This window comes from Apteryx rowi, unplaced genomic scaffold, assembly GCF_003343035.1.
Source record: "Apteryx rowi isolate R43461 unplaced genomic scaffold, aptRow1 scaffold_55, whole genome shotgun sequence".
Classification (NCBI taxonomy): domain Eukaryota; kingdom Metazoa; phylum Chordata; class Aves; order Apterygiformes; family Apterygidae; genus Apteryx; species Apteryx rowi.
The window spans coordinates 605,792-733,495 of NW_020450816.1; the positions used below are offsets into that span (position 1 = coordinate 605,792).

General features: G+C 36.9%; 3 protein-coding genes and 1 long non-coding RNA gene across 4 annotated transcripts; 2 read left to right on the plus strand and 2 right to left on the minus strand.

Annotated features, from left to right (window-relative positions):
• The first annotated feature begins 13,435 nt into the window (after window positions 1-13,435).
• On the plus strand, window positions 13,436-44,577 carry USP53 (ubiquitin specific peptidase 53). The gene is made up of 15 exons (XM_026081454.1): window positions 13,436-14,092; window positions 16,542-16,634; window positions 20,716-20,850; window positions 22,368-22,481; window positions 22,567-22,649; window positions 22,977-23,082; window positions 23,916-24,062; window positions 24,523-24,672; window positions 25,145-25,316; window positions 26,166-26,315; window positions 27,513-27,656; window positions 27,912-28,644; window positions 32,053-32,126; window positions 39,895-40,000; window positions 40,824-44,577. Exons 1-15 carry the CDS (start codon window positions 13,949-13,951, stop codon window positions 41,806-41,808), a joined length of 3,336 nt encoding a protein of 1,111 aa, XP_025937239.1. The 5' UTR covers window positions 13,436-13,948; the 3' UTR covers window positions 41,809-44,577.
• A 2,842-nt stretch (window positions 44,578-47,419) lies between these two features.
• On the plus strand, window positions 47,420-60,506 carry LOC112973489. The gene is made up of 2 exons (XR_003255996.1): window positions 47,420-47,930; window positions 59,135-60,506. It is a non-coding gene; the product is annotated as an uncharacterized LOC112973489 (long non-coding RNA).
• FABP2 (fatty acid binding protein 2) lies at window positions 51,523-55,144 on the minus strand. Its single transcript, XM_026081437.1, is given in 5 exon segments — window positions 51,523-52,317; window positions 52,897-53,069; window positions 53,783-53,887; window positions 54,294-54,375; window positions 54,377-55,144. Coding segments are annotated over 5 exon segments (549 nt in total). The 5' UTR covers window positions 54,449-55,144; the 3' UTR covers window positions 51,523-52,200.
• Window positions 60,507-67,567: 7,061 nt separating the features above from the next.
• Window positions 67,568-113,520, minus strand: PDE5A (phosphodiesterase 5A). Its single transcript, XM_026081438.1, has 20 exons — window positions 112,938-113,520; window positions 111,344-111,433; window positions 100,684-100,755; window positions 99,565-99,654; window positions 98,177-98,314; window positions 96,800-96,867; window positions 93,447-93,555; window positions 91,615-91,699; window positions 87,282-87,457; window positions 85,746-85,805; window positions 83,138-83,284; window positions 80,629-80,754; window positions 78,435-78,529; window positions 74,947-75,034; window positions 73,713-73,813; window positions 73,537-73,614; window positions 72,626-72,689; window positions 71,633-71,707; window positions 71,037-71,120; window positions 67,568-67,705 (listed from the first exon to the last, which is right to left on the minus strand). The coding sequence occupies exons 1-20, from the start codon at window positions 113,514-113,516 to the stop codon at window positions 67,568-67,570; spliced, it is 2,463 nt and encodes an 820-aa protein (XP_025937223.1). The 5' UTR covers window positions 113,517-113,520.
• Between the last annotated feature and the right edge of the window lie 14,184 nt (window positions 113,521-127,704).

A 127,704-nucleotide genomic window follows, 5' to 3' on the forward strand; every position in this document is an offset into this window, starting at 1 on the left:
TGAGTAACGAATCAGTATTTAATTAAAGACCAGTCAGCTGCAGAACAGTACGGACAACACTGGAACAGAAAAGTTCTAATGCAAAAATACATCATTTTGCTTGCAGCTGTGAAACAGACTTCCAGCTCACTCATCAATAAAGCACGATGTTTTCAGCTTTACGAAAGATTATTTAATGCAATTACTTTTCAACCTTTGGGCATCTCCTAACTTTGTCGAGTAAAGCTTTTTCTTTTAGTATATAACTTTCCACAAATATATTTTGCCCTGGATTTGACACATGCAAAAACCCAATCCTTTGGATATGCTGAAGGATACGGTTCTCCTCCCGCTCCTTTCTAGTTGTGTTTTATCTGCCCCCTTCTCCAATCCCCCACAACAACTCTGTTACATCTTTCTTCCTTCTGAAAACATTAATATTGGCCTCTTAGCCTGGAGCCAAATTAAGTGGTTAGATTAATGAGTAGGAATGTAACTGTCTATTTTACTTTTCTCTGGACCCCCTTCCTGCAAGTTTAACACCTTTTCAATGTCAGCTCTCTAGGTTAGCGATCTTCTGTGTTATTAAGACCACCAAACTTCACATACACATCAGTTCTAAAAGCATGTAAACTGTCTTCTGCATCCCTGCATCACGCACAGCACAGACCCTTTACTGACAGTAACTACAACAGGAAGTCATATACCCTTGTAGCATTGTTTTGAGTTTGCACCACTTAAACTAATTTTAAAATTCTTCTTTTAGCTCATTTAAGACTTCCTGTGCCACACCTGTGTCATTCTCCGTACAAACTGTGCGGAAGACTCTACAAGACTCTTCAGCAGAGAATCTTAAAATATACCATAACTAAAGCCCACAGACTACATTTCCTCTGAGAAAAAAAGAACAGAAGAAACTGGTACAAGTCCTAAGGGACTTCTAAAAGACTAGCAGTGATAACAAATCTGTACTGAAGAAAGGGCAGAGGCAAACAAGAAGGCAGAGTACATGGAGAAGGTAAGCAAAAATATCAAAATGAGGTCATAATCAGAATGAGGCCAGAATCCTGCTTCAGGATTCACAGATGCCTTTACCTGCCTGGCATTTTAAAGAAGTAATGTAGGGATCAGGAACTAAACTAACCAAAAGGTAAGCGGAATGTTTTTAATAAATATACAACAAAAAGATGCACCAACACCTTTTAATGGTAATGTTAACACCTTGATTTTTTAAAATATCTTTATTTAAAAAAGAGGAAAAGTAGAAGAGAAATTAAAAGAACTATCAACAAACACCTGAGAAGGAACGACACAAACAATATAAGAATTGTGCCAAAGTACTGTATAAACCTTAGGACAGTAAAAGAATCAGACATTCAATTCCCTTCAGAAGTCACAAAATTTGGTAAAATATTTGACAAGTTAGCAGAAAAACAAGTATGGCATTGGTTAAAAAATAAAAAATGAATATATGTGACAATTACTGTCCATAATATCTGAAAGTCTCAAGAAAACAAAAAAATTTTACAATACTTAACTAAAGATTTCTGTAACAAATCAACTTGTTAATATGATTATCTGAACCACTCTAAGTGTGGCCAGATCTATATACAAAGCTTGAAAAATGTAACTGAAATTTTCTCCAGAATATTTCAGGGTTTCTTAAGAAGTTGGCTACTTGTTGAAAAATGTTGAAGTGTGAAATAGAGAAAATTGCCTTTGCTAGTGGACTTCTTATACTAGCAATATAATGGAAAAAATATTACCAAAAAGAATCTGATCAAAATGCACTGAGTTTTTTTGATGAAAATGGGTAAAAGAAGCAATGAACTTACTTGCTGTAGTGTCGTTTGCCACACAGTACTTTCTAGAATGAAATGTTAGTGTCATCTTGATGATCTAAAAGAGATAAGGGAAGTGAGGGTTACAAGGAAAGGACTTTTTTACTCTTGTAGAAGATGCTGTTGGAAAATGGAGCAGCTTTCAGATGCACAAAGTACTTCACTACAAAAATGACTATTAGAAGAAAGGTAACCTAAACAGTTGTGTTCAGACATATATGCTAAGGACTGATGTTCGGTGTGGTATTATTTAAAATATCATTACTAACATAGAAGTATAATGTGTTAATGAAATCTACAGGCTGATCCAGGAAGACGATGATAAAGAAAGAGAAATATTAAAGGTACTTGAGAAACTAGAAATATGAGAATACATCAACATAAAATTCCTTTTGGAAATAATATAAGGAAACACCCCTCCGTCCGCAAAATAATACACCAGATAAAAATCATACAGAACAAAACTACAGGGCAATTACCCTAGGACAGCTCTTCAGCTTACATAAAACAGGATCTTGCTGAGCGATACAGCACTCAAATGCAATGTGATTTTGGAATACACGTACATTTGTTTGGGGTTTAGCGCAAAAGCTGCCCTCATTCCAACAGCACCTGCATGCCTTTGTTATTTCACAGGCATCTTAAGTAGAGCCAATGTGCGCTTACAGATATCCTGAAATGAGCGCTGGAAAACAATTGCTGGAAAAACAACTGCTGCCCCGCTCATTTTAACAAGTTATTAACTCAAAAACCCAGTGGTTTGGAATAGCCCCAAAAGAGCTCTCCTGGGCTACAACCGGACAACTTTGTGATGTGCTTCCGAACAGCTACCTGGGGTGCAGGCACTTAGGATATCCACTTCGGATAACCGTGCCCTCAACCCTAGGCCATGAGCTGAAAACCAGTGTTAAGAGAGGGGGCGCACAGCAGCCCCTTACCTTGCCACGGCTCTGACAGGGCTCACGACGGAGGGGCACTAACGCTCCCGGGCCCGCCGGGCGTCGGCCGTTGACCACGCCCCAAGAGCCGGCCTCGCGCCCGCGTGCCGCCGGCCGCGGCGCATGCGCGCGCCCTCGCATAGTCTCGGGCGAGGCGTGGAAGCGGCGGCGCGGAGGGAAGACGGGAGAAAGGTGGCGCGCGCGCCGCCGCCGGCGCCGCCCCCTAGAGCGTCTGCGCGGGCGGTGCGGCGAGGCGCGACCCGCACGTGGGTCGCGGGGAGGCACGCAGACCGCGAAGGACCGCACCGACGAGGCGCGGATGGAGGAGGTCACCCACAGCCGCGCGCGCCTCTTGCGCATGCGCACGCGGTGGCGCCGTGATTGGCCCGGCCCTTCCCATGGCTCTGCCATTCCCTTCCCCCCCCCCCGAGCGCCCCCGCCCGCTCTCCCGCCTCCCTCCGCTTTCCGGCTCCAAAGCGCCGCGGGCGCTCGGCCAGATCCAGGCTCCTGAAGGGGAGAAGCGCGCTCCCGGCACCACCTCTCCTCGCCCACGCCGCCGTCCCTGTGCGCAGGCGCGCCGCTGGGAGGGAGAGGGCGAGAGGAGGAGCGCGCGCGCGGCAGCGGCCCCGGTGCCCCAACGCGCGCTGCCTGGCCGGCGCAAGCACGCGCACGCGCGCGCCCCGGAGCGCGAGATGCGGGGAGGGGAGGAGAGGAGAGGAGGAGAGGCAAAAGTTGCTGCGAGGGCGGGGCTGCGCCCGGAGTCGCCGCCGAGAGGGGCGAGAGAGGAGCTGCGTGCGGGACGGGAGGTGAGCAAGGCTGGGGGTGTCCGCGGCGCCGCGCGGGGGTCGTCTGCCCGGCGGGACGGGACGGGACGGGGCGGGAGGCAGCGGCCCCTGCGGCGCTGCTGCGGGAAGGGCTGAGGGCTGCAGCCGCGGTGCCGGGGCGGGGAGCGGGGTCCGCCTCTCGCCCCCGCGGGGCGGCACACAGGGTGGGGGTGTGTGGAGGGGGGGGATCCCCAGCGGGCGGCGGGCGAGGGCCGGGCGCCGCGGGGCAGTAGCCGCTGGCGGGGCCGGGACCGCGGCGGGGCCGGTCACCTGCTGCTGCCCCGCCGGGGCCGCCGGGCGGGGGCTGCTGTCCCGCGCGCCGCAGCGGCCGGCGGCGGGGGTGGGGGGGGTTGGAGTGCCGCCGCGCGCGCCTGACCGTTGGGGTGTAACCGCCCGCGTCCGCGCGGCGCTGCCCCCGCCGCCGCCCCCCGCCAGGGGGAAGATCCTCCCGCGGGCGGCGCGGGGGCACCGGGGGGAGCCGCCAGCGCTGCCGCCATCCCCGGGGGCCGTGGCGGAGGGGCCGGGCTGCCCGCGGCTGCCGCGTGGGGACGGTGCGAGCGCGGACGCGGGGCTCCCAGGAGGCAGAACGTGAAGTTAATGTTTAACGTGGTAGTCACATGCCCATTAGCGAGTTTTTATGGAGTGTTTTCCAAGGCTGTTTAGAACAGGAAATGCCAGTACAGGTAGTAGCGTAGACCTGTCTGAAATTTAATCACTTTACAGTATTTGATGGCGGGGTTATTTGCTGCATTCGTGCAAATCAGGTTTCAGAGGCTTGTAAGTAGATGTATGCAAACTGTATGCTCAGCATATGATCTAAGCTTAAATTTATCCCTTACTCTGACTTTATAGTGCAGATATCTTAAAACTGTATTTTCAGAAGAAATATGTCTTGTTCTCTCTACAAGCGTTTCTCCCTTCCCCAAATAAGATGTTTTTTACGTATCTTTACTTAATGCTATATTTTGCATGCGCAAAAGTTCCCCTTTTGCTTAACATTGATGTTACTAGGATTATTTTTAAGAGCAAAAGAACTAATCATGTGAATAGTATTTTACCTAATTGATGATGTAGTATCCCCTTCCTCCTCCTCTGAACACATATGGAAATTGCCTTGACTCATTATTTTACTGTGCTGTTCTTTTTGAATAAAGGGATGATTTTAGGTATTAAAATTCTGAGAGCTCATATTATAATCTGAATATAATTTAGCCTAATTAACTAATAAGCAATGCTTTCTTCCCCTAACAAGTTGTTGCAACATAAGCTGTACTTGTTGTGTTTTACTATCAAATTACTTGTGCAAACAGTTATTATCCTGGACCAGTGGGATGCTGACAGTAAAAACATCTAAAATACGTACCTAATTTTCATGCCAAAAATTGATAGTGTAGAAACTTTTTCAGTCATCCAGTGTGCATGATGTACTACTGACAGATCTGTTTGGGTATGAGACCCATGAAACTTCAGGGTATTAGCATTATCACATCTTTCGGTCATGTGGCTTTCCAAGATCTCTGTAGCAACACTCTTTGTCATTTCTCCTCAGTTAATGGCTCTTAACCCAGTAAAAAAAAATGCAGTCACTTAAGGGACATAGGGATGGGAAATAAGTCTATTCAGAGAGTTTAAAAAAAAATCATCATCTTGGTTTAAGTGGAAACAAGTTGGAGTTTGTCAGGATGAGGATAAATTATGATGTACTGAGGATGTAACATGATGAGGGTCTGGATCAGAGTTTCTAGATGTGTGGACTAAGAAGGCTTTTAGATAGATTTGCGCAGATTTGTAGATTTCCTGTATGTGAAGAAATACATGATGTGTAAAGATTTAGACAGTTCCTTTTCCAGCAGGCCTGTAAAATATGGGTGGGGTGAGAGATGATGCTCATACTACCATTCCTTTTCACTCAGATATCTAGTTTTTCCATGGTGACTTAAATCGAAACAGTTGTTGTAAAGGAACAAAACTCTGCATTTTTGCTAATGATTGAGCATCTACAGAGAAATCTGAAAGGCGAGGGTACAGTTTGGGCAGGCAGTTCATCTGGAGTAAAAAGGCAAGTATGTAAATTATCATTGTAAATTTAATATATATCTTTTTGAGATGACAGAAAGTACAGGGTAATCTTTGCACAAAACAGTTCCTAAAGGAATAGAAAGATGGAGAATCAAAAATCTTTTTGTCTGTGGTTTTGTTTAATAATATGCCTTACAGTATTTGTGAGCTGGCAGTGAGGAAGGTCAGGAGTAGTACTCTTGAGAGTTCATCACATTTAGATTGTTTTGAGATCTTCTTGACAGGTCTTGTACTAAATGTATAGTGATATTTGAATTCGATAGAAAGAAATGCTCATATGACAAAATTCAAAGGTTACTTGCTGCTTTAGGGCATTGGGATCCCAAACTTTTTTGCAGCTGAGCTTATTGCTGACTTAACCTCTGCTGAAGAGGGAAGATAGAAGCAGCAGCAAAGGGATTAGTCAAAGCCTTTCTCTGCGTGATGACTCACCATAAATGTTGGCCCATGTCACTGGTTGGAAATTTGTGTTCTTTAAGATCTTTGCTCAGAGTTCCCATTGTGGCTCTTTCAAAAGTTGACTCCCAGTTTTAACAGTCCAGGGGATTAGATGCTGAACTGTGAATTTGTTGTTTTGTTTTTGAAGCAAACAGGAAAATTTGAATTTTTGAATAGCTTAAAGATAAAATTGTATGCTTCTACAGAAGCCATCTGGAATAGCATCTGCACTTCTGGTTCTCCCATCTTGAAAGGATATTGGAAAGCTACAAAGTAGTATGATGTGCAGGAGCCGTGGTTTGGCTTATGAGGGACAGTTTAAATGGATTAGGGCTGGAGAAAAGACAACAGAGATCTTTAAAACAGCAAAAGATTGGTTTTAAAATCTCCAGAGATGTGAAGAATTCTTAGAAGAAATGGCCATCGAATACTGCTTTTGTCTGTTGGGGACATCTTAAGTCAGTGATGCAAGGCAGTAAGAATGTGTCAGAGCAGTGTCACTGGCTGTATACTTCAGATGGCCCATGAGAGCAGGGTGAATGGTTGCTGTTGGAGATGTGATTTTTGGTCTTATATTGCTGTTCTTGTTGCATGTTATATGTGTTGTAAGTACATGCTTAAGCATGCATAACTTGCATTCTTATAAACAAATTTCTTCACGAGCTTTTGAAGTGAATAGTATCCTTTTCAAAGACAAAGTAAGACTGACATTTTAGTGACTGTACTGAAAGCATTAGCTGTATCTTCCAGCAAATGAGAACTGTTGACATGTACAGTTCCACACAACAATAAAGGTGGAAGGGAACAGGATTTGTGCAGTGACCAAAAAATTATGGCCAGTCCTTTTTAAATGGATGTAGGAGCTTACTGATTTCAAATTTCAGTATTTTCCCACACTTTTAAGAAGCAGCATCACTGATTTTTCAAATGCAGGGAAAAACAGATTGGGTCCTCCAACATTGCCAGGATACAAACAAAGATTTTTGTTCTGTTGACAAAATCTGGCAATTTTAAATGACAGCTAAAGTGCTGCAGGAAACGCTCAAATTCTCACGGTTGTAGTTGTTGGATTTTTGATGAGTTTTTCTGGTGAGAAGGAAGAAGTGACTACAGTCCTAATAATGTTGGCTCATTGCAGAAAGCTCTAGTGGTTGTCCACCATAAGCTTATTGCCTTTCAATGCATTTAGTCACTCTTCCTTCCTATTCTTTGTTGTCTTGTATTTGAATTCCTAAGTTAAGCCATAAAACTATACATCAGTTTAGAAATTGATTTACCTGTCAGACCATTGAGTAGGCTGCCAAGCTCAGCAACAGAGGTTTGAGTTGCCATCAGAAGCTGAAAGCTGTGTTGCTTAAAAGTAAGCTTAGTGTTGGGCACCAGAAAAGTTTGCCATTACTCATCTATGCAACACAGTGAGCTTAGTTGGAAAGTGAGGCTGAGAAGAAGCAAATAATGATCCTTCAGCCAAATTTCAGATACGCACAGTCGTCAACTTTTGAACCCATTGGCAGGTTTCCACCCAATTTGACAGAAGGAATAAAAATCTTAAAGATGATTATGTACTTACAATTTGCATGAAAGTAGGCTGCTGGATAGAAGAGAGACCTTGTAAGAAGGCAGAAGGAGCAAAGTTGATACATACCTCGGCTAGGAAGAGAACTCAGCCATGAGAGAGAAATCTATAGGGAGCCGGGCATTGCTAGTTCCAGTATTCACAGAACCACTTGTTTTTCTCATCAGCTTAGCTAAATTTGTACAAAAGATGCCTAAACCAAAATATGCATGTGGAAAGTGGTTGAGCTGACATAGCAAGTGCACCAATTTCTAAGTTAATTTAGAAATACTGTTTCTTATACAGAAATGATTGTCCAAGCTGCAGTTACCTCCACGCTAGGGTGTACCCACTAAACAGGTGATAACATGAATTTATGTAGATTAAAGCAGTTGTTGTTCTGGATGCTATAAAGGCAAATGCCAGAAATCTGTGACTGGAGTATATTTTGTCCTGTATGGCTGCACCTCTAAGGGCAGCCTGGTGCTTGATGAGATCAGTGATGACTGAAGAACAGTTACTGAAGCTAAGCAAGATAGAACTTGGGCTGATAAATATAAGTTGGTTTGAAAGTTCATAGTTCTTGTTCAGTGTCTTTGGTTGAGAGCAGTCATCAAAAATTGATCCTTTTGGTCTGAAAGGCATTAATACTTCTTAAATTCCCAGATGCTAAAAGTCTTATGTAACATGTGTCAGTAATGCTCTGTGAAATACCTGGATGGCTGAAAGATTGTACCTCTTGAAGACTCTGTATCATTCACATGAGCTATGATCCTCAGTCACCTGCACCTTCGTCAAGCCAAGATTTACAAAGAACTAGTAAACCCCAGGGGCTAATAAATGCTACACTGCTCTTAGCAACACTGGCTTACTGTAGACATTTAAGAGTTGTCTTCAGCTCCTCCTAATTATAGTTCTGTAGAATATTGAATTTAGATTAAGGGAGCCAGTGGTTTGGGTGCCAGCTGTTTAAAACTTAAAGCTGGTCTACAGCATCCCTTCTCTGGTCCATGGAACAATGGAGTAGGCTTGTCTGCAGAGGAATAATGCTCTTGGGACATAGTCCAAACGCAGTGAAATTCCCTGGGACTAAAAAGCATACATCCTTGCCAACTTCTGTTCCAAGTCTACAATAGTTTTCTTTGATCTTGCCTATTTTTTTTTTTTTACAGACTCAGACATGCTTGTAAGATTCAAATTTCAAAACAGAATACTATTAAAACTTTTTCACTCCCTTCAGAGAGATTGTGACAACAAATGCATGACAGATGTTGATCATGTTGCTCGTTGCAATTATTGGAAGAGTCTTCTACAATGCCCGTCTTAATAGTGAATAAGAAACTATCTAGCATGGTACTTGATATAGAGTATTAGTGGAGAAAGACAGGGTAATAGAACTTCAGCTACTACAGACTAGGACTGGTTGCATTGGCCAGAGGACTGTGTGAGTGTCAAGAAAATATTATTTCTCAGCTACTTTCTGTTCCTTCGGTTGAGGGTGCCAGCATTTTTGGGGATAGCAGTAGATAAAAAGCTGGTGCAAAACATTCGCATACTTTGTGATTGGTGGACACATTCAAAGTGACTACAGTGCCGATTAAGTGCAAAGTTCTGGTTGAGTGGTAGAATTATAGAGGTCCTTAAAATGTAATAGCTATCTGATATGCCCTTCTTGGGTTTTTAAAAATATTTGATTAGCATTTAAATTGCTGGGGGGGGAGGGGTTGTTTTTTTTAAGCTTGATATGTGCAATTTAAAGAATGCATGGGTTTACTTGTTTATTTTTGAAAGAGTAATTTGAGGAGGTTGTGGGAAGATAATTTTTTAAGTAGTCACTTCTGATTTTTTTCAGCCCATGGGTTGTATTTACATTTTTCAGGAAAAAGTGTACTGGTGTTGTGGGTCGTTAATAGTGACCATATGAATGCCATATCACAATGCTTTGGAAAATCAGTATCTGACCTGCATAAGAAAACTGCAATGAATATATTCTGCTATTTATTAGAATAAGTTCATGTGCACTTAAAATATTTTGTTTGTATTCACAGCTTTGTGAATGTGAATTAAGAAGAAAACATCTTAACGTGATATGATGTTAACATAGAGCTAACAGAGAACCATTTTCTAAGAAAGTCTTGTGGTGAATCATAATTTTTCTTAAACCCAACCCAATAGCTAAATGCTTAGTGCATGGGATTTTTGTTTGTAGGGCACCCATGAAATGCAAGATGAATTGACTTTCCATAAGTTCTTAGTAAATGAATACTGCTTTATCTTAGATTGTTCTGAAGGAACTCCTTTTCCAAACAATGTGTGTATTTCTTAACAGTTAAAATACAGACTAGGTAAATTCAGAGGTTTTCTTTTCCTCCATATCGATGCATAAATCTGTTGTTCAGAAACATGGGGAAATTGTGCTTGAAAGTACAATGAGAAGGAAACACAAAAACTGATAGAGACTTTTCTACCTTTATCACTAAATATAAGCAAGTCCCAAGGCTGAATTTCAGAGTTGAAAATTTTCTAAATATTTTGGGTTTTCTTTTTTGTCTGTTGGTCTTAGTGGTCTGTTTCATGGGTGTATTTGTAGGAGTGTATCCCTTTTGCTTAAAAATAAAAAAAAAATCCTTTCCCAAACTTAACGCGACTTTGTGTTTATTACTATATTTTGCTAAATATGAGAAAATAACTTACTAATGGAGCAAGCATTTAACTTGTTTTTTGGCTGAAAATTAATCTGTTATTCTTGCCTGTCTTTGGTTTCCTTTAGGCAAACAACTATAGTCCAGTCTCACAGACCGCTCCTCAATGCATTTGTAGTTGAGTATGTATGATCTGTTCCCAGATCAGATTTAGTGACCAGAGTTGTTTTGCCAGTAACTTCTGTTTTTTAACATTGTTATACAATTTACCTTACTTTCCATCTATTTCCTTCCCCTATTTTGGTTGCTGTAGGCTGAGTGATTTTTACACTGAAATGCAGACAGTAGAGGGTAGGCTAGCTGAATCTTCCAGGCTGGAGAAATACCACGGCTGGAGCAGTTTTTGGAGATGTGAGGTGTAGTAGTGTATTAAGTAGAGAACTTAGGTTTGGAGACCTTGATAGTAAGCCTCGTGTTTCTGGGTCAGAACTGAATTGAGCCCACTGCATCACTCTATTCAAAGGTAGCAACAGAGGCTATCAGTACTGTTTCCAACCCAATATCTTCTTTTTCGCTTTTTTTTTCCCCCCGCCCTCCACTTCACCGAACACAGTTTGATATTGTGGATTACCAAAATTGCTCATCCTAAATTCATTTCCCCCCCCACCCCGGGGCAGCAGCAGGAGGGTGGAGAAAACCATACAGAGGAACAGGAGAATTATGTGAAGTGGTATTAAGATCACAGTATTGCCAGGAAAATAGGTGTTCAGGAGGGTTGTCTGGTACATGAAGGAGCAAGCTCTTTTTGTGACAAAGACGTATTAGGATTTTTTTTTTTTTCAGTATAGATATAGAAGTATTAAACTTATATGCTTTCTCCTGATTTCTGATCTAACAGTCAAGAGTTGAATGTGTCTATCCTTCTGATAGTTTTTTTTAATTCATAATTATACGTAGTTATAAGATTTTGGAGGGGGGGAATAGGATTGCAAGTTATGGTTCCCTGTGATAGCAGGAGACTTTGATCCAAATGATGCTTCATATTACTAAACTTTTTTGATACTAGCTCTGTATGTGTGTCTGTGTGTATATATATATATTAGATATCAGATTTTTTTTTTCTGGGTTCCCCTTTATTCATCTTTACTGTAGTGTTTCACTATTTTCTATTTGTATGCTGTAATGAAACTTTGTTATGAAAACATTTCTTAAAAGATGTTTTCTTACCATTAGCTGCTTTGTGCATATGTGTTATCACCTCTGCATGCTGACTTCAGAGAATCATTTTCAGTGTTAATTTTTGTTTACTGTTACCTTCACCTCTGTACCTGTTTTCTTAGAGTTTGCTCCTCTGGGAAAGAACAGCTTTTATGCTGTGGAGCACTTTAATTTTTGTCTTTTATGTAGAAATAAAATTTAAAATTTATACTTGTTTTTAATTTGTTTAAGGGTCTAATGTCCTAAGTTAATATGCCTTTACAATTACCTACTGCATCTTGCTCCCTCCTCTCCCGCCCTGGGTTTATTGACGTGAACATAAAGAAAACAATTATGAAATTGTCAGATGATACTCTGTTATTGAGACTGTCAAGGTCAGTTTTCAGTCAGATTTCAGGTTCTTTGCTCAGTGCTGTCACAAATCGCACTTACTATTTCTAGTATTATTAAATCAAGTTACTTAGGGTGAGATGCAGTAACATCAGTAAACAGAGAAAAATCATCTGATTATGCACTGGGCGAAAGGGACTTTTGATTAGGTTTCAGTTATTGATTTTTGTTAATACAAGTAAGTATCAATGTTCCTTTTAATTAAAAGGAGATGATTTTAGGGGTGCAAGACTTCTTGCAGATAGTTTTGGAAGTCGTGTATTCTGATTCTGTGATGTCCCAGTACAATATTTGAGAGCTCTTGAATTGTTTGATGTGAATGTGTGGTTGATTGTTCAGAGCTGGGCAAAGTTACCTTCTAATTTATACAGCATTCCAGCTGCAGAGGATAATAATTGTTTTTTGAATGCTGGTGGCCAATCATAAAAGGCATGAACAGTGGAAGAAATTGCAGTGAAAAGACTGCAAATTTTGAAGTATATTGATACATCTTTAGTATCGCATACGCTCCTAAAGTCTAAGCCATTATCTTGGTTGTAACATGAGAGCCCACTTTTTTTTTTTCCCCTTCCCTCAGATATGCAACCTTGATTACTTTGGTTTATTTAAGTTTATTCTGTTTTGTGCTATCACTTCAAATGTTTACATGGATGATGCGATAATGCTGAAGTGATTGGATAATCCATTGTTCTGAGATCACAGTATGGGCTCTACGGGTGCCTGTGATGGTGTTATGGATGATGAGTCATTTAACCTTAAATATGTACCTTAAACAATTAGAGAATCGATTCTCATTGTTGGAATTTGAATATTTTGGAACCAGTTATTGGAACAGTCTGTGAATTAGTACAGCCATCAGAATGTTCTTGCTCTGTTACTAGCTGTGTTTTTTCCAAATGCTTTAATAATAAAACTAGATTATGAAGCATTTGTATAGCGTTTACTAGATAGTAATGCAGAATTTTGAGAACACAGTGCTAGCTGGGAATCCAGTCCTAGCATCTTAATCTTAAGACCTAGAAATATGTATCAGTTCATGCGATTTGTTGGGATATTGAAATCAAAGCCAGCTTAAGTTTTCAGGCGTTGAATAAAAATATTTATGTATTAGTACCCTTTTTTTTCTTTTAGATTTTGAGATTTGAAGTTAAAATGACACATCTGTATTATGTGGTCTTTTTCCAAGCTGTTGCTTATTTTTAGCATAATCCAACCTTTAAAGTAATTTGTGGGCTTCTATAGATGTATAATAATATATTGGGATATATTATTGGGATATAATTATAATTAATTATGGCAGATAGAATAATTGTTGTTTTTTCTGCCTTAAGAACAACATTTAAGTGGAAATAATTAACTTCTCTTCCTTGCTTATTGCATTTGCCTTTAAGTTTTTTTTTTTTTCAACTATGTTCTGTGATTTAGAAGGTCTTTAAAATTTTGGAAAAATGATGTATTTTTTCTGTGTTTTTTCCTATTATAGATTCACTGAAAAAGAATGAAATAAAACATGGAGTCTTCTAAACTGGAATATGTTTTGTGGGCCATAGTTAAAAGGAAAAAGAAGACAGAAGGAAATGAGAGAACAGGAGTATAATGCCTGTCAAGAATTTTCTATTTTTGTGATATGTCTAAACTCGTGACATAATATAACCCATGATTTACAGTAATACCTTACTGATATCTGTGGAAGGAGAAGACAGTTACTGTAGACCTTTCTTGAAAATAACTTTTATTCTAATAACTTTAGCTCTTAACATATTTTAAGTTTAACTGGACACCATATTTTTATGTGTTTTTTTTTTTGTTTTTTTCCTCTTTTTAGTCCCAGAGTTAAAAACTTTGTGTGGCTTTGCTTTAACTGACAAGCTGTTTCTGATAGATGGCCATCAGCTGCACACGGAATATTGACTTAAACCTCTGAAATGGTTACTGTGACAGAGTTGAATGGAATGCCATGACTTCAGAGCAATACTTTGCTTTGCACCCATCATATCCTTAAATATTTAAGTGTAAATAGTGCAACTCTAAAATCTAAAAAATAATGGCATGGGTGAAATTCTTAAGAAAACCTGGGGGTAACCTTGGAAAAGTTTATCAGCCTGGAAGTATATTGTCCCTGGCCCCCACAAAAGGCTTATTAAATGAACCAGGACAAAACAGCTGCTTTCTTAATAGTGCTGTTCAGGTAAGAAAATACTGTCTTTTAATTGGAGTTATTAAACAGTTCTAGTTTTGTAGCAGCTTACATGGTCATAGTAAAGAAAGTGCTCGCTTGGAAATGCTGTTTTTTACCATTTGTATTGCAGTATGTGTATTTTACAAAAAAATACATCATGCTTTTCAGTAGTTTGAATTTGGTTCTTAGTTCATTAAACTGTTTAATGATGCTATATGAGACAGTATAGCTTAGTTGAAAATGACTTTCCTGAACAAGAGATGGCTATTATAGAAACAAGAAGACTGTGTGGAAGTAGTTTTATTTGGCATTTGATTTTAAAGAATTGATTGTGAATGATAAATACTTATAGTTCTGCAAAAGGTGACAGTTTAAAAAAAGCATTTTGTTTTGCTTGCATGAATCAACACTAGCAAGAAAACGTTCATGTTTGAAAGCTTGCTCTTATGACTTTAAAACTTACTGCTTGAATTTTAAAGCTAATGTTTCTGTCAAATATAGTAAGCATTTTTATTACTTGGCAAAGCTTATAAGATGCTTCTTAAAGCGGGGCAGCCAGTACTACTATTATATTGAATAGCATATGATTTTTATTAAAATATTATTTTTTTTAGAATTAGCACACAAATCTGTGGGTTTTGGGTATATCAGAAGACGCAGATGTAGCTGAAAGCCTGTATTGCAGTCTTAGGAAAGTTTATGGGATGGGTAGAATATGAAATACACTTGATACCAAAGAAGTATGAGTTAGGATTCTTTTTACAGTTTAAATGCGTGTATATTACAGAGTTACTTCTTGAACATATATCTGCTTACACAATGTTCTTTTTTACATGAACTGTAAATGAAAATGTTGCCTCTTTAGATCTCTGAAGTATATTTTAATAGTATGATGGTGGTAGCACAAAAAAATTGAGCTTTTACAAGCCTTACTTATGACTGGGAATATGGGAATCTAATTAATTCTGTGACAGAGAAATGCTAACCTTTCCAGTTTTGCCTGTGGGTCAGAATATCAGCTGCAGTTTAATTTATAGTATAGGGTTTTTTTAATCTAAAAAGGTAAATTTTCAAATATTTTAAGATTTCTAGGATGTGCAAAAAAAGGGCGCAGAACAATATATCGTGTTGTAATGCTTTTTTTGCCCTGATTGAGAATTGTACAGAATTATTTGCCAAACTGGCAGAAGGCTTAATAGATAGATAGACTTTCTAAAAACCTGTAAGTCTTAGAAATGGTATACATTTAAATATAGATATATATACACACTTACGCACACCCCGTGTAACTATGGTGTGTATATATATTATGTTTAAAGCAAAAACAAACAGTGGATTCTGTAGAATGAATTTGCTGTTTTACATTGAATGGGAACAGCATGACCTATATTCTGTTTTAGTTTTACTGTTTTCCCTTAGGGTGCCCTAAAATTAAACTGTAAGTCATTTTTAGCTATAGTTTTAGACAATCCTACTCCTTCGCAACCTACTGCTGTTTATCAAACGGTGGCTGATAGGCTTCCTCCTTGTAAAAGGGCAGTCACAATTCCTCCTTGTGCTCCTTTCTTTTCTGTCCTTTTCTCCTCTGTTTAACCTTCAGAACTGAGGTTCTGACATTCATTTTCTAATATATCCTAATTCATTTTAGCATTTATATTTATAGATAGGATTTTTATTTTTCTGGATTTACAGCTGTTGTATTACTAGGCCTTTTGAAAACTGATTTGGGGGTTTGTTTTCTCTCTTTCTTTCTTTTTTTCTTTTTTAATGTGGTGACTATTTGAACTACTGCACTGGTTGTGTACCTAAGACAGTGGATACTGGAAGCAGTATACTGCAGCCAAACTGACATTACCTTTATATAAGGTAGTTAACACAAGGTAGAAACTCAAAATTGATAAAGCAGGAGTGGATTATTTTGATTTGTGAAAAACAAATATAATTCAACAATCATTGTAGTAAGAGAGCATGAGTATAGTGCAGGTTTAAGCTGCAATATTGTTCTCATTTTGCCTAGCAGTTCAATTTCCATGTCTTCATCTTTTTCATTTGAATGAAAGCACAGAGGAGGGAGGGAGGGGTAAAAATGAGGTAGAATCCATAGCCTTCTTTCTGTTTTAATTCCATAAAAAGAATATTACAACCTCTGCATGCAATTTAGCTTGCTGCTTGTTTCATTAAGAGTACTTCAACTTTTTCCACCCAAAACCCATTATTTTGAAGAAATTAAAAATGAGATCCACGTTTAATGAGTGGTGAATGCAAACCTTCCACTTTTGCCTCCACAATTTGCGAGACTAATAGAAAAGGACTGTCATTCTTGTAGTAATCATGGTGCTTATGTTGTACATGTTATGTGAAAATAAAAAAAATCAAAATTCTACTGTATGTTGTGGTGTTAAACTTTGAGAACCTTCAGAACACAGTCCTTATATTCTATGCAAATTTATTTTTATAGGTGTTATGGCAACTTGATATATTTCGGCGGAGTTTAAGAGGTTTAACTGGACACGTGTGTCAGGGAGATGCTTGCATATTTTGTGCTTTAAAGGTAAATAATGAATAATAATTTTCAGATAAGTCTTCATGTATTTTTCCTGTAAAGATCCTACAAAATGAAGAAAAAATAATTTTACTGAAAACTGATACTTTTTATATCCTGATCGTTCCTATGTCTGGGTGACTCTAAATGATTCTTCTAATAAAAAAAATATTTTCAGATTTGTAGATGTTTAACAGATACTTGGAAAAACTTTCTTCTGTTTGCAAGGTGCGCAAATTTTACAATCTGATTCTTTAAACCTAAAACTTTTGTATGTAATAAGACAGTGTAACCTATTTGAAAATTTCTAGCTAGCCTCTTAAAATTTTTTTTGCTTTTCTTTGCATGCATATATTTTTGCTCTTTCCTATAGTGTTTGCATACAGCTCTTCTATAACAACATTTCTGACTGATCAGGTCTCAATACATTTTTTTTTTTACTCAATACTTTTTTTTTTTTTTACTCAGTAGCTGATGGTAACTGTACTGAACTTAATTGTTCAGCTTGTTAGTAGTGAAAGGTACCACAGCTACTGGAAAATTAAAGAAAGCTGGTAACACTTCAGTGTTTGAAAATATGTCAAATCTACGTGTCTTAACTAGTGCATAAACCTTGCACTTCAAACAGTTCTGTAACTCCTCTGAGTTCTGTAAATGTTGAATTCTGTTAGCTTCTTACTGCTTTTACTGCACTGTTATTTGGCTGCCTGCAGTTACTGGGTAAGTAACTGTAAACAAGAGATATCTGTATAAGTAATAAAAATCCCAGTGAAAAACATGTGTGGGGTTATTTTTAAGTAATATGCACTTTTGCTTTCAGCGAAATTTGACAATAAAGCCACTCCTGGGATTCCAATACAGGACTGTAGATTATATAGTCAAATACTGTAGTAGATAGTCATAAACAGAACTGAGAATCACTCCTCTGGAGATGGAAAAGCAATTCACTGATGAAGTCTTTTTTGACTATGCTACATTGTAGGCAAGGATAAGCCAAATGCTTGTCAGGTGTTGCCACTTAGAGTTTATTTGTGCTATTTGCAGAGTTTCACAGACCAAAACATTTTACTGAGTGAGCATTTTGAGACAAGACCTGTTTTCAGTGATAATTATTTAATCTTTCAGGGGGTGTATAATCTATGTACTATGTGCAGTTCTTTCAGCCATTCTGAGAATTTGCCGTGGTTGCAATATAGCATAGCTGTTTTAGAGTGGGGAAGATGATGACTGCAAGTTGGGTGCTGCAAATAAGTTGTTGATAATTATGTTTACAGATATGGAAGGGTTTTCTACAAAGTGTGTTGGTAGTGTATGAGGAGAAGGGAGAGGGCAAAAGAAAGGATTAATATAAAAGGCAAATGGGAACTTACTATATTCTGGCAGTTCTGAGGATTTTTTTTTCCCCCCATAGTTTTTTTTATAAGATACCACTTTACTTCTTTTGTCTGGTTAAAATTGTTAATTTCAAAGAGCCAACATGACAAAGTAGGTTGTGGTACAACTACATGTATTCAAACCAACTTCCAGAGGCTCTTATTTCAACCTCTTCATAAGCTCTTGACTCTGCAGAACTCATTGGGGCTTTTTGTTTCACCAGTGTCTTGATGCACTTTGTGTTGTTCTGTGTGCTAAGCTGCACATTTGTTCTTGTTAGTACATAAAGTCCTGTATCTCAGGCATACCTCTGTTTTCAGGTGTAATCTTGTGTCTATCTTGGGATGGTAGTTCTTGTTCTTGGAATCTTGTTTGTGTGCATATTCACGTACGTATCTGATGTCAGAATGTAGAGTAACCTTTGTGGTCTGTTCCTTTTGATTTGACCCATGTTACATGTGAGGTTGTGGTCACAGAGTCTTGTTCAATGCTACATTGGAACTGCCTTTCAGAAAGATAGAGGTATTGAAGGGTGACAATTGCTGGACTGTATGTTTTGCACTACATCCTCTTAGTGACTTTCCTGTCTAATAGCTCATTGGTGAAATCACTGTAATCGCCTCAAGGTGTTCAGAAACATGAAGAAGGTATGCTGATGGTTTCTTGTAATTGAACCTGTTGAAAGGTGAAATAATGAACTGTTCCACTCCAGTGGTGCACTTATGCACACCAGTTACATTTTTTTTTTTCTTTCAAGCCAAACATACCACTTGCTGTACTCTAACACCCTGTCCTCCTTCCTGTGCTAATTGAGGATCTACTACAAAGTCAGATAGGTTTTGCATTGCTTCAAGTCACCTCCTAAAGCAACACACTAGCTTTAGCTGCTTCATAAAGCTGCTGTAATTTAGGACTTGTGATTTTCTTTATTCTTTCAAATATTTATTCTTGAGGGTTGTATTATTCCTGTGATGCATCTTCTTGTGCAGTATGTTTAAATGGCTCACCTGGTATTTTGAATTGCCCTGACTGTCAGGTTTTTCTGTTCTGATACTGCTTCTTATCAGTATTCTTGGGAATGCATTGCTGCCTGTTCCATAATTGGCTAGAAATGAACTGGCCACTGATTTAATAGTATAGTGGCAAACATTATAACTGCATGGCTGGCAGTCTGTGTATTGAACCAGAAACACTGCAGTTAACTTATTTGGAATTATCTGTCCTTAATCGTTATGTATACTACTGGTTTTGCTTTCTTGGATTATTAGAGATACTGGTTCAGTGATTCTGCTTGTTCTGTGTTCAGAACCTGCGATATTTTGATTTTTCCCGCAGTGTACCCCATTATCTCTTTTTTTGATTTTGTTCTGTGAGTTAAGTGTTCTTTTCTTCTCGGAATATCCCTAGAGCAGGACTTGGAGAAGTGCAGGTTGCTAAAATGAGTACATATCTGCATAACTCTGCTTATCTGCACTTTTTTTTTTTTTTAGCTGAACATGTAATGCTCTGTTGCATACMAAAAAAAAAAAAAAAAAGCTAGCAGCCAGAATGAGACTTGTTAAATATTTCAAAGCAGAGTTCACTTGTTTAGTAGATTATTATTAGATTACTATTAGATAATTACTATTAGATTAGACTTATTTTTTAATGTTTATACTGAGATACTGGCTGTAACTTTTATCAGTAGTTCCCATGAGAGGGAAGTTTAAACATTTGATAGTCACTTATACTGGTATGCATCGTGGTAAAACACTACTTTCTGTTAGCACTGAAACTTTGCATATCTGTTGTTTCTTTGTTTCCTCTGTCCAAAAGAATTTGTTACTTAGGACTATGTAAAGAATGAATACCCTCATTTATATTTTACATGATTCCTCTTGATTTGCTTTTTTGTCTGTATTTCTCTTTATTTTTCTCTAAAGTTTGTGACTTCAGAAAGTTCTTGACAATGGAATTCATCCTTTAACCTCTTCAAACTTTCTTTCATTCATTTAATAGCTTTTAACTTTGAGTTCTGTTAAAACTGACCTCTCCTACTTGCTAAATAATGAGGTCACTTGCCAACATACCTCTCTGCCAAAATGAAGTAGCCTGTCTGTCCTGAGAAAGGAAGAAAAAAAATCAAATGCAATTTATTTTAATGTTCTGGAGCTGCAGATATTGACCTGTTCTCTTGTCTTGCTGCAGGTTCAATAGATTCAACATTCTATATAACTTATAGGAAGCTTTTTTGCATATCTATCATTTCAATAAAGATACATTCAATTTGAAGTAGTAATATAAATGTTGTGTCATTTAATGAATGATAGATATAATACCTCTCAGATTAGTTTAACATGCCCTATGAAGTGCACACTATCTGTAAGGAGAAGATACTTATGCATGAGTGGCTATTCCAGTGGCTAGATTTTAAAAGCTACATAATTACAAACTGTGGCTTGTGCTGCTTCTGTGAGCTGAATTCAATCGCTTGCATTTTTATATACTTCTATGTTTTTTTTCTACTGGATTGAGGTTCAGTTTGGTAACCTTTTTATAATGGAACAAGTAACAATGACAACACAGAACTTGAGTAACTTTGGGAGAAATTAATCTATTTATACACATTTTATGTATTTGCTGTTTGGGCATGCTACATAAGAACTGATGTATTTGAATATAACAATAGTGTCTAGCCAAGTGGCTAATGAAGCTAGGTAACCATATTTCTTCCTAGGCAATTTTTTCACAATTTCAACACAGTCGAGAGAAAGCACTCCCATCAGATAATATGAGACATGCCCTGGCAGAAAGTTTTAAGGATGAACAGCGTTTTCAGCTTGGATTCATGGATGATGCAGCAGAGTGCTTTGTGAGTATTCTTTGTGATAGCCAAGTAAAGTCATGCTAGTTTTGTGCCAAGAATGGCAAGCTGGGCCATTGTTTTGGTAGCTCCAGCCTCACAGGTGGGATACAAGTGATGTAATACTGTTGGTCTTACTGGCGTTGGTTTATGGGGATATAGATATATGGAAAAGTGTTTGGCAGCATGGGATGGAGTAATCTTGTGTTTGCTCCATACTTTCCTCCCTAGATCTGTAGCTCAGGCAGAAGGATATGTGAAACATCTCTATAGGTCAGTGAGGATGAGTTATTAATTGCTCCCAAAAGTTTTTTGATGGAGAGAAGGGTTATCTTCTCTGGGAAAAGAGTAATCTATAAGTTTGCATATTTAGTGTACCCCTCCAAGTATTCTCTCATCACATACTGAAAGATGTTTTATTGCAACTAGTCACCTTCTCTTCACTCTCTTCTGAAGAAGCCTCTAGTAAGAATTCCATTTTCTTATCTGAGAATGAATGAGTACTGGATTTTGAGGATCTTGCCTCTTGCTACAATGGCTTTCTGCTTTTACTAGGAGTCTTACTGAAAAACACGAACTGTCAATATGGATATAAAAGAATATTCAAGATAAAATAGAGCTTGGGTAAAGAAGCTTTTCTAGGAAGCCCTGCATTCAACCCTTTAGATTTAGACAATGAAAATTTTTCACCTTAAAGAAATTCAATGTCATTCTCCAGAGACAGTTTTGAGAGCCAGAAAATATGGTTGTTACTTTGATTACTTTTAGCTTTGGACATCCTCTGCAAAAGACCAACAAATGAATACTTGCCTGATGCATTTTCAAATAGGTGGGTCGATACAGTCAAGGTCTCCTCAGAGGTGGCATCCTCAGTTCTCACAGACAGCTTAATGGACTGCAGTCACCAAAGAGAATCTCTGATTAGTGCTCCATCTTACCAGAATGTGTTTGGACCTCTGAAGGAATCAGCTTCCTAAATTACCTGAGTAGATGCACTTCTTCCAACTACCTCTGGCATTTTTGATAAAAGAGAACAATTGGCCATGCTGATTAAGGGAGCCAGACTGATGACAATCACAGTACTATTTAGAAAAGAGTTTTAGTTTTAAAAAGTGAGACTTGGGATGGGATCAGGCATGTGCTATTTCTGAGCTTTTTCCAGGCCTCTGTCAGCAGTACTCCGATCCAAAGAATTTTTCAGGAATTGCATGCAATGTGATTAATATCCTGTCTTGCTATAATAACTCTATTTCTTTTTTCCTTGAAAATTCATTTCCTTTGAAGGAGAACGCACTCCAGAAGAACAGTTGGATAACTTTTGTCTAGTGCTGTTTTGCTGATGTTTGGAAACCTTTAGGTGAAGAGAATTCACACTCACTTCACTGTGAATAGAGACAGAATTAAATATGTTTTTAGCTTATAGGTGGCCCTTTTGGAGCAAAGGTAAACAGTTGCTGGAGTATTAGACTGTAGTGTTGATTGTGGATTCTGACTTCATCAGTTCACTTCATATTATTTCTATTTAGGAAAATATCCTTGAGAGGATTCATTTTCACCTAGTGCCAAACAGTGAAACAGATATGTGCACTTCAAAATCCTGTATCGCTCATCAGAAGTTTGCTATGACGCTGTATGAACAGGTCAGACATTTATTTCATTGCTTTAACAGATAACTTATTTTTGCTGTCATGAGTAAATAAAAACTAATGAATTTTATTTTTGTAGTGTGTATGTCGCAGTTGTGGAGCATCATCAGACCCATTGCCTTTTACGGAGTTTGTGCGTTATATTTCTACCACAGCCCTGTGGTAAGAGCTTTTAATCTCCTTTCCATCTCATTTTTCTGTGTACACCCTCCCAGTAATAATCAAAACGTGCCAGGCAAATTCTGCAAATGTTAACATGAATCACTTAATTTTTGCTTGTTAAAACGTGCTTTGAGATTCTGTTCAAAAATAACATTTGGATTTCAAAAGCAAGTTATCGAGCTTGACAAAAAGAATATGCATTGCTGCTGTTTCATATTGTCTCTGAATTTTTTCCTTTTAGTCATAAGATATAGTTGAGAGTTAGCTGAAATCTGTTTACTCTGAAGAGTTATCTACAGAGAATTTATTCCCATTTCTTTTTTACAGTAATGAAGTAGACAGAATGATGGAAAGGCATGAACGTCTCAAGCCAGAAATGTTTGCAGAATTGCTGCAAGCAGCAAATACTTCTGATGACTACAGAAAGTGTCCTGTAAGTAAACAAAGACGTTGCATTACTCTGGTTAAGATACAAGGGAGGATCATCCAGGATATTAAATCAGGCTTAAATTATTCCCCTAAAAGAAGGAGAACCAGCGGCTACTTCAGTGCAGTCTAGCTTAGGGTAGGAAAGCCCTTAAATTTTTATTCTATGCTCCCGATAGGGATAAACTCTGTATTGTAGGTGCAAGGAGCCAGTTAGAAAATCAGGGTATTAGATCCTTGCTTTATTCTTCACTCTATGTCAAATGTATAGCTAGTTGTCTTTGATTAATCTGAATAGGTGCATTGTCTGAGTGAAACTGCTTTAGTTCTTATATACTGTAGGAGCAACAACTTGACAAAATAGTCTTCCATTGGAATAATATTGTGCATATATTGACAAAAATAGTCTCTTTCAGGTGGTGATTATGCTTCATCCCTTTCTTCCTTAAACAGTTCCATTTTGAATACTCATAGTTTAGGAAACATAGAAAAGTACACAAGAAAGTACAGAAATAAGCTTAAATGATGAAAATGGTGTGTGGGGGGGACAAAATAAAAATTGTAATAGTGACTTACAGTTTTTAGAGATTTCTATTTTAAGATGATTATTGGACATAGAAGTTTAGCTGTCATCTTCATCAGTGTTTTATGGTATTTATATAAAAAAGTGATGAGGAATGTTACCTTTGAATTGTTAGCAGCAAACAGAATTAAATTTCAGAACTGGAAGTTATGGAATTATTTTGTTCTATTTTTTTTTCTAGTAACTCAACTTTGAATTTCCAGGGTTTTTGCATTTTTTTTTTTTTTTTACCCTCTACTTCTTTTCTTTTCTTCTAGAGTAACTGTGGTCAAAAAATAAAAATTCGTCGTGTTCTTATGAATTGCCCTGAGATTGTCACAATTGGTTTAGTCTGGGATTCAGAACACTCTGACCTGACAGAAGAGGTTATGCGGAATCTGGCAACACAACTTTATCTTCCTGGGGTATCTGACCTAAAACTAAATGAATGAACTGCTTATTCTAGAATTTCATTATATGTTTCTAAAAAAAAAAAAAAATTAACTTCAAAGCTTGTCTGCTTCTGGTTTCCTTTACAATGTAATTCCTGATGTAGTTTTTGTGAGAGAAAAAAATAGTGTTGGTCTGAGACCTAATTACAGAGGTGAACGTAGGTGAGTTTCTGGTTGAAAATCTAGGAGTGTCTTGTTCAATTTCAAATTTGTGGAATTATTCTTGAGAATTATTGTTTTGCCCTATTAACCATGTGAATATAAATGTTGTAATAGACCTAATAAGTGCAAAAATCATTATTTAATTCATTAAAAATTATATAACGCAAGAGGATATTTAATACCAACTGCCTTGGTGAAATTCCAGTAGTAGTTCTAAATGTTAATGCTAAGTGTTTTACACATATTTGAAATTACGTAATCATTTTTACAGCTCTTCTATAGGGTTACAGATGAAAATGCCAAAAACAGTGAACTTTTTCTTGTGGGAATGATTTGCTACACAAGCCGACATTACTGTGCCTTTGCCTTTCACACCAAGAGTTGCAAGTGGGTGCTGTTTGATGATGCTAACGTAAAAGAGGTAAATTTTGTTTTTACTGCTACCAGATCTTTACTTTCCTAGAATGCATTCTTCTGACACTAAACTTGAATCAAATAAATATCATTATTTTCATAAGTCTTTATTTTCATTAATCAGTTTTTACAAATCAATTTTAGAACTGAATGCACCACTTTTCTATTCTCCAAATGCTGGACGTTTTTGATTGTTAGTATAGTTCTTGTTTACTTTTGAATTTGTATTCTTCTTTAGGAAAAAGAAGAAAAAAAAAAAAAGATTATTGATGGCTATATTCATAGTGTTGGTGTTCTGATTGCTAACCTGTAAATGTTGGTGCTGGCTTCTTGCCACAAGTTACATATACTCATGGGCTAGAGTGTTAAATTTTAATGTAGTTTTTGGAATTAGGCATTCAGTACCTGTAGCTTATTAAATTATTTTTTCCTTAATTAGATTCAATGATTTTGATGGAAATAGAATTTTTTTTTCTTAGATTGGAACAAAATGGAAAGATGTGGTCTCCAAGTGTATCCGATGTCACTTTCAGCCATTGTTGCTATTTTATGCTAACCCAGATGGCACAGCTGTATCTCCAGAAGATGCCCCAAAGCAGATTATTCACTGGTCTCAATACAAAGCAGCAGGAGGAAATGGGGAGGACTTAGGTAATGAAGTTTTTTTGTCTTTAAATTTTAACAACACAATCTCAATTATATTTATAAAATGTGAATTTTAAAGGAGGAGTAACACATTAGCTGCCTAGCTCTTAAATGTCTTTTTCAATAATTGTCTAAAATGTCTCAAAAGATTAATGTGTATATCTAATATTAGAATTTTCTGTTTTGCATCTGATAAGGAAATACAAATTGAGGCATATGGGTCATGGGGGAAAAAATTATCTTCTGTTGTAGATTGTTTGGTCATAGTTAAAGTTACATGTAAAATAGTTATTTCAGAAGAAAATCTTAGTATATTTGTATATGCAGATGTTATATCTGTACTTGTGTATTTAAAATACCCTTAAAAGTACTGTAAAACAGGTATTTTAGGTAAAACAATATAAATATATTCATATTATATCCATATTTTATATATAAAAATATTGGCGTATGTGTATGTGCATATATATCCATATACACACACAGACACTAAATGCCAATTCAGAACCTAAGGAAAGATCAGGAGAAGCTGCAGGAAACTTCTTTTCTCACAGATTCTTATACTGGAGGCCTCAGCATGTAAGAATTCAGTTCTTTGGTACTATAGTTTCTGCTGCTTTCTCTTTTTAACAATAACATACACATAAAATAAAAGGCAAATTAGATTTGACCTATTCCTTTGCACATAATGAGCTGCAATTGGATGTAGGCTGCTTCAGGGAAGAAGGAATTAAAGTTATCCCATTGCAGTCTACCATTATAAATATGGCAGTCTTTTCATATATTTGAACTTAGATGTTGGGAACCTTAAATTAGGAAGCCTTTCATTTCTGAAGGTAGATATTCCTTTGATAGGATTTGAAAAGCATTCTGCTCCTAAACCAGACCACACGAAAGAGAATGGAATTGGAGACACTGCTAATCAAAAGAGTAATAAAAAACTTCAGCCAAATAATACAGCATTCAGTAGAAGCCATATTCAAGCTAGTGGTGGTAGAGGTCCGGGTATGTACCTTTTTTACTTTTATTTATTTTTTTCCTCCAAATACATGGCTTATTATGAAGTAATTTCAGTCAATAGCTTTTCAGACCTGTCCTAACCTTCAGACTAGAATTATTTCTAAAGGAATAATTCCATCACTGATTTTAATGCATCTGTGAATAGCAACTAATGGTTAAGTAATGTCTGTTGTGCAGTATTAACTTTTCTGTTATACGTCTATACTTCTTTTTAACTGTCCCTTATTATTCCTGTACTAAAGTGGTTCTCAAGATTTTGGTCCATTTCACAAACATCACCATGCCTTCTAATTATATTGTCAATTAAAATATATGTTAAAAAGTTGATTTGGTCCTGTGATGCATGTGGTGTGGCTCTGTGGATCATTAGCTATTTGAGGAACACTGTTTACCACCAGTATTGTGATAGGCACTGTTATTTTTAGTCCTGTAATTTAACTGACTTTTATTTTATTTTTGGAAAGAATAGTAAATAAGTTATGCTTTATACCTATTTAAAAATCCATTCTATCTGTAAATTAAATTTCCAAGTGAAGCAAGCTGTAAAAAGTCCTATGAGGAGTGACTTCTGTGTTACTTGCCTGTGCCTCTGCTCCGAGCTCCTCATACTGTTTAAGATGAGAGATGGTGGTTCCTTTTGAGAGATCTATTTCTCTTCTTTTTTTAGTGCTGAATTCCTGAGAATGCTCAGCTTGATAGCTCTCTTTTTTTGATGAGATGAAGACCCAGAAATGGTACTGGGAAATGGAGTCACTCTTAAAAACAACAAATCACTTCACTACTTTCTTAAAAATAAAACTTCACGTTTAGACAAGATTAAACGTGGATTCATTTCTTTTTTCAGTATGATTCCCAAAACTTGATGTAAATAGTATATGGTTTGAGCATTCAAGCTTAATAACTAAGATGAGTTTGCAAGATGTGCATTTGTAAGACAGGTTTGACTTACTGCTACTTTGGTTGCTTTTAATAGGTATCTTTAATGGACCGCTTGCAGATGTCTATGCACTTATATCTATAATATACACCTTACCTTGGCTTAGGAATCTGTGGTATATAATTTTGTAGTCTTTTTAAGAAATATTAATATTAAAATCTAAATTTTATGGTACATAAATATAATTGTGTTTTGATCATGACTTTTTAATAATAAATTTTGACAAATGAAATACTTTTTTGCAGCTAAGTTAGGTTACAGTGATCAAAAGGACAGGCTAAAGGACATATCCAGAGAGTGTGCTCAGAAAGCTGCTGATATGAAAAACTTCTCATCTTTACGAAAAGATGGAGACAGAGGACTGAGAAAAGAATCTGGGAGACAAAGAGGTACGTTTTAAAAATATGAATGGAGAATCAATGGGTTGAATAGGTTTTTAGCCTCAACTTTAGCTGTGTTAATTTTTTTCTCTTTTTAAGAGAAAAGGTCATAACATTAAAGTTTCTTATTGTTCAATATTCTGAAATAAATACCGATTTTTGTTGAGTTTGAGATAGCATAAGAAAAATATGTAGGATAATGATATCAAAGTTAAATATTAACAAGAAGTTTAATGGAGCTTTTTTTTCCCCCCCCCTTGTAAGATTTGATTGGGGAAGATCGTTCCAATTTTAAGTCAGGGTCTCCTCCAGTTGAAAATGGACTTAGACAATATACTAATCAGCGCATATACAACAGCCAGGGAAGAGGACCTTATAAGCATGACAGTGCACCTCACCAAGCCAAGCTTTCTGTGCAAGTGCTAGGATCGAATAAAACAGAAGCTTTTCCTGCTGGGGAGAAGGTGATGATCAGGACCCGGCCTGATGGTGTCACTGGCTATGATACAGACAGCAGCCAAGACTCTAGGGACAAAGGAAGTAGCAGCAGCAGCAGAAGCAGAAGTAAAGGTTGGAAACCCATGCGGGAGACACTAAATGTAGACAGCATTTTCAGTGAGACTGAGAAGAAGCAGCATAGCCCAAAACATAAAGCAAATCCAAACTGTAAATCTAAGCATGAAAGAGAGCGGAGCTTTAACCATTGGCTGAAAGAGAACCAACTCCAGAAAGGTTTAATGACTATATATGAAGATGAAACAAAACAAGATACAGGAAGTCGAAGCTCTTTGGATTCAGAGGGAAAAGGGAATGCTGAAAAAGTCAAAGGATTTACAGAGAGAAAAATCCATGGTGATAACTGGCAAATGCAGAGGACAGAATCTGGATATGAAAGCAGTGATTATGTCAGCAATGGATCTGCAAATCTGGACTCACCTGTTATTGAGGGAATCTGCCCAGCAGATGTCAAGAACGTTAAAGAAAGCATTTCCTGCAGGTAATGCTAATGCTCTTAAGAACTTGCATAGATTGTCTTAATGGAGAAGTATGCTGTTCTAATCTTCATGTGGTGTTTCAATTGCAGTTGAGATGATGTGCTTTTGGAACTTTCTGTTCTTTAGGTCTTTTATGTAGAAAACTAGCAACATATCTAGAAATACAGGTGCAGACAGTTTTGTTTTAATTTTACCTGCACTCTGAGGCTGCAACACTATTTAGTTCTGTTGGAAGGCATTGAGCCACATTATTATGGCACTGAGCCAGAACTACTAAATCCTGCTGAGGAGTGGGATGTGTTAATTTGGAGTAATTGCTGCACTACTTTAGTTAAAAAATTTTTTAGGCTGTAGGTAACTTGGCATCTGTAATGGAATACTGCTGACTGTACAAATCATACGGGTGTATCCTGGAAAAGGCTAAAAAAGGTTCCTGGAATATATGAAGTTATATTGGTAAAGTGCAAATTTCGTTGATATAAAATCCTGCATAATTGCTCTAAATTTTATGTCTGTTAAAGTTGTATTGACAGGTCCCTGATGGAAAAATGGGTATGTTAGTAGATGAATCATATATATTGTTACTAGTCATCGTTCTGGAATTTAGATTTCTAGAATGTCTCGGGTATATATTGATCACTTGATAATACATTGAGTGAGATGTTTGAAATAAATCTTTGCTGAAAAGTGTAGTGTAAAATTTAAAAAAACTGAGCAAAAAATGCAAGTAGTAGACAAATTTTATTAAACTTCTTAAACTGCTATACTCTGTAATAACAAATATAAAGGTATCAGCCTTCCAGCTGCTGTTTTCTGCATTGTGTGTTAAATTGTATACAGAATTTAGTTCTTAATAGAATCTGTACTTCTTCCGAATCTTGTTCAAGATTTAAAAAGCACATTTATTAGACCAAGCTGAGTCACAAGTCATTGCTAGGTTTGAGCAAATTTTTGGACATATATTTTCACCTAAAGATTTTATTTTATTTTATTTTTTAACTGGGGAAGAGAGTAGCAAATACCAGGAGTGAAATGCTCTGAGTTCTCTAAGTGGACATGCAGTTTTTAAAATGTATTCATAAAATATATAGCAAGTTATCAAAGCAAAATATTCATTTAAAGCATTCATAATACAGATTCTGGGTGAAATGAGATGTCTCTGATTACTTTGGAGCTGTGAGCAAGCAAAATTAATAATTTGCTTAGTTCTTATTTTCCAAGGGAATTATTTTATTTGGTATCTAGAAGCATAAATAAGGACGTAAAAATGGCTATACTGTGGTAAGATCGAAGGTTCATCTAGCCTGCATTTGGCCAGTACCAGTAGCTGGTAGCAGCTGCTTATGGAAAGAGTAAAGCAGGCAACAGATAAGAATTGTATTTCCTGGGTGTATTCTCCCAACCTGTGCTATTCAGCTGCTCTATGGACTTTCTGAACTGAAGGTTGTGCCTTATGGTACATGCTTAAAATGTATGGAGGTATGTGTTTAAAATACGCTTTGTACTCCATGCCTTTATGTCTTGCTCTCCCCCCACCCCTGATCCTTTCCCCTCCAACCAACTGAACAAAACCTCACCATACAGAAACCCCATGGGCTGCTTTTGAATACTAATACAAGCATGTATAAATCCATTCTGAGCCTCGTTTATGCTTTCAGTGTCTACAGTCTCCTCTAACAGTGATTTCCAATTTAACTATGCCTCATGTAGGGAAGGCACTTTTTTTTTTTTTAAAATGTCTGATAAATAACTTAATGGGATGCCCAAGTGCTGCTTGTATGTTATTGTATGAGAGAGAACCTGGTAGGTTTAAGTAACTTAGTTCATTAAGAATCTACTTTCACTATGGCTTAAAAATTTTTCAAGTTAGGAAAAAAAGCCATTCTTTATCAAAATACAAGTGACTTCTTGGACCATTCAGTTTCGGAAGGATGTTACGTGATTGACTGTTGGAGTTGACTGACAATACCTGCTAGTTTCCTTCCAGCTGGTTAGACTTTAGTCTCATAAAAATAAAAGAATATAAATGAATTGCTTGCAAGTTCTTTTAGAAGGTGGAGAAATGACTTAGTTTTTTGTTTTCTGTTAGGTTGTTTCTCCCTTCTTCCTGGTTCTTTCAGTATTTTTCTTATTTTCCTGTCCTTTCAATAAGAGACGTTGTAAAATTGTCACTGTGTAACTCTGACCCTGCCTTATCCTTGGAGAAGGCAGGAACTGACAGGGTGTTTGTCAGCTGCTTATCTGGATTGGTAACGCACATTTCTTGCTTAACTAAAACAGAAAGATTTATTAAAATGAAAAGATTTACTAAACCTACTGGGTTTATTTTACTCGAGTCTACTACTGTAACCTTCCAGCATGAGTTTGAGAAAAAGCTTTTAAATGAAAATTCATGTAACAGGGTGTGAATGAAAGACACAGTGTCAGTCACAGCTTACAGGAATGATGTGTTGCAACAAGCGGTAATAATGAGTAGCTAAATGCCAAACTAGGAGAATGGATAGCAAGCTAAAATGTTAGCTAACAGGTTTCAGGTACTTAAGATATTGATACTGATGAGATTTTTGCATTTTTAGAAAACTTAGGCTTGTCATAGTCAGATACTGCTGTATGTTTAACCCCAAGATATTCAGGGTGTAAACTATTAGCACTGAAAAATGCGTTTGTTTTGGACATGGGTGGTACTGATGATAAATTGGAAACCATGTGTACTGCATGGATGATAGTATTTTGCTGCATTTAAGGGTGGGGGGGAGGGAATGGAAGGGAAAATTTTCAAATAAATGGAATTGGATGCCTAATGCTATCTGTGCCTTTAGAAAATCACTTTTTTATTTTAAAACTGTCATGTTTTCTTGGTTTTCTCTGTTAGTAAGCACTTTTTGAAATTCTTATGCTTTTGGTTTTTTTTTAAATGAGAAAAAGTACAGTTGGCAGTTCTTTCTCATAGGCAGTACGTTATTTTTTGTGTTAACTTTGGTCTTTATTAAGCAGAGTGATATGATACTAAAAGGTGAGTTTTCTTGATCTTATGTGCTGTGTATTAGGCATTTTGCTGTTACACTGGGTAGGGCTGCCAGTCTCCAGACTAAACTGAGAACATCAGCTTCACAAGCTCTGTTTTTCTCTTGCCCACATTAAAGAATTCAGCTGATCCTAAACTTTTGTGTTTCAGCACAGCCTGCCACATGTGGAAGCTGTGTTAAAAATATTCAAGGACTACCCCACTATCTTATCTCACATATAGTGCATGTTTTAGCAAAAAGTGTGATAGAATGATGAGAAGGAAGGCCAAATTTTCACATAGAAAGGCAAAGTTGGTCTTTTTAAAGCTTGTCGTATTGTATGCATGTTTGTGATCATGTATCGATAATTTAAGCCTTCAAATTGCATGTGTGCTTATTTTACAGCGACCAGAGCTTGTCAACTAAGAAAGCTGAAAATGTGTTACATTCTGTATCCCAGCAGAGCAGAAACTTTTATGGTAAGAACTTTAATCTATATAAAGAACAAGAAATTTTCTTAAAAAAAAAAAAATTTTTTTTAGGTGTATCAAAATTTTAATACTAATGTATTAATATCACACAAGAGATGGACATATTTCTGACTGGCCTTTTATTTTATAATCTTGGTCCATAAATTTATGTCATGATGATATTTCATAAAATCTTAACGTTGCTGCTATTTTTTACAAGCAACAGCCAAATATTTTTGAAGTTAAACAATCTCTATTTAGGTGAATCAGAGCAGAATCTGCATAGAATTGGTGGCTCTTCTGGGCACAGTATTAGTTTTGATGCACATTTTGCGGTAGAGATGTCTTTCTTGCAGACTGCATAGCCTGTGCGTTCTGTCTTTTTAGAATGGTAAAGAAAATCTTTTGGTTTTTTTTTCTCTCTTCACAGTAAATTCCAAATTTTGTTCTTGTTCACATCTTTTTAACCTTTGTGATGAGTTCGACTGATGAATAAAGACAGAAATAAAGATGGTATTGATGTCCCCGCTTGGTGTATTTTGATGGAAATGTGAAGGAGCAGCAGTTCAATAACCACATCATTCTTTTCAGGGGTACTTAAAGCATTCTGTTCCACAAAGCTCCATCACTTATTTGGGGTTTTCTTTCTTTCTTTTAGGGAGAATGTACACTGTAAATGGATTCCTAGCTATCTACTGTGATAGATAGGTTCCCAAACAGAGGTTTTTTTAGTGCTCCACCGTCATGGAAATAAAATTGTGTTACGACAGTAGCAGCAACAGTAGCTCCTACTTCTGCTCTTTGTCATGAATATGCACGGTGGAGGCTTAGCTGTTTTTAGCACCTCCTTTCACACTGCAGCGGCAGTGCTTGGCCCTGGGTTGAGCTACGTAAAAGTGGTCTCCCAAACATCTGTACTACTACATCTAGCACGAAAGTGACAGGTTGGCAATTTTTGTAACACTTTGATATATTGTATTTCAGTATGTAAAATGTAAGTATAGTTTTTAGAGATCTTAGCTGCTTTTCATTTGTCTTTATGAATTAAGCTTTAGGTAATCAGGGTACAATGTTTCTTCCTGCCCCAGAGCAAACTCTGTTGGTGTGCTTTGTTACGCAGTATTTGCTTTTACAACTAATAGAACGGTTTGTCCTTTCTTGTGCATTTTATATACCACCAGCTCCTTGTTAAGTGGCCCAATACTTGCCTACTACTGACTGACTGAGGTTCTCTGTATAAGAACTGGAAACGGTATTGTTCATCATATTAGTGATTTTGGCTGACCCTATCCTGACATAAAGCATTCAGTGTAATTCATTTTCATTGCCCTCTCAGGGCCTTTTCTTTTTAATCCAACACAAATGATTAAATGTAAATCTCCATTTTTGTTGCAAGTGTTCTGCTTTTAGAACACGTTTCTCACTTTCTAATGATGATTTTTAGCAAGAGTGTGTTTTCAGAAACACACCCCTTGCATTCATTCCACTGTGCTTCCCCACAAAAACATTTCTGTGAGGTTTTTTTGGTACATACTAAGAAAGATTTTTAATAATGTCTGGGTAGAGTGTGGTACCATTTCTTTTCTTTTAAGAGATGAAACAGTATCAGGAAGAAACACTTGCAATAAGGAAATTTGCTTCCTTTTCCATATTAATATGTCTGCTAGATTGTTATAAATTTGACAAATGCCTCAGCATATAAATATTACAGGTCAGCAAAAGGCCAGCCAAAATTGCTATCCACTGTTGTTGAAACAATAGAATGGTGCTTGTACAAAGAGTCTCAATAAATATTGGACCACTTCCCCAGGAAGTGCTTGATTTTTATAGATATCATACATCTTTTCAAATAGTGTACAGTATAGCTTTTTCCTAAGACTTTAATTCTGTGGTGTTTTTTTTCCATATTTCTGTTATCTTTTCTGTCCTTATTCCATTTTTTTTGGTTGTAGAAAGAGAACTAATTTGTTGTTTGTTTATTTTTATAACAAACCCCCCCCACCCCAAACCTTTTGAAGTCTGGTGTTTTTTGGAATGCAAAGATCTGTTTTTCCTTGATATTTAATCTGCTATAGTTCTGTACTGTATGGTATTTAGCATATCAATGAAAAAAAAAACATTTAGATAGCAAAAAGAAAAAAAAACCCTAGTGAATACATATTAAGGACTGCCAGAATAAAAAAAAATAGGTAATTTCAAACAATATTTGACCTTAGTAATGAGTATTCTGTGGAGTTTACCGTGTGATGGACTCAATTATAATTAAAAGTTTCACCATGCATCATACATACTTCTTCAAAAATGTGTTGATTCCAAGTGATCCTTAGATTTATCATAAAACATTACCATAATGATTGTCATAAAAGGATGATAAAATCCCATCTATTCAGTAATACCAATTCAGTACTAAGTTCTGAGTAGTTTCATAGCAAAAACATATGTATCATAAATCAAATGTGAAGTTCTCAAGTTTTTGCATATTTTGGAAAGTCATACTTTTAGTGCAAATGACTAATGGGCTTAGTGTATACTGTTACAACTGAAAAGATAGTGAAGAATTTGATCAGCTCACATGTATGTAGGGTTAAAGACTTATTTAGACTCAGTTATTTGGCTGTCTAGAAAGTGTATCAAGGCACCTTTAGGAAGGATGGAAGTAGTCATTTAGGGCTAGCAGCTTGATTACCTTATGCCATATCTCTGCGTAGTATGAACAAGACATGAACTGTTAGGTAAATACCATATAGGTTCCTAGAAAATGGTACTTTAAGAAAGAAATATCCAGACCTCTCCTGAGAGAGAGGAATGGAATATAAGAAATCATTGTTAGCTCCTGACAGGGACTTGAAAAAAAATTTTTTTTTTCTGGCTTTTTCTCTCTCCTTTTCATATGGAAACAATGTTGAACTTCTAGTAGTGCCCATGATTTTTATTACTGTGCTTTAACAGTTCCTGATTTTAATAGAAGCTGAATAAGCTACTGCTCAGTAGCTGAGGAATTGTGTCCTTAACTCACGAAAGTAAGCTTATTGTTGTATTATAAGGATAGTAACATTGGATCATGCAGTGGTTATGCAGATCAAATGACTGCTTCCCTGAGTGGTAATAAACAATAGATTACTGTAGTTCTAGAACAGGTGGCCTGTATGGCCATTTTCTAACTTGTGTGATCAATTTTGGCATGAAAATGTAGATATTAGGCAAGCAAATATGGTATCCTTAATTTATATTAACAAGTAGCTGTTTATGAAGTTTGAGCTTGATGAACCTTGGAGATTAAAATCTTTGTTTATAAAGAGCACATGGCATGAACAGTGCAAGGGCAAGATTTTCCTCCTGTTTAAAAAAAAAGGCAATATAACAAACCTGTCTGTTCAGTGATCTCTAAAAAGGATGTACTCAGAGCCTTAATTTAAAAAATTTTCCCCTGTGGATGGAAAGAAACAAATGTCTTGCATTTGCAAAGCAGTGTTCATAACATTGGAAACCCAGAGGTTTTCCCATTAGTAATTATTCAGCTCAATAGCATGAGACAATTCCAGTTGAATTCTGGAATCTTTCTAAAGCTCTGGTGAATATGTAAAAAAATAAATAAATAAATCCAAATTGCCTTTACTTCTTGGTCTCTTCAAAAACAAACAAACAAAACCCCCCAAACCCATAAACAAACCATAATTCTGAAAAAGAGAGAACTCCATTTTTTCAGGGAGACCTTACATTTACAATCTAATAATTTAAAATAATAGGCAAGAATGCTTATTTCTCTAACAAAATCCAGTTGTTAACCTTTATGGTGCAGCAAATGTATATGACTGTCTTGTTCAAAGAACAGAGTAATTCTTCAAATTTGATTTACTTGACGTATGAAATAGGAACAAAAAATGCCTTTCTGAAGTGTCTTTAGATGATAGATTTACTGTTATTCTAGACAAGCATAGCTAAAGAATAAAGCAAGCAGGCTGATGAGCCTGATCTGCTAAAAGTCACTTCTCAAAAAATCGCATGAAGGATAGGAGGTGAGAAATGGTTTGGTGATGCTTAATCCTGACAAACCAGAGGACAACACAAATCTACCCATGACCCTGCAACCCCTTAAAATAATTCTGGCAGTGTTTACAAGACATGTAGGGATCTGCTTTAATGAAATGATTTAAATTGTGTCAAGAAAACTTCATGTTAATGGGGAGAGCATAGCCTCCCTACACACACCTCTGCTAGTGTTAGCAATGCACAGAAACACAAGTGCAGAAATTTGAATAAATTGTGGAAACAAAACTTATGGCCTTGCCATATGTTAGCTTTCCCCTTGAGAGAGTGTGGAGGAAAACTGCTCTGGATTTGAAGAAGAAAGGAAGCAAAATATTCTCTGCATGCTGTTAAGCTTTGTGAAATGAATTTCTTTGCTCCCTATCTCTTCTGCCCTGTGAATAGGGAGAAGAGTGCGATATAAATTTGGCTGAAACAGGGAGAAAAGAAATATTAGATCTTAGTCCTCAAAGGAAAAGAGGACAATATGTGATGGATAAAAGATTATAACTAATATGGTGGTTTTATAATTTCAGCTTTAGTCAGCTAACCTACAGCTGTTTGAAAAATACTTTATTTGCACCCATTAACAAATAGTCTCAAATCCTTTGCTTTATAGTCCTATAGCTATAGGAAGAAATAGTTGCTAGTTCCTTAGGCACCGATGGTGTTGCCTGGAAAATGTAATAGAGGAATGTAGAAATCAATATTAAGCCAATAGAAATGTAATTGAGAGGGGAGAAGTTTTGTTTTAAAACAAACAAAAAAGCCCCCTAAACTTTCAAGGTTTCCAACTACAGTCAAGTTAGCCCACACAGATCGAAATTTAAAGCACTCTCGCTTTTGTAATTCACTTTGTGAATGTGAGAAGCTTGAAACAAATCGTGCAAAAGTTAAGGTTCAGGTTTTAAAACAAAGACCTGATAAACTTTATAAGAAAGGTGCTGCAGAGATCAGGATGAAAGGAGGCTAATAGTTGATATTCTTTGGTAGCAGTTGCTTTACTTAAACTAACACACACATGCAAGCACACAGAGAAACAGTGGAACTTTGGCTTTTGATTTTGTCCAGATGCTTAAAGCAAAAGAAAATCCATGAATTAATATACAAGAACTGCTTTACCTCTGAATATTGCTCCAGAAGGCGAGGGTTTTTTGTTTTTGTGTTTTCCCTGAATATTCCAGTTTGGACAAGTTGTAATGTGTTTACCTTCTAGGCTAGGACTGCTTTTTTTACCACATTCCCAAAGCCTTGCTCCAAATAGGTTCTTCTGCCCCTTCAATTAAATACAGAAAAATATCTGTGTTCAGGGAGAGAAATTTATTACAGTACCTGTTACATAAGTATTACTTCTTGTTTTCTTACTGGCATTAAAAAAGCGTCAGGCAATCAAAACTGCAGGAAGCATGCAGCTAAAACACAGTAAAAAGGAAATAATCTTTTTTATGTACAGAGGTTGGGCTTTGTAGGATTTTGCAAGTATTTTGTATTCCTAAATGCAATCATTAGAGGAGAGCTTGTCTGTCTTACCTGTTGGCTATAAAACAGCTATTCATCTTTTGAAAATCTCCATTGGCTATTCAGATGTGAAAATATATGTTTATAAACCTTAAAAGGAGGCTGGTTTGTATTTGAGAAACCAAAGTTACCTGTAACTTATTGGTAAGCTTTTTATGATCAGTTGATAAGGATGTCAAGTCTCCAGCTGAACTCGGTGCTAGTCCCCCATATTCACATCTGCAAAGAACCTAGAGCCAAAATTCCCAGCAGAGTCTGTCTCTGGTTTTAACCATGCATGGATCTCATGTCAGCAGAAGAGAAAATAACACATCTATTTTTAAGTTAGCTGGAATTCTGAAGGCACAAACCACCTGGTATCACTGAGCAGCTTTGGTTGAATGCCTGCCAACCTCCCGCGGAAGTAATGGCTCACTAACCTTTGCTGCCTCCTCCTGTCCGATTTATGATACTGCCCCCTGGAAGGTTTGATCCATTCGATTCAGGCTCAGTTCCTGAGGGGTTTGGCTTGGAACGCTTATCACATCGGTCATTTTGTGGAATTAAAGAGCAGTTGTATGGGCAATTTTTTGGTGTGTGTGTGGTGTGTGGGTTTTTTTTTTTTTTTTTGGTAGAAATGCTCTTGTATAAGAAAAATCGATGTATTCAAACTTTGCAAGTTAAAACCTTAACTTCAGACACTGTTAATGGAGAAAATAATGTAACTAATTCCATTCCTTCCAGGTTAGCTACGTGACCCTTGTCAGTGTCATGTGGACTCTTTCAGTAACCATGTTTTCTTATTCATTGTAGAGTTGTGGTATCGTTTACCATGCTGGAATAACAAGACTTTTTGGTTGAAGGAAAGCCTCGTCGAAGGCTTTCTCTCTTGAACTGTAGGCCCTTCTAGCCTTTATAATCTCTTTTCTGTGTCAAAGATGTAGTTGCTTTAGTCCTTTATCAACTAAAGGTTAGAGCAGATATCGTCACTCAAAGTTTTAGTTAATTTTTTTTTGATGTTTTTTCGACATGTATGTTCACATAGCACTTTTTTCCACAACTTTATTCAAACTTGGGAATTAAAACAAAAAAGTGTATTTTACATTGGTAAGATTACATCATTTAGAATAGATCCAAACCATTTGTAGCTTTTGTTGATGAAAGTTTGAGGGCAGTGTATGTAATCCCACTGGAAATTGGCAAAATTAATACCATCTGCTGAACCAGAAATCATTCCACTAGGATTCAGGCGAATATATGCCTCTGTTTGTGACACTAATTTTTGTTGTTCTCAAATAAGCAAAGTAGCTATATAAAGCTAGTCCATGCATTTACAAAATCAGTTTTCTTTTGAAAGGCTTCGAAGCGGGTCACTGATTATAATGGTCCAATCATTGCATCAGGAAGAATTCTAATATCTATCTCTAAACAAACAGACTTCTCGCTTTCTTTTCGCAAACTTTCTTCTCGCTTGCCATGAGAGTTTTATTCTTCATGGTGTCCACATAGATTGCATTATGCTTACTTTATATTTACTGTTAATAATAAGCTGCATAGTTCAGAAATTCTGTATCTTCAGAGAAAGATTCTTTGGTTTTGTCCTTGAATAGAAAGGGCTTGCAGAGCGTGAGTGTAATACGGCAGCCCCAGGCGCTCTTGCATCATGTGTCTAGGGCACAGGCCCGCTGAGAGTGCTCTCTGCTGGCTCAACATCTCTAAGAACAGCACAGTTACTGTAAGAGATATAACAGTTCTTTGGTGTTTTATTTTCAACCTGTTTCAAGGATTGCATAATGCATTTCTTAAAACTAAAGAAGTCCTTACAGTATTCATGCTGTTTCATTAGTATTAAATCATGTAAAATTGGAAGAATTAATATATTTATTTATTTTGTAGTCTAGGATATTTATTTTGTGATTTTGGATATTTAAATAAATGTGCTTTTGTAAAAACCTGCTTTTGAAAAGTGTGCTTTTAATTTGATGCAATGTTAAAAAGATCTTAAATGCATTTACAGGACTTCAAAATTGTTTTCAGGTTACACTTGTGAAATATTGAACATTTCCTCCCAATTATTTTGAATGGTTATAAGATCTAATTTAATGTGGAGGATTTTCTTCAAAATGCTTATTTTAACTATGTCAGATATTGACAAGAATTAAGTGTCCTATGTTGTGGTGCTTTGTTTGTTTGTGTAACTTGGGAGAAATCTCAGAGAAGGAGTTCCTCTTACTTTGGTTTTTTTTTTTTCCAGCCCCAGACTTGAGGAAAGACCAGATAAATTCAGAAGTTAACTATAGACCTCATGTTAATTTCCCAACAGAATTACATTTGCAGATGCCCAGTCCTCCAGTAAAGAGGTAACTAATAATGGTGTTAATTTACTATGTTATATTTTTAAGAATATATTAAATTCTAATATGTGATAGTAATCATTATTAAGTACATCAAAGTAAAAGAATTAAATATTTTGATAGATGATGCCTTTTATGTTTTACATAACTAGTATGGCTAAAAGTTTTCCTTTTGGAAAATGGTTGGAGTTTTGATGCTTAGTCAGTGGAACTAAATAACTTTCTGTAGTTTTAAACCATCTCATCTGAGCAAAGGACCCTAATATTTTTCTGTTTTGCATTTATATGATGTAACAGGTAGTGGTTAGCCAAATTAGTCATTGAAAAGTTTGGCTGGAAAGAGTGAAAACAATAACTTCTGCTTAGAAGCTGCTGTTGTATACCTATGTTTTCTAATTCGAACTGTAAGTGCCCAGTACTTCCTAAAAATCAAGAACTTAAAAGCAAGTTGAACATCCAAAGGTAACATCTAATACTTTTTAAAATGGATATATCAGACTGAGTCCCAGGGATGGGACAAGAATGGAGTTTGTATTTGATGTAGTCCTGAATTTCGAGGGCATTTATCTTTCCTTACAGAAATTGAATCTCTTGAATTGTTCTTTTTTGGGCACCCTAAATTTCAAATGAAAGAAAACTTGAAGTGATTTGATACAACCTCTAGCCAAATGGCTATATGTTAAAGCAGTTCTCTAGTCAACTACAGAATATTTAGACAGTGTTACTACAGCTGTCATTATAAAAGATACTTGAGTTATATGTGCTTTTTAATTTTTTTTAATAGTTTTACAGCTGCTTACCTCAATAACTATGTGTTTTTGTATTTTAGAGCTGAAAGGCCTGAGACTAATAGGAAACTTTTCCCATCATCAACTGTACAGCCAGTTCTTAAAGACCATATTAAGACAGAAAGTAGGAACAAGGCAAATGAACAAAATTCTTCGGAGTGGCTTAATCCAGACAAGTTTGAGAAGATGAATGTGTCGGTATATTGTGCTGATAGTGTACCTCACCCTTATACAGAAAACATCTGTGGAAGGAGGCTGATCAGCAATGACTTTCACTCCTCTTCTCAGCTGCAGCCTCATCCCGCAAGAACTTTTGGGCCGAAGCTCAGCTTGTCGCCTTTGGTGCCCCAGAACCTGTTGGAACTGCCTGCGGTGCTGCCCCCTCCTGGTGAGCACCCTGGGCACCCGCTCCGAAGGGTAGATGTGCATTGGGTGCCCGAAGCAGTTTACCAGAATCTTCCTCCCCCTTTACCTCCAAAGAAATATCCTCTGAATATTTCACCAGGATCAGAAAATAACTCAACAGCAGATGTAAAATTGACAGAAGTCTTGCAAAATAATCTTGGAAAGCAAACAGGTACACCTTTAAAATTTGCCGCAGAAACAAATGTATTTACAAACGAACAAAGGTTTAAAGAGCCATTTCAAGGGAATGAGCTGTTTGTTCATAAAACAGATTCTCCACCTAGTTTATCAGTTAATGACTTTTGGACTGTGTCTGAAAACTTTCTAAAGAAAGGATCTTGTCATGCGGGACCAAGTGCTAGCTATGCAGATGCAAATGACAGTGTATCTCTAACGACTTACTTTTCAGTAGACAGTTGTATGACTGACACATATAGGATGAAATATCATCAGCGACCCAAGCTGTATTTTACAGACAGTGGAGGCTTTCACAAAGAAAAGCATCCACCATCAACTGGAGCAGAACTGAGTGCTACCTACCATGCTACTCTTGGGCCCGGTCATCCCACATCTGAGCAAAGATACAAGGCAAATGTAGAAGGCATACACTGCAGTAGATAGATTAAAAACAATCTGGATCTGACTGTTGCATTTCATATAGTCTATATATGGACAGGAACCTTGAATCTGCATAAGCAAGGTACAGGCACCTTGGTACCTACTTAGGAGTTATGACTGTTTCAATGAATATGCAAGTAGAAGAGAACAGAGGAGAAGAGGTGCTAAGCTTCTGGTTCTTTGATTTGTTACTCTGGTTGCCTTAATGTTTACCTCCATTATTTGGCTTTGTCTTTTACAATTTATATTGTAAATGGTCCCTTTGGGTTATATGTATCTTATGGCATTGGGATCAACTAGATGTTACTAATTTTTAAAGAGGATTTAAATATTTGCAGTTTAAAGAGTGTTCCATCAGACTGTGGACACTAAACATTACCTGCAAATGCTTAGACTAACAAAAAGGATAAGCATACTACCATATATGATGCAGTAAATATAGTTATAACAGAGCAGTATTTTTCCTGGTAGGCAACAGGAGCTGTTACTCATTTTTTCAACTGACTTCTGTGAGAGTCTGTGCTTTCATGAACCTTTAAGTGTCTTTAATACTAGTTTACCCAGAGGATTTATAACTTGGTATTTAAAAAGCCTTAATAATAATTCTTTTAGAACTGTTCTGGTTTGCAAGTGTTAGGTAAGATTTTAAAGGGAATTCAAATAAATCACAGTAGTAGACTATCCTATTAATATACCTGTGTTTGTATACATTTTTAAACATACATTTATCAGATTTGTTCACCCTATAAGATATCTACTTTAACTTACTAAAACTCAATTTAACCACAAGTTGATGTGGCAGAATAGGATGCTAATTTTAAAATATGGAAGTATCATGCAACTGTCAAAGACGCATTTTGTAAGGTCTTAGGTATATAATTACTCTTCGGTTCAGACTGATTCTCTAGTTGCATGCAAAGTCAACATTGCTTATTTATTAAACTTCATATCTTTTTTCAGCTTGACATCTTGAGCTAAGTTTAAGGGATCAGACATTCTGATTTTACTGACATAAACCTTTTTCCCCTTCAGAGCAGTTCTGCAAATGGTAAATAGCATCTTACTAGATCAGGCTGAACCTGCAGCCGTTCTGACTGCGGTGTCTGAGGTGGCATGAGAAGTAGAGGTTCCTCTCTTTCTCTGCTCTAGCACTCTGCCCTGCAATTTTGGCAGCTCAAGCATTTACCATGCCTTTTGCAAACCTGATTTATTTCACTAATAGGCAAGAAGATTATCTGACTTTTATGTGGTTAGTAAGTTAAATCCGTTCACAGAAATATGTAGTGATTGCTTAGGCCCAGCATGTGGCCCAGAGTGGGGAGGAAGAAAGAAGGGGGAACAGGATTTCACCCTCATGGCAGCTGTGTTTGAAATGACCCACCATGTCTTGTGGTATCAGAGACATAGACAGGCCTAGAATTCTGTTGCAGTGTCTCATACTGTTGAACAATGTACGCTTTAGAAGTAATGTTAGCAAACCCTGACACTATCTGAAAAGGCTGAATTTTGCAATTATTCATATTAGAGTGTTAAATTAAAATTTGGGCGGTGCTGATTACATCTATACATAAATGCCTTTTAGTTATGAAACTAAGGCAAGAAGGTTAATTATGCACGATAAACACTCCTGCTTATGCTTGCACTGTTGGTCAGAAAGGCTTTCATATGTTTATGTATCTTATGAGAGTTTTAGCGCTTCAACCAAATGTTGACAACTGTTTTAGTGTGATTATCCAAGGTATACATTTAAACAGTAGTTTTGGTTACTGTGTTAAGATCAATTTTTTTAACTACTTGTAACTTGTAGCAAAACCGGAACATGATATATGCAACAAACCGGGTATCTCAGATTAATACACTTATTTCTACCTTCTTGCTCAAAATTTCTTGTAGCACTTAAAAAAACAAAAAAACAAACCCCTGGAATTTGTAGTGCAAATAATTCTGCATGTTTTGATATGTTTGCTAGTAAATGGCAACTTAAGAAAATTATCCTTTCGTAAGAACTCAGTTGAATAGAGAAGAAGAATCTTGAATATGTAAGAATTTGGAAGATTCCTAAATATTTTTGGAAGAGATTTGAAAACTTGTTTAAAAAAAAAAAAGAAAAAAAGAAAAAATCTAGTTTATCCACAGCAATGTTACATAGCTTTACTTAACTGGCTATGTATATTATCTTCTAATACTTGTGTAAAAATGAAGATTAGTATTGGAATTTGTAAATAATGTATAATTTGTAAAATGTTTGCAAAAATCCTGTATTTGAAAGACAGTATTTTTATGTATAAACAGCACAGCAACAACTCTGAATGATGAGGTCAGAAGTTATTTTTAAACATGCATAGCAATGTTAATACTTCTGTACAATGAGCAATATGAATGCCTATTACTGATACCAATGATTCTGGTTTCCAGTAAGCACAACTGGTAAACTTACTGATTTTTAAAGTAGCTGCAGTAATTCAGATGTACTTCAGTCTCCTTGCTTTGCTTGAAAAAAATCTTGCTAGACAACTTCTTGTGACCTGTGTTTACCAGGTATTTAATTATAACAGTATATAGACAGCTATTTGAAACACCTTTGTTTTTATATATGACTCTGCACTCCATGTATGTATGTAATATTTGCTAACAAATATGTGATAACTTGTTTTGACTTACCTAGGGTGCCTATTTATTTTTTTTATAAATGTCCCCTTCTGGCTATAGATTTGTATAAGAGCCTAGACAATTTTTGTAACAGTAAATACATTTAACAAGTCTTGTAATTAATATATTTTTCAGTCTTTAGAATTATTTTCTTGCAAAGTTCTGCTTGTTCAAACTATGAGATAAAATTTAAAATATCTGTCTCTTGTGCTTTCTTTGTACTCTTACATTTTTCTAAAAAATCCTCGATTTCTAGAATTATGTTTTGATGCACTGACAGATAATACTGCTAGTAATGATTGAAACTTTTGAAGAGACGGTGGCCCAGTTATCTTATTTGAACAGTAAAATTCAGCTATTCAGCTAAGATGTATTCTTAGCTCTTTGTCGCCTTTACAAAGGAGAAATGGAGCAATATTATAGTGCCTTCCTAATATGTCGTTCCCTTGAGATACACTATAAAAACTTTTGTTGGGGGGAAAAAAACAGAACTACGTATGAGTGATAGCAGTCAGAAATATGAGCATTCTTGTACTTCTTTTTGTAATGACTTCATTTGAAAAACTGTTTTTTCTAAATGTGAGAATGCGATCAATCACAGCTCAGCTTTTTTAGCATTATGCATCAGTGGTTTCATCAGTGTTCCTGACTCCTTTTTCATATGACCCAGTGGTCCTGATCCTAAGTACTAGCAGATCAAGGCATCTCAGCTCTTAGAAAAGGCTTAAACTTATTTCTGAACATACAGGTCTGATAACATGACGACAGAACTCTTCAATTAACAGTGCTTTTCTTTTTAACAATGAAAGAAAAATAAAGGGAAAGAATGAAAGCTCTCTGTAATAAAGCATGCCCACTTTTGCATCCTGAATCCTCTTTAACTTGGTAACAGCCTTTTTTCATGTAATGTGTTAGAGGAGACTGAAACACCCTACTGCTTCAAATTCTCTGTCATCCAGTCACAATTTATTTATTCCTGAAAGCCATATGAATTGTCCTTCTCAGGGTTGGAGAGCAATAGTCACAAGGGAAAAAATATTGAAGACAACTGAACTGCCTTCATCCTTAGCTGAGGACAATCTTCCCTAAAACTTTATCAGGTAAAAGAAAGCTAAGTAAGGACCTGGAGTAAGCTTTTTCTTTTCCCTAGAATGTAAGATATTCCTTTATTCAACATTATTTTGAAAGTCTCAGTATCATTGTTATCTTCTATTATCATTATATGACAACCATATCAATTTTGAAGGGGCATCTGGAAATTGAAGCTTACCCCTGTCTACTTAATAGTCATTTATGAAAGATTAAATGGAAGAGGTGCTTATAACCTGCCAATTTACAGAAGAAGGCCCTTCCCATAAGCACGCTCCTTCACTGTTTATAGCAGAGAAATCAGAACTTGCTTTATTTAAATCACTAAGATATTTGAGGACATTGGGCTACTACTGTTAGATGTTGGCATATTTCAAAAGGCATGGTATCTGCTGAAGCACTCTGTACTCATGTGCTCTGCCGTAAAAAGAGAGAAAGGTAAAACAGAAAACCATAGGGGTAGCAACAAAATCTCATGATTAACTTCTTGCAGGTAAAGCAGTAGGAGTAAGTTTGGTCCATAGAGAAAAAGGTCCAAGTTGTAACTTCAATCTACACAAGAGCCGTTTTTTACTCTCAGCCACTCTACAGTCTGTTTTTCAGTTGATTTTATTCAAATAGCATGTATTTCCATTTACACTTAACAAATCTTTGGACACTAATTGCAAAAGCATAGTCAAGCTGTCTTATATTACCTTAAGGCACAGTTTAGAGCACAGAGAAAAAACAGGATACAGATGCCCCTAAAAACCTAAACAATATCACTTGTGATACATCCAGGGATATGTTGTGATTAACACATACATAAATATGTAAATATAGTCTTTTGCATTCAGATTCAAGTTAAGTCATGGTCCCAGTTGTTCATACTGCACAACTAGCCCTCCTCTTCCACTCCCGGTTTTCATAAGGTGCATCATGGTGATGAGGCAGTGGCTCTATAAAGAACAAAAAGTCTGCTTACTTTTGCAGTTATATACAGTCCTCTGGAAGATATTAAAAACATGAAAGAAATATCAAGCATGGGTTCAGATCTAAGAGTAGTTACTATAAATTTTCTTTAAAAAAAAAAAAAACACAGGTTGCTAGCTATCTGGAATTAGCTTTAAATTTCTTCAGCGGTCTCTGGCACACACACACACACCTGCTTGGAGCGCTTCAGGGTTTTATTATCGTGCACACTTTATTACTGCTGCTCTTCCCGCGTAGCAAGGACTAAGAGCACACAGGAAACCGGACGGTTTTGAGGGCCGCCGCGTCCGAGCCGTCCGGGTGGAACCGCCACACCCGTTGTTTCGGAGCAAGCGGAGCAGAGGCGGCCTCGGGCGCGCCGGGCCTTTCCGCGGCGGGGCTGCCGGGCCGCGCCAGGCAAGGAGCAACCCCAGGCTGCCCCCGGCCTCCGCCAGGAGCAGCAGCTCTTCTCCTTCGCCCGCCGCCAGCCCCGCTGCCCGCCCGCCTCAGCGCCGCGCCCCGGCCCCGCCGCCGCTGACCTGCGCCCGCGCCCTCAGGGCAGCAGGTAGACGAACGCCAACAGCGCCAGGTCGAAGAGGACGAAGAGCCACAGGTCCAGCCAGTACGACTGCCCCGACAGCGACAGCGGCCGGCTGCCGCCCGCAGTCGCGGCCGCCGCCGCGCCCCTCTGCTGCAGTTCCTGCGGCCGCCGCGCCGCCGCCTCCATGTTCCCTGCCGGGCGCGCAGCGCAGGCCCGCCGGTGCCGGGGGTCGCGCCACGGACCGGCGCCGCCCGACCGCGCAGGCGCCAACCGCCTCTCCGCGCCGGCAGCCAATGAGAGCGGAGCGCACGTACTGCCCCCCCCTTCCCCGCCCTTGCGCAAACGCCCCCGCGGCCCACGAGCGTCACGTGACGCGATGCCCCGCCCCGCCCTGGGAATGGCCGTTGGTGAGCGTTGGTGCCCGCTGCTTCCCCTGCTGTGCAGTTGGCAGCGCTGTTGCTGCCGCTACTTTCCTGACTGGCTGCCGCCGCAGTCGTCCCGTCTCCGTTGCCTGGGGCGGTGATGGCGCAGTTTGGGTTCTCCTCACGAGCCTGCCGCAAAAACCCGCGTCGGGCGAGCGGCCTCGTCACCTGTGGCAGAGGGCGGCCTTCCCGCCGTGAAGGAGCGTGCCCTGTGTCGTGTAGGCGGGCAGTGCGCTGAGGAGCTGGTGGCGAGGACGGGCCCAAGTAGTTTTGTGGCAGAGCTTGGCTGATGTGTGGTAAAGATATGCCCTACGGACTCAGGCAGGGGCCTCCACTTCCACTGCTAGTTTTGAGAGGAAGCCGAAGCTTTTGGAGACTGTGTGAGCCTGTCTGAGCTGGTGACTGGCATTACTGTGGTAGTACCTGGGTGCCAGTGCTTGCTGCTCCCTGCTGCTCCTTGGGCACTTGGCCAGGTGAGACAAGGGTATGGGGAAAGGCAGCTGGTCAGTCCTTTCAAATCATGTTGGCCTTGTTAAGAAACTGTATTACGACTTTTAAGGAAATAAACATTTACAAAGACTTTTTCCTGATGCAGCTTCTTGGAGAGCAGATGATCTCCTTGAGAAAACTGAAGTAACATCTAGGAAATGTTTGTGCAAAGATATTTAGGGATCTTAAAATAGTTTTAAGCTATCTTCCTATGCTTGTAAGCTTAATGGACTTTCTACACCCTAAAGAGCTATAGAGTAATTTGTGTAAGCTGTGAGCTTTATTTATATCTGTATGGGGCTCAGCTGATGAGCTAAAGAAATTAAGCTGCATAGCCTGATGTTGTAGTTCAGATATACTACCCTTACCTGGCTAGGTGTGGCATGCTTAGTCCAGCCAGCTCTGTCAGTATTCAAAGGAGTGTAATTATTTTTGTGTCCTGAATAAAGAGTTCCTCACTATAGCTATTAACGCTTTGTGTCATCATACTGGGAGACAAAGCAGTACTTCTGCAGATAGCAGGTGAGAAGTGTCTGATCAGTTTAGCATCTTATAAGCATGCATTTAGGGATAATTATTTTCCTTCAGTCAATAGTACCATTACAAATAAATATGGACTTTAATTTACATTACAGAATTTTTGAGGAATAATAATATTATTAATATTTCCCCCCTTACACCCAAATATACTTCTTTTAATGATCTCATTTGAGCAAAAGGAGTTGTGGATTGCAGTTTTCTCAAGGTAAACTATTTCCTCTTAGATTGCAAAGTGATGTAATTCTGAAAACAATAGGAAACAGAAGTCTCTTAGTCAAATTTACCACACTGTCTCATTCACCTTTTAATATAATGATCCTACTGGTTCATTTGCCAAAGTGTTCCACTGCCAGAGTTGTACCCTTCCCCCCAACACTTATTGCTGATTCTAGCTCAAATATTAGAGACTGGGTCTTTAAAGATTTTTTTTCTCTTTTTTCAAGTATATTCAAAACAGCTGCTGACCATGTCTGTCTGCAATATTTGCAGTTGTTAAATATTTTCCAGGTCGTATCTTTGAATTTTTTTTATATCACATTACTTTTCAGTTCATGGTCTTGTATGTAATCCAAAATTTACTAGAATAATTTCTCAAGTATTTGACAGAAAAAAAGCCTATTAATTATGCCTTCCTATTGCAGCCAATCAGTCAAACAGATCCAGTAATCTAGATCAAAATAACCAGGAAAAAATATATGTTATGCTGCAGGTGTGGTAGAGATAAGTGTATTGATACAAGGCATGGGGTAGAGTTTGGCTTTCTGAACCAGAAGGGTGTGAGACTGTTACAGAGTCAGCATACTCAGGGAAGAAATAGAGAACACATTCAGAAACATAATACAGCTTTCTTTCCAGCCAGTAAAGTCCCTAAGGAAATAAAATGGCTTCCTCCAATTTCCTGAAACCTTTGAGGCATAATCATTAATATATTTCTCTAAAATTTAGAAGCAATAGTGACATACAGCTGATAATGAAGGTCAAATTCTGTAATGGAAATTTAATGGTTAGGGCCTTTGTTTTACAGCTTAGTCTACTTCTTGTATGCATATAGCCTTAGTGAAAGAAGCTGTCACGGAGCTTATTGCAAGCTGTTATTCTTCTTATTCCTCTTTAAAGGCTTTAGTATCTAAAGAAAACAACCTAGAGATGCACAGAATTTGGTAGTATTTTAGTTTCAGATTTAGGACTTTTTTGTTTCTTTCACAGTTTGTTTTCCCATTTTACATCTCTCTACTGAAGTGAAGTACTGTTTAAAGTAATCTTTTCTTCTTTGTGATGTGGTATATCTGTCCACTGAAAGAAGATTGTGTAAAATATCTACACAGGAAACTGTATGCAACCAATATTTGGAAGGGAAAAAACGATTTATAATGAAGGATGATGTGTGCTAATCCTAATTTGAACATTTTTTGATTCACAAGAGCATTTTGCCAGTAGAGGGAGCTATGAGACTCTGAAGACAACAAAAGTGTAGGCTAGAGAAATATAGAAGTAACTGAAGAAAAAAATATTTTGTTTTTCTTTTTTCTTTGTTTATGCCCAGGAAAAAGACAGTCAAAGAGAGCCAAGAAAATAATAGAATAAATTCTGTGAGGTATTTAAAAAAGCCATTAAAGTCATGATTTAAATGTGCCTGTTCAGAAAAGATATTTGAAATTGGGATCTATAATAGCATATGTATAAGCACATGGCAGAAGATTATCTAGCCACGTGCTGTCATCAGGCAATTCTGTGATGAAGTGCTGTGAGACATTACAGATAAGGCTGCATTCATATTTTGGGTTAAACTTCAAGGCTGTCCTCAGGTCCACACAGTATTTTTGACCCTTCAGCAAAGCTCTTAGGTGAATCAGTCTTTTGTTTGTTTGTTTTCTAACTATGACAGTAGAAACATGGGTGCAAAATCCTCAGAAGCCAAGAAAAGAGTATCAGGGAATATTTACTGAAGAACAAGAGTTCCTGCAGCATGCAAGTATGTTCCATGCATGTATCAGAAAGGATGCAGGGCTGGGAAGTAAGCTGCCCCGTAGACATAGGGACAGAACTAGATTACCACCATGAGGCATGATTACAGGGACGCAGCACGTCTAAACTAATGCTGACCCTCAAAAGATGAATCATTATTACCTCAACCCTTAGGAAACGATGTGGCTCAAGAGAAGTGAGGCTGAGTTAAAATCAACACGTACAGACTGGACAACATGAGCAGAACATTATGCATATTTATCACTTGTGAGAAACACTGGTATTTGAAGTCAACTTAGTCTAAAGTCATTCTTTATCTTTTTAAGATACCTTCAATATTTTTATTCATGTTCTATACATACAGTAATCTTAGAGACTTGAGTGTTTTCAGGGTTCTTTATGGTTTTACAATCCTTATTGCACAATAATACGCAGAGAAGCCTTCTATCAACATAAGTATTATGGTAGGAAACCAAGTTGCCATTTGAGAATTAGTCCAAAAATTTCCATCTGTAGAAAATAGTCTCTGCAGCCCTTAACAGTATGGCACTCAGAGAGGTAGGGCTTGGTACTAATAACATTTCAGTACTTGTAGCTAATTGTAATTGATGTTGTGTAATCAAGGCAAAAGACTAAATGTAAGGAACTGGCCTATGTTTTCATCAGGGTAAGTAATCACAACTTTGTGCTGTGAGGGAGTGAAAGGAAATAAAAGCAGAGGATATGTAGAAAAAAAAATTTTTTTTAATTGGATTTTGTTTCTGGTCCTGTTCTGGATGAAGTATTTAGCCCCTTTTGAAGATTCTCTTGGCTTCAACTCCCTCGTATATATAGGTCTGTTAAGAAATTAAGGGGAAAAATCAGTAACTGCTATTACAAAAACTTATTTCACAGATTCTTTTGAGAGATAGTTAATAGTGGTTGATTAATTGGGACAGGTGGCCCTGTGGGGACCTATAGACTAGTAGTAAGGGCTCTGAGGAGAGGAACTTAAGAAAAGGCATAAATAGGCATAATAGGCATAAATTCTCTATACAAACATTTGTATCACCACTGGAAAACTTTGGGGGGCTTGTAAAAAAAAAAAAAAAAAAAAAAAGAAAGAAAGAAAAAAAAGGTTCAAATGGCATATTCCTAGTACCATTATTTAACAAGCTTCATGTATGTGACTGCTTTTATTAAAATTATGAAGAAAGACTGAAGGGTTAGACTGTATGTTTTTGGTATCTCAAATCTCACACCTGTCCATGGAATTTTTTTCAGAAGCTTGTCATCAGATAGTGGAGAGGATCTTAAAACATTAGAGTTCACTTTCTGCCTTTACCACAGAGCTGTGGAGTAGTTGCTTTTTGTCTCAAGCTCCCTCCCTTCATCTCCCCCAACTCCCAACCCCAAACCTAAGTTAAAAGGGCCTCTATCAGCTGTTAAGTGTAGTACACGGATGCTGCCATAGTAAGACTTTGATAAGGCAGACACTTGGAAAAGGGCCTTCAGTCAGAATGTGCATGTGTGTAGTATGATAGCTTCTATTCACAGAGTTCAGAATGCATTGGTAAGATACAGTTCACATTGGTAGGAAAACATAAAAATCACATCTTGCCAATTTTATTTTAAAGTTTTAAATTTTGATAGATTACTATGAGAATTTTAACTAAAGGTAGGTTATTTGAAGAAAGTATTTCCTTTTTCTGGAACAGCTTTGAAAATGTTTCAGTTCATTATAGTTTTAAGTTGCACATAAGTGATTGCTTAACTCACCTGAACAAGTTCATCACCTATGATTTCTCTGAATGCCGTGAGTGTTTTTCCATTATCTTTTCTAGCAAATGTTCCTACAAGTTTATTTCCTTCCATATTCCACGAGCCCTATGATGGAAAAAAAAAAAAACTTTTCTAATAAAGATGACACTGATCTCGCATAAAGACTGCATCGATGTATAAAAGTAGGAAGAGATTGAAAGGATATGATGCTTTTTTTTGACATTGTCAGAAATGCTGTAAAAATGTAAATATTTGATAAAACTATGTCTAACTTATTTAATTGCATGTTAGTCAAGCTAGTAGTTTTTTATTTTTAGTGCTCAGTACACCATATTTTAATGAATTGTGTCAATACCAAAAAAGTAATTTCTTACAAATACCCATTCTTTGCTCTAGGTCATGTCTTACAAGCAGTATAATTGCAATGCATGGGTTTCAGCACGTGAAAGTTGCTGGATAATCTGCTTTTTGAGCACTGTATCTAGCCCTGAGCTTCATGTTACAATGTAGTTCCATTAATAGTTGAGACTAACTTGTGTTTTTCTATATAAGCTGCAAACATATCTGGGCAGTCAGACCTTAAAAGACCTTAGAAGTTAAATTTATGTTAAAAACTAGAAAGACAAATCATTCATCTTAAATCTGTTCTTCATAAAGTTATTATCATATGAAAAAGTCTCTTACGGTAAGTTCAGTCCCATCAGCCAGGCTGTACTCAAAATTGACTCCCAGAGTGAATTCAATTTCTATGGAACGGAAGTTACTTGATTCTTTGACAGTAAATTTGTTTCCATCTTGTTGAATAACGATCTTCAGATCATCATGGGCTCCTAACTTCCTTTTCAATACGTTAACACCTAGAAAAATCAATTAACATCAATTAGAAAAATACTTTAGAGCGTCATATTTGTATCTTTTTCAGTGGCTTCTGTATGGGCAAGTGAGCTTATCTCAGTACTTTGGCCCAGATTTTATTTTTCTTCACCTTTTCATGAAGCCATTTTCATCAGTACAGATTTGAAGCAAAACAGTATCCAACTGTTATGTTTATATCTCTATTACACTCAGTTTGTACAAGTTTAAAGTAAGCATTAAGATGTTAAAATGTCTTGAATCCTGTGTTCTTAGACAGTTAAGGTTAGTGATTTCCTTTTTTTGAAATTTTTAAACCCGTTTATATCATGTCATCAAAAATAATATTCCTGCTGTAGAATTTTCCTTAAATTTTATCATTCATACTCTTGGAGCCTTTTCCAGACAAATGTAGACTTAAAGATTCCTCCCTCTGCCTGACACCGTATGTAAATGTGAAACAACTCCACTGGAGTTAGTTAAGTTACTTTGGATAAACATAATGTAGTGGAAGTCAGAACCTTTCCCAGTAGCTTATTTTCTTCCCTAAGGAGAAAAAATAGAATATTTTGAAAATAAATACAGGATACTGCCCAAGAGCAGAACATCAGACAGAAAATTGACAGGATAGGCAGAAGGTAGTTCATAGGCAGATAGAGTTTGTGGTTAGTAATAGTGGTATTATCCTTTTAGAAGGGATTGGAAAAGTAAGGCTTACCCATTGCCTCCATGAACTTTTCATAGTTTTCATTTCTGTCTACTTTCCAAGTACCGTTAAATGCCATGTTTTTGTCTGAAGGAGGACTTCCCTGAAGTAGCAGAGCTTTGCTAAGACAATTTATGAACTGGCTTATCTTGAAAGCAATTTACAAGATGATGTGGCTGGCTAAAGCTCAAGTGGTGTGCTGATCTTTTCAAGGTTAAGTTTACTGTAGTTTAATCAAATGTCCAGTTGTAACCACCCTGCCCACTGAATCTCTCCCTTCTTGCCAGCAAATCATGACAATATCATTCTTTTTTTTTTTTTTTTTTTTTAGCATGGCTAATACATTCATCGTATCATATTTGAGTTGTAGTAAAAATCAGCTGCTGAGTGAAGGTAATAATTACACTCAGAAAATTTATTGACATTTTCTGTCTCTTTGTTGTATGGAACTTTATGCTCTAGGAGAGTCTTTATACTACTGGAGAATATATATTTACTCAGCAAACCAAACACAAACCTCTACTTTGTCTCTTACAATTTGTTGTAGAAACCTGTTCTACTCTAAGTAATAAGCATAGGACAGAGGATTTACTGAGTGCCTGCAGGTTGTTTCAGAGAACTGTTCGCTTGCTTCTTGCCTAGTGCTGAGCTATGAAAACTGTGATGATCTGTATTCATTCCTGCTCTTTAATAGTTTAAATAGTTCTAAGCAGTTTCTTCAAGTTTTCTATATCATAACATACTTGGTGAATGTGATGTGCCTACACCTGTTCCTACAGCAGAAAAAGATGTGCAGCTAAGTGAATTTATCTGATGTTGTTGGTGTGGTCCCCGATTTATCTCCTTCAAGAATAATGCAGAACAAGAGCCTACCCTCAGTTAGCTTTTGTGAATACATCATCTTCTCCCCAAAATGATGCTACTTGAAACTGAGCTTATCTATTGAGCCAGCTTCTGTCCGTACCAAATTTGGGATCATAATTACTCTATTCAAGTGCACAGCACCAGCTATGCTCTCTATTAGATTTAAAATAATGTAGATCTTGAATGTCAAGTCGGATTTTGCTTCATGTGCAGGTTGTAAGTTGTGCCAATGAATTTTATCAATGTCTCTTGTTTTCATAATGTATTACATGTAGGATTCCAGCCTAGAAGATGAGGTTTTATTGGAAGTGTAACTATGAATTTAGAACTTTGCTAGCGATAGCGGGATAGTGTGACTTTTCACTCAGTCAGCTTCATTTTGTGATCAGTAATAATCCAGCCAACAGACTGGAGAAGAAAAATAGCTTGACAAGTATCTCTCACCTGTTGTATTTATTTATTTATTTATTTTTAAAGCCAGAGTATTGATTCCTATTGTTACAAGTGATGTGGGGAAAAGCATCGTACTCGCAGCCAAAATAGGGTGCTAGAAGCTGTTCATGTCTCAGAAATAATTTTTTCCAGACCCTTTGGTCTCCTAAAACATAGGATTAGGTGCAAACTAGTCTGTGGCAGTTGTGAACACCTCATTTTCCAACCACAGCTATACCAGTTCAAGAAGCTTCTCCCTGCAATACCTTGCCTCTCTACCAGAGGTTATCTCAGATCTGCCAATGGAGCTGCTTTTATGAGCGTTCCCTAATCCATTTCAATTGAAGTGAGCCATCTGCTCTTACACAGTGGCTGTTTCTAGCTTGGGATTTTGCCTAAACTGTGTGGGGAAGAGGGGAGAATATGAAGAATCTCACTTGCCAAATGAACAGTTCCTGAGAGGGCAGAGTAGTGGCCCCCAGTACAGGGCAGCGTTAAACATGTTGAAGCGCTAACCTGGTGAGCTAGTGCAGCTGGGAGAGAGCAGGGATCCACAGTCAAGTTCCTTTTCACTGTGGGAAGCTTTACCCATGAGTCACAAGGATTGGGGTTGTGGACATATGTTCTCTTTAGACTGCAGTTTATCCCCAAGCTTTCCAAGTTCAAGTTACTGTAGTTCCCCTCCCTCAAAGCTGCAGTCTTTCAGTCTGAGAAATGCCTTTTCCCTCTAGGGCTAGGAAGAGGCAGACTCTGTCACTCTTCCTATACTAGATACATATTCTTTCCTTTTTCTTCTGCCTCTTATGTTCTTGTCTTTCAGGATAAAGAAGCCTGTCAAATGGAAGGCTTCCAGGCTGTTTACTCTTTCTTTAGTGGAGGTGGTGAGAGAAGTACCTCAAAACATCTATATAACACCAGCATTTAGGTCTCATTATATAGTTTTTACATGCAGTTTCTGCCCACATTTTCATGCAGTTTTTTTTAATCACTTAGACCTACACAAAAGTTCCAAAATAATCTTTGCAAAGAAGTAGGCATAATTTGTGGTAGGAAAAATTATCTTGTCTTTATCGTTAAAATACTAGAATTCTGTAATCATAATCTTGTATGCAGGACAAAATTGAAGTACTTCATCTCACTCTGAACTGGAGCAGCGTATGGTGCAAGCAAGACACATGATTTAGGGAAATATATCCCTGCTAGCATACTTGCCTTGTAATCTGAACTGGATAAAAATCAGCCAACTGTAAGATGGAAGGTGTGTAGTTGTATTAGCATGGTGCTGAATCTGAACTCCGTGTCTCAAAAGGCATCATAGCTTATGTCTAGTGCTGTGCTAATCACGGATACCTATTTTACTGTTCAGCCAGTTTAGAAAATGGGCAAAATGATTTTCTTTTTTTTAACCTGATTATCTCTTTTTTTATTGCATTGGAGCATCCCTTGACCCTTTGTAGTTATCATTGCCTATGTATATTTTATACGTATGCAATATATCTATAAATAAAAATACCTGATATCTGGTTATAGTTCATGCAACTTATTGTTGATTAGCAGTTAATTATCAACTCTGCTTTCTTCATAGTCTTTGCAGAAGTGTTCCTTCTGTCAGTGGTGTAATGCAACTTTTGAACCATTTTTGTGGAATCCAGTAGAAAAGTGAGGCTGTGCAACAGTTCAAATATTATAGAAGTAGAAGAATATCTGTAATGTATGCATATGTATAATATAAAGTATTTTCATATGCAAAGAATCCTGTTTGGATTTTTTTTTTTTTAACTGACAGCTACTTTGAAAATACTCTGTTTGAATAATGGAAGTAGCCCTTTAGTTCACATTATTTCAGAGGTATATGAAATCTAACAAGTAGGCAGAAAAATTACCATTTATTTTGAGCATTTCAAGAGAGTTTTCTACTTTTTAGGTGGGCTCTGCATTCTCTCCAAGTACTTGCTGATTCATTTGATTTAAGAAATGTTAAAATGTCTAACATAATATTTATATATTTAAACAAAATTAATGTTACTGATTATTCTCCTTAATTTACATCCATTTCATCTTCTTTAATTCTGAAAAAATAACTCACAGTAGTGGTGCCCCACAGTTTAGACATGAATTTCTACATCAAACTTAACCAGTAATTTTTCTGAACATTAAAAAAGGAGAAGGGTCTTCTGTAAAGGGTCATAACTATCTGGGACTTCTGTGCTTATCAGGTATACTTTTCTTCTCACAACTTGCCTCTTCCCCCATTGTGGTCCTTTGATCTCTCTCAGAAGTGTAGCTAACTAGCCAACTCCAAACTCCAAACTCCTTCACCATGGGAACAGCAAGTAGCTGGGACCTGAATTTTGCATTTCAGCTTGTTGCTCCATTTCTGTCCCATTTTCCTTACCTTGTGCTTCTTGTCACTGGATATGAATCCTCAGGATGCTGTTCAGATCAGCCCCACAGATCTGTCAGTTAAGTAAGAATCTCCACAGATGGTCAATATTTATGAATTACATAATTATGAATTATGATTATGAATTTATAATTGTACAATTACATTACATTCTCTTCATTAGTGTAGCACTAACAGCATAAAGAAATATTCTTTCTCTGAGATCTGGTGAAACGTCAGCAACAGAACAAGCAGCTGTATTTTTTCCTCTCTCACAGTTTATATGAATTGTTTAGGAATATTAGCACACTAAAATCTGACTTCAGTTTTCTTCCATGTAAAAATCTTACTATATACACCTTATTCAAAGTTCTTTGAGTTCCATATAAAAGCTGTTTTCCAGTTAGCTCTGCTTCTAAAGTTATGATTAAAATTGTTTTTATAGATTTTTTACGTTTGAATATTCCACAAGCTTTCTCCTTTTTCTACGTAGTCTTTCCTTGCACAGTTTTCACAACTACAGTTTTTGTTTAGATGATGCATTGAAAAACCTGTTTTCTAGCATTGCTGGTTGCATGGAAATCATGAAGGTGGTGATTTTTGGCTTAATGGCTTTTTTCATGGTTTGTTCTTCAAGTTGTCAGTTTCAGAATACTAGGAATAGGCCGCAAAACATCTTAACTTTGAAGTTTGATCTTTGAATGAGGTGAATGAATATAAATTATTAACTTTTATGGTCATACTAATCTCATCATGCCAATCTCTGATAGTCAACAACATATCACATCAGCCTGTACTGTGAAAATTAATTGACAATGAGATTCCAAAGATCAGGGTGACAAAAATGCTTTTGCAGTGGGTTACATTCTTCTATCCCATTTATTGTTTTGTGGCTTGTCTTCTAGTTGTTCAGCCTAAAATTAGGTAGGACAGTAGAGAAATCATGGAATGATAATTGGCTCAAGGCCAGCATAAACATATTACACTTATATATAATTTATATAATGATATGTATAAGATATGTGAATCATGTTAAAACCATGCAGATTAACTGGTTTCTGTCAGGAAGTTGTGAACTGAATTGGCAGCACTTATGCATGTGTTCTACTGGATGATTCTTCTGGGTATCTTAGCATAGATTGTAAAGAGATTTGGGTACATTTAAGTGCATCTGGTTTCCTTATCATTAAGTTTTACCATACATTTAAATGACAATACTCATATTTATATGGAAATGCCAATTAGTTCGTTCTTTTCTCCTCTTATACCTGTGTTACTTTCTGTTGGCTCACTATTTTATTTCATGAATTAAAATTAAAGCACCTAAGATGTGCGCTAACTTGCAGATTTAGCAGGTGTAGTATGAAATGTACTAAACACAATGGAAATGGGGTCTGAAATCAAAGCCCTGTAACTCAGTAAAACACCCCAGATAGTTCATTGTTTTAGGATATGTCTGCATGGTCTCGCATCAGTAAGCCAGCTCTAGTATAACTATAGGTGGCCTATAAACAAGGAGCTTGGTTTAGCCCAACTAATGCCATCTCTTGGATAAATAATTTCAAAGTACATATTGCAATTGGATGTTGTATTGCAGCAGGATTAGATCATGCTCAAGCTAGCTTTTGTCCCACCCCAGCTGCATGTTTACTAAATTCCCCCCCCCCTTTTTTTTTTTTGTTCAGGAAGAATCTCCTGGCTGCTGTTGATAATGCAATCTGTTCATCACGAAGGTTCAACATTTGAAGATTACTTGGAAATTTTCTGTATAGAATCCATTTGTCTGATTAGTTAGTAGTCTGCTCTGGATCTTAAAGCTTACACTCATGCATCTGTATATGCAATTTTTAATTTGTTTGTAATGGTAGTGATCCATGTTTTGAGCATTGATTATTGGAGAGAACTGAAGAGCATGAGCCAATAAACTCCAGGTTAAAAAGTCTAGAGGCAAAATGCAGGAGTTTCTCAAAGCTGTACCAGCTCTGGTATTTGCTTCATCCATTGGTTCATCCTAAAATGAGTCCTAGAATTACCAGGAATAGTTGAATATGGCCTAGCTGCAATGAAGAGGGGGTGGTATTGACCCGTTGCTAATATAAATACAGTGTGCTATTCCATTAAAGGTTATGTGAATCTCTGAGCATTAGTGCCACGTGTCACATATAGTTTGATATGTCAGTTGACCTGTAGGGCTTTGTGTCAAGTTTATCTAGTCGCTAAGATATTTAAATGTATGTCTTACCACTCTTTTTCTGTATTTTCTAGGCAGATAATAACAGGTAAATTTAGGAAAGCAGTTTCTTTTTGTTTAGAATATGAGGTGTGATCAAAGATGAATTTGAGTTATAGTTCAAGAAGCTAATGATGTACAGTATTGAAAGTCTTAATCTGTCTTTTCATTTTCTCCAAAATTTGAACTGGACTTTTAGTTTGTTTCAACATAGGTATTTGCTGATCATACACTATGCTCTTTGTTATGATATAGCTTCAAACTTCTCCAAAGGTTATTGTGATTATCTGGATTAGAGAGTCTAATCTGATCTCATCCGTAACATGGTGACTTTTGCTGAGCTCAGGAAATAAAGAGAGCCTTCCATGGTTCCGATAATTAAATATTTAATTATCTAAGAGGAAGAGAAGGCTTCAATACAAAACATTGTTTTCTTCGCGTCTTATGTAAAAGAACTAGGACCCAGATCTTGGTACTGCTTCCGGCTCAGAAACAGACTTTCTGTGTGACCGTAATCGAATTAATCCCTCTATTTATCTGTAAAATGAAGATAACACTTCTTTTTCATGAAAAGTTGCTGTGATCATAAAATCATTCATGGCAGTGACTTAACTACTACAAGGAAGGGTTCAAAGAAATGTTTGTATGTGAATGTATCATGTGTAACCTACTGGTATGAGTTAACCATGTATTTTACTCCCTGTTTTTTCTTAAAGATCTTGTGTTAGACAACTAAACATTGTTTGTTCAAGGAGATATTCTGGTGTACTGTATGTATGTACTATGGTACACATTCTGGTGTACTATAAAATAAATATTTTTCTACAGCACTGTACTTCAAAATTTGATGTTAAACAAAAGAAACCCATGTAAAGATAAAAGTACAGATTTATTACCCCTTATGAACCATTGGGTGGGCAGGAGCAGACTATGGCTGAATTGATTATCCTGGTATTTCAGCAGGAAAGGATTTTATCTTGATAGTACTGATTCAGAACAGAAAATAATACAGCTGTTTGGAAAACAGCTTAATATCTCAAAAATGTAAAAAAAAATCCATCTCAAATAAAATAGAGCTTTGGAATATGGGGGGAAAAACAGGCAGCCAGGTATTTCAAAATATTCTGAATTGAAAATATTGAAGTGAAAATTTACTGTATTTAAAAATTGTGATATCTTTCAACTGAAATTGAAGTTCTAAAGTTATGGTTCTGTAAGAGCTGAGAAGTGCTACTTACCTCTCAAAGCTGAAAAATTCAGTGGCTGTCTGACTGCATAGATCATTGAGGATCCTAAAGCTCAAGAGACACTGTGGCAAACTCATACATCTGAATTGTTTTCTAAAAATCGTAAAGTGTGAGATTTCAGAGGAATATGAAATGCATGTCAGCAGATGCTGTTACCACTATCATTAAAAATATGTCTGGAGGAAGGGGCCATTGTCTTTTCCATTTGTGAAGGAGTCATGGTAGTTGTGCAAGATGTGAAAGATGGTATAATATTCTTTTTCACTTTTTCAAGAAAAAACACTCTACTTCAAGGTTATATTCTTTTCTGGGGTAGGTAAGGAACATATTCCAATACTCCTGGTAAAAACTGTGCTGCCTCTCAGAAAAGATTTCAAATATTTAGTAGTCCAGTGAAGAGCAAGAAGCATGACTAGGCTGGTGAGTGATGTGGAAAGCTTGTAGTCCCAACGGCACGTAGATACCTGATATATGTATATGTACATAGACAGTTGTTCAGTTGCACTCACAAATTGCAGTTGGTTTTGGGCAAACAGTGCTCATGTTTTGTGCTGGACTAAATCTGGCCCTTCATAACTTTTTGAATAGGACTGTTGTTTGTCAGGGACATACATACTTGTTGGTTTTGCCTACAGCTAAAAGAAATCAGGCCAGAAGTGCTGCTGCAGAGAACTTAACAGGCAAAGAACAGGAAGTGCCAAAAAGCCCGCTGGTCTGGATTCACTTTTAGGATTAGCAGTTTACACAAGGTGTGGCTTTATTGTCAAAAACAAGTTTTTCACACTTTTGTTTGAAGTCACTGGGTTGACTTTTTAAATCTATCTTATATGCTATTGCCCCAGAAATTGATACTTGGAGGCAGAGAATGAGGATGGATGTTGACCAGTTTTATTCACACAGCATCTTTATAACAGTTGTATTTACTAGTTCTTCTTGTGCAATAAATAGCCTGGTTTCTGACAATTCCTGATAAGTGTAGCTGTAGTGCTCCCTAGTGGTTAATAGGAGTGAATTATTTTATTTTTTGCCTCTTTTTGACAAAAAATACCATACCACTGACAGTGCTTATGTTAGGAGTATCTTGATATCAATAGTGAAGTTCTTCTCAGCAGAAGGACCTAGAGAAGTTGTTAATATATGCAATAAATAAAATATACATTTATAGAAGCAATTATTTGAATCAAGGACCAATGCAATGTTGAATTTGATCATTTGATTATCAGATAATCATTGATTATTGATTCAACCTCAATAATATTAACAAAAAGTAAAATTTAATTGACTTTTTTTTTATTTTACAAATCATGAAAACAGTACAAAGAGAAGAATGAGAAAATAAGTAACTAAGCAGCAGTTTGACCACAGAAAATAACCTAACTCTGTTCTCTATTAACTGTACAGTAAGGAGGACAAATGATTCTCATAAGTAATGTAAATAGTTTTACTAAAGAGTTGTGGGACAGCAACAAGCAAGATCATAACATTCAGAAGACCTTAATACTACTAAAAAGCAGAACATAATATACAGAGTAACCCCATCAACCTAGTACAAAAATACTGTGCCCAGAAACTATATATTTGTTCAAATATTTTTAAAAGATAAAAGAATACAAATAGACAAACTCAGTGGCTAGTGACTGCAATTAAGATTTTTATTAAACTATAATAGAAGTGTATATTAAAACTATTTACAGTGCATTTCACACTACATTCTTTAAGAGACACGTGTGTCTGCCATGTGAATACATAGAGGGCTCAAATTCTAACTTCAGTTACATCTGTAAGGTACCTTGGACATCAGCAGGAAGAGCTGAATACAGTAAAGAATAGGTGAAGCAGGTGTTACCAAGGGTAAGAGTTTGGTCCCTCTTTATATGTATAGGCAAAAAAGGTAGATTTGACCCATTCCTTCACTTTCTATACAGCTCAATCCAACTCCCACTGAGGTAAATGGAATTATTTAATTAACTTCAAATGGGCATTTAAGCATACCCTAGGCCCTGGCATGACAAGCTCATGCTGTGGTAGTTAGTGGAAACTAGCTATTAAATAGCATTGTCACATTAGTATACATTTACAAACAGTGGTACTTAGATCTGAGTTTCTCTATGGAAATGTACTTCTTTATGTGGAAGATAAACTTTCCCATGCAATTTTCGTTCGTCTAGCAATGACAAAGACAAAATATCTTGATGTCACAATTTTCTATATTAAGCAAGTGTCACTAATTACCAGGCTAGACTCTGTGATGTTTCTTGTTCCTATAAAATCCAAACTGAAATTCCAGCCCTCATTATTTCTCATACTCTGGGCAAACTCAGATTTTTATTCAAGCTCCAAAATTCAAGCTTATCTTTCAAACTAGTGCATGTCCCTGAAGAAGCTCTCTGGTGTTGTATTATAGAGTAGGCAGCTGTAAAATAAAGCTGAATCCCTGTGGATTGTAAACTGCATGTGATTTGACATGAAGAAGAACCTACAGTGTCACAGAGACAAGATTCCTAACTAAAGCTAATGTAAAACTTTGCCTTGAAGATTAGGTCTCAATAAAACCCTTATAAGTGTATGAATTTATTTCGCTTCAGGCGTTTTTTCCATCAGCACTCTCCATTATGATTCTCATGCATAACTCGAGGGGCCCAAACCAGATCTCTCAAGCAACACCTCCTGATTTTAAAGGGTTATACATTTCTCTATAATGGATTGAAATAATCAGTTACCCTGTAATTTTGAAAAAATTTTAGATATGAATTAGACACTGCTCTGAAACCAGCAGTTTATGCCAGTGCAAGATAAAATGGGTTGGAATGGAGTTCAAAAATTTACCTTTATATGTACCCAATTGGCAGAGGGCAATACATAAAATCAGGCTGCAATCCTCTCTTCTAAGGAGAGATCAGCTAGAAATCAATGGAATACTTTATTCACTTTTATCACTAGCTCACTTGTACTTGCATTCTGTGCAGATCTGAGAGTGATCCACTCTTAACTACTAATCAAAGATCAATAGTATCTCCACAATCTAGATTACAAATAAGACATTATTAAAGACTGATGGTTTATTTTTCCCTCCTTTCTTTTACTGTGAGATAATAGAAAACCTATACATTCTACAGCTAATATTAGATGAGTGACTAACTTGTTGGAAAAGAAGTGCTATCTACACATTAAGAGCCTCACTGTTATTTTTAATTAGAAGAACTAGGGTCAATCAACAATTTTTTAGATGTTAATATATATGCCAAGTTATTTTTTCAAAAGAGGAACAAAAATAGAAACAAAAGTGTACTCTAAGCACTAAACTGTGCTGTGGAGTGACTTCATAGGAAAATATGTGCGTGTCTGAGAACAAATAGGATCCTAACCTAGATGTCTTTATTGAGAAAAATATTAAAAAGATATTGGGACAAATTCTGCACCCAAAAACTTCAATATCAAGTTTTACAATAGCTTTAGTGCAATTAAAACTGAACTAACAAATTGATAAACTCCATTTCAGCTTATATCTTGCACAGTCCTTGCTGATTTCTTTATCTGGGCAATATGAATTAGGGTAGAATATGTCTGAGACCTGACTAAAATAATTGGATACACAACTCATGATGAAATTAATGACAGCTGCATGGCTATAATCCAGTAGCTGGGTTTGAAAATGTTGAGCTCTGAACGCAATGAATTTCAGGCAGAGAACAGCCTGCTATTTTTCATATTGTCACCTATATACATTATAAAATGTAAGAACAATTTTCTGCACAAAGTCCTCACAAAAGCCATGAGACAAAACCAGCACCCTTTGATTTTGTCTTCAGGCAGACTGAAACACCATATAAATAACTTGATCATTGTCTGAATTTTCATGGAGTATAGCAAACTATGCTTTTAAGGTCCTTAAACCAGTAGTTTAAAAGATTTAGTTTTGTAGAAATATATACAAATACAGGTGTTTTAAAACAACATTTAAATGGTATATTTACTACAATCTATATTTTTATATTTGTTCTGATCTTTGTAGTGGAAGAAATTCTGTGGGTTAAATGTGTAAAGATGTGTACCTAAATATATGCACATGCTGTATGACTGTCTACATTTTAAGTGGAACTTTGAAAAAATGCAACCTGTTATGTTTGTTTTTCTCAAGTCAAAGGTATGAATCCAGCACTCCTTTGTAACACTTACAAGTTTATATCATAATAAAGCTATGCTGAACACGCAATATAGCAGAGAAATATAAATACTGGGATCTTAATGTAAATGATATGTCACTATATTGTAACATTACTATAGTTAATTTGCTGTGTTGTTACCATGAATTACTAGTCTCAGCTGTACTAGCAGAATACACCTTTATATACATATACTTTGTTCAGATCATATTAAATATATATCTTACCAGTTGACTTAGTTAATGATTATATTTCAGTGTCTGAAGCATCCAAGGAAAAGAAAGAAAATACAAGGACTATGCAAATCCTGAAGCAAAATTTCCTGTTTATCAAAAAGGAACGGAAAACTTTTAGGGTGGACCACTATAGTTTTTTTGCATATATAGGATGTATATTATATAAATATACATACATTGTACTGTGTATGCATATAAATACACATATGGAGTACTACATAAGAGTGCCCCTGGAATTCTTAATTATTACAGCATTCCATAACTTTTTGGAAAATCTGAAAAAAATAGCTATTACTATAAATACTTTCATAGAAAAATGTTTTCAAATTCATCTGCACTAATATATTATTGGTAGTCATTAGGGAAATTTCAGATAGGATTTGATCAGTGACAAATAAACTAGGTTGGCAGAAATGCTGCAGACCATAAGAATATCTTTTTCTACATTTTTAAGAAATTCTATTATGGAACTCAGTATTGTGGAATATTTTGAAACATTTGCTCCATCTTTTAATAACTTCTGGTACCTTTTATCTAAATAGAGACTGATAAAAAGAGGTTGTTTTCACTGTCTTTCTGACCAGCTGCTATAGGTGGGATTAATAATTTCCTGGGAAGAAGAATTTTTTGCTGTTTTCAACTAGAATTTTCTGGATTACCATGATACAAATAAATTTCTGTACTTCAAAGTACAATCCCAAATGTATAGGTTTTGCCTAAAATTATTGCCAATTTTAATTAAAAATTCATTGTTAAGAGATTTAAAAACTTAACATTTTTTGTTGGTGCATGCACCAAAGTTGCATCCATACTACTAACCAGTGTTATACTGCTGACGTTAATCTCCTAATCCTGTCTACGCAGAGCTCTCTTAGGCTAGCATGTTTTGGATTTGTCTTATGTGTATATTTTCTTCAAATGCTTCCCAGTGATCAATTCAAAACAATTTTTATTCGTCATCTTCATTTAAATAAAAAGTCAATTCCTTTTTTTCCTGCTGTAAGTTAATTGGTTTCTTTCTTTTTTAATACTTGTTAATGTCTTCTATACAAATAGTAAGTTCCTGGAGTATTCTCAGCTATTTTTGTTTTCAGTCTTCCTTCTTCCTTCAAGACTTGGTGATTAATAATTGTTGACATTAACTAGTGCTAAAAATGATTTCTAAAAATTGTTATCATAAAACTTTCTGAAATCTCAAGCAGTTCTTCGAAGTGGTCATAGTCATTTCATAATAGCACTGGCCTAAAGAATCAGCATCACTAACGATCACCACAAGTATGCCATTCCTGGGTGGTTCTGAATCAGATTCTCATCTCTTGCTCTTCCAGTCACATTCTCTTCTACTTTTCCTGCCCTTGCTTCTGTTGGTTATGATGATGTTAAATTTATCTTCAGAATGAAGATAAAGCCAGCATACAAAACTGATCTTGTTTAGTTTCCATTCCTCTGTTTGCTTCTTGTAGCCTTCTATGGGAAGCATTCTTCCAAGGCAGCCTGTCAGTTATGTTGAGTTGTGACTTTTCATCACTTGTTAAGCAGATATCCCCATCCATGGATAATTACAACACTTCAACCATGAAACGCATAATAAACCCCCACTGCCTAGCAATTTGCAGGGTTTTTTAAAACTTTCCCAAATGTAAGACATTTTATTGAGACATTCTTCTAATACAAAAAAGCTACTGGGTAAACAAATTCTGGGGCTTTTCCATTTCAAAGCTCCATTCTGTCTCTTGAAAGAGGTTAGCATAGTATATGCTGGATTAGGCTCCCCAGAGTTAGTTAGTCCCAAACCTTCCTCTAAACCTCTGGGAAGAGAATGGACAGCACTGCTCATTATTTATATTACCTAACACAACAAGACTGAAAGAGGAAAAAAGGTGCGAAATGCAGTAGTCTAACATACTGGCCACACATGATCACTAAACAACTATATACATCTCTAAAGTAATAGGCTCTCAAGGACAGTCAAGTAACTGCACTCGTACCATCTTGTAGAACAGGGTAGCATAAACTAACTCTGCAGATCTTTTTTCCATCTCATTCAGGTGAAATAGAAGAAATATACAATCTTTATATAACTTTGGCATATACATGGTCATGCTATGTTTTAAAATGTGGAAAAATAATACAGCAGTGGCAAAACATAAGCCAAATCCATACAGTGTTTAGCAAAATGCAGCACTCCCCAATTACTTTGTCTTCTATGTGAACTTAAGCTTGTGGTTGTCAAATCAGCATCTCAGTTCCGTTTGGCTTGATTGCTTTCTCCATTAATCAGATTTTTTTCTTGTTGTTCAGCTAAGGACTGCCATTTCTGCCTATTTTTTCTACAGCCATCCAGTAAGGGGTAGCAGGCCTCTGATACGTGTGTTAGGGCCTGAAATAAATTAAGAACATGGAAGACAGGTTATATTTAGCAACCAAATAAGTGTTCTTACAGATGACTGTTAGAGAAACCAGAATGACTGAAGTACAAAGTGTATCTATACTTGAAATTGAACTTGTATTTGGAACTTACTTCAAGGAACACTTCCTGTTGCAGGTCAAATACGAACACAGTTACCTGGCATGTGTAGATCAGACTAAATGGCTGTGTCCATTTAGCACATCATACGTAAGGGCAGAAGGAGCTGGGATAATGGTTTATCATGTGCAAGCGACCTATTCAGGATTCCTAGCAAAGTACTATACATGGACTTTGTTTGCAAGCCCTCCCTTTGTATATATGGCAAGGTTTATCATAAGGATGACCTTGGAATGGTCATCAGATACATACAGAGCAGTTATATCCAATGTGACTGTATTCAGTGATGCAGAACAGTTCTCCAAGGAATATTTGAACTCAAGACAATTAGCACCTGATAGATGAATTACATTTAACACTTTGTGCTCTTGGGAACAGCTCAAGTCACTCTCAAATATTTTTCATTTCTTGATGTGGTTGTGTTACTACAGCAGTGTAAAGGAAAAGTGGATTATGGTATTTAAGCACGGAACTGTAAAATTAAAGAAAAGAATTCATAAGCATTTTTGTATATTTTTCCTTCGTGATGGAAGTGATGAACATGTATCCTCACATTATAAAGACACTTAGCCCTTACTTGCCTAAGTGGTTTTGTAGACTTTTGGAATGAAGTAGCCCTGCTCAAAAGTGTGAAGTGAGAGCTTAATAATTTGGATGGTGCTGAACAGACAACAGGATATGGGCAAGAGTATTTCAGCCCACTGATTCTATAAAATCTCTTATAACTTAGAAAAATGTTACATAGGGACTCTACTGAATCATAAAGTATGTGGTATAAATCTTCATAGTTTCTTTTGGATTTATAGGCTGCTTCATTAGTTCCAGTAAACTTGATTGTATTTTTCTTGATCTTTACCATTATAAGAAGAATGGGGCTCTCAAATATCTCTGGGATATTCCTGTTTTATTTATTTGAATACATCTAAACAGCATTTAAATAAGCTGAACGGTACACTTTATTTCCAATAAAAAATGAAGAGAGTGAAACACACTTTTGTTTTTTCAGATTTCTGAATTTAAAGGGAAGATGTATGTAGACCATTCAGCTTAATTGCACTGGTCATAAGCCACAAAACTGCTTCAGTTCATCTGGATTTGAATTACTCTGAATAAAATGGTAAGTTAGTTACTTGCAGTGCCACCCTGGGCACTTATCTCTTGTTCCATTGTGTGTTAAATTCCTACTGACTGGATGAAAACCCATAAAAAACTCAGTTAGTGAAAAGGTTGTAGTTACAAGCCTGTTCATTGTTTGCTTTTATAGCATTAGAATATTGGAGAGTTGACTGTGTGCTTGTTCATTTTCAAAGTAACATTGAATGAAATAGTTTATATATTTAACCATCTATTACCCATTGAAGAAAAAAAAAATGCATAAGCAGGTGCTGTCCCCTACCTGTACTCCAGTCAGAATAAACAAACACTGGATCAGCTCAAAACATAGCCTTTCCTTGGATTTACCAGTACTGTTACCTTAAATGGTAAGTACCACCACATATTTTGGTCTAGAGTTTTTTCTGCCTGATGGTTTCTGTCATTTCCTCACAGGCTCCCTGTTCTCTTTAGTCCTCTCTGCTCCTACAGATAAGTCATCCTCACCTCCCAGGTTAGGACACGTCTGCTAACATACTCTGAGCCTATATAAAGTCACAGATACTGCTACACCCTGCTACATGCTGTTTCAGTTCAGGTGAGACTTTGAGACAGGATGACAAATGAGAGTGCTACACTGAAAGCTTAAGAGGAGAAATGATCTGAACCAAAAGGTACTTCCTAGAGGCCCGTTAGTGGGTGCAACATCCCTGGTCACAGAGGAGGGAAAAGATTGTAAACATTTCTCAGTAGTTTTGGCTGCTAACCAGGAATGGACTTGTATGCTCTGTGGCATAACAAAGCTGCAGTTTTAAAGCAGGGGCACGGTAGTTAGAAGTTACTCTCACACTTTATTTCCTTGCAAAATCGTACCAGGGCTAGGCACAATCTGGGCTAGTATCATCTGGTAACTGTTGATGTGAGATGCAGGGCATATTTCAGAGTAAATAATTGAAGACTTTCTGGTCTTTTTCTAAATGGAAAGGTAAAGCTTTCCTGTAACAAAAAAAAGTATAGAAGTTTCTGGAGCTGTGGCCCCTGAAACCTGTTTAGGTTTTCTGTTCAGAGAATTTTCTGTTCCTAAGGTCTGTACCTTTGCACAGCTATTCAGTCTTCTTCCAATGGCCTGCCTCCTACTGGAGAGAGCTTTCTGAGGCTTCCCAGCAAAGGCTGCCGTATTTTCCTGACAAGCAGTTTCTCCAGCACAGAAAGATACAAGTTTTAGGGGAAGCAGCTAGCAGCTCCCTCTCTTTCCTCTACCCTTGTTTCCTTCCAGCTAGTAGATGTGGATTCTTTTTAGAAGGATTTACTGTGGAAGAGGGCAAAATCTGAGCAATCATCTTGTTCCTACCTCCCACTGGAAGATTCCTAGAAGTAGCCCATCTGTTCCTCACCTTTCAAATCTCAGTTCTTGTAGAAAGCATGCTACAATCTCAGGCTTTCACCCTAGTGCTTTGCTGGTTTAAACGATTAGAAACTATTATGTTTTGTTTCACACTGTATCTGACTGAGTACCTGCTTAGGGCAGTTTGCAACTAAGATGAAAAACATTTCCAGTTCTGTCACACATTTTTTGTGTGTGACAAGAGAGAGGGAGAAAAAAGGGATGGGGAATTTTAAGCTCAGGTGAATTTCCTATATATAGCATATCACTTTTTGCATGACAAATTCAGAATGCTTTAAAATTCATATAAGAACAGTCTTTATCAGTGCAGTAGATGGATACTATTCTTTTCATTGTTAGCAAAGCATTAGATATTTGTGACTTTCCCTAAAGGTCATAGCAGCTCACTGGCAGAATCAAGAATATAACCCAGGGATCTAACACCTGGTTCCCAGAACACAGCATTTATCACCTGGTTTAAAAATATATATGTATAACAAAAGACATTAATCAGAGAAACATGTCATTAACGGTAAATACTAAAATAACCACATCCATGAAACATATGTAATATATAACAAAGTAATTTGTCTTTTTTAGCTAAGGAACTACAACAAACTTGATTCTAATTTTAAATCTGCAGTTATTAAAGGCTACAGTGAGCAGTTCTGGTTTTAGATATTTGCAGTCCTTTTTTATGTACCCTACCTCATACAGCTGTAAACAAACAGCATCTATGAATCCAACCTGCATGCTGGGAATTTTATTTTTCTTCTCTCTGTTCATTAGATCCTGCAAATAAAAAGTAAATAAGCTCTATGTTTAAATACATTAAATAAAAAGAGAATTCAAGAGAAGGCTGGAATTACACAGGAGCAGCTTAAAAAGCACAGTAAACTCAGCATAGCAGGGTATCAGTATGTGTGTTATGCTGGTAATTTGACTGCATGACAGGCCTTCAGATCTTGTCTTTGGACTGGCAGAGCCCAAATAGCCAGAGGAATAAACAAACTTACCTGCTTAGGATAGGTCACAAATGGGCACCAATCTAGAAATGTATTTCCTAGACAATTCTGCAGTACTGACTTGGAGGAAATAATGCTGTCTGTTCTTTTGGCTCGAAGAGAATGAGACAGTGTTGGTGTTTGTGAACCACAGAAGAAAAGTGACTACCAGGAAGACAGGGAAGGAGTTGGTTCTGTGTTCTGGTCACTGGCAGAAAAGCTGGCTTTTGAAAAGTGTGTTAACTCCTGTTTGTAGGAGTCATTTTGAAAGAGGTGATTCTGTGTGATTCTCTCACTTACTGTTGGTTCTATGTTGAGTTCTTTCCGCTCTTTATCTCCTTGGTCAAAGAACTCTGTAGCTACAAGCTCAGCAATCTGTAAGAAATTTCACACATTGAGAGCTATAAAAGTTTAATTGCTACCTATGATTGAAACAGTTTTCCTGTGTGGAGCTTCTGGCCTGTATGATGAAGACAATGTATCATAAGAATATATATATGAAGTATAAATACTTCATGTATTGTCTCATGTCTATGCATAATACTGTGGACTTGTGTAAACCCTACTACCAAAGCTTACTTTATGTATTAGTTAAATCTCAAAATAATCCTGCAAGGTCCTGATGTACAAATTAAAACATATAAATGTTAAGGACTGTGTTTTAAATCTAGAACTAAGAGCAATGATTTTCAAAAGTCACTAATGATTTTAATTTATTACTTTCTGGATAGTCTACCTGTGAAATCTGATCTCTTGCACTTAAAAAACATTAGGCACCTGCTGTTTGAAAAATCATTTCTGCTTAGGATATATCAAATTTGGAGCTGCTATAATGAGACTCTTCAGCTTAACAGTTAGCTTTTAGAATTCTTCATCACACAACTGTGCAGAAAAAAGTGCACTTGCATGTGCTGATACTTATTCTGACAGTACAAGCAAAATGAATAAAATGGCTGGAATATTAGCTTGTAACAGCTGGCATGATAAACACAGACAAAGGTCAGCTGATCCTAAGTAGTGTTGACTGTCTTGTGATAACACAGAAATGTTCAAAATAACAAAAAGCATCCTAATGTACTTTCAGGTTACTGCTTAACAGGATGACATAGCTAAATGCACAGATCCTGCTGCAAAGACTTGAGAAAATCTTCAACCCCCATTTAGCTCTTTGAATGATTGCTTCCCAAGGCTCTGCATTCCACCAATGCCTTTACAGTGAGGGACGCTAGATGGAAGAAGCAGAAGCTATTATGTAAAGCTTATATTTAGGAAAACTTTAAATTAAGCATATACCCGTTGCTGAACTGGCCATGGTTTGGTTATGGCTGATAAATCACAAGCAGTCATCAGCATTGCTCTGTAGAAAAAAAGAAAGAAATCCATGAATTATTGTACGGTGAAACTTACGTAGCCATCAGGTCAAGTGATTAGTAAATAGAATATTCAATTTCAAGGAAAATCAAAGTCAGAAAAAATGTGAAATTAAAGCAGAGTCATGAAGATGTCCAAGGTCTGATAATGTGATAGACTTTCACCTGTGTGAAATGAGCCCACAGATATGACAAATCTGGACAAGCTCATTTGATGGATTCACATGAAATGAAATGAAACAGTTCATTTTCTACTGGACAGATATCACATTTATTTGCTTCTGTCATTAACAGTGACTGCCATCTTTGTTGACAGTTCCAGTATGAGGGCCAATGACTGATTTTTAAAGGCACTGAATTTGAAATAGGGTAGCTTGCCTTTCTGAAACAACCTAAGTAAGCCTGCTTTTATGTAGCTATGCAATACAAGATGCGTCTCTATTCTTAATCTTTTTTTTTTTTTCCACCGTCAGAAATGAATCTACTTCAAAACAAACAGCCTGTCCTGAATCTTTAGACTATTGGTTTCAGCAGTTCAGTACTTAAGAACAGCATATCCACAGCAAAAGAACAACAGGGTACCCAGGCAGGAGTCCTATGCTCTTTAGGAAGAATAGAAATGCTTATGTAACTTCACATGCTACTTACCCAAGTTTATTATACATGCTACAGAGTTAGACCCAGGAACTCATTCAGTGACGAATGTCACCTCTGCCAGTTTGTACAGGCCCAGAGTATACAGATCTGCTGGTTTTACTGAAATTCACAGCGGTGTGGCATGGAAAATATGGTGCTTAATATTAATCAGCTTTTTAATCATCCGCATTTACTTACAAAAATAGCTCCTTCTGCATAGGATCTTCCCAATTAAATTGCTTCTTCCTTAGAAGTTCAAAAAACTCTCCCCTCCTCCTTTAAAATAAGTAAAAAACAAGAAAAGTTTTTACAGCATGCTGACACAATCTAAACATCCAACAAAGACTGTCCAGCCAAACTTGCTTCTAACTTACTTTATATATAGTGCTAGGTCTGTGGCAAGAATGGCTTGTTTTATCATTTTCAGTGTGGCCTTGTATTCTTCAATGGAAAGGCTGCTGAGAATCTGATTTCCCTTTACAGAAAACAAAACCAGTGTTAACAATAAAATGGGCAACAGCTCACCAATATGCTAAAATCTCTCTTACATGCTGAATCATTCTTATTTGTTTACTAGTATCTGTTGTTATGCTTTTATCCTGCTACCTTTTGCAGATTCCCCAATTAAAAAATAAAAACTCCAGTGTTCTTGAGTAATGGCAGACAGCCCTGCAGCAGCAGTCTCAAAACTGACTGTATTACAAAATGAAACTGCAGACAGAGCAATGTCAAAGCCTGTTAATTTCATCCACCATAAATAAATTTGCTGCTAGCCATATCCTAGCATTTCTTTCCTTTCTTTCCCCTCCTGAAGTACAGGAACTGTAACAGATTCTCATACCTGCTTATAAATCTCATGTAAATTAAAGTATTTTTCTTTTATTAAGCAACATAAATAACAAACTATTACAAAAAAAGATAAGATCAGCAGCCCACTGTGAAATCAAAGCATTATGGAGCTGGTGGGGTGGCAATTTGCCTTTGCTTTTTTCCGTATTTTCCTGTCTGAATAAGAGAGAATCACTTACAACATTAAGGACAGCAAAACTATCAAACCTGTGATAGGAAATGAACAGTGAAAATATACTGCTTTGAAATGATTGTGCATGCTGAATAACTGGTCTTAAAATTAATTAATAATATAAGAGAAGAAGAATGTGGTTTTATTTGCGTATTTAGCTAACTTAGGTTTGGCTTCACTTTGGACTGTCAACATTAGCAGTGTTTGGTTTGGTCTCATCAGGACTGCTTTGTGTATGTGTAGGCCGGAATGTTTTTTTGAAATGAAAGCAAGGACACGGGTTTGTATGGTGGTTCATAAGAGGTCATGAAAATGGCAGCAAAGCGTTTTGTTTCCTTTGGTTCAAGGAAGCAGGTACTCAAAAGGATATTAGTGAAGCTTCCCTTATCAGGCAACACTTGGAAAGGTTTGGTGGCACTCAGAAATGGAACTGTAATTTCAAAAGTCCTGCATTTGCTTTCTTTACCCAAAAAGGAATAAAGTTCATTTAGGAATGTATAAGGGTGGGAATCTATCCAAAAGCTAAAAATAAAGGAAGTGAAACAGGGAACAGCTTCCTTCAGTATGCACAAAAAAGAGGCACTCACTGGACTATTCAGGATCATAAGGCATTGATCGAAATGGTGATGCTCCATGATTGAGTGGCAATACAGTTGAGCCAGTGGATGTTCACTTCTGAGGAGCAGAAAAAAACCCACATATCATATTGAAAAATCAAATTAAATATATTACTCACCCAGAACTAATTTCCCATCTAATGTCCTTGGTATTAACTCACCCCTCCAAACACTTGTTCCTAACCAGTTCCTTTCCGCCTACTCCTGTGTAACTGGCCAAACAGAATGAATACATTTGGGAGGATGCAGGGGGAGAACAGATACAAAGACAAGGCTGCTACTTTGTCAGACCACTGACAACTCTAATTTTTTACCTTCTGTTACCTGTAGAGACCAGCAGCACACAAGGAGTGAGAAAATAATACAAAAATTTTAAAGAGTAAAAGTTCTTGTTTAAAAAAGGAAAGGTAACAAGAAAAGTTCCTTCGTAAGCAGAAGTTGTTAAGCGGCAATTTGTGTGTGCGTGTGTGACATTTTAGACATGTGCCTAGCCTATTAGTCAGCTCAGCTACTAAGCGTGCAAGTAATAAGGCAGACCTAATCCAAAGCCAACTGATATCAATGGAAAACCTTCTGCTGACCTCAGTGGGCTTTGTTGCGGGGGCCAAAGAATTATCAGATTATTTCCTATTGTGCTACTAAGCGATAATGCATTCGTCACCACTCTCTTCATGACCAAACTACTCCAATATCATTACCTTCCCTCTGCCCAGTGCAAAATCCAAAGGGAAACAGGATGTCAGTTGTACTACAGGCAGTGAAAAACAGCAGTGAAAAAAAAGCCAACTGCAGGAATGCAGAATGTAAAGCTATCTGAGTTTATAACACAGAATTTACTGTTTTGAGTAGCTTTAGACAGAATACAGAAGCTCCTCCTCTCTGAGGATTTCTACGTTTCCTTCCCTTCCTCATTGCATAATAAGGTTCTTAGCTTCTGCTGCTTTATCTTCATTTTCAACCCCTGTTCCCACAACGCTTATCTCATCTCTTTAACTGAATTGGGATCTTGGAAGTCTGTTTCACTGCTGATCCTGAATCTAGTACTGTAATTATAACCTGACCTATAAATGTTTAATCATGTGAGAAATCCTTTTTTAGCATACAGTTCCATGGGACTTTTTATATGGTTAAGGATCATTCACATGAATAAGTGATTGCAGGATTGGGTCCCTATGTGAGTGACTGCACACAGAGACTCATATAAATGACAGAAGAGGAGACTCCAGGGATTTAAACAGCACAAAAATGAGAGAAAGATGGAAAGACAAACAAAAATGCGGAAAGGAAGATTAAAGGATGCAAGCCCCTGAGGATTATGGGCTGGCTGCCCAGCACCTCCTCTGAGACTACTGCAAAAGTAGTATAGCACAAATAACCCTGTGTGTTTCTGTAAGGAAAGAAATTGTAAGATGGTGCCAGCACATCCAGGGTGAAATTCCCATTGAGTTAAATGGGATGCGTACTATGTCCTAAAGTTCATCCTGATTGAACAGAGAAATACGTGAGAAAAATCTTAGCTTATCTTCCCAAGTACTGCACCAAACTAGGGCTTGCTCAGTACTCACAGACTCTGTTTGGGAAGTCACCAGTGCCGGAAATAAACTCAGGTTTCTATTTCTGTAGTACCTAGCATTTCTCTTAAGCCGCCACGCTAGGCCAAAGGACACCATTGCTTTCTGAACATAGTGGTTTGGTTATACAGTTTTCATATGCTGTGCTTGCTGTCTTTACACATTGTTTTGGAAGAAAAACAAAACAAAAACCCTGCATATCTACCAAAAGACCTTAAAACAGACCATTTCCTGTAATTTCTGCTACCAAGACAGTTTTAATTTTTGAAGCCCTGTTGCTTAAGAAAAGAATCATGTGACAAGTATCCATTCTCCCTGCTTCCAAGTAAGAAACAGAAGGGATCCATTCCTGGAAAAATAACTTTTCATTTAGATTTAAATGAGGGATTTTAAAAACAAGATTCATGGAACTGTTTGTATTGAAAAAGAATTACTAAGCTGTAATCATCTCTACTTCACAGCATGTATGAATGTTAGGTTTTGCTGTCTATGACACTTTCCCAGGACATTTTTGAGAGGAGATGACGCATCTCCAGATGTTTTCCAGGAAATTTATTTTTAAATAAATAAAGCAGAAAATAGCTAACTGGTTCAAATTGTTGCAAGGCTGCAAGTTACTGGATTCCCCTATTAGGGAACTAGAAAAAGGTCACTTTCAATCTCCTTTTTTTTTCTTTTTTTTTTTTGCTTTACACATTAGACTTAGTGTTATTCTGAAGATAAAACTATTAATAATATATCTGAAAGGCAGGAATTTATCCTGCTTCAGCTTACTGAATACTTCCAGTATTCTCTGCCTCAAACAATCTTTTTCTCCCCTAGTATCTTACTTTACACACAGCAAGAACAGCAGACCACTTCTTCCAGAGGTAGCTTCAAAACCACTCTCCAGCTCTGCCAGAAAGAGATACAAGTATATGTTTCTGGGTGTCTTTTCCCCATTTCTGGTAAGATCAGGACACACTGCAATATCACAGTAGTTACATTATAGCCATGTTTATGTTAAGCTGTTTATTTAATCAAAGAATCATATACTTTTATATGTGGAATTCTTTGAAGTGAACTAAATTCCCTGAAAAACACATTTTGGGCAGAACTGAAACTATTAATAAATTCTAAAAAACCCCAAGTATTTTTAGCTAAAAATTAAAATAGGGGGAAGATTTCATAACAGTTGAAATGCTTCATTTTGGTAACTTGAAAAGTATTTTGTTTAGTAAAAAAGAAAAATGTTTTGTTTCAAGTTTTTAAAATATATTTTGTCTTTTTGCTTTGCTTTTGCTGCTCTTGGAGTTAAAAGGGAAGAGTACAGATAATCCCAAATCAGTGCAAAACAGTCATACCTTTTTAATGTGATTTTAAATACGTATATTATCCAAAGCAATTTCAAATTCATGGAAATTCATGGCTAAATTATGAGTAAATCAATCAGAGCTCCACATGATACGAGACCCGTTGTATCATTGCTGCAAATCCCAACTCTGTGCTGGCTCAGACCAGATGGCAAACAGGTAGCTGGGCAGTGAACAACTGGTGAAAAGCTGCATGTTTTCTCCTATGTGAAGTCCCTTAGGAGCTGCGACCTTTCGCTACCTCTGTATGGGAAATGGGGAAAGGGACATCTTGAACAGGTGCCGGGAGATGTTGCCCCTGCACAGTCTGCCGAGAGTCTGCTTCACCTGCCATCAGTAGTTAGTCAGCTCAGTGAGGTTATACATCTTTGCTTTGTACTGCTTAAATATTTCTGACTGTTCTTGCGCTTACTGCTTTGCCAAAGCCTGCTCCTTTGTACAGCCTCACACTGTCAAATCGATGAGGCTGTACTTCATTTAGCTGATTTTGGTATTCATTTGCTTTTATTTAACTTCTCCTCTCTGACTTACTTACCTTTGTATGTAAGAGTTGTTCACTCCTCTGTGATCCAAATCATGGCTTAGAGCTGCTATCAGCAAAGCAAGTGTTTCTAAGTCAGTCAGTTTGCTCTGTAAGGGTAATACAAGTGAATTAGCTTTGCATTAGGAATTTATTTTGCACACAGTATATTATACCTGCTATCTTTACCACACAGCTGATAACAATTCTAGCCCAAAGAGGACAAGGACATACAATTTTGTGTTAAGAATAAAGAGTTATCTTTTAAGTTGTGATGCATAGTAATAATACCTCTCCATAGGCCTCAAAGCAGTTTACAGAGGGAAGTAATATCCTCTAGCCCTATATTACAGATGAGGAAATTGATCCAGAAGAGGAGGAAATGACTTGCAAAATGTCACCTGGCAGGGAAGAGACAGCATCAGGATTTTTTTTTTAATTCTGGCCCTTGAGTGTTAGCTCAGTTCCTCTATTATTTTAAAGGAGTTATGCTACATTCCCTGAATTGGTGTAAGAATCCATTACACAAGTGTCCTCAGTATAATCAGAAGAGAAAAAAGTCACACTCTTCATTGATCATTGGGCAAATAAATTAACAGAAGCTTAAAAAACATTAAAAAAACCCAAAAACAATATCTGACTCATTATTAACAGTTTACTAATAGAGCGCCAACAAGGATTAGTCTGCCAATAAACGGGAGGAGAGGTTACAGTTTCTCCTTCATGACTATATCATATCCTTAATATTGATTAAGAGTATTTTATAGATATTTTATTTAAATCTGGCCAGTAAGAAGCAGAGGCTGGGCAAAGCTGCAGTATTCATATAGTATTTTTTTAATGGGAGGAGAATAGCAGGCACAACAGTCAGGACAGAAATTTGAAGAACAGCTGGTGACAGCACAGCCACGGGGGGGGTTTACCCTGCATACAATCAAATCCAAATTTTCTTTAAGAGGTTACAACTTCTGTGGAGTTGTATCTGCTTTCCAGATAATGAATCCTGTCCTTTGTGTAGTCAAAAGACAAATCATTTTGGAAATGGCTGATCTTAAGTTTCTTGAAGGGAATTTGAGTCCCAATGCTTTCTTTTCCTCCTGGACCAGAGAAAAATGAGAGACTTATGTTCAGTGCAGTTTCTGACTCCAGAATCTAGGCCACGAAAATCAGTGGAGTGAATCCAATGTAGTTAGGAATGAAACAATTTATGAAAATCGCAGTGGGGACTGACAGGATTCCAAAAATAGCAAGTAACCAAGTTATCAGAATCATCTGAGATTGCTAGACTACACACACAGCAAAACTGCTGTGCCCATTTCTTTTCAGTATAGAAGGATCCTAAATGTGAATATCTTTGTCTTTTCCAGGCTCTTTTTTTTTTTTTTTTTTTTAAGTGAGGAAAGAAATGCCTCTTCATTATTGGTATTGGTCTTCGCTCTACAAATAGGATTTATTTATCCTCTCATAAGAGATTACTCATAAGAGGATAAAATAGGATAAAGAGATTTACTCATAAGAGTAAAATAGGATAAACCAACTAATATCAACTGTCTCGAATCAAACTGAAGAAAAATGTTAATTCCGAATAAGCAGAAACATTTTGTTTTCTTCAAGAAAATTAAAAAAAAAAGTTGGGGAAAAATCTTGAACAAATTTTTCATATTTTGGGGGTTATCTAACTCTTCAGTATTTGTAATAAAGAATCATTAAGTTGTTTTTGAAATAATAATTTGACTTAAATGGAAGGTTGAAACATTGTTCAAAAGCATTGAAATGAACACTTTTTTACTTCCAAAAAGTGTTCTATTATTTGTCTAAGGCTGTACCCAGCTCTGTTTCTGAATCTAATGAATATTATGAGGAAATGTCTTGAAATAGGGCCAGTCCTTTTCTTCTACACCTTCTTGACTTACAGCATAAGCATTAACTTTAAAAAAGGACATAATCAAGTGCCTTATTTGAGATATTCCCATTGGGAGTATCCATCTGATCATTCCCAGAGGATTTGACTGAACCCAAGTATATAATATGATAACAATTTAACAAACCAAGCACTTAAAGCCAGAAGTCTTCAGCAGAAATACTTTGATTTTACTAGTGAGACTGCAGAATGATTGATACATATCTTACTGCCATCACAATCAAACTATGCATCATTACAGCATTTGTTTAGCCAGAAGGTTCTTAACATAGAAACAGCAAAATGTACCTGAATTTTACCAGATTTTAAAGCAGCAAACATGCACTGGGCCGTATTAAAGGCATGTCTCCAATTGTGATAAGCAACATTTTTCCGATAATTTTTCTTTACACTTAAAATCCATCTGCAGAGAACCTTTAAGAAACAGTATTATGTTGTTAACTGCAAAATATGTTATTTTTTAATTTTTTTTTTAAGAAACACACTTCTTTTTCCAAACCCATCTTGAAAATTTTCTCTCTTAAGGGAAAAATTTCCTTTTACTTCAGTTAAGTTCAAATACGACAAAACTGTGAACATGGATAAGAAGAATATGGTTACCGTCACTAATTTAGCCTCTTCAGTAAGTAACATGGGTGGCTGTGGTTTTTATTACTGAGGGCTAAATGTTAGTGTCAGATGCACTGCTCTTGATCCAGAAACTGAGTTATGTTGAGCTACCTGGGAGGAAAAAATTGCTTGTTTGTAACCATGTATTTCATAGAGGTAATTAATTCTTGAATTACAGAGATCTCTTAAGAGCTGTTTTGAAAATGGACATGTATTTTTTCACTCAGATCAGCTTGTCAAAAGACAAGCAGAATTGGACTTTGGAAAGCAAATAAGTATGATATAAAGGTACTAATTACTATATTGCAGGGTAGTATCTTTTTTTTTTTTTTTTATGTAGGAGGAAAATATGTCCTGGCTGCTTTACACAACAGAATTACAAATTGTGGCTTATACTTTAGTTTTACAAAAGTGAAAATTATAAAGGCCAGATAGTATTTTGATGTATACTGGAACAGATCTCTTAGCTTAAATGGATACATCATACTGTTTTATGTTATATGCTCTCTGAGCATCTAGTTTGTTTAAGAAAATTTTTGGTATTCCTAGTGAAAAAGTCATGTTTATACTGACAGGAAAGGAAGTCTAATATCCATCCATCCACACAGAAGATTCTGTGTAGACAAAAGCAGCAGTATTCTGTGTCTTTCTACTGTTAAAAAGGAGTATGCTGCTACTGCCGCTGTTTTTTAGCTCTGTTAAGGAAAGAGGAAAGTGTAGCTTCAAAACTGTTAATGCTCTATTGTTTCTATTGAAACATGTAATTATGTGTCTATTGTCACAGTGTTATTTTGTTGTTGCAAATCTATTAGGATTACTCTATTAGGAAGCAGAAGTCCACCCATTTCTGGGCTACCTATCACCATAACTCTCTATTCAAGCATATCCCTTAAGGAAGTAAAAGTTCTTGGCATTACTGCAAAATTAAAACTTTTGCACTGCGGTACTCAAGAGATCAGCCTAGATAATATAATACTGCTGTCTGCCCTTAAGCTTTACTAATCTAAATGGATATATAAACTGATCTAGAAATGAAATACCTTTTTCTCCTTACTAGTTTGCCTGCCTATTGGGTCCTCCAAATTAGTCCTGCATTTTGATAATGAATTTCAGAGGTTTTATTGAAGAATACCTAAAGCAAAACTAAATCATTTAAAAATGAAGATGTATGCAAACAGAAATCGTATGTGCTGGCTGGAAGAGGCCTAAGAGATCATCTAGTCTACCTCCAGGCTCAAAGGCAAAATAAGAATACTTATTTAACTCACCTCTGACAAAGATGTATCTAAAACTAGGTCTATTGGCAAAAACCTCTAATGGAAATTCCACAGCCCGCATAAGTAATCCGTTTCAGTCCTTACTATCTCCGTAACTACAAAAGTCCTTCTAATATCTAATCTAATCATTTTGGGGGGGAAAAACTATGATAATTATATCTTTTCCTACCTTTGGTGGACACAGAGAACAATCTATATAACTGTCCTCTTTACAGCAATCTTTCACTTACTGAAAAGTTGCTATCACCTCCCTCCTCAGTATTGTATTTTCTAGAGAAAATCAACCTAATTAATTTAACTTTTCTCCAATCCTACATTATTGTTTCTCTCCCCACAATTTTTGTAATTAATTTTTCTCTTCATTTAAGTGTGGTACTCCAAACTCTGTCTCATCAAAGATGAGCTGTGAAATAATTTCTCCATGGGCCTTATATACCATTCCTCTGTTAATAAAGAATGAAATTTGCCCTTTTTTGCTACTATGGCACATTATTGACTTAGTTTCGGATCAACAGTAGCCCTGAAATGTTTTTCTCTATTACTATTGCCTATTGTTTTGTTTACCATTTTGAATTTATGCATTTGATTTTTTCCTAAGTTTTATTCATTTATTCTTGCTGATTCTGAAATACTTTTATACATTTTCAAGCTCATTGAATTTTAACAAAGTCCTTTACCTCCACTCTCCAAGTTTCCTCAATGCATTTTTTAGTCCATCATCCAAGTTATTAATTATTCAGTAGAACTGGTCTCAGGAGAAACCCCAGTACTGCCACTGGAAATCCTTTCTTAGTTTGCCAACTACCCTTTAATACAGGTTTTCAGTTAGTTGTGCATCCACTGTAGGCTTATTTCATTATTCTCCTGATAGTTGTCTCATTATGTGAAATAACATGTGACAGCATTCATACCTCATGCTTCATTTGGAAATTTTGCACCAGGTTGAGGTCTGTGAACATTCGAATTGTACACAGTGTTGTTTCAAAATCTGATAGCTCAAAATCACTGAAGTTGAAGTCAGTTAGGTTGAGAGATTGTGCAGATGGTACTACAGCAGCCTAGAGAAGAATAAGAGAACAACACTTAGCACTGGAAAAGATAACATAACCACAGAGAGAGTAGCGTAATATTAAATTTTACCTTCATATTATGCTGAAATCTGGTGATTTTTCTTTTGATTTATCTTTCTTTAACCTTTCTTGTTTAACATTACCTTATTTGCTTCTTAGAATTAACATACACTTTTTCGTAACTCAGGCAAACCAGTCTGTTACCTAAATCACCTAACACAAACTGTAACCAAGAATACATGTGAAGTTACAGATCTGAGAAATAAGACAGTGAAATTATATGTTTGTTTTTATGGATGTACAGAAGTCAAAATCTGTAACTGCTGGCATTTTTCTAAAAACAGGAAGGAAAGGCATGTCTGTAGCTAGAACAAAGAGTATCTAACAGCATCCACATCCAGCATTATTGTACTCGGAGCCTGTCCATAGGCAGAGCTGTTTATACAATTGAGATCTTGAGGTAGTAACATCTTTTAACATGAAGAGATTCCACAAAGCAAAGAAAGATTTCAGGCAACATTTGCTGTAATAGTAATAGCACTTCCATAGCATTTGACATATGAAGATTCAAAGTACTTCACAGTCAGTAATGAAGTCTTGAGAAAAATAATAAAGGATCAGTGTTTTCTTTTGTGGGACATGCACCACGAATGAAATAACATAGGGGTCACGCTGAAGTATAAGCTAGCCTCTGTTCTTGAGGAAGAAAGCAAAGGGGTAAGAATGAAAAAAATTAAGTTGTTGAAAATTATGTTACAAAGTAAAACAAACTAGAAAAGGGTAGAAGACAACTATTTTCATGAAAGGCAAGCCAGTTAGAGTCTGGATGGCATAAGGGAAGTTTTGAGTAATGAAGATGATGGAATGTGATACTAAGGAAAAAAATTAAGTTTTCTAAAGGAAAGAATAATGCCAAAATGAGCAATTTTAAGAATGGTCATTGAATTAGGTATTTTGTTCATAAATGCACGCAGAAATCAAATTGTCAATGAGTTTGTATCTGTACTGCTATATAAAAAAGTACAGGGTTCACTCTCTAATGATGAGGCCAAATGGCACAAACTGCTTTCAACTCTATATTGCAGTTGGTCTGTGGTTTGCTTTGGGCTCCATGTGGTGCCCTGTCGTCCTAAGATACCATTATTATTTTATATGCATGTTTTCTTTTTCAGCTCAAATTATCTGAAATAATTTGATTGTTCTATTAAAAGCTCAGAGTGATTGTTTCATAGCATGAAAATAAAGGTACGCGTTTCATGTCCTGGGATGTGATGTGAGGATATGTGGCTATAATCTGAGGGTACAAAACCCAGACTAGGCTAGAGGGAGCCAAATCTGGTGCAGTCTCATCTATGCTGCCTATTGAGGATGGCCTGTGTTATGTGCTTTGATACTGCCTTAGAAAGTGTTGGTTGATATGGCCAAGATTGTGCTAGGAAGCGTGTGATCAGTTAAGCAGTAGGAGTGATCACTGGTGCCATGCTGGATTTACCATGGTTCTGTTGTATACAGCAGTAAAGATGCAGCCACAGAGATTAAGACAAGCACCGAAGAGAAAGCATTAGAGATGAGGAGTGTGTTGTAGCATGTCAGTGCCTCTGTATCAGTGAGCAGCAGCACGTCAGGACTGAGGTTCAAAATGTGTGTGATGTTAACTGTGCCAGAACTGGTAAACACTAATCCCAATCTGGTACATGATCAGTAGTCTCGCGCCTTGTTCTGTGGCACCTTGCCTTGTCCAGTCCTGTCCCACTGTGCACTACCCAGCTCGTGGTCCCCTATGTCTGCCTTCCTCTCCATCCCTCTTGTTGTCCTTACCACAGTGACGATGCTATTCGCCCAGCACCTCCACTTCAGCAGAGAGAACTGGAGGGAGTGGGCGCAGGCTACACTTTGAACTATGCTTGAAATCATAGCTGTAGTTACTCCTAAAACAGTGGTTTCTAAACACAGAATTATACATGAGCAGAACAGGACACTGCACAGAAAAGTAACCACAAAAATGAAAACAATCATAGAATTAACAATTAAATACAGAATTTCTGTGAAAAGCCATAAAGCTGCACCCATACTGTGGAAGCCTGAAATGTACAAAAGATATAAAAAGTACAAAATTCAGACTTAAAAATACTGAATGATTTTGAGTTGACACTAATATTGCATCAATCGGTACTGTCACTTTAATTCTCGAGAATGATAGTATCTATTTGTATTTCTGTTTTTCCTGTAATTACAGCTCTCTGGCCAAACTGTATCTCTCATTGTTGGCCTTGTAATATCTTGCTTTTGCATGACATATTGATCTAACTCAGTAACTGATCAGTTTAGGCTTCACTATAACTTTTATTTCTGAAAATACGATGCCTAACATGCAGAGGCACATATAGGTAAAGGACTGTTCCATGTATTAATGAAGTATTTCTAAAGTAATAGTAAAAAATTCAATTACCGCTGTTACCTGCAGCTCCCTCGTTTCCTCCTCAGCAGCAGAAGCATGGTACGAGAGAACCTGCACGAAGAGAAAAAGAACCCTTAGTACAAACAAAATTGCAAGATCATAAAAAGTAGGGGCTTATTTTTTCTAAAGCAGAAGTTGCAGTTTGCAGCTGCAGTCCTGCAATGCATTGCACTTGCTGAAACCTAGTGTCCATGCAGGGCCCATACTGGTTTTAAGGGAGCTTTCTAAAGGCATCTGGGGAGATATCTGCAGCTTTTACAAATCTCACAAAGTCTTCTTGAGTTAACTAGGCCAAGAAAATGTAAATAGTTTCTATAAATGAACAAAGAACTCTGATTTTCTCTTTGGAAAGTTTTCATGCCCCACTTTCAAAGACAAATAATTCAAGGAACAGCTATAATTATGGGCCTGACATTGTTGCCATAATAATCCTTTCAGGGGTTTATTCAGACATAAAAGAGTTTTGCCCTAGCTGAAACTTGGCAGAAAAGTCTGAAAGAAAATATGTTTATTTTAAATTAACAAAATAAACTCATATTTTTTAGCTGTGAGAATGAACAGGACATTAAAATGTTCTGAAGTTCTTTTTAGCATACATGCAACTAAAAGAATAACTATTTTATGAAGAAACCATTTTACATGTTAATCTACAGCTTTTTCTCATTTTGGAATTTGTATGTATGGACTTCCATATTATCTGTGAAGTGTTATAGCAGGAGAATTGCTAATTTGTCATGTAAAGTAAACAAACAGCTCATCTCTTTTAAAGCACTGAAATTATTTTGACAATAATTTTACCACCTTTTCATATGACTAAATACAAGTTTATTTGGGAGTTTTAATGTTTCTTTTGGAGGCTACAGGGTACATAATTCACATTTTAGGAATTCTGTAAACACTCTGTTTATATAATGAATGTTAGGCGATCCAAAGTCTACAAAGTTTTCACTTTCAGCTTCAAGTTATCACCTCTGAGTAATTCAGCTTCTTAGCCTAAAACCCTCTTCAGCCATTAAACTTAACAGTAACCAGTTCAAAGAGGGAGACCAGGTGATGTTCATCTTGATATGGTTTGAAGAAGTCTGAGGAAATTGCAGAAAACCTACAATAATGCTGCCCTTACTCCACAAACAGGACTGAGCCTAAATCATCACAGAAAACCTCAGACAACAAAAGGAAGCCCCTAATCCCCCAAAACATTTCCTCTTCCGATGCGACAGAACAAACAAGCGATGTTGCCAACGTGTAGCCTTGCGTAGAGGAAAAGATGCATTTAGGTTCACCACTAAATACAAGAAAGTTAAAATACAATACCAAATAAAATAGTATGCAGGCAAATATGGAAACAAGCAGAAAAATATAGTATTCCTGTGCAGCTCATGGGGCCAAATGCTGATCTCATGTTAGAGAACAATTTCTGTTCAGTATTCAAGTGAGTAGCGGCAGTTATGTGTAGAACAGACAGGGTATGGCGAAAATTAGAATCTGTATTGTGCCAATTAAAGACCACCTAGATTTTGAGCTCACCTCTAATGTCACCATCTGCTTGGCCATTGCTCTTTCTACAGCTTCATACATCTGTGTATTCTGGATTCCCAAGCCACAAAAGATGACAAATGCTTCCAGGAACTGTTCATCATTTCTGTTGAAAGCCTTGATTTTGCCTGAGTTTTCTTCCATCTTATTCACCAGCTGACAAACCCCTAACCAGGATACCGAAATTAAAAGAAGTAATATAGAGAATTGCCAAACTATCTCCTTATTGTGTGGAACATCAACAGAAAAATTAAGTTTAAGACTCTGTTTAGCCTGCAGTACAAATCAACAGTATACGTAAAAGTGACAAATGAGAATGCTATAGAATCCACCCCACATTTTTTTTAGAATTATTTCACTGTATTACAGAACAAATACTTAAAACACTATATATTGTTTAGTAGACTCAAAAATATTTATAAAACAGAAATGTTGGGCTTTACGGACTTGATTATCTTGCAGAATTCTAGGGTAGTTTTCATCCTGACTTTTATTATTAATTGTATTCTAGATTGATTTAATCCCTGAAGACAATTTGTCCTTTGGAGGCTAATTAAATTTTTGTAACCATGCCAGAAGAACATTTATGAAAGTCAGAACAGTGGTACACAGAGTTTTCACTTCCTTATTTGAGTCAGTACCGGATTTTTTTTTTTCAAAATGAACTAAACAGAAAATACTGAAGTGGAGGCTCAAAGTTCAAGTGTACTTGCTGATTCTATGAAGATGCGATTGAATTACAGCCTGCTCCAAAGTCTACTAGTCATGGAAAAGCCTCCAACTGAATTCAGCTTGATAGCACCAAACTTGTTGATGTTTGCATTTCTTTATTTTATGCTAATATTTCATAATGATTCTGTTCAGTACCAGAATTTTCTGTGCATGTGCCATTGAGGGGTCCGACATAAAACTTCTACCAATCCTTGCTTCAGCTAAAGTCCCTGGTACCATTTAAGCAAAGGAGAATTCACATATGTACCTCACCTGAGCTTTCCCTAATGGATGGCAGTTTCTGCTAAGAAATCAGAATGTGAATTAAAGCAACTGCATTGCAAGTATAGAATGCCTTTGGGCAGAACTGCTGTGCGGATGATTGTTATCTTAAATCCAACGTTTTTTTCCCGACTTTCCACATTTTTGAGGAAAAAAGCTAACATTTTCCTGGTCAACTGCAAATAATTATCCCAGTGAAAATCATAGTTTCATTTGCTATAAATTGCTATTACTTATCAATTTGTACACTGTATGTATTTTACGAAGAACATTTTGCAGTAGAAATAGTAATCTATTAAATATATATTTAACCCATAAAAATGAAAGGGAAGATAACTATTTAGTATGATGTTTCCAGAATATTATTACTAGTTTTCATGTTTTCTTGTTTCAGCAAGATTTACATAGGTATACATGAACAGAATCTGAATGCTTGCCTTTGGTACTTACAGCTTGCCATCATAAGGTCAGGGAGGCCAGATTTACTCTCTGCTTATGGATAAGGAATTATAACAAATACTTTTTTACATCAGTACCAACAGCGAACATAATCAGCAGCTACTATAAGGTCTTGTCAGGGCTAATGATTTTTTACATGAAAGTATTTCTACCATTTTAGCACTCTACATTTGTTGACTAAAATAGCCCTTCAAGTGTTTCATTAAAGGAAAAAAAGTCTGTGAGGGATCACGTTTGTGTCTTCCCTGTTAACAGAATGTAGAAGTCTTAGGGGAAAAATGCTGCACACATGAAAACTGTGTTTTCAGAAGAATATTGGCCTTGTATGTACAAGCTTTAATGTGAAAATATAAGAACACTACCCTGTTTCCAGGGTAGTTCCAGGGAAGTTCTGGGGGGGTTGGGAACTTATTTTAATATCAGATTCTGCTTGAAAGAGATCAACTGTAGCTGTAAACTGTTGGGGCAGGGACTGAGATATCTGAGTATTGCAAACAGGATTCTCAGCTTCAATGGACTGAGACTACTAGATAATTCAATGATAGTAAAAATACATAATTTTAGGGAAAAAGAATTCACTGAGAACAAGATTAACTTTTTCCTGGGAAAAAGAAGCTGACTTATTAAACTCTATAGGGCAGTTTCATGAAACTCACTTTCAGATCTCTGTTTAGTCCTATTTATGAAATTACAATTATTTCCATAGCAACTGTGGCGTAATAAACACAAGATTTAAGATTCAGCAGAATAAGGCACAAGAGCAAATGAATTCTTAAAAGACACAGCTTTTGGGTGTATGTAAATTTCTCTTAAAAATGAAGATAACTAGAGTAAATATACTATGTAATATATAAGAAAAATACTCTTTAATTGAAACATTTTTCAAAAGCTTCCCCAAACCATCAAGGGGTCCATAGCTCAGAATTAAAGAATCCCAAAATTCTTTTATTGGGACACACTTACAAAACCACAGAAAGATTCTATAAAGTTTTCACCAAATACCTGAAAAATGCTCAAGTCAGGAGAATAAAAAAGTTTTTTTCATCTCTCTTGCCACTAAAATTTGCTTGGTTGTGTTGTGGACAGCTTCTCCCCCCACCATCTGCTCCACCTCCACTCCCCAAATTCTGGTCTCAGGAATACTAATTTTAAAAATAAAAAAGGAGACCTATAATTTTCTTGAATAGTATACAGTACACTAAAGGAACTTCTAGGTATTGCCCCAAGACAACTTCTTGCCCTATTAAAGATCTGAACATTAGGTGGGCTATGGAACCTTAAGAGATTTCAAAGAGTATTTCCCAATGAGAATTACTCAGATTTGAAAAGCCCACATAAATGGATAGCCTAACTGAAATGTTCGGTTTGAACTTCCACAGCATATGATACCCCTATAAGAGATCAGATGCAACTGTTTTATCAGTAGCTAACAACATAATGAAATATCTCTAGCTAAAGCTCCAACAGTTCAATCTTCATCTTGGTCTTCTGGGTCTGGTAGAATATTTAAAGGAAAGTAATAAAAGATCTCATTGAAGAAGCCTGGTATCAAAGGAAACTTCACAGAACTACATTAGGTAGCAATGTCTGTCTGCTTTGGGCGTTGAAAAAAAATCTGTCTTCATGGAAAAGGGGCCTCATATTTACTACAGACATTGATTAGGCAGTATTGCCATATTTCTCAAGGTTAATTACTTGAAGACTTGTAAAAAATGCATCCTTGGAACTCTGAAACATTTCCTTGCCAAATTTCATAAAGAGGAGGATATTGAACTCAAGCTCCTATCTGGAAATCAGTACATTATATGTTCTATTTGCTTGTGGAACTTACTGATGCCAGGAAACCAGACTTTAAATTCTATTCCTCTTAGGACAGGGAAGTCCTGGTAATTTTCAAAACTATCATCATCCCATTGTCTAAGGTGAATCTGAAACCCAGCAGAAGTCTTACAACTCATTAAGCTTATTCCCTGAAGTGTTGTTAGGACCAGATCCTCAAAACTCTTTAGGTGTATGCTTATCTTTGAGGATCCAGACCACAGCCACCTAAATATTTTTAGGGAATTAAAGAGAACTAGGCTTCCAAGTCTCCATAAGGCTCTAGGCCTTTGTGGACCTAAGTGATGTCAAATTACTTCTGAAATTTTTACCCCAGGAATCCAGTGGTAGTATAGCCACTCTTTAATGTAGAAGAAAAACAGTCCTAGAAAGAGCAGAAGAGACACTGTAGAAGGTATTTACACTGGGTAACTTTAGGGACCTAATCTAGTGTCTTAAAACAGGATTGTAGGCTCCCCATATAATCCACAGATAGAAGCAGGCACCTCCAAAGGACAATTCACAGCACCAGAAGGGAACATCACTTAGTCTTCTAATGTATGTGTGTTTTTGCAGCCAAGTCTCATTTGAGGAAAGTGGCAACGTCCGTGCAGTTCAGCTTGCCTTCCCCAGTGCAAGACTTCCAGGCTGCCACCACTGTTCCCTTAAAGCGCAGCACTACAGACAGCTCAGGCCTGGAGAGCTTATTTACTGGCATACATTTTTTCTGTCTTTTACTGCCTTTTAAAAGACCTGCACAAACAAGAGTGAGATCTGACCCTCTGAACAGGAAACAATGAAAATAATTTTACTTACAGAACATTATCAAATGCAAAGAAGCTACAAAAACAGAGAAATATCACAGGGGTGTTGTAGACGGTAATATGGTAGGGAAGCAATTTACAATCAAGGTTGCAGTGGTCTTAGTTGAAAGCACGATAATTAAGGATCTTTTCCCATGCTTTTAGATTCCATGTTGCCAAGGTTTTACTATGGAGCATGTAGCATGCTATGTCTATGAAATGTACAAATGTTTTTTTGTAAAGTTACCCACCTATCACCTTATTCTTTTTCCCGTTTTTGATTGGTGTACACAGCAAACTCTTTATGTTTTGGCTTACATTTTCTGCATTGTCATTCTGTTAAACAAACAAAAAAATATAGTTACAATTTTACAGACAAGTTTAGTTCAAGTGCCTAAAGTGAAAAAACTGCAGAGCTGAGATCTAAAACTGTTCTTGGTTTACACACTCTTTTTTTAAAGCAACCATGTTTTCAGAGAGTTTGCACATCTTTGGCTGGTCAGTATAATAAACATTGTATTTGATACAAGCTTTGATGAATAATAATACAGATGATCATAATCATTCAGTAGGAGTTTACAGTGATTTGTGTCCATGTGCTAATTTGATAATAGATTCTTTCATTAGAAGGTAGCACTTCCATGAAAATGACAGTTGTGCACACTTGCAGTATGCCACTGTAAGGAACAGATGTCATAAAAGAAGAGTAGCTACCTGGCATTATGCTAATCATGTATTTAATGATACTAAAATTTTCAGCAGCCCTTTTGGTTTGTTTGAGATTCCTTGATTAAAGAGATCCTTAATCCACCATGGCCATGAAATATGCCTTAGTGGAGACCAAAGTTATGATCCAAAGCATGACTAGTTTTCTAAAAAGGTCAACATTTCTGCAGTCTTTTCTTTGCTGTCAGTTTATCTCAACGCATGACTGCGTTGACAAAGCAAAAGGGTCTTGTTTGGAATGACTCTCAAGATATTTCTTCTATTTCAGAATGTCTTCAAATAGTCATCTATTTCTTTATTGATGTAATACAGTACATCCATCTGATTCTGTTTGTTCTTTCACTCTTGCAATTAAGATAGCTTTGGGCTTCATACTGTAAAGTGCTGAGTTCTCAGTTCCTGTGTTGCTCAGTCCTTCATAGAATCTCACTCCAGAACAGCAGTGAAACCTTGCACAGAGAAAAAGGGAAGCAACACAGCTCACCGGTGTGAGCCTGCCCCTCCTTTCCACTTACTGAAACAATCACACTGAACATCATACTTCCTGACCTTCCCGTTGTGCAACTCAGAATAAAGAGTTTCGTAAAAACTTATCTATCTGCTCCCATAATACCTCCTCCTTCCTCTTATTACCCTCTACCTGAGCCCCTCCAGCTAAGAGGCTTAAATATAATGAGAAGAGCAGATATTTTTCTAGTTTCTGCATTGAGAGAAAAATAGTTACAAGTTTGTTTTTTGTTGACAATGACTTTAAAAGGCATCATGACTTTAGTCTGAATCTTGCCAAGTGACCTTCCCTCCTAACTCTCCCGTATCTGTCCGTGTGCTCACTCGCACACCATACCAAAAGCTGACACCACTTGATGAAGCGTGAAGCATAAGCTGCCAAAGAAATGTGAAGTTGTTCCTTCTTCAAAACAGCAAAGAGTCTGCATCCATAACATTAATCTTTGCCAGAACAAGACGGAAAGGATGGAATGAACAGGAAGGAACTTCTGAGACCTTCCCAACAACCACAATAAACTACAGAGGGTTACTTTGAAAACCTCCAGCTGCTCTTCACTCAGATGCTTTCCTTAGAACATACTGCTACCTCTCAACCTTGTAGCGTGTATTTATTGACAAACAAATGTTAGGCTTTTTTAATAAAGGCTGTAGGGAGAAAACCCTCTCCTGGTCACCTTGCTCACTCTGAGTATCGTATCATTTGCACAGTGATAATGAACTTCATTGAAAAAACTCTGCCTTCCAATTAACACAACAGGAATAATGAGGGGAAAGCAAAAAAGATTGGAGAGAAAAAAACGGAAAAATGTTTTCCATTTCTGAATTTCAAACCTAAGTGTATTTTACTTACTGTCCAGGGAAATCTTCTATCTTTGCAGACATCTGGGATGTTGAGGGGCTCCATTGTATTCTTGACATATTCAGCATACATATAATTGATTTTGTTTGTATCATAGTCCCTGAAAGGTAGAACATTCCTATTACATGCATCATATGACAATGGTTCATATCATTATGCAAAGTAGGTAATTGTAAAAAATTTTCCTGTATAAAGCCAAGAAAGATATAATCAATATCTATATAATGGCGCTGATTTCAAATCCTGTCTCTTAATCCAGCTGCCATCAGCATTCCATCACAAAACTGCTACGTCATTTATATGCCACACCATTTCTTTAACTTTCTAAAATGTTAAAGAAGTCAGAAACACCAAACTTAAGAAACAAACAAATCAGTAGAGCTTATGTAGATGAAGGATAATGAATGAACAAAAGGGTACATAGTGAAATAAACAGAACCTTTTAAAAATAATATTCCTTCACAAATCTGGCACACTTGAAAAATCACTACCGGGTAAAATTCACTGAATGTAGCTGGTAACATTGTGAATTTTCTGATTCTAAGTTCATTTCAAATGTGTTCTCAAAGCAAATTTACAATCAATTGCATGGGGATCGTATTATTGAAATAGAATTTCTGATTTTTCAAATCAGGACATAAAAAATCATTACAAAATCAATCATTTCTCTCCTAATTTTATAGCCATGATTTATTTAATTAAGGCATTTCAATTCTATTGACCTCTTTGCCTGTTTTGGAGGAGGGCACATGTCTCAACATGTGCTTATTCCCATCAAGTCTCTGCAGTTTCCCTCTGATACTGGATTTGACTTTAGTTATCCTTCTGCTGTAAGTGCATATCCAGGGGATGTTCGCAGTACTGGGGGAAGGGAATTGTTCTTTCTTTATTTAACTCGGTTATACATGGCGACACCCCACAATTCTGAAAACCCATCTGATTTGGGGTTTGATTCAGGGTCCTTGATTATATAATCAGCCAAAAATTTTATCTTGTAAGTAATACTTCCCATCTAATCTGTGTCATTATACTTCTGTCTCCCCAAACCCGTGACCTTAGAACATAGCAGAAGTTTAACTCCAATGGCTGAATCACAGTACAGTCCTTAGTATATGGCAGCATGTAACTGTGTTCTCTGTGCTGAACAAGATTCAGATACTCAATTAAGTCTCCAGCATTCCCTCCCTATCAGTTATGAGAAATAATTTATTAATGGCCCATGCAAGCAGTAAATTAGATTTGGAGTGCATTAACTAGTAAGCCTGAAAGGAATAATGAATAGAAAGGGTAAATTCTGTCACTTTTCCATTCCCATAGTATAGAGGAGGAAGTAAACAGGAAATTTCCCTTTACCCTGTGATTTTACTATCCTTTTATACCTCTGTACTTTCTGATTGTCTAAGATCATAATAGAGCTCAACAGTTTTTACTTGCTTATGCCACACTCCTTGGACTTAATTTTCAAATATGTGTGGTTAAATTTCCCATAAGAAACGTTCACTGCAAAAAAGGTCCAATGGATACAAAAATCTCCATTTTCTTTCTGGACACTACACATGCAGTAGTGCATTTTATATGCAACTATGTCTCACTCTTTCGACATTATTTGAAACAACAGCTTTTAATGACAGAAAAAGGTAATGGAGACATTCATTTTCAAAATTTAAATACAGAGGTTCAGACTAAATATGGAAACTATTTAATTTGAGTATTTGAATCCAACTATTTCTAACTCTTTCCCTTCCTCCCAGTTGAAATTCTTGATGGCTTCTTGAAGACAACTGAAAGTTAGAACTTCAGGACTTTATTCTTGAATCAGTCAGTCATGTTCTTTGACTCAGTTTCCCTATCTATAAAATGAGAATAATGCTTATCCTTCATTATAACGTACTTTACAAAATTTTGATAAAAGTCATAAATAGAAAGTATTAATACCCTGATTAATATCTACTAAAGTGGATGTGTCTACTTTACAATAGACAGCAGTCTACACAGATTTCTTAGAGATCAATTCTAGACAAGCCCACAAAATAAATTTTTACTTTTCACTTTTTATACATCTCCATAGCTTAGTCTGAAATGCAACTACTATTTTATTGTTAGATCTTCTCCAAGCTGTGATCTTAAAGATAATTAGGCAAATATGTAATTTCAGATATATGACAAGCCACTAATTTGTTCAGTATTCAATATTTGTTCAGTCTATATTGATACCAGTGTTTCAGATCTTTTCAAGTTCAGATCTGTATTTTATAAGCTCTTTATAGCAAGGATGTTTATTTGTGCATTTGCACAATACCTAATGCAAAGGGGCTGACCACTTGTCTGGAGGTTTTGAGTACTGGTTTACTGCATTATTATTTTTATTAACAACAGCAAGAGTAAAATAACATGCTAAATGAGAAGGCTGTTATTCAAAGCATATAACCAGAGCTCAAAATTCACCCAGGAGTCTTAGATTATAAATTATTATGAACAAATGCTAATACAGCAGTAAGAAAACACGGAAGTCTTAAACCCAAAATAATTTTCTGTATCTTAAATTTAGCCCCAAGATTTATTTTGCTATACCAGATTATTTTTATCATCTAAAACCTTGCTCAAGAATCTGCCTGGAAGTCCATTCTATCTAAATATCACACTGGTAATGTTTTTGTAAGGGCTCTAAAACTGATGCTTGACATTAGGTATGTGAAATAAAGGGAGTACCTAATCATATAGGGTTGCTTGGTTAACAAACGGCTTCCCTTCTCACTACTGGAAGCTCTTCCATGACACAGTCAAAGCAGGGCAGTACATGAGCAGTGGAGTGAAAGAGAGGGAGTTTTTCCTCTCTGTTCCAATTTCTTGAAAATAAAGTTACATTACTATGTTGCATTTTCCATTTTGCCTGGTTTGTAGTGAAGGGAGCATCAGGAGTTGCTGGAAGTATGCTGGGTGCTCTTACTTTCTTTCTTCAGGAAAAAAAAAGTGTGTGTTTTTTAAACTGTTTTGTGTTACCACAATCTAATACAGTTAATTAAAAAGAAGAAAAAAAGAGATAATTACATAAGTTAAAATTACAGTATAAAAACCAGAACTACAAAACTAAGATTTTTATAGGTACTGAGACCTGCCAAAGAGAAGAGAATACACCTTATTCTCCTATTCTGCTCTCAGTGTGATCTTTTTAAGGCAATAGAAGTTGTATACGTATATTTCAGGGCAAAACCTGCTCCACAGCAAATAGTAATAATACATGGTACTTGGAAAAAATAATTTTTTTTTCACAAGAAAGGACCTTAAAACCCTAATTTCTTCAACATTCTCCTGTGACGAACCAAAGTTTGAATACATTGTTTTACCTCTTCAGGTTTTCAGCTGAATCTTCTAATTCCTCAGATTCCATGTGAAACACACTAGAAAATGAATCCTGAAATACAAAGAGGATTTTTTCAATATAGGGGTGTGGCTGTAACAAGTTATAGTAGTAGTCATGAAAAAAAAAAAAGCCTGTTGTGATTATCTACACCTAATCTGTAATAAGAGCAAGTATAAAATTATTTAACTGCATTTCACATCTACCATCAATAGATCAGGATCCCACCACAAAAATATCTTAAAATACATCTTTAAATATCATTGAAGTCTCTTGAATCTCTACTTACTGATCATTCACTCTGAGAAGAAATGCCAGCATTTACAAGCTGTGCCAAATTTACCTGTTAGCACAGAACTTCCATATTTTATCATTCATCCAATTCCAGAACAGGAGTGCATAACGTCTGCTTTACTTGGACAGGCTGGGACATCAAAGGCTTTTAAACTTATTGACAGGTCTCTTTGTTGCTTTTCACATAGCTTTTTTTTTTTTTTTTAATATTTGAGAAGCCTAAATATAGAAAGAAATTAGATTCTCTCTGGACTAGAGATTCAAACTACAGACTGGAAACTAGGTTCTGGAGCTTAGCTAACCTGCACAGGCTGCGTGAATACAAAAATTATGTAAATTCCTCTTCTGTATTCTTGTGACGCAGGAGTGTGCACTTGTGTGCTGGAGTGACTCTCCTACACTGAGTGATGTGATGATGGCAGATAAACACAAGTGAAGACAAGGGCTACGTCTGTGCTACAGGACCTGCAAATACTACCTCACTTCCAGATCTTAGTACACCCATACCCATAAAGAGTAGTAAAAGTAAAACTAGGAATGCCGGTACAAGACTGAGGCACACAATATTCTGCTTGTCATTCTGCAGCCTATTTTCAATAGGAAAGAAATGCAGGTGGGCAGATTGGAAAGGAGCTGTGCTTTGCTCCAGTGAGCCAGGATCTTGGGACACTCCATGATCCTGTTTAGGTACCTTGTTTAGATACTCCCTGCGTAGATACGCACAAGAAAGAAAAAATGCAGTCAAGAGTGATTCTGCACAGCAAGTAAAGGCCACATTGTTTTCCTTCCAGCCTTTTCTGTTTTTCCTTCCTACATCAGCAGCCAAGAAAATGAATTACGAAAGAGTTCTACATTCAAGATCTATGCCATAAGAGAACCACAATGCCAACTGGAGGAGTGGGGGGAGCCATGTGGAGAACTTAAAGTCAACACCTAACCTGAGTGATTCTCTAAAAGCAAAGGCAACAGAACATACTCTGGGTGTGAAATGCTACTGAATCAGAATGGAGGAAGCCCATACTGGTCCCAGGAATAAGCACTTCTGTCTTTAAATAAAAAACATACTCACAGTACAATCTTCATCCACTATAAAAATGGTACACCTCTGCACTTGCATGAAGGATATTATAGTGGCAGCTATCTTCTTCAAAATTACTTCCAAAGACTGCTGCTCTTCAAAAATCAGGCTGGCAAGATCAAGAAGCACCTGGAAATAAAAGCCCTTTGTGACAATCTGACTAATTGTGATGTAAGCAATAATTATAATTACTAGTTTCTTTGATTCTTCCCTTCTTCCCTAAATCAAGGAAGCCAACATGTACTCGCGTGGCAAAAATTAAGTTTTGGCTATCATACGAACTGCAAGGTAACACTCATTAATAGCCAGTATGACACCTTTGATGGAAGAAATAGCATAGGTAGCTGTCTGATGTTTCCAGTGAAAGAGACAGAATAGATTTAGGTACTAATAGTTCAGTGAGCTAAGGAATTCATCAAACAAAACCTGTGAAATCCAGACAGCACACAGTAATTTGCCCTTAGCAAACCTAATAGTTTCCAATGGCTCATGTGCGTATTTTGAAAATACCAAAAATGATACTTAAATTACTTAAAACTTTTGAGGACAATTATTATCTGTTGCAATTCTAGGAGATCCTAATGAACAACTTTGGTGAAAATACCATTAAGATGCAGTTTGCCATATTAAAAAGCTGCTGCTGAGGGACTTCTCAGCTGCGATCAAATTATATTCCCTTCTTCCCCACAAGAAGCATGGAATCAATTTGAAAACATTATCCAAATTTCTACCAATTTACTAACACTGATAGTCACTTGGTAACTCAAACCTACCAGAGAATTTTAAAACAACTGCTGCCTAGTTATTTCTCCAAAACCTTTTCATACTGAGTTTGGCAGATATATTCTACCCTTAAAGGCCATATTCTACCCATAAATAACCTATCAGTAATATAGACAGAAGCAAAATACAACTACATTAATCAGTAGGAGATTTAGTTTTGTATCCTATCACTACTGAAAATATTATAAGTGACTTTACAAGTATAGGAGACCAAATGAGCAATCTGTAGAATATGCTGTTCTGTAAAGTTAATACTATCTGAAATTTCTGGAGTACTTAAGCCTCCAGCTGTATAATATATACAATGAGCCACAGGATAACTTCAGGCAATATCTAGTATATTGGGATGGAATTAACTTACTGATACTTTGCTTTACCTTCTTCCCCTTCACAGTCTACTTCTCACAAACTGGAATGTGCCCAGCCACTTCTCAGTGCAGTTAGTTAGTACTTTTATCAGAGATACACAGGATTCAAGCAGAGTAATTAAAAACAGCCAAGGAATAACTACCGTACAAGAAATATCAGGAGCAGGTACTAATTACTGCCTAACTGCCATAATTTCTGTATTCTTGGGACAAACCTGTTGACCATACCTGGTTACGTCTGTTTTCAAGCAAAGATGTCTCATACAACTGAGCGTTGTGAAGAACAATGCCACAAAATGCCAGATAAGCAGCAAAATCCTGAAGACAAACATCAACATCTAGTGAAGATAATGTTTTACAGCACCTTAACTCTATTCAAAGACAAGCTACTGCAATTTTTTCTTGTTTAAGTATTGATTCATATTTTAAATTTATTTTTGGTCATCACACATTCAGGATTTTTCAGTTAGACTTAATGTATTGCTGACATTTCCTCAAGAATCTCTTCTCCCTTTTTAAACTCATGATCTTCATAGTTTATCCTGATAAAAGTATGAGTGGAATAAGAAGCAACGGAGAGGAATCAACTCATTATGCAACAACACAAATTTTACCTAGAAGAACTGAATTTAGACAATCTCTTGGAAATTCAATCTCTTAGTAGAAATAAAATTCTGCTAACATAGCAAAGCCACAAGTTCTTTCCTGTTTGGAATGGGATTAATTCTGATATCCTGCAGATATTCATTAGGTATTCTGTTTTAAAGGGGGAAGTTTTAAAAGGGAAAGGGTAAATACTGATTTGTAGGCAGTTTCTTCAGCCTGAGTCCAGCCTCTCTTGCTGTGCCAGTCCAAATGTGAAGTCTGGCAATGTTTGGAAAGCAACTGCAGTGTGAGAGTTAGGAATTAAGGTGCTTTCTGCACTTTGGTTATTTCATATATGTTTTGTTTATAATTTATCCAAATACTTTTTAAAAATTACTAGGCAAATTTTAATATTCAAAATATGTATTGTTGGGGATGCCAAGAGACTTAAAATCACTTCATAAAAAATGTATATTAAAAGCTATGAAACTGATTTACAGTTCATTTCAGTAGAGTAAGCCTGTGTTTCAGTGATGTATGAGAGATACCATGCTGATCCAGAAATTAAACTGTTTCATATCTGCATTTCTCATGACCTCATAAAGTAGGAAATTTACAATGTTACCAGTAATTTTTATGTTTTCCAGAGGTGTTTAATCTGTGGTAGCTTCTAACTTTCTAAATAGTATGAAAAATAAAAAGAAAGCCACCCCCCTTCCTCTGTAAGAATAGAACAGAGATATTAACGTTCATCTTTTATACCTTTTCATCTTGTTCAGTGAAAGTCCCACCAATTCCAGATTTTTTATTGATAGCTTGAGCCACACCAACAACCTGTGGTATTCAAAATAGAGTAATTAGATAATTTTTAGGAGTCTGTCTCTGGATTCTATTTATAGACATATTTATAGAAGACAATAAATCATCATTACAGGCATATTTTTGTTTGACTTTTGGAAAAGAGAAGATATTTAAACATGTTTTTTCAAATTTATTCATACTTCAAATTGCAAATGAACCTGAAATATCAAAAAAAAAAAAAAAAAAAAGTAAGTCTGGGATGTTCTTGAGAAGAGGGATTGATTTCATCTAAAATTTATTCTACAGTCTAGAACAATCATCTCCCAGAAGGGCAGCAACGGTTTATGCTTCTGCAATCATAAGCCAGACAATGCAACAGCTCTTGCTAATGTCCCCTGCTTTGGGGTGTACAAAATGCCCTTCCTGCTAGGTCTGACAAAGTTTCCATAACACAGCCTGCTTACGGGAGCTCAGCACAGGGTCCAGAGTTGGGCTCTAGCAATCTTTCTGTATTGTGTGAAACCAATTGCATATGATTTTTCAGCAGGATGGAAATTCTATACACAGGTTCTGTTCTGACAGACTCAAGTTTATTACTCAAACTAAGGATTTTTTTAAAGGTAGGCTTTTACTAAAACCACAGTAATCCAACACTGAGAAGAGATATTTTATTATGCTTCAGCTGACCTCTTGCCATGGTATGCCGACATCTCACTATTTTTAATTATTTTACCTTCAGGAAGGAATTCAGGAGGCAGGAAAGAAGCATGCAGGTAAAAAAGTTAAAGGGTAAAAAAATGGTTCACAGGTCCTGCAGGATACCTGTGATGGGTCTAAGAAGCAAACTCATATGCTCTGATCAACATTAGTAGCTTTTTCATTAGATGGTTCTTTCGGCACCTGCCACACTGCTGAAATCCTAACTTTCAATGTTAGGCTGGCTATGTATTAAGATGACCAGCCAACTGGCATCATAAAATAAGGCTGCCCACTTAACTAAATCAGTGCACAGATGGTACCAAGGAGTGTTCACCTGAACTAGAAAAAAATCTACTATTATTTTTGAAATAATTATAAAGACATCAACAACTCCATTTACTATTACAATGACTTTCTCTGTTGGATGGTCTCCTTTTGCATTTGAGGGGAAGAAAATAGAATCAAACATTAATGCAAGCCAGATTACACACTGAGTCTTATTCTTACAAAGTTCTGACTAAATTATGTTAAATCCCTAGCTGATGCTTTTTAGTATGAAAATAATCTGTGATAAACCATGATGTCCAGTTTCTAGACATAATTTTATGAATTGTGAGATTAAAACAGGATGTCTTACAAAGCAGAAAACAATCCTGGAAGGACAGTCAATTAAAGTCCAAACTTCTGGTGTTTTTGTAACTTCATACACAGAGGATAGTTAGCCAGTAAATGTGATTTCTTGATACAGGATGTTGGTTTAGATTTAAAAGAAATGTAAAATGAATGTGAGAGAACAACACAGCTGTTTAAGCACGATGTTTTTGTTACTGCCAATCTGTGGAGTTCAATTCTGCATGCTGGTGAGAGCTCCCAGGAAACCATCTGCCTCGCAAACAGCAAAAACCCCTTGCTAGATAAAAGTGGCATTGAAATCTTTGCTTAGTACTGATTCCAGTGTAATTCTGAAGTTTGGGGAGAAAGGAAATTGGATGGTTGCTTTGGACTTTCTCCATCCTCTTGTGACTAGTTTTAAGACTTGCATTTTATATACACAACACATTTTTTGGGGGGGAGTGAGGGGAAACTTGGATCTGTTTCAGAGCCCAAGGAAAACAAGAGAATTTAAAGAGACCTTCACAGGAGCCACTGTGAAGATAGAGAACATATCTTAAAAAAAATTCATTCACTGGGATAGTATTTCTCTAGATCTCCACTGCAGTTATTCAAGCTATCTGTGTGCTGGCTATGACCATTCCATCCTGTAAACTAGGTTAAACTTCTTCTGGATCCTGCACTTATGCTTATACTTACTGCACTTATCCTTGTGCTTACATTTTTATATTCTTCCAAGTCATAAATTTAACCTTGTAATTTCATAGCATACTAAAATTAGAAGGGATTGAGAAGGAGATAGGGCAAACGGGTTAAATTCAGTTGGGATACTCCTGACTTTCACTATAAATAAGGTGAAAATGAAGGTTTTCAAACTCAAATACTTTGTCATTCCATTAAAAAGCTTATTTATTTTTATTATTATACTATTTATTATTACCAGTTACTCCTGTCTTCTATTTAATCAAATTGTTACTATGATAAATGTTTCTCTCTGTTGGAAAAACATCTCCTAGATTATTGGATTTCAAGGCCCTAGCTTTTGCCTAGTAGAATTCAGTATGTTTCCACTCCTTTTGAGACAACTTTGCAAATTACTAATTTGACTTTAGGCTTAAGAGAATTGGAGAAAGTACAGTTTTCTTGACTTGTCAAGGCAGAAGACCTCTTATAACTGTTAATGAATAATGACAAGTTTCTGTAAGTGACAGCAATAATGGGAGCTATAAAGCAGTGAACTCAACTCCATTTTATGAGTGTGGATGATAAGGGGACCAAAAGGAGATGACCTCCTGAGGAAGGTGCCAAGTGGAGGATGGGGGCTCTGCCTAGCTCCATCCCAGGTGCTGCTACCCACAACTGAAGCTCAGTTTGTGGCATGAGGCTGAGCAGCTCCTTGCAGCGCCTGGGATGGAGTTAGGCAGAGCTGAGAGGGACGGGTAGCAGCAGAGCAGGAGGTAAGGGAAGGAGGCTGGAATCTGAGAGGAGCTGGAGGTCACTCACTGAAACCCTACACTTCATTACAATTAGACCAGTTACATCTATTTAAATGGCTGGGTCTCATCTACTGCTAAGCCAATAAATCCACAGTGTAGTAAGCTCAGAGGCTAGAAATTACTAACCCAGATGAAGACCCCTTAGTTGAGTACAATAATATGAAAGGCTATGTGGTAAGAGGCCCTAAAGTATACATAAAGCTTTCGATTCTTTTCAGAATTTTTGGCACGTTTGCAACAAACCATTGATAAAGCTGCAAGGAGCTTGCATCGTTTGAGACTCAAGTAGGGTAATACCAGTGAAAGGTATAAAGAACAGTATTTTTCGTCTTTTTTTTTGGATTAACAATATCAGAAGAAAAACTGTGGTGTGCATGTATAAAATGCCATACTTAACTGTTAATCACTACATTTATAATTGCTAAATTGAAGAAGGGCTTAGAAATAGCTTTATTTTTGTAATGGAAAAGACAATTTACAATCTCTCACATGAGCCTTCCCAAAATATTGGTGTTACAAGTAAGGTCATTGTTTTGCAGCATGAACCACTCGGGCTAAAAAACGTCTATTTGAAATAAAGCTTGACTATCAGGTCCATTCCATACAACCCAGTTCTTCCTACAGTCAAACTCTCGTTAACTTAAGTGAGAAGTATTTCTTATCCAGTGAACATTCTTACTGTAATAACAACGTACAATTTGGCTCATATGCTTTGGCAGTAGACTTCAAATAGTAAGCAAATTCATTAAGCAGTTTATATGCTTTTATGTTAACCTACGTGTGCAGAGACTAATGGCTAGGCCTTTTCTCATACTGTTGTCTGTCTTCTGTTTTTTGGTTTGTTTTTTTTTAAGCTTTGAACCATTGTGAGCTCAGACAATTTAAATGAGGTCGGAGGCTCTTTAAGGCTTCCAAAAGGTGAGCACTTTCGTCTTGTGTAAACACTTCCCCTCCATGAGAGGAAAGCTTGTGGCGATTAAAAAAGCTATGAGGAAACAGTAAAAAGGCCATATTAATACAGCAAAGAGACTATTTAGCTTCCCTTCATTAGCACTGCCGCTTTCTGACATTAACAAAGGTGTGCATACCAAGGGAAATGATCATTTTTGAATCCAATAAAAGGCTTTAACGGAAGGGGGAGGGAGGAATGAGAATTAAACTATTGAAAATCCATTGTTTTCCTGACGATGGTAAGACTTTTATGCAGATGACAACCCTTTTTTCTTTGGTTCAGTGACATGCTAAGCTTTTAAAGACATCTAAGTGCTATGTGTTATTTCTTCATATAAAATTAACTGTTTTGGAAATTACACTGGTCCAAATTCTGACCTCATTTATATCAGTGCTAATTCCAGTGAACTTCACTAAATTCTGCATAATCTGGTATAGAGACAGTAATGAGAAAAACCTCAGACGGGTATTATTTAGCCATTGGAGTCTTGCCTGCAACCAGGTAATTAGGGGAAGATGTAGAAAACTCAAGAGGATCTGTTCCTGTTACTGAAGTAATTATGTAACTAGGACAGACATAAATCATAGGGTGGTATTTTAGGTCATGGAGAACGTAGGCCTGCATTTTAGAGAATTCTAAGCACGGTATGAACCCAAATCCTCATTTTTAGAACTTAACATAAACAAATCTGAAATCACAATAGGCCTCATCTGCAGCTGAGAAGTTTTGTTTGCACAGCAGAAAATTTGAATCAAGGGCGACCGTAACTCCTGTGAGCTCAGCAGTACAGGAAACTTTCTTGGATAGCAGGTGCATTAAAAGTGTGAAATCTTTGTGGCAACAAAGATGATGCATTTACATATCTGAGATAAAGCAGATTCTCTGTAAACCTTGAAGAACGCTGTAAAAAGTGACAGTCCACCCAAACACTTACTAATGAAAGCACTGCTGCAGTCTAATAAAAGTTTGTCTTTTTTTTTTTTCTTTTAAGAACTGTAGTCACTTAGGCACAATATTTTGCCTTTCCTTAATTCTTTAACAAGCAGGCAATGTGTGAATCTTGTTGAAAGCTGAGTCCTATAGCCATAAAGCAAAAATACTTATGTTTTGATTTCTTGTCACTCTCTTAATATGCCTACAGAATTATCCTACATATCTCTTGGTCACCTAAGGCAAAACTAGTAGGCAAGAAAGGGGTTAAAAATAGCCATGAAAGGGGGTGACAGCTAGAAACAGGTAAGGAAGAATTCAGGACTGAAGGCAACCAAGACTAAGGGAGTGTAAGGACTGACATAATTAGTATCTCCTTATACTAAAATACCTATAAGTTTATGGCCAAATCCCTAAAATAGCCAGTGACCTGCTGTGCTGAATGTTACTCACTCTCTTTTCATGAACCCTACACCCAGTCTTACTCCGTAGGTAGGAGGGAAGATACCACAAGGTTATATATATACCCCAGTTCCGTGCAGCTCCTAACAAGATCCTTTATCCAGATTTGATGTATTGGAAGTGCATAAGGGGTGGGTGGAAAGGGACAAGCTGTAGGTAAAGGACCGTAGTCCTTGGTCCAGCTTCCTTTAAAGTCAGCAGAAAAGTTCTGCTTGAATCAGAAACCAAACACTTTGTCAGTTACCATCCAGTTCACATAAGACAGGCATACCACAAATACGAAAAGCAATTCTGATAATGGAAATTGTTCATTTTCTTATTATCAGTCCCCCAAAAGAGGGTAAAAAGTTATTGAGCCTAGAAACTGAGCCACCATCTATACCTGTTCCACCATGTCAAAACACAGCTCTCCTAGTAGTACTCTCTCTGGCAACACAGGCAATCTGCCAGTGCTGCTAGTTGTTCTGTAACCTTTCTTCTTCAGCTGTATCAGTTATCCCATTTAATAAAGCCTGATCCACATTACAAAGAGAGATTTCTTCTAATTATCAGAGGCCTTTATTTTTACTATTTTCTTGCAATAACTGACTCCTACGTCTAAAAGTAGCAGGTGACCTGCAGTGTTTCCCTATAGATGATGGCTGTGCTCTGACTTTTATCTGGATTGTTTCTTGCTGCATTTTTTGTACGTTAAGATTACAAGCCTAAATCTGTGAAAGCTATTCCAGCTCTACAGGCAGCTAGTGCCCTTTTTTGTTGTTTTTTCCTTTAGACTTCGGAATATGATTTGCTTCCTGAGAAGGTTTTATGAGTCTGTAAAACTAGCACCCAAAGAAAAATGAGACATTAATCCAAAGAATGATCACAGGAAGAGGAAAACTTAACTTTTATCATGTTTTAAAGGTGCAAAAATATCCAAATGAGAGGACAGGCTGAGTGGTTTGAGACTTATTCTGCTCTCCTGCTCTTGTGGAGCCTTGGTTCAGGCTCATAAAATTATCCTATAGGGACAGATCTGTATTTACAGACTTTGATTTTTAATCAATCAACTTTCACATCCTCTTCTAATATTCATGCTGAAACTATACTACACAATTCCTAGCAGTCTAGTTACTACAACACGTCTCAGCATAAGCTGAAAATCCTCCCAAGAAGCAAATTATTTAGTCCATATTGATCTCCATAATCCTGCAGCAAGACTGCTACTGGAACTTAGTTTGTTTAAAATTAGCTTGGCTGTATCTACCCTTTACTGCAGTCGCTTTGATGTGTTAAACAAAGTTTTCACTGGGGGAGAAAAGAACTTACCCAGCTGGCTGACAGTACCATGCCTGGTTAACTTTTATAAAATAAAGTTCAGCAAGATACTTAAAAAAACACTTCTGACTTGTTGGGAAGAGCTTCCCAGTGACACGAGATATGGCAGGTTAAAATCAAAAATAAATGAACCAAACAATTGGAGTGAGCGTTGCCAGAATGAAACATTTAGCTAGCCAATTAGAAGGAAGTTCAATCTTACTTAATTAGGGTCAGTATTTAATAGAGATGAAACGAAAATAGGATTTAATGGAAATTATTTTGTGCAGTCAAAAGAAAAAATATAGACATAACAGAAAATTATGTCATTTCCACAGACATTCTAGGCCAACTATGCTGACTGTACAAATCAGGGACTGTCTTTTCCACAGATACTCTAAATCATTTACTAAAGTAATGATTAGAAAACTAATCTCTGCTGAGATTTGTATCAGTTCTGGATAACTCCTCAAGTTGGTTTAAACTAAGGACATCCATTCACTATTCAGTTCTGTCAGAATTTTTTCATAATGACTGTTTATAAAGGTCTACAAAACCAGATGGAGAAATCCTCAAGGGTGATAATTATTTACAACAGCTTCTGTAGTCCTTTTTTTGGGTCTCTGAATCCAAGACCAAACAAAATCAGAAGAAAATGCCACTGCATTTACTCACTTTATTATAGGAACTCTAGTAGGCAAATCAGTAGCATTTGGAGCTTCTGAAAATTAAAGGCTTAAAGCACACCACATTAAGGAATGAAAAGCTTCTTTTTGAGATGCACAGTGGAGATTAAAATTCTAAACTGCCACAAACTTAGGGCTTCTGCAGCTGGTGTTAAAAATCCTGATTTCTGAAAAAAGAAACTGTAGCACTGAAATGGCTAGCATTAATAGCTACAGCTAAAGCCTGTGACCAGCAAAACCAGTTTCCTCTTGTAAAAGAAATAACCATGGTAACTCTGTGGTAAGAGCTGGCTAATACTAACTTTTCACTGGTGTTTTTAGTACTACTGAGGAAAAAAATTAAGTCTGCTTTGAAGGTTTTGGTGTGTTTCTGTTATACACATTGATAATCAGAGTAGCAGTCATAGCGATGTCTAGTTACACAATTATCTGCTGTTACAGAAGAGAAAAATCTTTCAGGAGCAAAATGAAATCTTTCCTATGGCTTCACACTTACAATATGATAATTCTAAATACGTGAATATACGTGAATAGCTTGAAATGATCTCACTTACAGCCTTTTTGTTTTTCTTTTTAAGCAGAGTAAAATTCAGATTACTTGAGGCCTTTCTTCTTCCTTGTTTTCTTTACTAGTCATAAACATCAAATGTTATAGTCTAACATGCCAGTAAGCAGCATATAGCAATACTTTTGGCATAAGAAGTGATGGACAGAATTTTAGAGATTGTGCATCAGTGGCTTACAGATATCAGAACTTTCTCCAAAGCCCCTGAAGGTAGATGCACATCTTGGTCAGTTTACATTTGTAATTTTTCATGGCAAAATGAGGACTCTTTACAAAGCTAGCACTGTAAAGTCTCTATAATCTGAGCTTGAAGAATATAATCAGAATTTTCTGGATCTAAAATGTGACATTTCTACAGACTCAGTCAGAACAGGTAAAGCAGGAGACTGAGAAAAGTTCTTGTACTATTAAATGAACATGTTTCCATTCTTCATGTGCATCTGTGAAGTGAAGAAGTAAAGTACTCTTTTATTGCACTTCTTTTTTCTTGGTAAGATTGCTGATAGTTCCTGGGTCCCTTTTATGAGATCTTCTGTGGAACAAACTGTGGGGTTTTTTTCTTCTTCTATGGAATTTTTTATTAATTGTTATTTTTAAGTGGGACTTCGGTTGCTCACATTCCTCACAGAAATGGGAAAAACATCTACTGGAAAAATCTCCATGCTCCAGCAGGCCCAGAGGATTTAATAATCATCATGAGATTTTCTTCATCTCCATTGCTGACTCTTTTGTTTTAAAGAATAGTACCAATACAAAACAAACAAAAAATAAAACAGTTGCTTCTCTTTCTCAGTGTTTATTTTTGGAGAACTTCCAGATACAGATACAGAAGAATGATCTTTTGACTGTGATTGCTGATATCCTGGCTAAGGCGACATTCACTAGCCTCAATACTACTTGAGGGGCTTTGGGGCTGTTTTTCTTAATGGGGGAGGAGCCAGCACTCTATTTTTTTAAACAGAAAAAGCAGCAGAAAGCAGATGGCAAATTAAGGACTGATTCACTGACTCCAACATCTGTCCAGAAACATGTCAGAAAAGCATTATGGTGAGAGTGATGAAAACCTTCTGGTAGAGCCTTTAAAATCAGAAAAATTTTAAAAGTGCCATTCTTTCCTATAAGAAATTTTATAGTTCAGCTGCTCCAATTTATTGCATATAAGAGTGAGTGTAACACTGCCCTCAAGCTTCAGGTTGGTTGAAGTTTTCAAAATAAACAAATACCTGCTTCATTTCCACTTCCTGATGCACTTAGGAGTAGGAACCTAGCTGAAGATACGGCCAATTGCAGGTTTATTCAGCCTGCAAGTCACGGTGTATTTGACCAACAGACTACAGCTGTTATTTCTCCCCCACCTACCATCAGGACATGGTGAGAAGTAAGCACTTAAATGCTCCCTAGCCAACAGGATTTTGTAATTCATTTCTGATCCAAATTACATAGAGCACAGTGTTTTTTCCATTCAACAAAAAGAAAAGGGATGGCTTGGGTGAAACAAAGCTTTGCATCAGCTTTTTTTTCCATGGAGCACTGCTCTCTGACAGTGCTTCTGACAACGTCTGATTTGCTGATTGGCTGGCCCAGGGCCAGCAGTGGCTGCTGCTGGTTAGAAAGGGGAATGACTTTGCAGTGAGTTGGGACTTGGAGAGGAGGACTAAAAGCATCGTCTCTAAGGTAGTGGATTGCAAATTTCAAGTACTATCCTTGGAAAAACTGGAAAATATTTTTAACCAATATTAGCAGTAGATTAGGATGAGAAACCCTGCCTGATGATCTGGGTCAGCTAGAGTAAGATTCACCACATCAAATAATTCGAGAGTTAAATCAGTATATTTAATGAGTAAAGGTTTAGTGCAGTGGGAGTCAAGGTGACACACTCCATAAGAGGAGTAAACAATGGAAGAGCAAGATGAACAAGGTATGATGTCTTCAAATCAATCTTGGCAGCATTTCTTTTTGGATTTTGAACTTTCTGGGAGCAAATTATAAATCCTTTGAAAAATTAAGGAATTGCAGGAGAGAAAATCTCTGTCTAAAAAGCTCTGATGCAGTCTGATAAGACTTATGCTGTGCAAGCATTAGAACGGGTGATGTGGCTAAATGGTGCTCTTTTCAGTATGGAGGGGAAAAAAAAAAAAAGGAAAAATAGTGGAAATCTCCCTAAGTAAATAGCAAACTTTTCTTTCCATTCCATTTTTTTCATTGACTTAATTGAATTCACTTTTGAATTACTCAGTGCAAGAAAAAAGCACAAGTCCATAATAAAAAACTCTCCTTATTGCAAGAGTATCAGACATGAAGGAAGAACTTGCGTGAGTAGCAGCATAGGTGGGAGATCTGCACTAGAGTGCAAAGAACAGATTCACATCATTTTAAATTAGGAGTGATCTGCCTTAAAGTTATATGACTTTTCTGAATCACATTAGCACTATATGTGTTTTTAAATGCCTGATGTTAAGCACTTAACATGCTTCTTAATTTATTAGTTGGCTAACAGAATGTGAAAAAGAGTCTTTTAGATGGTGGTAAAAACTGATTTGTATCATCTGAAGATAAAAATCTAGATATAATCTAAGCCAAAGTAAAGTAACTCTTTATTGCAATTGGAGTGTGCACTGAACTAGCCCAGCAGAAGTGCAGCAAACTTGGATGGTGACAGAGACCAGGTGCAGGACCTGGGAATGGCACTTGTGCAGTTAAACACGTGCATTCTGCTTCTGCATCTGGGGTTAAACTCTTCTTGACAGCTCCATTTGGCTTATGTTACTGAACTAGATAAGATAAAAATTCAAGCAATCATAAGCATACAGTCTTTTAAAAGGGGATGGTTTTATACTCTAATGACTGACAACTAATAAAATTTTAATGAGTTAGCAAAGCTGGAAACACTATTATATAAAGGGATGCAGATACTGCAACTTACCTCTTCCCTGTGATTTTTTATTGGCATACACAGAATACTCTGAGTCTTATAGCCGGTGATCTGGTCAACTTCTGCATTGAATCTTGGATCCTGATACAGGAGAAAAATATAATTAACTAACTACTTGCTTAAAGATGCATTCTTTTTCTTTCCTGATCTAAAGACTAAAAAAGTTGTAATATTTAACTGTTACCCAGGATAACAGCAGTTCCATTACTAAGTAACAACTATATAAAGTCATTACTATCAGCATGTTTTTCAAGAAGAAAAAAATACCATTTATGTGGAACATGAGTGCCTGTGGATAAATACCACTGTCAGAAAGAAAAAAAATACCCTTAGGAAAAGCCTTTTTGAGCCCAGACCATCACTATATTAAATTTATATACAAAATAACCACATTCAGTGTAGCTTTTATTTTCAAGAGGAAATTACAGAAATATACTGAAACACATACAGTCACAGAGAAACAAGGTTTCATGACTGTGGTTAATATTTTTGATTATAGTGGAGATTTTGTTTCTGTTTTTCAACTGGATATTGATATAAAACTCTGATTTTTTTTTTAATCTCACTAAAATGAAACAGACTATTTTTAAAGACTGTTGTTCTTTCTCCAGCAGTTGATTTCAAATTCAGCATGATGGTCCCAATTCAAGAAAGAACTTTTAAAATATAAGGACAGGTGATACCCTGCTGGAAACATGTGCTTAACAAGTGTTTTTGAGCCAGTAAATAAGTGTTTATGGAAAATTAAAACATATCCAATCATACCCCTCTTTGTTACTCTTGAAAATTACAACTTGGTAATGTCACCCATCTGTGTAAACATGCTCAGATTAATGAAGAAATGATCAATCATAAGTGGTAGTTTTCAGCTCTCTATGCTTTGATTAATCAGTTAATAAATTAATCAAGTAAGTAATTCAGGAAAATTTCCATAATCCCTAAATTCAAAGCACAAAATCAGCATGTTAGAAAAACCTAGAACAAAGAGATGTAATCCTTTCCCATTGCTGGATTGTATTTCTTTGTCTAGCCTTGTCTTAAATTATTCAAAAAGCTGAGTATCACTTCATTTGGGAGACTCCTATACAGTTCAAACATTCATCCTGTTTTTCTTCATTCAGATCCTACTGCCTTAGGAATGATAAAATTCTCTGAAGTGTTTTCAGTCATGGGGCTGCAGTTTTGCAGATAATTATTCATACTCACAATTTTGGTACAGAAGTATCCTGGTTCTTGATACAAGCAGAAATGTAAACATTTAAGTGTCCAAAGCTGGAAATGCAAATACTGGTGTGCACAAAACTGGTTAAGACTGGGCTGAAAACATGACTGCTAATGTCAACTTACATCATTTTTCTTGATGATACCATTCCTCTAGCATTAGTCATAGGTAAATGTGTCTGTATATGCATGTGTATATAATACATGTATTATAATAGAAATTTGGGGTCTGGTTTGCATATTCACTAGTACAAATCAACGTAGCTCCAAATACGTGTATTAAAATGGCAAGGTTACATCAGCTGATAATACGAGTTTTTTTCCTAGTGTCAAAAATTACTCAAGATACATTTTCTTGGTTTACCTCATAAGCGTTCTTGATGTTCAGAGGCTGGCCTATAGCTGCTACGTGACCCACAATGCCCTTGTTCCACTCCAGGCGAATGCAGTTGTTTGAAGCTTCTTCCAGGGTGGAGCCTTCTGCCACATCAAACAGCCTGCTTACAAGAAACTTCTCGTTAGAGCTGTCCTCACAGACCAAGAACAGGGAATAACGATCAGCTGCTATAAGCTCATGGATATGTAGGAAAATTTTGTGGCAAAGCGCTGTGACATCCAAATGACTAGAAATATCTTTCACAAGTTCTAAGAGTCTTGAGCACTGATCCCCTGCGCTGGTCCCAATCCGTGGAGATTGCAGAGGCATCTGTTCCTTCTTTTCAGAGTCAGAGAGGAAGCTCACTGCTCCTACTGAGTCCTTGACAAAAATGGGCCTTAAGGGTCTGTCAAATTCAGAAGCAGAGATTTTCCTCGCTGGAGTCCCAGCGTTGGTGGTCTCAGCACAGGCAGGCTGGTGACAAGAGCAGGATTCACTCTGGGTCTTGGTTCCCTCCTTGCAGACTGGGATGGTGTGAACTCTCTCAGCAAACCATGCATTAACCATTTCTCTGTAAAACAAAATGAAAGATAGTAAGTGTTGTAAGCTAGAAATCATAAGGAACCAATAAATGTATAAAGATGACACTACCAAGAGGATAACTTTCAACCTTTTCACACCGAGTGCACCTTTAGTGCTTTTCTGTACCAATGTTCTTCAGTTTTAGCCAGCACTAAGTCAAGGTTAAGCAGTAATGTTTTACGCCCCACAAAAAAGGAAACTATTTCTGCTCAGAGGAAATAACTAAATAGTGCAGGGGATGACTGCTTAGGTGGCATCTTTTAGAGTATAAAAGATCAAAAGTTTACACCATAATTTTCTGCTTGGAAAGTTCTGGTCCTCCCATTCCTAAGATGTAGAACTCTTTAGATAAGATAAACAAACTTTCTGTTTTAATCCTATTTTTCCAGACCATTTCTCCATTTTTAAAAGATCATTTTGAACTTTAATTCCGTCAAAGCCACCTGAAACCCCTCCTATTTTTATGTTGTCTGTAAACTATTTTTTAAGTTAACTTTCCCCATGTCCTCTCAGCGTTAATGAAGAATGCTGGTTTTAGACTCAAAGTACAGAAGTTTTGCTTAAAAACTATCAGAAGGAAACATTCTGATTCAAACCCCTTCAAAATAATGAAAACACAGGCTGTTTTCATGCATCTCTCTCATTTCCTTCCAGATGAAACTCATTGCCTACTTCAACCCAAAATATGGCATATCCCCAAAATGACATTTTTGATGAGTTTGCTATTAAACAAAAAATGTCACCCATCTCTGGTATTTAACTGTTTCTGAAATGAGCTAAGCGCTGTACTGACAGACCTAATACATCCTTCCTAAATACAGCTTTTCTGAATTATCCATAAGCAAATACATTATCAGTAACATTAATGTACTTTTCCTTATCACTCTAATATTTTCATGTCCAAAATCTTTCAACATGGGGCTTTTTATTTCATATATTCAGTGAAGAATCTTCCTTACAGCACATGATCAGCTCTCAGATGTTTTTTCTCAATTACATAAAGTATAGGCTTATGAACAGCAAAAATCCTATTAAGAAGTCTGATCTTTTGGAAACGTCTCATGGTGGTCATGTTTTAAATTTGGTATATTTTTTATTTGCTCAACAGATGACAGAAATTTCAAGAGTGAAGCTGAATGAAACCATGGAAATTAATCAGGTTAGTCAGCCAGTGATCGGTTACATGCATTAGTGTATGTTGAATACGAAGAACGCGGTACATAGCCTTCTTTGCTTTTTACAGAATGGCTTCAACTGTGTTGTAGAATGCAGTGGTGCGGGTGGTTGCTGCAAATGATTAACTGCTAACCAAAAGTAAAGTAACTGATTGAAATCCACAGATATTATTTCTATTAACAGCAATACACAATATGAAAAAAAGGTATTTGTCTTCCATTAGGAAGGTTTGAAAGAGTTTCTCAGATTTTGCAATCATGTATGATTTGGAGGCCTCAACCGTAGGCAAACATAGTGTGAAAAATTAAATATCACAGATTTATAAAATAATGCAAGTGTAACGGGAGCACCTGGGCAAGAGAAAGACATGATATTACTGCACACATTCCACTTTGGTGTGAACTACCTGGTAGTTTTTTTCCCCTTAAAACTGTGTTTGACTGAGGTAACTCTCACTCAATACAGCACTGTAGAATGAAATTCTTGTCTTCTTCACACTGATGCAACTCCAAATAAATAGGTGATAGAATATTCTTTACTTTGGACTCTGTCTGCTTACTATGTTCCTGATCATGCAGAACCTTACAAACATGGTTAATACCATTCATAGTCTTACTGATCTTCAAGGCTGAATGGCCAGTGTAGTCATATAGGACATTTGTGAATCTTCTGATGATCAGGGTCTTGAGTTGTTAAGGCTGTTTGTCCAAAAGCACTGAATTAAATGTTGGATGCAGTTAAGGCAGAGGGATTTTTGCTTCTGAGTTCCACAGAGGTAGGATTTCATTCCATGTTTTCACATTTTCCATGAAGCTCCTGGAACACTTCTTGCTGTACCAATAATATATCTCAATCAACATCTATGATAAATTCCCCAGCAATCTTAAGCTAGTCCAATTACTGGAAACATGGTGCCAGAGAACACAATGAAATTCCATTGTTATTCGGAAAGAGTTTTCATTCATTGCTTAGCTACTTATTTTTAAGGAAAGTAAACTCTGCTTTTTAAGTATATTAATAGCTCCCAATGTCCTTCTTTATTACAGCAGTAATATATATATATATTTGTTAAGAATCACTTCATCCCAATATTTCATGCAGTGAAGAAACAAAAGGAACAATTAATATATTATTAAGACTCCGATTTTAACAGGATTTCTTTGTAGTACTTTAAAGCATAGATATAAGAATGTGGGAGGTGTGACTTTGTATTACTGAAATACATAATATTATACTTTGACTGGAACAGTATCATCACCTTTGCAAAAGCTGTTTCAGTGAGAGTCAAAATAAGAAGTTAATTTGATGACATTTTAAAATTTCATTTTAATTGTAGGAGAAAACAATTAAAATTAGTGATGAAAATGACTAAAAAATCTTTAAGAAACTTAAACAGGTTAAAGTACAAAATTTGAATGTAAACACATCATGAGTTTTGAAATCAGTGCTGATAACTCTTGCAATAGTGTATGTTGTGTAATATTTGGGTTTTTTTTTAATCTAATCTCCTGAAGAGAAGTAATTGGTAATTTTAATTTTTTTCTAAACAAAATTTAGTATCTAGCACTAAGGCTGCAGAGAACCAGCTAAAAATGTGAGTCAGGTGCATTTTAAGCCTCAGACACAGGAAAGTAAATAGAGAATAATCAACATTTTTTAAAAAAGGCTCATGACTTGAGTCAGTTTCATGATTGCCTGTGCTGGCTTGATTTTTGAACACTCAGGACTGGCATTATTGTAAAATAAGATTTAGACATGACAGTAAGAACTAGTATCAGATGGAACAGTCTTTTTAAACTAGTCAGTGATTAGGTGTAGGAAGCTGTGTACTTTGTCTAGGCATGTTTGAAAATGCACACGTGTAAAGCTGTACTTACTTGCTGAGTGACAGCAATTTTTACAGGAAGTTGATTCTCTGCTTATTTGTGCTTGAGGGAAAAAGATAGAAAATGCTACCATTTTGGCTAGCTGTGTTTTCCAGTGAAGTTACATGGGTAGATGTGTTGATGTAAGATACAGGGCAGAGAAAGAATCAGGTACCCATTGTGGATAAAGCAAAAGCTAAAGCAGAAATTTGGTTTATCAGTTGAAACCTGTCATTTTATTTAAAGTGTCATGTCACGTGCCCCAGCCTTAATAGTGGAATAGTAATAATCAGTAAGAACAATGTATTCTGTATTCTAATACCAGTTCTCACACTGTGGTGATGAGATAATTTGCTTTTACCTCCTTGGCTGTTTACTGTGTAAAATAAGCATTTTAATGCTTCTCTAACTTACGGAGATTGTTGAGGGGTGTGGGACATAACTGTAAAACCTCTCCCATGAAAGTAACCACATTTCTTTAATAAGGACTGACTATGTATTAGGCATCTGCATTATTTATAAAGCACTTCAACATTGAACAGAACTTTATATTATGCTATGTTACTTTCCTTGTAGAGCTGTACAATTATGAGGAACATTCCTCTCCCCCTTAATGTCTTTTAGATGGCAGTCCAATAACTTGCCAACAGCCTGCGATTCTCAAAAAGCTGTGTACATTAGTAACAACAAAAAAATCCTCAACTATACTGTTTAAAGCATGTTCTTCAACTTCAAACCATTTAGGCATTTCAGTTTAGGCAACAGTAAAGTTGTTCACATTTAGCTGGAATAAGAACAGTTTTCACTGACCTTTACTGCACGCCTCTTCTAACAAGGAAACTATTCAGCTCCTTTTACTTGCACAGTTGTATACATGAGTGGAAAAACTAGCATTTCACATTAACTGAAATGTAAAATAGTATTCTAAATCCATTTAAACTATATCAGAGAAGGTCTTGACATGTGTTTGCTTGTTGATATTCCATCCTATTTAACAAAGTTTGACAAGAAGAGTATTCTTACAAACATGACTTATTTTCTCAGCACAGAATTAGTCCAATACCAGACACATATTGAACCACAAGTGATATTACTGAAAATTAGTAACAAGCGCTATGCATGAAAGGGCTACATTAAGGAACAAATACTTGTAACTATTTAGATGAGTAGTCTTCAGTGAGCATTGGTATTGTCAAGAGCTGATGGTAAGGACCAGACCCTTGCTGTAAGAGAGAGACTGTTAAAGTAAGTTTAGGAGTTATAGGAGTGTATTAAACAGGAACAAATACTGATCCATACTGATCTACATGTATAGTTCAAACCAATACTATGTTTCCATCCCAGTATAGCCTTTCAATCACTGTGTCTTGAGGAGTTATAGCCATGTGTGTCTGTTCCTCATGTGCTGCATACATCCTTTACTATTTACTTATTTACTATAAGCCTCTGCTTGAGAAAGCCATAATTTATCCCAGAAGTCATCAACAGAAATAGCTGACCGTGAATTAACCTTTTTATAGGCTTTTACATTAGCCAAATCCAGTCTTTCCTCTATAAAATGCAGAACTTCAAAGGAAACTGAGAATAGTGACTGCTGAATTTGGCAGGTGACCTCATCAGCAGATGATAAAATGGGAGAGGAATTTTGGAGAGTTGGGGATGGGAAAGGGATGAAAGTACAATGGAAGATAAAACATTTGAACAAAACAAAAATGATTATGTGATTCTTCCCTCTCTAATCACTTGTATACAGCTACACATTTATTATCTGCATTACATTAGAACTCAGAAACTTCAGAGGATTTAAATTTTTTGAACCTAATTTGTTAAATACAGCACAGAAAGTAGAATTGTCCCTGGAGCAAGAAGTTTTCAATATGAATAGGCAACAAAAATAGAAATCAGTGGGTGAGAAAACAGATGCAGAGAAGACACATGGCTTGAGCCAGCTCATGCTAGACCTGAACAGAATCACAGCTTGCTTTATTTCCTGTGCTTTACCTATCAAACCATGCTGACCTGACACTAATTACTGTTACTGGGAATACTAAATAATTTCTTTAACCCATCTTCATTGTGCTTATTTTCAAAATACACAGCATACTGATCTTCTCAAAAGATTAGTGAAGATGTTTAATGAGTTGCAGACAAATTATGATTGCCTTGCTAACACATGTAACTATGCTACATAGTAAGGCCACATCAATGCGACCATTCACCAAGATATTTTTAGACAAAACATGCAAAAGCAGAGCACAAAATGAATACTAAGATGTGGCTAGGGTAGTATACTGTATCTTATTCATCTTGCCCGAAGAAGATGCATAATAATTACTGTGCCACAGAAGCAGTCAGTAATGAGTGGATTTCAGTGAAACAACAAATAATTCCCAATATATTTTCTTTGCTGCTGAAACATCTTTCATATCTACAATATGCAGGGTTTTAATGAGCATTTTGCAGCATCAGTTGTGTAGAATGTTTTGCTAATTTTTCATTCAAACCAGCAGTTACTGCTAATACACTTCAGGGGAGGCATTTGACCCAAACTTGCTACTACGGAATGCCAGCTTTCGAGTGGCTGTGTTCCTGCAGCCTCATCCTGCAAGTCAACGATGTTTCAAGCCAACTGTTTTCTCAACTGCCTTCCTTAAAATAACCACTAGATGTCTACAACTTCTTTCCTAGGCCTTGACATAATTTAGACATAGAAATCATTTAAAGGGTTAGCAACAACTTGAGATCTAGCCAATTTTAACAAATGAGTTTGAAAGTCACTTGGATATTAACCTTGCCTTCTCATTTTCTTTCCAGTACTTCCTATTTTATAGTGATGTTTTAAATGTTTTGTCTCCCTTCTTGTGAAAGATTTAAATAAACTATATAAGGCCTCATTAGATGGAAATAGTAAGAAAGACTATATACAAAGTCCTATTAAATGAACTCAAAAAGTAAATTGACAAAGACTGTTTTCCTTAAATTGTTTTCCTTAAACCCTTCCAGGCTGTAGTTACTTGAGATGCTATTTCTAATAGTGGTAGGCAAATGGTTTTTGAACACAAAGTATGACTTAAAGTTGGTGTCCATTTTGGGGCACAACTCAGTCAAACATATAAACATACATTTAACTGTAAACATACAAGCAGACCAATTGACTTCTATTTGAATCCAGCTCTAAATGAAAAACTTTAATTCTTGATTCAAACCATGATTACAAAAGAGTGAAATTAACAACTTTCTAGAACTATGTATTCATATAAATCTTGTCTTATGCTACTATTATTTTAAAATAGGAGACAGAGGTTGATTTATTATTTGAAACAAAAGTATTAGAAATGGGGGGCTTGCACTAACTGGTTATTCTTCGCCATTTTCAAGGGTTTTTTAGCAACCAAACTGTAAGCCTAACTTTTCACAAGAATAGCTATCCCTCCCTTGAAGGGACTTTCTATTCACAGTACAAAGAAAGACAAAATAAAACCTCGGGGATATGAAGGTCAAATTCTAAAACATGACCTTTTATTTCTCCTCCAAATGTTTACTTCTTGTTCCAGGCTCAAAATCTTAAAAATAACTGTGGACCCAATCATTTCTTTGTGGAAAGCAATGACACTTTTGCTGGTGCCTTTGCTGAAAGAGGATTAAGAGTTAAGTTCACACCTGTCTGGAGGCCTAGGATAAGTCTTACGCACCACTTCAGTTTCAATTAAATTCCTGAAATAGGGCTTAAGTAGGACCTAAGTGGTGCAGAGGCTTTGGGCTGGCCCTCTGTCACGGGGTGAGTTCACCGTAATGCACAAATAAATGGGAAAATATATATCTTTTACTAAGCAAATATATTTTGTGGCTATATTTTCAGTGCCAGACCTAATGTGAAATTACAACCATTGAGTCATTCACAAGGACCCTTTGAGGAGGGCTTATTTTCTGGCATTTTGCAAATACCTCCTTTTGTATTTAATGCTTTTTTTTTTTTTTTTAAGTAAATCGTATAAATCATGTAAATTTTATATATATTTTTGTCAGTAAAGAAAAGAAAGACTTGTACTGTGATTTTAATAATTATATTTGTTCATGACAAAAGCAAAAACTTCCTTTTTTAATAATGAAATTGAAAATACGTTGTAGCATGTTTGCTTGAGTCAAGAATGTACTGTATAAAATTGCTTTGTTTGTAACACTTGATCATATATTCCCACACAATTCAGTTTTAATCTAGCATTCAGATGAGCCTGCAGTGCATTATAATATTCAGACATACTTTCTTTGGTCTGAAGGCATACTAGGTGATATATCATGAGTTTTTATCCTCGTGCAAACAGCTAGAACAATGTCTATACACTGTGGAAGTCTCACTTCAGCTTCAAAATAAGATTGATGTGGTATTCTTATTTTACATATATAGTCTTTGTCCTAATCCTGTGTAATCATGTGAATGTCCTCCTCATTTAAGCAACTAGTAATTGTGATGATTCTTCAACAGCAGCCCAACAAAAAACTTCCATGAACTTCTACAATTTAAAAATAAAAGTGTGAAACTTTTTTGTCTCTCACAAAGGCAATGAATACCTCAGCTCCACCTTTTTTCCCCCCTTACCCGTAACTTAGGCCCTGTTCTCTAAAGTCTTGCCATTAACAGCAATAGGAATGGAAATAAGATTTCAGATGCCTTTTGGCATTATCACAAGTACTATAGTACCATACTAAAGTTATCCTGAAACAAAAGAAGGCAAAAGAGCTGTTAACTGTTAAAGTAGTTCACCCCATCTTTTTTCCCTTTCCTCTAAAGATTACCGGTTGCATTTTAATCAGTGTTGTGCATGCCTGTTTGTTTCTTTATTACCTAAGGCAAACAGTAAGTGGTAAAAGCATGTTCTCCTGTGGCTGCTCACTACCAAGGGTGCACTAGTTTATAGCCAGGAAATCAGGTTATGGCTGTTTGGGAATTAAAGATGTAAATTGTTATATAGTGATTTCTTATTGTTCCCTGAAGTGTCAATCTCTTCAGTCTGCAGTAACTGTTTTTTTTAGACATTGTTCCCAAAATATTTAGGCACAGACCTAACTTTACTTCCAAGAGTAGATGCCAAAAATATGCATTTACAACTTTATTAATGTCGGTAACATTCCTTACTTTCCTAAATGCTTTTTGAATCAGGATTTTAAAGTATTTTGAGATGATCTTAATACTTTGCACAGTTACTGAGAAAGGAATAAGGATGTGGAGACTATTTATGAGTGAGACAGCCACGGAGATCATTAAATGTACAAGAAAATACTTTCCAATATTTTCATTGAAATGAACCTTTTTATTCTTTCTCAGAAAAGCCCTGTAAGCATCTAATAAAAATATATAAGTGGAAGAAAATATTCAGAGCCCTGCATTAACACCACTTCTCCTGGTGGTTTTCAAGCCATGTTCCAAAGGATCAGTGAGTCCTCTAAGCGGTTCACAAACTTAGAAAAGAAAGTCCATTTTCAGCATATTTAAACAATTTGCATAGGATTCTGTGCCTCCACTGGAAAATTGTTAGGGGCCCTTCAATCATACAAGTTTAAAAAAAAACACTGCCTACTTACCAAGGTCACATTAGGGGTGACTACGGCTCATACCTGTATATTTTTAGGATTAGTATTTTTTCATATGGCAGTAACATTTTTATGAAAAATAAATATCCAAAGCATATTTCAAAGTAGAAAATTTTAAATAGTTCTATGTTTGATAATCTGAATTTTCACACACTTGCTCCAAAAATGCCCTAATTTCCTTTCAATCAGGAAAATAATTAAGCACACAAATATTACCAAACAAAACAATGGCATAATGCATAGGACAGATCATATTTATGAAATTAAACATCAGATAGCTCAAAATGAAAGACATTTTCTGAAAGCCCTCTAGACACGGAGATTAGAAGGCAAATGTCCTCAGCAACTTGATACTACAGGCAGCACATTACAAACTGATTGTCCACCAACCATCAATAAGAGTAAAGCTATAAATTTAATCAATACATTCAAATTGTGCAATCTCTGAATGCCAGCTAAAGTACAGTTCCCTAGTGAATGCCACTTCGGGAATCCTCAGTGAAGCGCCATGAAGTACCATGCTATTGGGAACATTTATTTTTCCAAAAACAACTCCACCTTAATTCATTTGTAAATGTTTCCCAGCCATGCTTAATAAGCCAAGATGTATTTATAATAAATAACGCTCTTTCCAGTGAGACCCATACAAGACTTGGTTTAACAATTTGCATCTATCATGCTGTACATTTAGGAAACCAGAGAAACAGTGTCTGGAACAATGCAGTTGCCTCTGAGAGCAGAGTTTTTACTTCTACTGTTTCAGTAGTTTGCTGCCTGCGTGTGCAAAGAGCACGAAAAGAGAATCACATCTGTATTTTTAATGGACAAGCAGGTCAAATACAGAACAGAAGTATTCCATAGACGGTTACAGTAAGCATGTAGTTTGAATGTGACAGTGATTTTTTTTTTTTTAAGGAATATAAAAAGATAAAACTTGAGGAAGACAAAAAGGGTAGTAGATGCAGCCATAAATGCAGTACGATTTTGTGACAAGGGCTACAGGCTATGCCCTTATAACATCTAATTATACTTAATAGCTTCGGAAGAATTATAATTGTAACATCAACTACGAAGAGCCTTTAACAGCAGCATAGGTAAACACAAGACACAATATAACAGAAGAATTTGTTTACTTGAGAAACATTTCTGCTTTCTGGGAAGCCAAAGTAAGATACACAATTCTAAAACTTTGAAAGGGAAAAAATAACAAGGTGAGCCGAAATCAAGGAAGGAATAAAAGAAATAGTTTAAATTTAGTAGGAACTAGGCATTTGGGAACTCATGAACTCTTAAGTCTGCAATAACAAACCCTCCAGCCAGAAGGTTTGTCAGCCAGCAAACTGAATCACAAAGTGAACCAAATTCATCTCTGATAAAACTTCACCGAGTGTGCTTGGCCATGTATTTCCCCTTTCTTTCTCTGCACTTTGATCATACTGTAACACTTTATGGATAATGCCTATTTATATACTCCCTGTATACCTCTTGTCTCCCTGCTACAAAATAAAGTAAAAAACCTGTAACAGATTCTGTAGCTTCCTACTCAAGGGATCACAATTTATTCACATTCTGTAAGGAGGCATGAATTTAAAGCAATTCATCTGGATTTACATGTTTGCAGGATTGCAGCCTTGCACTCTACAGGTGGAAGTCAATTCACCATAGCTTTATCACAGAATTTATCAGTCCACCTAGTCACCAAAGACTTGAAGAAGGCATTAATGTGGCTTGATTGCAGACATTATCAACCTCCCTCAAGGCTTTTCAGGATCAAAATATAAGGTGTAAGCTCTCTGGATATAATTATCTTTTCCAAGACATTTTAGGGGAGAGGAGAAAAGCAGATGCAGATTTATTAAATAGGAGACCTGCAGACCTCCTCAAGGATCCAGAATATTGATTGATGAGCCTATCAGCTCTGAAAGTTGTTTCACCCAGGTTATGAGAAGTAGTTAATGCAAACTAATTGTGAATAAAAAGATACTTTTTCTTTCAAAGTGTTACCCTACCAGAAGATGTTCTCTCTTTAAATGATGAAGAGATACATTAATATCAAACTGACCTATGCAAAATGGAACAAGATGATGTGACTGCCATGCTTATAAAAAAGCCAAAATCTGCAGGCATAAGACCACCCAAAGTATTTATTTTAGAAGGACTGATTAAACACCTAATTCTACAAACAATTATTCATGTGGGAATTAGCAAGAGAACTACTGTATAAAGCACTGCAAGAATTAATTAATTACAGAGAAAAGAATACCATGTGCAAATAATTTAATACCTATCATAAAATGCAACTGCTAAATTAAATTGTGATACAAAGCTCACTGCTATCAATGGAAAGGGCTTATATCATTCTATAATAAATGGTTGAGCTGTGTGATCTGTTCCTGCTCCTGTGTATGAATATTTGAAAAACAGATACAGAACCATCATTTGCCATTAACAATTATACTTAGCAATGTGAGCTGGTATATGCATCTATCCTCCATGAGCTACCAAATTAATTAACTTCCTGGTTAATTGCTTGCAAGACCTGTGAGAATTTAGGCATATTATGAAGCAAAACAAAAATGAGCAGCAGTAAATTAAGATTAGAAAACAGTTGAAACTTTTGCAAGGAATGCTGCTTTACTTGACAGAGTAAACATAATGCTAGGTAACCAAAACATGAAACAGCATAGTCTTTGTTCAGTGCATTGTTTTCATACAATGATTCAACTAAAACAAAGCATGACAAAAGTTTTAGCTTTTTTTCTTTTCAAACTCTAAAATATCACTACAATGTAAAACATTAAACCTCTTACTGAAGTACATCAGTACTTTCAAAGTGCTCAGGCTTATGAGGTATCATTTTAGTGAATAAAATTAGAATCGACACACAGTCAACTAACTCATAACTTCGTCTTTTCAAATACAGACTGACACATAAGGTATTACTACTTATATATTTATAGTTCTCTATTTAAACAGTAAGTAAAAAACAAAAACAAAGTTCCATGCAAGACAGAAGAGCAGATAGTTCCAAAACTAACGCGATGTTTCCATCACTGTAAAAACAAACAGAATTGTTGCCCAGCAAGAATTCAAACTCAACCATTTTTTTTCTGCAAAACGTTCTCTAAATGCAGAAGCGTAGCCGTCACAGAGACATGACTGACTTGTACTTTGTGAACTACTGCCTATTTCAGACCTACGCAAACACAAAACTCAGCCTCAGCATTAAAGAAAAAAGACTAACCAAACCTCTCCATAGGGAAAACAAATCTGACACAGCGGTTACTATTAATTACTATTCATATTTGTTCAATACTACTTCCAGTTTCCAAAGGAAGTGTGGCAAGCTGAACTAATAAAATGCTACTTCTCAAAGCTGCTAACACCCTATTTCCTGGGCAAACTAGCTACCCTTCAGTTACGTACCATGCACTAGTGTTCTGTAGAATATCAGTTAACTACTTCCATCAGTTACACCTATGCAGTCTTTTTTTTTTTAATCAACATTTTTAAAGACATTTTAAAATACATTTTTATTACTTTTTTGTTAAATGAACCTAAGGAAGAAGCAGAAGAAGGAAGGGGACCGCATGACAGATGGTCACAAGAAAGCAGGTGACCCCTGAAGCTTCCTAGCTTGCTGCGAGTCAATTATTAATGGGGATTTATCTTCTTACCGCCCCATCCCATGCAGAGAGGAACAGCAGCAAAACTCATTCAAAATGCATCCATCCCTGCTAAGTGACTTGGGAAAGAAGTAAATCAGCAGCGATGAGCAGATGGTGCAAGCAGCTCGCGAGCAGGAGAGAAGCAAGCCCGCGGAGATGGTGTGTCCAAGGAACAAACCGCAAGACTTACTAACTCGAGCTCTCCACTAAGATAAACCGTGGGAGCCGCAGATCGCCTGTGCTCTGCATCCCCACTGCTTTGTTTATCGGAAAATATTCAAAATGGAAACCTGACTCCACTTCTAAAAATAGCTGAATTTACTCGGTTCAACTTTAAGTCCCACTGCTGAAGTGTGGCAACGGTGAGCAAATACCTCGTCTTATCTCCAAAAGGCAGCATGTCAAGCTAGGTGAAAAAGCCCAGACGAGCTCTTCTGGTCGTTACATTAGGTCTTTGCAAAAGTCAAAAAAAAAAAAAAAGAGGAAAGAGGAGAGAAGCCACCCTCAAATAGCAAGAGAGGAAACGTCCCGGCTGTGCTTGCCTGCGCTGCCGTGCGCGGCGCGGCGCTGCCCCCTGCCGGCGCCTGGCCCCGCGCAGCCACTGCCCGGCGCGGCACCCGCTGCCCTGCGCTGCCCTGCGCTGCCCTCTGCCTGCCCCCGGCGCCGGCGGGGGGCACCGCGCAGCCCCGGTGCGCCCGGCTCCCTGCGGAGCTGCGCACACGTCCGCGGCTGCCCCGGCCCCGCTGCTCCGCCCCGGCCCGGCCCGGCCCGCCGGGCACCTCCGGGCAGGGATGCCCCGGGGCTGCACCGCCCTGCCGCGGCGTCCGCGGAAGCGGCACGGCGTCCGCGGCTGCAGCAGCCCGCTGCCCGTCACATCTGCGCTCTGGTCACGGCACCGCGAGGTGCTCGCCCGGCTGCGCGGACCCCGCTTCCCCCTCGTCGCTGGAGCTCTCGCTGCAAATGCAACAGCCACGGCGCTAGCGGCCGCTTAAGCCCTCGCAGCTGCTGCCTGAGCACTTCACGCGTTCACCCTCTCCGGCCGAGTCGCCCGTCTGGACGCTGCTGAGATGTCAAAAAGCTCACAAGCCTACAGGTCCACTAAGCTCTTTAAGAGCAGCACTTTGTTTTGAGACTACTAAGTAATGACATAATCTCCCTTTCAGCCCGAAGAGATTAGATGTTATCTGAGGCTTCGGCATATTTCTATCTAGTTTGCAGGGCTGGGAAAAAGATAGTGCCTGCTATCATGAATATTCTTGTAAAGTAGATGGACTATGTAGGCTTTAAAACAACAAGGGCAAAAAAATCCAGGGCAGCGAGATATGAGTTTGGGACAGCTTCATAAATCTGCTAGTGCACTGCACGTAAAGTTCCCGTTGCTGGGGCTGTAACTTCCCAGAAGAAAAGCCCTGCTCGGCTCGGGAAGCGTGCGGCGCGTGGAGAGCTCCGCGGGGAAGCCGCCGCGCCGCTCGCACACGAGCTCCGGCAGCAGCGAAACAAGCCGCCGCTTGTTGGTTTCAGTTTTTTCGAGGGCGGGGGCTGGGGGAATCTCTTTTTTTATTATTTATTTAAGGACAGCAAAGGGAAAAGAAGAGCGACCTTTTCCTGAAAGGATCTGTCTCCGTCCGCCGCCTGTCTGTGTCCTTACCTCGTAGCTTTCCTAACAAAGTAAGACCGGGTGAAGTCGCAGTGATCGTCCAGCCACGCTTCCACCGCTTCCTGCTCCGGCGGGGGCGGGCAGCCGCGCTCCATGCTCCGCGCCGCCCGGTCCCGCTGCCGCTCGTCGGTGGCGGTGGCGGTGGCGGTGCTTTCCCCCGCCCCGGCCTGGCGGCTAACTGGAGGCCGAGGCGCGCAGGAGACGCTCCCGCCGCCGCG

Coding starts and splice junctions, on each gene's coding strand:
- USP53 (XM_026081454.1), top strand. CDS start 13,949: ATGGCATGGGTGAAATTCTTAAGAAAACCTGGGGGTAACCTTGGAAAA. Junction 20,851..22,367: donor ATGATGCAGCAGAGTGCTTT/GTGAGTATTCTT, acceptor ATTTCTATTTAG/GAAAATATCCTTGAGAGGAT. Junction 22,650..22,976: donor ATTTCTACCACAGCCCTGTG/GTAAGAGCTTTT, acceptor TCTTTTTTACAG/TAATGAAGTAGACAGAATGA.
- PDE5A (XM_026081438.1), bottom strand. CDS start 113,516: ATGGTTAATGCATGGTTTGCTGAGAGAGTTCACACCATCCCAGTCTGC. Junction 73,814..74,946: donor TTATGATCCTGAATAGTCCA/GTGAGTGCCTCT, acceptor TTTTCTGTAAAG/GGAAATCAGATTCTCAGCAG. Junction 73,615..73,712: donor GACCTAGCACTATATATAAA/GTAAGTTAGAAG, acceptor CTTATTTTAAAG/GAGGAGGGGAGAGTTTTTTG.